The sequence below is a fragment of the Vigna unguiculata genome, chromosome 2 (assembly GCF_037176805.1).
Source record: "Vigna unguiculata cultivar grain cowpea cultivar isolate G323 ecotype 2 chromosome 2, ASM3717680v1, whole genome shotgun sequence".
In the NCBI taxonomy this organism is placed as follows: Eukaryota; Viridiplantae; Streptophyta; class Magnoliopsida; order Fabales; family Fabaceae; genus Vigna; species Vigna unguiculata.
In genome coordinates, this window is record NC_140793.1 from 4,144,636 (window position 1) to 4,275,818 (window position 131,183).

The following is a 131,183-nucleotide window of genomic DNA, read 5'->3' on the forward strand; positions in this document are numbered from 1 at the left end:
TTTTATAAAAAAAATAAATAAAAATCAATCTAAATTTTGAGATCAACCTAAAATTTGACGCCAATTTAAAATAAAAGAGTATAATTTTACATCTCTAAGATTATATACTAAATGTTAATGCATATTGATTAAAAAAAACTAGCATTTAAGAAATTAAAACATTTATTAGGTTTAAATATTGTTTTGGTCCAGGTTGTTCAGTTTGATCCCTCTTTTTTGTTGGACAGTCAATTTGGTCTCCGTTTTGCTAAGTTATATTAAATTTCATGTTTTTTGTTCACATCGTTTAAATTGAAATGACAATAGATTGTTTTAAACTGTTTGTATTTTGTTCAAATAAGTCCCTATTTTACTTAAATTTGTTCAATTTAGTCCCACACTCCACTTCATTACCTTCAACCTCCACTTTATCACGACCATCACCATGGACTCCTTTATACTCTCACTCTCCATGTCATGACCCTTCACCACTGTCGCCACCACCATTGCCGCCACCACCAAACTAAAACCACCACTACCACCACCACCACACTAAAATCACATTCACTACCATTACCTAAACCCATAGTATAATTATGGTGAATGTGATTTTATGTGGTGGTGGTTAAAGGGGGTGGTTTCATGGTGGTTGTGGGTTTAGTTTGGTGGTGGCGATGGTTTTAGTGTGGTTGTGGTTGTTGTGTGATGATTTTCGTTTGGTGGTGGTGGCGACGACGAGAGTGGTGGTGGTGGCAGTGGTAACAGTGGTGAAGAGTCATGAAATGGAGGGCGAGGGTGATGAAAAGTTCATGGTGAGGGTCATGATGAAGTGGAGGTTGGGAATAATAAAGTGGATGATGAGACTAAATTGAACAAATTTAATACAAATAAAGACTTATTTGAACAAAATACAAACAATCATAATTAAAACGATTTATGTAATATGAACAATATCAGCATATACATTATGTCGTTATCAATTCAAACGATGTCAACGAAAAGGACAAGATTGAACATAATTTAATAAAACAGAACCAAATTGAACACCCAAAATAATAGAAGAACTGAACTGAATAAACTGGATCAAAACAATGATCAAAATAATATATAAACTAATGGGTTATATTTATTTTCATATATGGTTATATATATATATATATATATATATATATATATATATATATATATATGGCATAAGTCTTACACATATAAAGTATTTAACACCATTTTTACCCCAAACCTTAAGACAATATATATATATATATATATATATATATATATATATATATATATATATATATATATATATATATATATATATATATATATATATATGGCACAAGTCTTACATATAAAGCATTTAACACCATTTTTACCCCAAACCTTAAGACAATGATATTATGAACATTTATTTTTATATGATGTCTAACTTTATCTATTTTATCTAATGTGGAACATTTTAACTCACACTTAAACTATTCCTAACATAAACATATTTTTTAAGTGGAGAATAAAAATCAAATTTATTCTAAATGTATAAGAAAACATCAATCAAACATTTTCTTTCCGTCACAAGAGTGATAAAAAAAATAAAGGCATACAATAATAAAATAAGTAATATAACATAATCAAATAGATGAAAAATGATACTAAATGAAAAAGAAAAGCACCAAAGACCTTGGGTATAAAGCAATCATTTGGTGATTAATCTTTTTTCAATATTCAGATGCTAAATGATGAAGATAAATAACATTTTTATGGGAAAAGAATTGATACTTTCGGAAGGGTGAAGTAATGAAATAATTCACCAGCATATATATATATATATATATATATATATATATATATATGATATTTAATTCAAATATAAAAGTGGACTAACTTTAGCCAAACAACTCATCTTTTACTTAAATTGGTGCATTTCAACATGCGGTTGCAAATATTTGAGAAGAAAAATAATGTTTTTGGCTCAAAACACTACACATTTTCAATATCAAATTTTCTTTTTATGATAGAAAAGAATCAAACAATAAATATATAAATAAATACTTGATTTATTATATGACTTACGTTGCAAATCATGGGTGATCTCAAACATTATTGTCATATGACAGTGACATAGTAATGTTTTTTTCTTTTTGTTCTCTTTTTTCCCTTTTTTACATTTTCGAGACAAAGCAACAAAATAAAAGAAGGAAGTCCTACCAAATTATTAATTAGTTTTTTTTAATCTATTCCACGACCAAACAACACATTAAAGATGATTACAGATTTTAGGACAAATAGATTAGGTCTAATTGTACTTTTGTTATCCCAAAAATGCAATTATATTTATTGAAGTTTTACTTCTGTTTATTGAGTTTCTAACTATAGCACATATGCAATTTTAGTTTCAAATTTCAAGTACATTAATTAGAAATTTAAAATGTTGAAATTGTATATCCTTTTAATCTTAATACCTTTCCTTATATGATAGTATTTTATATTTAAAATAAATTTACGCACTTGTAATTGTAATACTAGATATTATATGGATATAATTGAAATTCGAGTTTTGTTTTCTACAAACTGAAATTAAGTTTTAGACAAATTGAAAAAGTTTTCGTGAAAAAAATAATTTGATATTTTCTTTCATCATTTTACGATAGAAGTATTTCTAAACAAATGTTTAAACATAGTAAAAATGAATGTTGAAAGATTTTTTGTGAGATAAAGGATAAGAAAGATACGATTATGTACTCGATTAACACAATTAAAGATTAAAATTACATAATGGTTAGAAATTAAAGTGTAATTAAATGAATAATTAAATAGCATGATAGTGTTCTTAGCTTGTTAACAATAATTTAGTGTGTAGGACGGTGAGGGTGTGGCACTATTGCTAACTAGTAAAGTTCCCAAATTAGAAGTCAAGCCTCTAGGGTCAATTTCGTCAATTCACTTGTCGTACGCATTGAATTTTGTTTCAAATTTCAAAATTGGTTGGCTAAAGGAAAATTAAAAAAAAAAAGGCATCAAATTTTAAACGCCACAAAAATCCCATAATGAAGATAAATTCTTTTAAATGCTATGAATCCATCAAATTGCTATAGTTTAAGACTAATAAATATTTGAAATGTATTTTTATTATTATAAAAGTTACAATTGAGATTTAAAAAAATGATGATAAATAAAAATAGGGATTAAAGGTTAATTTAAAAATGAGAGAAAGGAAAGGGAAAAAGTTGGTTGTTCTCCAGAAGGCGTGGATGGTTGGCGAATGAATAATTTTGATTTTCTCTCTCAACTTTCTCGGAAACCAAACAATTACAAACATCCCTTTTGTCAGAGAGATTGTTCTGTAACTTCTCACTCACACCAACACGCCAACAATCTTCTTCACTCACTGCGTCTCCATCATCATAACTCTTCACCAAGATCTTCTTCTTCTTCTTCTTCTTCAGAAGTTGCGTTCACACTTCCATCAAGCTTCGTTTCTTCAATTGTATGTGGTTCTGGATCGGTCAAGAAACTTCACTAGGTGGTGTTTTGTTTCCAGCTCCGCTTTGTCTGTTGATTTTTTCTTTTCTTTTGTGCTTAATTGATTACTGAGCGTGAGATGAATGGGAAAGTTGTCATGCTCTATTCTTGGGTGAGGTTCGAGTTTCTGTTTTTGCCGGTTTCTCAAGTCAAGAATTCGGAAGCGAGATTGCTAAATTTTCGCGATTTTAGATGTTGATTTTTAGTTTTCGTGATTCGGGGAATCGGAGGATTTGTTGGGGCAACTGTTGCAGCGGCATTTTTAGTTTCTGAGTTTTTGAATTAGTTTGAAGCCTGGAGGTGGCTTTGAACTTTGGAAAGATGATTTGAGTGTCAGATCGGGAAAGTTTTAGGTTTGGTTAAAGTGAAGGTTTTGCTTTGTTGAATTGATGGTTTTGAGTTTTACAGTTTAGGTGCTAAGATGAGGTTGAGCGAGCGAGCGAGTGAGTGACAAATTTTAAGGGATGGGCACAAGCAACGCAACACAATAATCTGTGTCTTGAGCTATGGTCCCCTCCATTATGTTATTTATGTTTATCTGAAATAGTCATTCAATGGGGCCTTGTTAAAAAGGTTTGAGAAGCACTTTTGGTTACAAAAGGGAACCCTTTTGTTTATTTATTTGGAAGAAAATCTATCTATTCGTTTACTTCAGCATTTTGAAAATCTATCTTATGCTTGATTGTGTTGTGGGTTTGTAGCAGAGGTATTTAAGGGGAAATGTCTGTAACATCAAAGGTCATGCCTGCACTCCACTCCATCAAATCGTTGCCTCCTGAATTCAAGATTACTTCTGGTAAAATGGAAAACCATGGAGATGCTAAATTGAGAAGCAGTGATGCCACTGGATCAAGTAGTCCGGAAAACAATGTTTTGGTAGGGGAGGTTTCTGAGCAAGCTCTTAACCATGCTGGTGACGTGGGTCTTTATGATGAGGATGTAGCGTACAGCAGAAAAGGTGTTTCATTAGAGGACAGATCGTCCATTGCTGATGAAGACCTAGAAACCGTTCCTCTGTCCTTCCCATCAATTTCAATGTCCTCTAGAGAACGCAGGTGGAGTGATACAACACCTTATTCTTCGAAAAAGGTAGTTTTGGCTTCGGAATTTCAATTTAATCTCAGGTTGAATTTTTAACGTGCTTAAGGATTTCTTTGATATAAATGTTCAGTTGTATGAATTACTTGATTTTTCTCAGAATGTCCGAAATTGATGTATTTATCAAAAATCTTTAATTTGGAAGTTTGCACGTTCAATTTTTGTCTGGGTTTGTTGTAGGTTATTATTTATATTATATTGTAGATGATAGTTTTTTACATGAATTTTTAGAGTTGTATTCAGGACCTTCAGAGTACTCATAACTCTGTGGACATCTTTCCTTTAGCATAGATGTAGTGATTTACCATAATCGCTACAGAGTGTGCTTCCAAAGCCATGAGTGTTGGCTAGCAAGTAGCAACAGTAGCAGAACCTCTTACTTAAATTTGACTTTAGTTTGTAAAAGATGACTTAACGTAGGCTAAGTAATCTTAGAATCCATGGGTAACACCTTAACTGGAAGAAAAAAAAAATTCCTGAAAACAAACTAATCTAATGGAGGCAACTTATTGTGTAAAACAACTAAATAAAAGCCCGCAATGAAATCACAAAAAAAAAAAAAAAGTCATAAAATACCATTATAATAGGCTTCTCTTCCTCCTGCATCAACATGTTTCTTAGGTAAGTCAATTACTTTAAAACTATGTGACAATTTTTTGTACCTCTTCATTGGGCTTTGAAGCTTTTTAAATATTCAATTGGATTGATGTGGATTGTAGGACATCGAGTATTAGAAAGAGCTGAGGAGAAACTATTGTGTGTACTTTAATGTGGCACCAGCAATTAGTTAAGAAAACTATAGAAAAAAAGTCTCTTATATATTCATTTGGAAGTTGAATCTATAAGAATACCTATTACAGTCATTACTTTTTATTTGACAGAACTCTTTTTTTCTTGTGCATTTGTGCTAAAAAGCACAATGCCACCATGGTAATAGCCTTAAAGATAGTGTTTACATAAATGGAATATTTATTTCCCTTTCAATACCTTTGCTGAAATAAATATGGGAGCCGTTAAAGGCTATTAATGTGCTTCTTTTGTCATCTTGAATATCTTTAATTTACTGTTTCTTTCTCAGAATATCCTTATGTTGGGGTTTGAAAATTGAAGTAGGGTCATTATTCAGTCTCTTGTTATTTTTTCATTTTCTTGACTCAATTCCTTATATCTCTTGTCAATTGTCTTGGTAATGAGTAATTTATGTATTTAAATATTTGCTATTATTGGCTGTTAATCACTATTCCAGTTGGAATTTCGAAACAAAACAAAGGTGTCTATTCCCTGTTATTTCTATTTTTTTTTGTTTAATGGTTTAGTGTGTATTTTTGCTTTGTGGGGCCATGTAATTTTTCTTTGCATTCGACATTTTCCTCTTAAAATGTCAAAACAGTGAATGCCATGTAAGCAAATCAAGACAACTCTTTCTAGTTTATTTTAGTTATTCCTCATTACTTGATAATTTAGATTTTGTTTTTTCTTATCCTTACTGCTGAAGTTCACTATTACAGAAGCTTCAGTCTTGGTTTCAACTTCCGAATGGGAACTGGGAGCTGGGGAAGATTATATCAACTTCTGGAAATGAATCCATCATTTCACTGTCTGATGGGAAGGTAAGATAAATTACAGTATTTCTGAAGAGTGGTACTCTTCATTTTTGGCTTTACTAATTATGCTGTCTCTCCAAAACTCGTGGGCCTGATTGTAGGTTTTGAAAGTGAAAGAGGAAAGTTTAGTGCCAGCAAATCCTGATATCCTTGATGGGGTGGATGACCTCATGCAACTTAGTTATTTAAATGAACCGTCTGTTTTATACAACCTGCAATATAGATACAATCAAAACATGATTTATGTAAGTCATTATGTCTCTTAATTGTTTTCCTCAACAATTTGTTTCATGATCATAACTTATGCATTTGTGTATGACTACGTACAATTCAGACAAAAGCAGGGCCTGTTTTGGTTGCAATAAATCCCTTTAAGAAAGTTCCTCTATATGGTAATGATTATATTGAAGCCTACAAGCGTAAAGCAATTGAAAGCCCTCATGTATATGCAATAACAGACACAGCCATCCGAGAAATGATACGGGGTAAATTTTTCTTTCTTCATATTTACATTCATAGTTGCAACTTTAGTGTGCAAGACCATTCCCATTTGTTTTACTAGAAGTTGCTGACTCTTGGTCTGTTTTCCTTCCAGACGAAGTTAATCAATCTATAATTATAAGGTCAGTAATTCCCTTTTTTTTCTAATTATTATTTTTTATGAGTATATCTGGTAAGACCACTCTATGTATATTTCTTTTTTATAAGCTTCTTTAGTTTAAACTTTTTTTATTATTTCTATTGTAATTTATATGAATATTAATACTAGTCTTAAGTTTCATTCTTGTATTTAAATTCTGAACTGAAAATTATCATGATTATTGCATTTTTATTTTGGGGCAGTTAATTTCTGAATAATTAATATTTGACTTTTTGAAAACTACTCTGAATCTAGGATTGGTAATTTCCCCAAGAAGTTAGTCGGGATCAAATGAGGGTATGGAACCTATAAAAAAGGAGATCTCGGTTAAAATATTTCCAACAATTTAGCAGCAATTACCTACTCAATCAGTTGGCAATATTTAAAGAGCATTTAAGAAGTAGCTGCTTGCGTTATTAATTGTTTAATTCCATTTTCTTAGTCTTCTAGATTTTTCTGGAAAGCTTATCTATCCATACATATCGATAATATTCCAGTTTCCATATAGAAGGCCCCAACCCACACCAAAAAACGGTGTTTGGTTTGTCTCTACATGTCTCCAAAGTTTGACCAGGGTGTTTATTTGATCTTAAACCCAACCTGAATTAGATTTTATAACCGATTCAACCTGACTTTTTAAACATTATATAATTTTAACAATATGTATTGTTAGATAATAGAAAAGAAAGAAGGATAAAACTTAAAAGTAAATTTTGAATACGTATTTTGAAATAAAAAGTATCATTATAAATACAAAATCATATTGAAAAAAATATTGTTTATCAAACAAATGCTTTTATTGATGATATGCAGTTTTGAAAAATACTTACACTTTATTAAAAGAATATTGGAAACTAAACCAGATTGAGACGACAGGAAACATAACCGTTATCTGCCCTCAAAATGCCTCCGGACTGATTTTAAAATTTGAAAACCTGTTAAAATTAGGCTGGGTTAGTAGGCTGAGCCAGGTCATGCTACCTCCACTCCCTTAAAGAAATAGAAACAAGTGACAAGAAACCTTACAATCCCTAGTTGTTCATAGATTAGATTTGATATTTATGACATTCACTTTTACTTCTCTTCTTCTGAGTTTCAAGTGCCTAGATACATGGATTTGGTTTTGACCTTTAAATGCCCGAGTTACAGAGTTTCTTTAATTGTGTCTGTTATTTGGTGCGCTTTGTTCCTTCAATTTTTCTGTCTCATTTCCCTCTATCATTTATATGATGTAACTTTTGTATAATGGAGATTCAATTTATTGGACAGAGACCAAAAAAGACTTATTTTTACATCCTAGGTAACACTTTAGTGGATGTAAAATGGCCTCTTCCTGCTGTTTATGGATTTTTTTTCGTTAATGGCATGCTCTTTATTGGATTTCAGTCTTGCATGCCCCTTGATTGCTAGTGTTAGAGTTGGGACCTGTAGTAATAGTTAACATGCACCTTTTCAGTGGTGAGAGTGGAGCAGGGAAGACTGAGACGGCAAAAATAGCAATGCAGTACTTGGCTGCCCTTGGTGGTGGAAGTGGAATAGAGTATGAAATTTTGAAGACTAATCCAATATTAGAAGCCTTTGGTAATGCCAAAACATTGAGAAATGACAACTCAAGTCGTTTTGTAAGATTCCTGACTCGTGCTGTTAATTCTTTAAGTTGGCATTCCTGTGAATTGCTGATACATTACCTCACTGTAGTAACATATATGATAATGATAACACGGAGAATGGATGACCCTATGAAGATTACATCATCAAAATTTCCCATTATATTCCTCTCCTTTTTTTTATTAGTATATTCCTCTCCGGAATTCTCTTTTCTACATATATAAATGACTAGCAATGTTCCACATCCCTCAATTACTTTTGTCCCTTCTGTTTTGTCCAATTATGATATATGTAATATAGTGGGGTTAATATAATCATTGATGAGAAAATGGAAAGTGGGATAAGATAATAAAATAAATTGGGTTAGTTCCCGCTAAGTAGTGTTTAATTTCCATTAGTAACTAAATCCCACTAGTGTCGCCTTTAATTCCTATCATATGCATCATTATTTCCTATAATGATCTATCTTCCCATGTGATATTTCAGCTGCCAAATTAAAAGAACATAATAAAAATTGGAATTAAGAAGAAATAACTCAAAATTATGCTGATTCTTGATTGATTGATGCCGAATAATGTTCCTCACATTGTTGAATTAACAAAACATTTGTCACTTCTTTTCTTTTACTTGTCCTTTTTCTCTTTTCTTCTATCCCTTTCTCTTGAATTTCATTTTTCTCAACTCTTTCTCTTTATTTCTTTTTCTCTGAACTCCTTATCTTTTATTTATTTTTCTTCTCTAATTTCTTTTTCTACTAGCTCTAGCTCTCTGTTTTTCTTCTTCTTCTTCTCCATTTCTCTTTCTCTCATCGTAATTACAACATGTTTTTTCCATCATTCTCTCTTTGTCTCTATATATTTGTTCTTTTTTCAACTTCCTCTCTCCATTTGTGAAACAAAATATCAATAAACGATCTGCGATAGGCATTTAGTTGAGACTTGTACCTGCCATAAAAAAATCAAATTTTCTTTTAGATTGAAAGTAAAAGAAATCTCACTACATTACAAATATATCCTTTTATGGGCTAAATTATGTGTCACTCTAGACAACCATTACAAGGCCCACTAAATTCCAAATTAATTCCTAGTGAGTAGTCTTTAATGTTTATTTATTAGTAGTTAACTTCCACTATGTTGCATCTAATTCCTATTATATGCATCATTTTTTCCCACACATGAGATCATGAATGGTTCACTTTGTGTTGTGAGTTTTTATCTTCCCATGTGACAAATTTTCTGCATACTTAAAATAACATAATAAAAAATATAAAGAAAATCCAAATTTATATTGACCCCTCTAGATCATATCAAAATATCCCTAACACTTTTTACACTTTCCCAAGCTTAGGCCTAGGCCAGTTACCTGCTTTGGCTGATGATGTTTAATGCATTTAGTAATATGGATTGCTGACAGTTTCTAGTTGTGATTCTCTTTATATTAAGCTGTGATCCCATATCCTTTTGATTCTGAAAGTTTTTTCATTTGGTTGAATGTCACAGGGAAAACTCATTGAGATTCACTTCAGTGAAACTGGAAAAATCTCCGGTGCTAATATTCAAACATGTAGGTTTTATTCTGTTTAAAAGTTGAAACCATGTGTCTTTTGTCCCACCCAAAGTTTTCAACTAACCATTATGGTAAATGTTTGCATCTGTGTTGGAATACGTGATTCTCCTCGCATGACCAAAACAGTCTTGCTCGAAAAGGTAATTCTTCTTCAGAGTTATTTTTTGTTATGCATCAACTCTCTTATAGGCTTAGACTTCTAGGTGGAGACACATGAATGGTTTTATAATATATTTCTAACTATTTTTTGTTTTACATTGTGATCATGCTACATCAGTTAACACTAGTTTTATTTGTTATGTGAACAGTCTAGAGTAGTCCAGTGCAATGAAGGGGAAAGATCCTATCATATATTTTATCAGCTATGTGCTGGTGCACCTCCATCTCTCAGGGGTAATTGCAAGTTTGTAATACTTTTTCACCCCTGCTAATTCATTTGTTGTATATTGTGGACAGTTTTAAGTCTCTATATTATCAATGGAAAATAAATTATTCCTTGGAAATGATGCAAAGAGTTTCTATGAATTGTGAAAATCTTCTAATTGAACCCACAGACAATTGCAGATGTACGATGTGGCTAATATCGTTCCAAGCTCAAAACTTCAGAAGTTCTCGTTTTCAGTTAATTGTTTGATAAGAATAATAATTTTATAATAAATTTTTTTACTATCAAAACCCAAACATGCACATAGTTCGCTATATATTGCTTAATTTTTAATTCAATAATTTCTATTTTATTTTTCCAACTAGTGGTTTTGGTCTCTTTCTAATTATGGAAATACAACATTAACTAACAACTTAATTAGAACGTAGCTTACATAAGCTTGGTATACTTGTGTTTGTCTTGTCTAAATGTTGTGTTCTTGTTTATTTGACTTTCTATTTAATGGTTTGTTTGATTTATTCAGGGAAGTTAAACCTACAAAATGCAGAAGATTATAAATATCTGAGGCAGAGCAATTGTTATTCAATTGCTGGTATTAATGATGCAGAAGAATTTCGCACAGTCATGGTACACAATCTCTGTAGTTTAAAGATGATCTGCCTCCATAGACTCTTGAATGATTTCCTTTTTCTGCTTGACACAAAAATGAATATACCATTGCCAACTTCCAGGAAGCTCTTGATGTTGTCCACATTAGTAAAGAAGACCAGGAGAATGTATTTGCAATGCTTGCTGCAGTATTATGGTTGGGAAACATATCTTTCACTGTAATTGATAATGAAAATCATGTTCAAGCCGTAGAAGATGAGGGTAAGAAATTTTCAGAGCCTCTACTGACAACGTCTACCTAATTGTATTATTAACATATTATTGAACACGCCAGCATATTAAATAAGTGTTAGTGCTCTAGGTTTTGTAAAGATATTATTTAGCACATCACATAACAGCACATTGTCATACATATATTACAAATTCAGTTTTTCATTTTTTTTTCGTGTCACTTTCTCTTTTTATACCTACTATCTGATAATTTCAGCAATAACAATATAAAGTAGGACTGTATCAATATGATATCATTTACATTATCAATTTGTATCTTATTTAGTGTTTGATCTCCTCTTTTTTGTTCCTAATCTAAATCGTATGATTTTAATTTGGTATCAAAATCTATGATCCAGTGGATAGGATCAGGAGTTTGATCCTTTTACCTGTTCTTCTGGATAAAATTTGAATTTTAGCCCACTACAAGATGCACTTTTCATTGTCCGTGCTTCTATCTCAAAGAGTCATGTGCGAGGGAGTGTGTTTGATACAAGTTATAAAGAAATTTGTCATCCATTACTGGACATCTTAAGGTTTTAGGAGAATTGGTCCTTCATACTTAATCGTCATTTAAATTTTTTTCCGTAACAGTGACTTGGTTTTCATTTTCTTCTGATAATTTCTATTTACGTATTTCATGTCTAATTTTTGGTACATGTGTTTTTAACATGTTTTAGATGCCTTAATGTGTTTCAAGTTATTCTATACCTGTTTAGAAATGACCTTTTCTCTGGCCTCTTATAGGTCTGTTGCATGTAGCCAAATTGATAGGCTGTGACATTGAAGATCTCAAGTTGACTCTATCTACTCGCAAGATGAAAGTTGGTAATGATAATATTGTCCAAAAGTTGACACTATCACAGGTAAAACAACTGCCATGCTAAACTTTACCTTGGTCTAAGTCTATGGATGGAAAAAATGCAACTTCCTGGTTACTAAAAATATTGGGAACATGAAGTTGTACTGAATTCCTGCACGTGCATATGCCAATTTGTTATTTGAATAAAAAGGAAATAAGGTGGTTGTTGGTGTTGAACATTAACTTGTTTTATTTTTCGTGGGAGTTCTTTTCAGCTTTTAAATGTGAACAATTCATGCATACATTGGGAATTAATCCTGTTATAATGAAAGCCCATTGGTTACTTAAAATGCATAGATCATGTTTAAGGTCTTGGTATTGCTCATTTGCCTTTGCAAGACAGTGATTCATTTTGGAGTCTCTTTATTAGTACAATGTACGTTCTATACCTTCTGTGGTTGGGAAATAGCTGTTTATACTTAACGAAATAAAAGAAAATGGACATAGTTTCTGCATTTGAGACTCTGAATATTGAACTGCACACCATCATGATATTTTATTTTTCTTTCTCTTTTTTGGGGTATATTTGATGTCAAAACATTTTTGTAAATGATTATCCTCAACATACCTTTGACTTGTAAAGTGCATGATGACATGGAATCATATCGATACATTTTTTCTTTCTCAATATCTCGAATAATACATTTTGTTTTGTCTTCTAGGCAATTGATGCAAGAGATGCTTTGGCAAAGTCAATATATGCATGCCTGTTTGATTGGTTGGTTGAACAGATAAACAAATCACTTGCTGTTGGCAAAAGACGTACTGGCAGATCAATCAGCATTCTAGATATCTACGGCTTTGAATCTTTCAATGTATGTTTACATTAAACCTTGTCTACCTCTTTGTTTATGTTTATTATTTGTCTTACCGTCTTCATCTTGTTTGCATATTAAATATTTTGGCTCTATTGATGCTTATGCCTTTTTGTGCCTGCAGAGAAACAGTTTTGAGCAGTTCTGCATAAATTATGCTAATGAGAGATTACAGCAACACTTCAATCGTCATTTATTCAAGTTAGAACAGGAGGTATATATCCCACGCTCAAACAATTATTGAATACCCTAGTACCTTAAATGGAAGAAAATATTGAATGCCTCTGGAAATTGAAACATGTGGTTATGCTTGTGGATTGTTGCTTTAAGGAATATATCCAAGATGGAATTGACTGGGCTAAAGTTGAATTTGAAGACAACCAAGACTGCCTTAATCTTTTTGAGAAGGTAAAAAATATCTTAGTTCCTCCTGACTCCTTTACTGCATAATCTCCAGTGTTCTTGTTAATTGAATGATTTCAGTGGGAAAATGTCATCTAGTAGTTAGTTAAGCTTGGTACTATATGTCAGGCTTGTATGCTCAAAGAAATTTATGTCATTTTGTCATGTCTTGTATATATCAACGTATGCAGTGTAAAAGAAAAAACTGACTTTACAAAGGGAAAGATGTGATTGTTTCCCATGCATTGGTTTAATATATATTCTGAAGCTTGATTGAAACATGTTTATATTAGATGTAGCACTAGTGGAATTACTCTTTCCTTATTTTTGGGGATGTGATTAATTTACCTTTATCACTTTATCATTGTATTCATTATTTTGTACTTACATAGATACATGTGCCTGTTTGTACTGTTCTAGACACACAATTAGCAAAACGTAGTATGGTATCAATAGTCTGATCCGTTTTTTTGAGCCTAGAGAAGCCTCCTTTTTTTTTCCTGCAAAAACAGTGCCAACATCTTCCTTGGCCTGTTTCTCTTCAAACGCTGCATCCTTTCGCCTGTGTGAGACCCCATGACAAGGAGTGCCCTTGTTATGGCAACTACACTTTTATTCCTTGATGTGGATATACTCACATTCATGATTAGAAACTGCGCCCTTGTTATAGCAACTACACTTTTATTCCTTGTTGTGGGTATTCTGACATTGATGATTAGAAACTAGAATTCTTGTGACTTAAACTTGACTTCTGATATATTTGCAGAGGCCACTGGGGTTATTGTCCCTGTTAGATGAAGAATCCACTTTCCCAAATGGCACAGATTTAACATTTGCCAACAAGCTTAAACAGCATTTGAATTCTAATTCATGTTTCAAAGGAGAAAGAGACCAAGCCTTTACTGTTCACCATTATGCTGGGCAGGTATTATTCTGATCATGTTCTACAGGGATGAGAAATGCTAGCAACATAATCTTTAACGTGCACTTGTCGACACATACTTTATTATAGAAGTTGAAATTCACGTGACATAATTATTTAGTTGTTGTATTGCCAATTTAATGGCTCCCACTAGATATTCAAAGTCAACCAATTGTAAGGAATGTTAAAGTGGGTGTTGCTAGCTTTCCTCTCAGTATATTTGTTTAAAATCTGTTGGTATGTTTACATGACAATCAATTTAACCTTGTGATATTTATAATGTGTGATATGGCTAGGTTTTAAGGAGGATATTAGTGAACCATTGCTTTATCGATATTTCATACTAAATATTTTGAACTCCCAAACGCAATCATTGTCCTTAGAGGGTAGAGGGTTACTCATTTCTTATTAATTTTAGTTTACTCATCTGGCCTGACTGTTTGATAGTTCTACTTATTGCTCCCACTCAGGTAACCTATGATACAACTGGATTTCTGGAGAAGAACAGAGACCTATTGCACTTGGATTCCATCCAACTTCTATCCTCATGCACGTGTCCTCTTCCTCAAATATTTGCATGTCATATGCTCACTCAGTCTGATAAACCAGTGGTTGGTCCCTTGCACAAGTCAGGTGGGGCAGATTCCCAAAAGCTAAGTGTTGCAACAAAATTCAAGGTACATTACCTCCTTAATCATAACGTGATCAAAAACTTCATTTTTCACAAAAGAATCTAAGTGATGTGTGATCTACAATTGATTGCACCCTGTAATCTATCACTCACGTGGGGATTCTTACTCCAGAACCGAGCTCACAATCAGAAGAGCGTGGGTGGTATGGTATCTATCTACTAAGTGAGACACTAAAATTATCAATGAGAAAATTCACACAAAACAAGATAATTTCAGAAAACAAGGCGAAAATCACTATTTAGGGATAGTTAGGGTCCAATTCATCTCAATCTTAGCTCATACAATCAGGCCTGTTTTTAGTTCAGCTTTCAAATTTTCCATGCCAATTGATGATCAAATTCACAAAGTTAGGTTAATTCCAATCCTTTAGTAATTTTACCTATCTGTTAAATTGAAATTCCTAATTCCTTAGGTGAGTTCAATTAAGACGTGAATTATGTCTAGGAATTCAAAAGATCATATAAGAATCAAATCAAATCCTTTGATAATCAATAATTTTGTTGTTCACTTCAGATCCAAACAATTCACCGATTTTTCTATTGTGAGAAAAATCATAAAATCACTAGATAAATGGCCAAAATGGGAAGTGAAGCAAACAAACAAATTTAACAGGAACCATAGATTGAAATTGCTAGAAATGAACTACATACGTTCAACTTCAACCTGGTAATCTGTTCCCTTGACCTAGACGTTTAGCAAAACATAGCAAAAGGAGAAGAGAAGTGACAATCCAAGACATGAAGCTGAAAATAGAATTTATTTCACAACGTCTTAGCCCCACAATCAGAGAAATGAGTCTCTTTACTTCAAAAAAGTGACAAATTTGGTTAAGACATCTCTTAATAGGCACCTGACATGTACACAATGAAAATGGAGTCTGTACATGGTTATATAACAGTAGCATTTCATTATTCAAGGTTGGTGTACATAGTGAAAGGTATGGTACCTTTATTTAATTGGAACATTCAAAGAACAAATAATCATGGTGTAAACACTGACGTGGCAGATGTAAAATCCCTTGGAAACAACACCATTGTGGCCACATAAGGCTTTCGGAGTGAACATACTAGTGGCTCGAATAACCAATTCCATCACTTTACTAATCCTTTGGGACATTCCTATGTCAACCCAACTGAAATACACGATTTGGATGAAACCAAGATGGAAAATTATTGAAATCTAAACTATGGGTATTATACGAAGTGTTGGAAGTCCCACATCGACTAGAGATAAGGTCAATTCATAATATATAAGTGAGGTGCAAACCTCACCTTACAAGCCGGTTTTGTGGGGTTGAGTTAGGCTTAAAAGCCCACTTCTAACATGGTATCAGAGTCAGGTTAGAGCCTATCCTAGCGAGATTTCTTGGACATTTTGTTCCACCCGATATCGGGCCGCTAACGGACCACCCACTAATTTCTTGTCTCACGCATGAGATGAATATACCTCGGCGTGAGGGGGTGTGTTGGAAGTCCCACATCGACTAGAGATCAAGCCAATTCATAATATATAAGTGAGGTGCAAACCTCACCTTACAAGCCGGTTTTGTGGGGTTGAGTTAGGCTTAAAAACCCACTTCTAACACGAACGAACTAGTATTTACTGTGAATCTCTAGAATGTGGGAGAAATATGACATTAAGGCCTATTTACCCCTCAAATCCACTTATAGAATGGATTATAATACAATGAAGTGGGTTTATCACAAATGCTTTGGCAAATTAGTATTGAGTTTGTTCTCATTATTTCTGTCATTGTTTTGAATGAATAATAATTTATTCATGTCACATGACGAATAGTGCTTGTAACTTGGTTCAGCTGATAAGTAGAAAGGGGTACAGATACAAATATTGTAATCTTTTAGGACGAAAAACAAAAGTGGGTGGGGAATTGAATAAAATTTCAAGTGCTTAACCATGTATTATTTGGAAGTGAGGTGAATCGTCTTTTCCCACTTCTAAAAGCTACTTAAATATTCAATTTCATAGATATTGATCTTTATTGATTTTAAAATTATTTCAATCTGTTGGTGTCCAGGGCCAATTGTTCCTATTGATGCAACGACTAGAAAGCACTACTCCACATTTTATTCGCTGTATTAAACCAAATAATCTCCAATCACCTGAATCATATGAGCAAGGGCTTGTATTGCAACAGCTGAGATGTTGTGGGGTTCTTGAAGTAGTTCGAATATCAAGATCAGGTTTTCCAACAAGAATGTCTCACCAAAAGTTTGCCAGAAGGTATAATAACAGAGAAACCGGTGATTAAGTTGAATCAGATATGGTTTTGCACGTGTCTAACCTTTTTCTTATCGGTGCATTGAATCAGATATGGTTTTCTCCTCCTTGATAATGTTGCATCTCAGGATCCACTTAGTGTGTCAGTTGCCATTCTTCATCAGTTTAATATTTTGCCTGAGATGTATCAAGTTGGCTACACGAAATTATTTTTCCGAACAGGACAGGTAAATATGATTATTTTTTGAACTTTATACAACTTTTTCTTAGATCCCCCAAAAGATCTTCTACTAACTCCATGTGCTTTCTAAACCAGGAAATTTTGAGCTTTAGTGATTTGGTATTAGGTTGAATTATAATTTCTAGTTTGTAGTTCTATTTATATCCGCCATTGAATTCCTTTATGAAAGTTGTAGGAGTGTCATTTATTTTAAATATATTCCAACTTATGATGCTTGACGGCACTGCAGATCGGTGTGCTTGAAGATACTAGAAATCGTACCCTCCATGGTATTTTACGTGTACAAAGTTGTTTTAGGGGTCACCAAGCTCGTCGTTCTCTCAAGGAGCTTCAGGGGGGAATCAGTACTTTGCAGTCATGTATATTCTTTTCCGCTACCGTATTCTTTAATTCATATGTTTAGTGCAAAAGAGTGATAAGAAATGAACACGCCTTGCCTATTCATGCAGTTATTAGGGGGAACAAAACCAGAAAGGAGTATTCAGCTTTACTGAAGAGGCATAGAGCTGCAGTTACTATACAGAAGCACGTGAAAGCAGTATTTGCAAGAAACAGAATGAAGAGTATTAGTGATTCGGCAACAGTCATACAAGCAGGTAAGATATTATACATGATAAATTCTAAGACATGATACCAGTTTTTTCTGTATGGGATATTCAAATAAAGGCCGCTAAAGATAACACCATTTCTTTTTTCAAGAATAAATGGGGAATGAAGCACAAGATAGTTTACATAAAAATACTATTTTTTGTTGGAATCTCCACACCATCTTTTCAATGGCGTGCTGTCAATAAATTTTCACAATTTTATTGGACCTACCTTTTGCAGTTATTCGGGGTTGGTTGGTCAGAAGATGCTCAGGAAATATTGGATTTTTGAAATCTGGAAACATGAAGGTATTCTCTTTCCCATAGTTTAGAAACAAAAATATATGGACATTTATGTTTTATATTATATTCGGCTTGTAAAGACACCATCTTTCTGACTCTTACAATAATGAACTCCAAAACAGATGAAAGAGTCAGACGAGGTTCTGGTGAAGTCATCTTTCCTTGCCGAATTACAGCGCCGTGTACTTCAGGCTGAAGCTGCTTTGAGAGAAAAAGAAGAGGAAAATGACATCGTTCGTCAACGACTCCAGCAATATGAGAGCAGATGGTCTGAATATGAATTAAAGATGAAATCCATGGAAGAAGTGTGGCAGAAACAAATGAGGTCCCTACAATCTAGCCTCTCCATTGCAAAGAAAAGCCTTGCAATTGATGACTCTGAAAGGAATTCAGATGCATCTGTTAATGCAAGTGATGAGAGGGATTACAGTTGGGATGTAGGAGGTAATCACAGACGCCAAGAAAGCAACGGGGCAAGATCAACGAGTGCTGGTTTAAGTGTTATAAGTAGGCTGGCTGAAGAATTCGAGCATCGGAGTCAAGTATTTGGTGATGATGCCAAGTTCTTGGTTGAGGTAAAATCTGGTCAGGTAGAAGCAAGTTTAAGCCCAGATCAAGAGCTTAGGAGGTTAAAACAAATGTTTGAAGCTTGGAAAAAGGATTATGGGGCTAGACTGCGTGAAACAAAAGTCATTTTAAATAAACTTGGAAATGAAGATGGCGCACTTGAGAAAATGAAGAAAAAGTGGTGGGGAAGAAGGAACAGTACACGGATAAATTGAGTTTTTCTTATTTGATGTTTTTCTTATTTTAAAGGTTCGGCTTTGGTCTATGCACTTTTTTTAGTGCATTGCCAATTATATATCCGAAAGTGAGGAAAATACAATAGAAAAGGATAGAGTAGGAGTGTTAGGATGAATGAATTTACTGTAGTTGGGTTAGTTGTTGCTAGCCAAGCCAAGCCAAGCCACCTTTATTAGTAATGTCTGCGTGAGATGTATATGGCTGATGCCCATTGCTTGTCAAATTTGTTGGCCCTCCAATATTTGTAAAAATTGATATTCTTCTTTATGATGAGAATCCATATCTATTCATGTAATTTTGTTATTGCACAGAGAAGAGGTAATCTAACTTTCATGTCATTTCATATATTCTAGATTTTGTTTTTCCCACTAATTTGATGGTTTAGTTTTCCAGAAATATCTTACATAATTCACTCCATCAAATCCAATAAAACACTCCAAATACAAAATTTTATAACTTCCAAATATATGAATAGTGAATTTTGGGCTATACAACACGAACACTAATCAGCCTTTAGCCTTTAACGTTTACTTCTCCGTTTTTTAAGAACATTAATATTTTTTTCTTGTATTTATAAAAGTCAACACTTACTACCATTCATTTTATTATTATTAAAAAAGAAAACTTTTACATACATGTATGCATGATTACTTCAACGTTTAAAACATGTGAAGAAATTATGTCCATATTCTTGGGCACGGATCTTTAGATTTTATAATTTGTAAGTATATATAGTTTTGAATTAATATATATTTTATAAATTTTATAGCGAAGATAATACTTTTTAATTGTTATATATATATATATATATATATATATATATATATGTTCTCTCATTTTTTAAATTTATTGTAAAATAATGACATTATTTCATTGTTTTAAACAAATATTCAATTTTCGTTTTTATTGACAAAATTACATCATTCGAATGAGTATTTGAATAATATTAATCTTAAGTAGTTTTTTATTCAGTATTTTTTTTGTTTCAAATAATTTATAAAAAGACGATTTTACAACTTTTTCAACCTATATATAACATTAACATAGATTTGATCGGTTCTATCACTAATTTAAACAATATTATCTTCCAATCACTAATTATATACCTATAAATAATTTTCCAAGATTTAAGAAACGCTATTTATTTTTGAAAATATTCTTCAATCCGTGAATTAGACATTCTAATACAACTGTTTAAATATTTGAAGGTATTTTTCAAATCTCAATTAGGCTTTTTTAAGAGTAACATTAATTTTTCGTTTAAGAGTTTCAACGTTAGGATTGAGTTCACTGATTTTAGGTTGTGATGCTCGTTTAAAGCTTTTATTTTTGTATTTATAGAATAACATTTTCTACTTTTATGTTCTATAACATCACAGCATGTGAAACAATTTGACCACATGGCATCTCCTTTCTTTTTTCCTCTTAAATGTCTAAGAAATTTATAAAGTTTTTAATACATGACATAATTAGTAACAAAAGTTTTCCTCTGCAAACATCAAAAAAATCGATCAAAATAATTTTCAGGGGACTAATATATGTTACTTCTTATCAAGGACTAAAAACATAATTGGTAAGGTTTTCTTAATGTAAATAATTTTCATATAATTCTATTGTGTCCTCAAATAACCATGTCTAACCCAAATTCAAATATATATAAAAAAAGAAAACATGCAGATTTTTGTAGTCATATTCAAAATTAAAATAAATATTTATAGTGGTTGATTTGAAACACTCAACATCTCCTAGTTTATCTTTGAATCAGCATATAATTACAACCTCCAAGTTAGTTCAAATTTGTCAAATAAAGCAAAATTAGTACTGACCAAAGCCTGGCCAGAATTTGGCTTGACCTGCAAGCTGAAAAGAAAAAAAAATTAATGACCCAGCAAGAAAAATCGGAAAGAAAACTGCTACTTTATAATTGAAATTCACAATTTAAAATCCAAAATCACTAGTAAAGGCATACCTAAAGGAAATTATGGGTAGATTCAAGCTTCCTTCCTAGTTATCCTGCAAGTGAACAAAAGGTAAGAGTTAGTGTCAAAGGCCATTGTTCTTGAGAAAAAATGGTGTATTGATGATAAAAGCAAGGATCAATCAATGTTAAATAGCATACAATACAAAACAATTTTTTTTATATGAACAAACAATAAATTAGACTTCATAAACTGGAAATTATTTAAAGGGAGCAATAAATGCCAAATTCTACATGTATACTAACATAATGGTTGGTAATTTTACCTGAAACAATATATTCCCAGGGCATTGGTAATTTCATGAATGACTGATGTGGCAAAATGCAAGTAAAGTGCCACTGTGTTCATAGAAACAGAAGAATCCTTAAGTAAAACAAAATAGAGTCATAGGGATAAAGTATAAAGAAAGAAACTATATATTTACTCAACCTCAAGTGTTAGGCGAAACAAAACTTAACTCAAGTACAGCACAGCAATGCTGATGTATCAATTTCTCATGATCGTAATAGTACTTGACAGTAATTTCTTAGTAAGATGAGCTTTTTTATGTTACAAGCAAAACAATACAAGCCATAATCATTAATGAACATATGATACAAAAAGATTGATTGTTAAACATTGGTGTATGCTACATATTTGTGGTGTCAACACTTTTTGATAATTTCAAAATATATTTTTGCATTGGAATATATGAGGATTTTGGAGATGGTGAAGTTATTTTTTATCATTAATATTGTGGAAAATAAATAAAATATGTTCAAAGACAACCAACGTAGTTATGTTATCATAAAGTCTACTTAGCCAATTTATGGTGCTCTTCTCTGTTCAGGTTATTGTGCCTTTCTATTTCCTTTTTTCTATTGTACTTGTTTCTTTCCCTTTTAAAAGAATATTTTGCTTTAGAAAGTAATTATTAAACACTCACATGCTAGAAAGAGAAACAGAGAGAAATGCAAAGATAGATATATGACAAGAAAAAAGATAGAGAGAAATAACGAGTTTCTTGTGAGCTTGTGAGTTGTAGGAACTACTATTTAGGTGTCAATATATGACTACTAATTCACTTTCCTAACTCCTAATAAAAATAAAATGTCAATATAAAACTACCCATTCACTTTCCTAACTACTAAGAAAAATGGTGTACCTGAAAATGCACAGTAACCAAGAAGAACTAGTCTCTCATCTAATAAAGGAACCCTGCAAAGATATACATATATATAAATGAGTTTTAGGATAAGAAGCAAACGAACATAAAAATCATCAAATAACGAAATTCAGAATGAAAAATCACAGTACATACCCGTCATTCAGCCTTGATGCAAGGACATTAGCAATGGCCAATGGGAGATACACGAGGGACTGAACAAGATAAATGATGCTTATATCAATTATCTTAGTGTAATACAAACAATAACAATCAATCACTGAAATGGAATCATGTAAATGTTTTCTGGCATGTTTTTTGTAATTCCACCAATGATGGACACTCACCATCAAGAGTAATCTCTATAGAACAATATTAATGTAGTTATACCACTAATTACATGCTCGAGAATCTAAAAATTTATTCTATGGAAATTCAATCCAGAAATTTTCTCAATAATCCAGACACTATTGAAACAATAATGCTCATAACCTAAAGGATATCAAGAATCTTAAGGGATTGAGACTCGTACAATCTGAGTTTTATAGCTATAGTAAAACATATGAAAGAGTGGGTAACTTTTGGCACGCGTCATCATTGTATTTTCATAGTTTTATAATGAGGACAACAGCCAAATCAAGCATCTTAATAAAGTAATCCAGTATGTAAAATTTACGCAAAACATACCATGCACATGCCAGTTTTAAGACCCTTAGGTTCGTCACATAGATGAGCCAAAATCATCCTCCCCTGCAAAATTAAGCTTCCCTCATAAAAATCAATAATACACGGAGTTTTATGTAAAAGGAAGCAAGAAGCAATATAAATAAAAGGTTCTAGAACAGACTGCAAGAAGATGAATTTGTGCTTAGAAAGAATATATCTTTCAAATTCATGATTTGTGATGTAAAAAGGGATTGGGATAAAAATATTCTAATATCTCTTTAGTATTTAGAAAACATATCCCTAGAATCTACACATTTTATTTCCTTTTTTAAGAGAATGTGATTGTTATAGGAGCTGAGAATGTAATTATTATGGTTGTAACTATAAAATATTTCTTGTATCCCTCTCGTTATTCAAGTTGGTATCAAAGCTCCTGGATTTGAGGGCTCGATTTCCACTGTCACCACCACCAGCCGCCGCCACCCTTGAAGACTGGTGAGACAGAAAGTGTTTATTTTTTCCTCAATGGTTGAAGTGAAATCGACTCCTATGGTGGGTTCCTACCGGTTTGATGGTCAAAATTATTTGCACTGGAGTCCATGCATGTTGAGGATTCTAAAAGGGAGATCAGAATTAGACCACATCGAGGATGGAGAATCGGGGTCAAATGAACCTAATTTTGAGATTTGGGATAATGAAAATTCACTAGTGGTGGATATGGCATTCCATAGTCCCGAGAGATAAGACAAAATTATATGTTTTATACCTCCCCTTAAGAAATTTAGGATGACCAAAATAAAACATGTTCTTTGAAAAAGAACTTTGCTGCTTGTTAGGCCTTGAAAGTAGGGTTCTAAATAACAAACCGAGTTCTCTCTATATTATAATATATATCGGAATATATTATAATGATCTTCCAAATGTGGTGGGTCCCTAGCGGTTCGATGGTCAAATTTATTTGCAATTGATTCAGTCTATTTGGAAGAATATATTATAATAATCTTCCAAACAGGGCATAAAAAAAAAAGCCTGAATGCCGCTATAAAAATTGAAAATAACAAAACAAGAAAAGCCAACAATTTTTAAAATTTAAACACAACTGCCATACCACAAGGTATCCAAAAGTAAGTCCTGTCCCAATAATAACTAAATGTGGATATCTCCCCATGATGTCTGATGGTGACAAATAATCCCTGCACCAAAAATCACCCAAGTGCTTATAAGAAGTAAAGAATAATGGAATAATGTGCATATCGTTCAAACAAACTGGGTAAAAATTTGATGTATCTTGAGTTGAGTTTATACCACATAAGAACTCCTCCCACAAGTACAACAAATGGGTAAAGCTGCCCAAGAACAAACACATTAATAAAGCATCCAGATCTTAGAAGAATATCATCATATGGAAAAAAAAATATATTACCATTGCCAGTGCAAGTGGCATGCTTCCGTTCCTTGCCTTCACAACCTTATAGACATTAGTAACACTGCATGTAACAAAAAAATAATGTTGACCACCAAATAAGCTAAGTAAAACAGCCTACAGAAATACAAGGATCATTCTGTAATTAAATTGGTGTAAATTTTTAACCTAATATAATATTCACAGATATTTGTAGGCTAATTATTATCAGATTCTGGATGTGATTTAAGGTACTGAATTCTGCATACTCTAAAATAACGCCAAATGAACATAACAAAGAAAGAAGAATGTCATAATACTACTCGAAAGCATTGATTTGAAAGAAAGAGAACTTAAACCCTAAGTAATAACAGAGATTCAGTTAATTAATTTGGACCAGTACATAAACTTCTATATATAGAGAACTCAAATCCTAAGTAATAATTACAAGAGATCTCTAGAATGTTCTAAAAACTTCTACCAGCTTCTAGTAATACATTTAATATCCTATCAACAACTTTCAGTATTGCATTTAATATCCCACTAACAACAATACTAAACATATCTCGAGATTATAGGGTTTAAGGAAGTAAAAAATGAATAGACTCTAAATACTAGGATAATAGATTAATACGGGGAAATATATTGTGGTACAAAGTACTTGGCACTATTTCTGTAAAAGGTATTTAAGTTGCTTTAAAGCCTCATCTCCACTCAAAAGGTCTTGCACAACCATTTCCATTAATGTTTCTCCCAGGCTAAATTTAGCCCAAATAGGTGTTGATCTTCCCAAAACCACTTCAAATGGGGTGCAATATGCAGCTACTAGGAAACTAGTATTATGCCAATATTCAGCCTAAGGTATAAACTCTGCCCAATGGCTGTTAAAAACAAAAGCACCTGAGATAAGGTAACCAGTATTCTATAGAGTACTTTGGTTTGCCCATCTGACTATGGGTGGCAAGTTATACTCACATTCCATGTAGTTCCCTGTAATCTAAAATTTCTTTCCAAACTAGACTCAAAAAAGTAGAATCTCTAACGCTTATATGGAAATTGTCACCATCTAATGACACCCTTAAGAAAAACCACAGCTATAGACCTTCTGGTATAGGGATGCTTAAGCAAAATGAACTCTCCATATTTACTCAATTTGTCCACTACTACCAACACTGCATAAATAGATTTAGATTCACCAAGACCAACTATAAAATATACAGTGATCTCATATGGTTGTAGAAAAGTGTTGGAGATCTCACATTGGTTAGAGATATTGTCAAATTATAGTCTATATAAATGGATGCAAATCTTACGTTACAAACCAACTTTGTGAGGTTGAATTCACTTTCTAAAATAGTATTTAGAGTCTATCCTATCAAGGTTCATTGATCCTATCATGCCATTTTCTACCGAGCCATTATCGGACCTTGGTTAGAGATATGACCAAATTATAAATTCAAGAGGGTGCAAAATCAATTTTATATGGTTGAGTTATGCTTAAAGTCTACCCTCTAAAAGAAAGAGTAATGGCTACAACAACCATGTTGTCTATGGTGGTGAAGCTTGGTATTTTTTTCAATAGAAGACTCATGTTAGACATCACTATGATCCTTAGCATCTCAGCTAGGTTGACACCCCAAGGACATCTATCATTTGCCATCACTATGATCCTTGGTATTTACTTCCCTAGTATACAAAATAGGCCACTGCATACTCCGTCCTTTTAATGGGGGTATTAGTATGGTCTGACATTAAACAGATTTGTCCCTGATTTGAAAATAATTTGGTGATCTACATCTCTTGGTGGAGGGAGTCCTTTAGTTTCTTGAAATAATGCATATTTGTGTAAAACATTTTGATTTGGGTTGCTGACAAGACGTCCTCTCCACAAACTAGAGCTTGGACATTATGTCTACTTCCTCTTTGGCCTATTTCTTTAGAGCATTTTAGGGGATACCATTGCTTTGAATGGACTTGGATCTTCTTATATTTTTACACTATACCATGCATGTTAAAGTTTGCCAATTTGTTCTAATCTCCCCTAAAGTCACCAAACATGCCACACCAAGAATCATATCCCCTTCCCTCAATTCAGACAAACATCAATCTCCTTTCCTACAATAATTTCCAAACTGCACATTCCTTCATGCAACAGCCTTGAGTGGATTTTCTATTCCCTTCTCCTAATCTTACATAATGGGTCGGTTGCTTCAGGCAACATTCCCAAGCTTTTCATTACCTTGTTAGATATGAAACTACGACTAGCTCCACTGCCTAATTTCTTGACCTTGAAATTTTCCTTTTAGCTTCATAGCTTCTGGCTGTGTTCTCTAATGGCACCTGCTGAACATATTGAAAGATTCATCCATTAACACGCCATCTTCCCTAAATTCTTGTTTATATATTATCTTCCTCTTCCATCATGGATATTTCCCATCATCGTTCACCTCTTCCATCATGATTATTTCCCCATCAGCACTCACCTCTTAATCCTCAGCCCATATTATCACCCACAAAGGTTTTTTCAGGACACATATATGCCCAGGCCTGTATGCTAACCCATAACTATAACATTTTCCATTTTTTTCTCCTCCAACATACTCAGCATATAGAAGGGTACATGTTACTCTACTTCTTTGTCCAGAAAAATTTGGTTCTGCTATTGAGGAAGCTGATCCTGTGAACTCCAAACATGTCTCATGGTGGCTCTGGCATTGGTTGAAAACATCCTAGACACAATGGTTCCTCCTCCTTGCAAACAAAACCCTAAATTGACAACATTTTCTTGCAGTTCTCACACATTATGCATCTGCTTCATGGCTTCTTCTACATCACTTGCAATTTCCATGGCTCTACCAAGGTCCCTAGGGTCATGTGATCTCACCAAACGGTCAATTTGGTTTGGCTTGCACAACCAGTAATTCAAACTTCTGTACATACTCCCTATTAGTTTGCTATACGGAATCCAACCTTTAATAGCTCGCCCCACTCCCTCCTCCAAATCTTCTCATAAATGCTTCGAAAATATATTTCCAAGATGAATTCTTGAATAATATGTCTCCAATACTGGAAACCAATGTAATGCATTTCCACTAATGCTGATAAAAGCAAGCTTCAATCATTGGAAGGTTTAACTTGTACCACGATTCCCTAGTATGTGCTTCACTCTCCAAGTCCCTCCCATTCTTATGTATAGAATTACCTCCATTAATCAAAAGGGTCTTCTATACATTCATCTGGAACAACAGATTACTTTAATAAAAAGGAAACAAGTTTACCCCAAATGGAGCACTCCTACACTAGAATCTTGATTCACAGTCAAAATTTCCTACCCTCTTCCTATTGAAACCAAGGCAATATATCAGGGAAATAGATTTCTTTAACGACAATAACAAATATAAAAGAACTCTAACAAAAACAGATATAACAAACTATATATGTCCTTTACTTAATCCTTTATTCCTCCTATAATGAACCTTTTGTACCCAGATATAACAGAACCATGGATGTTAGTTGAAGAACAATAGTGACCTTTAGTATGTTCATCATGAACTACTGAATAGTTGTTAACTGGAAAAGATGTCACCATCGATCCATCAATGTAAGGATAAGGATGAATCACAAGTATTTTAGCCCGGAGGCAACTGTGGGGATTACAAGAAGGCACAGTTCAGGGGACAAAAGCAAAATACAAAACCATAATAAACCTGGACCCTTTTGAGCAAAGGTACAATACAACATAATGTTTGGATACAATAAGGATGAATTTGAGTAGAAAACATGAAAGGGAAATCAATGGTGACAGTTACTGGAAACTTGACTAGAAGTTTTTTCATGTATCAACTGAGGGCATGTTTTGGATGGATTTCATCCAGTTTTTAGTTTTTAAAATTTTTTCAGCTTAGGAAGATGTGCTAAGAACATATTTATTTTCTAGCTTTTAGTTTCAATTTCAAATAGATTAATTTTAAAAATTATCTTGTCTTTATGGTGGTGGAGATGCTAACAACTGAGAGAATATTAATACGGGTAATGGTGATTGTGTTGGTAAATCGAAGGGTAAGAAACACTTGAGAAATCTTCACCAAGGGGCATGAGCCAACCAGTACACAAAAACAAAACACACCTTAAATCGAAGACCTGCTTTTGAATCTTTCTCACTTATATGTTCTTCAACTCGTCCATTTCCCACAAAGTAATACTCCAATTTACACAACAAACTTTCCTTCAAGTACGAGTCTCTTTCACATTGTAAACTCCCCTTTGAACAGAAGCTCTTACTTGACTAGATGTACTTAGTGGTAATCCTTACTTGCACTATCGTTCACCTCAAGAACACATCACATCGATTTACTGTCAGATAATCTACACAATGAAATCCACTACCAACACCATTGTATACCAACATCCAAAAATCGAAGGGGGAAAATACCAAGGCTATCTATCTTCACCAATGAATAGCCAACACACAACATGACACCACATTCAATTTGAAAACCTTAAAGCAATAGCCTTGCTGGTCTTTCTCACAAATACACTAAATGATACCTTGAATTGAATGTCATGTTTAGATGACAATGGTACAATGTTGAAGGAGCTCACACCTGAGAGGAAGATTGGTGAAGTTCAAGTAAGCTGGAGCCCTACATTGTGTAAAAATAAGTAAGTTGAGCAACATATAAATGAAAATGACCAACAAATCTATTGCCTAATGGTTTTGGTTGAAGGTGGTGTCAAACTCCCTTGTGTGTTGACTCATGACTGATTGGTGAAGATCATCTGGTGTTTCTCCCCCTCGGATTTCCCAACATTACAACCACTGTTACCATCATTATTCTTTTTTCTGCCATCTATAGGAAAACCCGAGTACATCTTCATCAAAGAATCATAAGTCAATATACAAGAAAACAGGACATCACCTTTAACTCAAAACACTAAAGCAATCACATTAGTTAGTCTTTCTCACATATATAATGCTCAACTTACCCATTTCTACACAATGTAGGGCTCCAACTCAAACTTCAATCCAATGGGTAGCAATGGTGAAGGTGGCAATATTGTGATGGTTGTTATGATGATAACGGTGATGATGATAGTTTATGAGTATATTATAAACAGCAGTTCTTAACGGCCTTCTACAAAGTAGATAGTTAGATTGTGCACAGCTGTCACTAGAGCAACTCTTATAAATAGATTTGTATAATTGTCATTAAGAAAAAATATAATTCAGTTAATCTTTTTGTCCTTCCTGCTTTTCAGTTTTCAACATGGTATCAGTGCTTAGTGATTCTTATGGCTCATTCAAACCCTAATTCTATCTTAACAAATATAGCAACAGTAACAAACCAATTTCACAAATACTTTTCCTTGTTTTTTAAAATGAAAGCAAAATAGATTCATAATCAAGATAAAAACCATTCCAGCTGCATTTTTTGCTGAACACATTTTTGTTTTGAAAATTGCATTTTAAAACCAGAATCTCAACCACCCAAGACTAGAATTTATACCTATCGGGGTGTCCTAACTTAAAGTATCTAGTCAGTAGAAAGAAAACTATAAAAAACTATCAAATATTTGAAATATTTGAAAGTATACAATATAGGAAATTATTTTCTATGTTCAAACTACCTTGATCTTAGTTTCACTCCATCATCATTGCTGAGGATAACTAGTAACAAAATAATAACCAAATGGTATATAAGTCAACATAAATGAAAATGACATTTCAGAGTTCAAAACAATGAACAAATTTTGGGCCAAGGGGAAGGGAGTATTGCACATGCTAAAAATGTTGAACATTAATAATTTTAGCTGTACATACTTGCATGTAACTGTTGGTGTAACACCAAAAGCTATCATTAAACACAATACAGCTTTGAATGTTGGGATTCCTGAAATGCAGAAAAGAAAAATAAAAATCAAGTTACTTATCCAAAACAACCACATGTAAACCAGCATTTTTTATTAGAATGAGCTATACAGGACAAGCAAATGGAACCCACTTTATGTTATTTGAACCAAACAACCATAACTTCATTACTCCATATTTATTAGACAAGTACGCAAAAATGAATAGATATGATTGTGATTGGCTAGCTTCTTACGTCATTTTCAATTTATATGCTTGTCTTATTAATAAAGAAAGTCCACTTTAATTTCAATTTGTTTCTTGTTTCTAAAATTTTGTAGAGGAGATGGGGAAACAAGATTTTGTTGTTTCTTGTTTCCTGAACGTAGATAAAAAAGTGAAAACAAGTAAATAATTTTATCATAGTAATTGTTAGAATTATTACTTCTATTTTGTATCATTAACCCTATGTATAGGGTGTAGAGTGTGGGAAACCTCTACTGCTATATCTAATTATGCACCTAGGGTCCTAGTGCAGTCTCTTAGTCTTCCATGTACTTGTATAAGTTTCCACTATAAATAGAAGAAAGTGAGAGTGGTCCCATAAGCTCACTACTCATATTTTCAGTCTCAATCTCAAGTGTAATAAAAACATATCAACTGAATATGAAAACTAAAAAACAGAGGTGCACTCCACGTACTCTTAAGTCTTAGTAAGCAAAGTATGATCTATTCAGAACTATTGATTTTTGATACACGGATACAAATCCAATATGTTTATCTGATAAGAAGGAAGAGCTAAACTGCTCTAAAATACATAAAATCTATAGTTAAAAGACTGAAAGGTAACATTAATATTTTTCATGGGTAAGAAGAGAAGAAGATTGCATTTATGACCTAAAGATGTAATAAACTAAATTATGACCCTACAAGTGTCATCATCTCATTTTAAGAAATTAAAACTATAAACTTATTATTATAAATATTATTTTTAATATTCTAGGACCATCCTATAAAATCTTTGAACCATTTTTTTTTCTTCTTCAAAGTGTCCCTATACTCATTATAGATGCATATTCTCCCCACTTAAGAAAAAGAAAGATGCCCAAAAAAGTTAACGAGAATTGAAGACTTCAACTAAAAAGTTGTAACTAAATATGACAAATTTAAAGAGTCCAGTTAGGCGAATGCAAATTTTTTATACACACAGGAAAATATGTTCTTTATGGCTATTTACCCAAATCCCAAGCTCATATAACACAAGCAAGCATCAGAGCTAACAAGTACATCCTGCCATATGGTAAAGAGTGAACATGCAGAATTAAATGTTTGATTGAAAATGAGGCCGTATTGCGGTAAATTTAAAATTGTTTCATGTAAAAGACAATAAAATGTACAAAATGTTCTCTACAATACCAAAAATTACATTTTAGATGTTATGTATGAAACTTGGAAAAAGGTATAACAACTACCATAAATAGCAATATAGACTATATAATGAAGGATGTCTTACCCTCAAGATAAGGAAGCCAACTTAAAAATGGCAAAGAGTTTCCAAATGGCTGAGCCCACCACTCAGCACCTGTATAATAAAATAATAATAATAATAAATAATAATAAAAACAACATACACAGGATTTTTATCAAAGTTAGTAGTTGTGTGTGTAAACACAACAAAAGTCCATACCCACGATACCAGTGAAAAAGTGACAGATGTATATTATCATCAGACCCTCTGTGGGCCCATTTATAACGGGCAGTATAAGTGTATTGGTGAAATAGCTGCATTCAAAACAACATTTAGAAGAAATCAATATTTCTAGTCTGTCTAACAGCATATGTGAAATATGGTATTAAAATATAGGGTTAAATATGTTCTTGTTCCCCCTGAACTTTCATGCAAAATTGAATTTTATCCCTGTCCAAAACTTTGTACCACTTTCAACCCCAAACGTTATTAATGAATGGATAAAGTCCTCGTCAGCCAACAATGTTAAACATTTGGAGATGTTAAACATTTGGATAGAGAGTATTTCACAATGGATTAAAGTTGTAGGTCCATGTGGATGTTTTAGACTTGACATAGTGCCCCTCAAAGCTTAGTGATGGTGGACATAGAGGTGGAGGTTAGGGTGGAGGGCAGTGGATAAGGTGGTGAGGCTGGTGGGGATTACAAGGTGGTGGTTATAGGGGGCTCTGACGGTTATGGAGGTTACGGAGGCACCCAAAATGCCAATGTGAGAAGCATGTCAACACTAAAACAGCCACATGTACATACAATTTTAATCCACTATGCAACGCCGTTTGCCACATCATTAAATGTATGTCATTGGTTGACAGAGACTTCATTCATTCATTGATAAAGTATAGGAATTAAAGTGATACAGAGTTTTGGACAATAAGGCAATTCAATTTCAAATGAAAGTTCAAGGACTAAAAAGATATTTAACCTAAAATATATAACCGTGCCAAATTTCAAAATTTGTGATTTTACAATACAAGAATACAAACGGGGCATTGCAAAACTAACAATATCATATAACATATCATCTATCATATATTAATTGAACATGATAACTTACTGCTCCCAAGTTGCACCATAAAATGTAATTGCAGATATTAACCACCACCAGAAAGTACCTCTTCCACACATGGCTGTGCTCCCAAAAGCCAATGATTCAAACTGAAAACATGTTATCATATATGACAGTCTTTAATCTCTTCCAATAACTTAAGAAGAATAATACCTAAAGTTAAAAGAGACATACCGTACAAGCTAGTGCATCGCACCCTGCAAATAAAGTTGAAAATTTCTTCATTAATAACAAAAAGATAAGCACAATGAAAAACAATCAAGTGAAAATTTCATCATTAATAACAAAAAGGTAAGCACAAGGAAAAACAATCAAGTGAAAAACACAAGCAAGAAAATCACCATGATCAAAGAGCTCTCCTAATGGGCTTGAGGAATTTGTTCGTCTAGCTTGCTTCCCATCAACCGCATCAAATGTCTAGAGCACCCAGATACACACAAACATATAAGTAAAATTTATCTCGCTTGGTTCCCATCAAGGCAGAAAAACAGGACTACCCAAAATAAAGATTGAAACCAAAGTCAAAGGGACTGAGAACTTGGCAAGTACTGCACCACAAGTATTTTACCCTACCTGGTATAAAAACAGAAGTAGTCCATGGGCAAAATGAACCCATCTTGGAGGAGCTGAGTCCAAATGTGGAGAGTATATCTGAAAAATAAATAAATACATAAATTTATGTACAATGAAAAATAAATAAATACATAAATTCACTGTTTCAATACAGCCGCTATATCAAAATTGCCTACCTTGACCAAGGAAAGAACAGTTCCATAAAAGAAATTAACAATAATGCATGAAAGTAACCAACAATCTTAAGTATGCTTAATATACTGGTTTTAAAAATTGCAAATTTCATTCTATCATTTGACAAAATGACAAATAAGGTGAAGCATTGTGAACCTATAACTGCTATGACTTTAATTTTGGAAGTAGGAAGAATAATGGACTCAAGTTCCACTTACATAACCAATCAATGCAGACACTAATAAGAACATAAATCCCATAAGAGTTATCTGCAACCAAGAAATTTATAGATTTATTAGCGCCAATTTAAATGCTTAAGATAACAACAGTAAAAACAACAGGTGACACTACAATAAGAAAGGAGGTAAAGGTGTACCATGTTTGGACTGCAAAGATTTGAAGAATGCCAATATATCATGATAAATAAAATAGAAAGGTATCAGTCAGTGTATTCAGAAGTCAAAAGCTAAAATTACAAAAATAAAAATAACTATTTGTTTGCCAAAGAGTAAATGATACTCTTATGAATAAGAGTGCGTATGTAGTTATAGCCAGAAATTTGTGAACTGACAATGACATTATCCAGCTACTGTAACCCTAAAAACCAATATTATTATAATAAATATTTATAAGAAAAGTTCCATGACTTTAATAAAAACACTCAATCTGCTCAAATGAAGTTCATAATTTGATTTGTCCTTCTTGAAGTAAAGTGAAGTAAAGAGATGTTTCTATATAAACAGATAAACAAGTCAACATAAAGAAAGAACTTAGTTTCATTCAAATGATAAGAGAACTCACGGCATCCATAGGGGGAAAAAATTAACAAAGCGAGTCCAAAAGGGTTGCAGTACATATTTGGCCACGTAGGAATGATCTACTCCACTATATTTATATTTGTGCAAAGCCGCAACACCATGAGACCCAATATAACCCATTTTCTCTCTGATATAAGTCCAAAATAAGCTTCAACGATATCCTAAGCCTTAGCACAACCTGCTGAACGTTGAAAAGGAACAATTAGACCAAATAAATATAGGAATCTGCAAGATGCCCATTTGAAAATTGGCAAAAGATTGAATTTGAAGATAAAAAAATCTACTAAAACAAATTTGAAAGGAAATCCAAAATCCAAAATGACTAACTGACAAGAAAAGGTCAGAATTATAAAAGTATTTAACACTGAAATAGGGGAAAATAGATTAACTGCGACATAGATGTTCTAAGAGATGTCTAAATGAAACAAAGAATTGATGTAAGTATGGGGAAAAAACAATCCCATTAAATGAAAGTATAAAAAAGGGAAAAAAAATACAATGCATATAAAATTCCATCAAAGAAGAAAAATAAAAGCTAAAAATTAAACAATACTTACAGCCATATTTGAAACAAAGTGCTTAAAGTATAATAAACTATGATGCACCAATACTTCAATTTGGATAACATCTGTATACAACACATATGTGTCCGATACTTTAGGATACTCTACCTATATTTATAAATAAAATATCTAATATATAAAGGAGTAGTATTTTTTCTATGACAATAATTTATAATTTTTTATATTGAAAACTTCAATACATATGACTTAAATTTGGATTCACACAATAACAATCGTATATTTATCATCTTCTAAGAATTGTTGTATGCATATATAACATAACGTATCTTATTATTTTCAAAATAAACATATCGGCGTATCGGATACGTGTTATATCCGATACAAGTTTCATATTATTTAATCAGGTTAGCACGTCAGGCATTCCTTTAGCACAACCAGCATACAATTATGTAAGGTGAACATTGTAAAAGTTGTTTTAACAATGAAGGTAATGCTCCATTAGCTAATGTATTTTGAAAAGTGAACACAAATATGGTCAAATATTTTTCTGCTAACTGTTGTCTTCATTTGCTAGTCCATTATTTGATACAGCATGTTCATTTTAACACTTCTTACTGTCTCACCTTACCTTGTGTTTGGATAAGAGATTTCAAAAATTCAAAGAAATGGAAATACATGACATTTGAATTACTTGTAATTAAATTCTCTTCATTTTCTAAATATTTTGTTTGGATAGAGTAATTAAAATATCTTACATTTCAATTTTATTATTTGGATAAATTAATTGAATTTCTCTTTTAAGACAAAATTTCAAATCAACCGGTGTTCTACAACAAAGCAATCAACATATAAAACAACATAAAGACACAACTTATAAAATATAAATTACTGAATTGAAGGTTTCTGCCAGGCTTTATTAACAAAGTACGCAAACAAATCAGAGCAAGTATCCTTGTCTATAAAAAATGATTGGACACGAAAATATGGAATTGAAAGCTGAAAGATTACATTGCAAAGACAAATTAACAAAAAATTCAGCTCACTAATGGGAATTAACATAGTTTTCAGCTCAATACAAACCCAATGATTCTGTTTTCTTTCAAAAGCATAAACCTATTAACTTCAAAGAAAAAATACCCACCAAAAGGAATACACTCAACAAAACCTAAACCTCACAAGCTTAGGCTGAATCCAAACATGGCAATGACATCATGGCAATGAATCCAAACAGTGTTGCTTAGATGAACATTGGAACAACCAAGCAACATCGTTGAGTACTCATGGACAAGAGCTTCCACTCAAGAGGTAGTTTACAATGTTGAAGGGGTTCACACTTGAAAGGGAGAGTTTGTTGAAGTTCAAGTGAGTTGGAGTCCTACATTGTGTAAAAATGTGTAAGTTGAGCAACATATAAATGAAAATGATCTACAAATCTATTGCTTAAATGTTTCGATTGAAGATAGTGTCAAGCACTCTTGTGTTTTGATTCATGACCTTTTGGTTTTTATCCCCCTCGGATTTTCCAACATTACTACCATTGTTACCACCATCATTGTTTTTGCGACCATCTATTGGAAAGCCCGAGAACATTCTCATCAAGAAATCATAAGTCAACATACAAGAAAACATGACATCACCTTTAATCCAAAACCTTAAGACAATCAGATTTGTTAGTCTTTCTGACACATATGTTGCTCAACTTACTAATGTCTACACAATGTAGGACTCCAACTCAAACTTCAATTCCAATGCATAGCAATGGTGGCAATAGTAATGGTGAAGGTAGTAGTATTGTGATGGTTATTTTTTGGATGATAACAATGATAATGATAGTTTATGAGTATATTGTAAATAGAGCATCTCTTCACTGCTTTCTCTAGAATAGATAGTTAGATTGTGCACAGCCTTCATTAGAACAACTCTTATAAATAGAAACTCACTCTCACGCTTCTCACATTGAAATTTTTGTTGCCTCCATAACCACCACCACCGTCGTCACGAGACCCCAATAACCACCACCTTTGGATCCACCATCACCAAGTTCATCACCTCCAAACCCCCACGGTAATCCCCACCAACCTCACCACTTTATCCACCACTAAGCCCTTCACCCTAACCCCCACCTCTAGGTCCACCATCACTAAGCTCAAAGGGGGCTTTGGGCAGTTCTAATTTTGCTTTTTTTGGGAAATTTGAACTAACTTAGAGCTTGTAATTGTATATTGATTCATAGATAAACTAGGAGATCTATTTGTTGAGTGTTTCAATCCAACCACTATAAATATTTATTTTAATTTTGAATGACTAAAAAGATCTGCATATTTTCTTTTTTATATATATTTGAATGAATGTGGCTAAGACATGGTTATTTGAGAATACAAAGAAAATACAATTATAAGAAAGTCATTTACATTAAAAAAAACCTTACCGAAATGTATCATCCTTCATTCTTACATCCCAAAATTATATTATAACTAGTGTCATGGAAGCTTTTTAGTGCTATTGAATAATTAGGGTAATTATTTATATATACTGGTCTTTTGTGTAGATTAGTTTCAAATACCGCTAAGATTTGGTTGTTTAACTGCTTAGGTCTATTATCTCTTAGTATTGGGTTATCAATTCCTTGCCTGTATAAGGGTTTTATCACTAAGTTATTCTTAAGTCTTTGTCTATTTTATTAAGTTGTATTCTTAAGGAGCCTAAAGAAAACAGAGTAAATTCAAACACAGAAGCCAAAAACAATCAAAATCCCCTATATTCCCCCTAAAACAAAAGCAGAGTAAACTCAAGCAAAGAAGCCTAAATCAACAGAAATCTCCTATATTACCCAAAATCTGGCTCTGATAAATCCCTTTTTATTAAATTTTTTTCTTTTGACTAATTCTTTCTATTTAGATAATCCAAAGTGATGTGTTGGTTATTAGTTTTTTTCAATGAATTGCAGCACTGTTTCCTTCTTTTTTTTATTTGAATCATTTTAAAAAACTAACGAGTCATACGCACAATACTCTATAAAATGATTAATTTCTTTTTTAGTCAATTCAATCTTATAAAATTGAAAAATCTTGGAGAATCAAAATGAGTCATTTCGGTACGAGATCGACAGCGGAAGCGGAATAGGCATTTAAAAGCATGATAAAGATAATAGATAAAGACTACACAGAAAAGAAAAACAAGAACAACATCATATCATCCAAATATTAAAAATAAAGCATCCATACCAATCAAAAAAACAAGAGAAAGAAAACAGTGCATGGATCTAGAAACCTCATTGCAATGGTTACGAAAAAGAACAATTAATACCTGTTTGTATTAATCTATTAAAATGTCGCAACGAATCACGCTGTAAACCCTAAATCATCAAATACGAAGAAGTAGAGAATCTCTGAAATTCCAAGAAACAAAATGAGTGAATAATTGAGGGAGAGAAATGAGCGAAACCCTAGAAATCAAACTGAATGAAGAATTGAGAGTTGAGCGAAACCCTAGAAATCAAACTGAATGAAGAATTGAGAGCGAGCTAGCGAGAGGGAAGTGAAAAGACGGTCTTGCCCTTGTCTAGTTTGTGGGATGTTTCATCGTTGTTATGCTTATGGTTGTTGTATTTTACTCTCATATCCTCTAAGCCTCTTATTCTTATTCGGATTTTATCTTCTCCATTAAGTTTCTTTTTTTATATGAGTTATTTTATTTTTTAACGTGAGTTATTTTATTTTATTCAAATGTGAGAATATAACGAGTAGATCAGTAAATATGATATGAATGTCGGAGGAAAACTTGTACTTAGGTATAATATGATAAAATATGATTCATTATAAAGGATTTAACAACCGTCACCTTATTCAAAAAGTGCGTGTATTTGTACAATACAAAAGAAGAGACATGTAATATTATTTTTAAAGTGTGAAGGGATAAGGTAATAATATGAAAAGTTTAATAGAATTCTGATTTTAATATTTCTGAAGTTTATTTAATCTCATCATTCAATTTTTTTTTTGTTCTTAACTTAGTTTCTATGTCACTTAAAAGAAATTAACGTGATCTATTTTGTTAAATTGGTATTAATATTATTAGGAGGATGACATATATATAATTTTGATATTAATATTCTTATATCTAAGTTCATAAGTCATATGTTTGGCTTTCATTTTGTGTGTAAACAATTAAATATAAAACATATTTTAATATGCATCACATGTCACACACATGTTTATACACATACACCATTTGATAAACTTTTGTTCATATAAATGCGCGTAAGTTTAGTTAGTTACGATAAGTACAATACATTTTGCAAACACATGCTCTAAGCATTTCATAGTACATATTAAATGTTAACAAATAAGTATGTTATACTTAAAGAAAATATATGCATCTTTAATCTCTCAGGATGATCTTGCAATCCCTTGTCAATCTCAAAGATCTCTCATGATTATCATGCTCCATGACATTAACAAAGAAAGCACCTACATTCAATTCTATGTGAAGAACATTTAACACATCTTTAAGCCTTCAAAAAAAGAAGTTGAAATTTTTTAAAATACTCATAACGGCTACAAGAGACATGCAACAAATATTTTCTCTTAAGATATATATATATATATATATATATATATATATATATATATATATATATATATATATATATATATATATATAAAAGATCTTGTTGAAGACGCAAAAAGTTGAACTAAAACAATAACATAATCTTCATGGTCTTGTAATTGCAAGAAAGAACATTGATGTGTTAATAGCAGACTAGCTACAGAATTTAACCATCGTGTACGTTGAAACATACTACCCTTTCTAATGAGTTAAAATTGTGATATGTTTGATTACTAAAACTCGTGTTGTATAAGTCAGAAGTGACTTGTCAAAAGAATGCTTAATTAAGCTAATAATAACTTGTGAAAGGAATACTTGATTAGAGCCACCAATAGTGATTGGAGCCAAAAGGATACTTAGGTTAAGCCATGAGTGATTTGTTGAAAGAATACTTGGTTGTGCCATAAATAACTTATTTAAAGAATACTTAATAGGGTCAATCATGAGTAATTGAGAGTTGACAAAACATTCATGTTAAGCTAGAAATGACTTGTTGAAATGATATTTTCTTAAGGTAGAAATGGCTTCGTAAAAGAATAGTTGTTTGTACTTTGCAACGTTAGGTTGCTTAGTGGAACTTGGCTGGTTAGTAAAGAACTGAACGAAATTTGTGTAATCAGACAAACTTGTATAAACATTCTAAGACCAATGTTGTGAAAAATTTTGATACACCATGACAATGGTTCATTTTACTTTAATTCATACGGTATTTGTGATTATAAAAACTCTAAAAAGATCCACACCAAACACGAAAATAATCCCTTAGATTATCCAAATATGAAGATTCACTTTACATAAGCTTAAAATGAGGAAAAAAAATGGTTCGATTAATATAATGAAGAGATGATAATAAACCAAGTATATGGGGCACGAACAATAAAGAAAAGAACATAAAAAACATCAAAATAAAAAGATAAAATGGAAAAGAGGAAAGAAAAGAAGGAAGGAGACACACTACTAAGTGATGGTCTAAACAAAGTTGCTTAGAAGAGTGAGGTACACATGGCTGGCTAAATATGAACAATTTTTAATCAAAATATTTAACTATTTACAAGAGATGGGAAGATTCCCTTATATAGATAGGCAAGGGTAGAGACCCACAGAGAAATACAATGCACTCACTCTTCTCGAACCTAGGGCAGATCCTTGCCCTCCAAGCCTAAGGATCAAGTTGAAGCACTTCTAGAAGCTCAAAGATAACCTCTCTTAGATTCAAGATCCAACCCAAATGCGTGGGTCTTGGTTTAAGGTCCCTCTCCTCCAAATAAGGTGGAAACATCAAGCTAGGGGTATTCCAAGTAAGCTTCATGTTTGTGCCCATTAAAAGGGTACTACGTCCGACAACACTTATTTTTAACTTAAACTAAATTATGAAAATTAGATAAAAACTAAAAAATATTTTAAACCTAAAATGCTAAGAGTTTTAATGTGGACTTAAAGCATATAAAACTAAGAAACTAATGTATTTAAACAAAGTGCAGCATAACAAACTCCTGCAGATGGGACCACACCATGCATCTTTTCATATCGAAAATGGAGTCATGGAACCTTGATTATCATTTAAAAAATAAAAGGTAAATTGAATTTTTTAAAATTTATGGGACAAGTAGAGGAAGTTTGGTCGTTTTTAAGAATGGTTAAGTGTAAGCTTAGAAATATTAGATTCCCTCGTTGTTTCGGCAACCCACTCAACTTTTTTATATTCCAACTATACAAGGTTTTGAATGGAAAACTATGCAAGCCAATTTGTAAGTTAATTAAAAGGGGAAAGGTCTTAACCATGTTACTTAGACCCGAGGCTTGAACAGCCATAGAAGATCGCACAGCTGCCACATTTGTTACAAACATGCAAGAAAATAACATTTTGTAAATTTTCACTAAATTGAAAGTAAAGAAATTACAAAAGATATGTGTCAACAAGAGTGTGTTACAAACAATTCTCTTCTGAAATAATTCCAAAAATGCAAATGGCTCACCGAATTAGGCTACCTCACGGGCAAAAGTTACTCTAGTATATTCCAAAAAGTTAATTTCTCTGCGAAAAAATCATTTAAAATTAATCCAAATCAGCACTAAACATAAGATAGGATAGAAAAGCCAGAAATAATATTATACACGTTAATTCGGATCTTAGTTATACATTTGATGCTGAGAGTCAAATCTTGTGAAAGCAATATCCAGAGAAGCCAAATCTATGTCAAAACCATAGCTCTGACCTCCATACTGCACATACAGATATTCTTTGGGTGACATGGGAGGAGGGAGAATTTGAGATATTTGTGGTAACTCCGGCCTAGGTGGAGGCAAATTTTCTTTATATTTAGTGTAATATATGTCAGCTAAGAGAAGCCATACAAGATCAGGATCAATAGATGCAAGTCCATGGAGGGCATTCAGAGAAGCATCCCGAAGTCCAACAACACTGCTACAGGCTATCCCCACAACCAAACCACTAACTTTCTTCAGAACAAGTTCTAATGCAGAGGAACTGCTCTTGTTACGGCATAAGTCAGCAATCATGTTTAGCACTGCAATCTGAACCTTGAGATAGGATGTCTCAGCCAATGAACCCTCTGAACTCATGGAACTGCTTCTATAAGGTAGTTGCAAAGGGATCCTTTCATCTTTGGAAAATGACTTTTTATGAAATGGGGATGTGGTCAGAAGTTTCCAAAAGTGAGTCCCATCAGAGAGGAAACGACGTGTGAAGAAATCTCCTCCACAAACGGCCACTACACTGCTGATCACACTCAAACATCTCCGCACAGCCTGCCAAACATGAGTTGCATCCATAAAATATCTCAAGCAAAATCATCCAAAAAATTAAGAAATGACCGTCAATGAGAGACTACTCACCACCGGGCTCCTGTTCTGAATACAAGTAACCAGGAACGGCCATATTTTATTCATTGCTGGGAGTAGCCTGTTTTCGTCAGCCCCTTCTTCATTAGCTTCCAAAGTATCCTTCAGCTGATACAGTGACAGTGATTCTAACTCTTCTTCAATTGCTTCTTTAATTTCCCTTTCATGTTTATAAGCTGCTTCTACTTTTGCTATTGCCAAAGTTCCACTCTAAACCAGAAATTATCCAAATAGCAATAAGAAAAATACAAAATATATCTTATTGTTCAAAATGATTTTAGATTCATACTCGAACTAGCAGGAACAGACAACCACTTTCCAAAGCCCTGCCATTTTGTGTCAAATTCAGCGATATAAGAACCCCGTGTCATTTGGAATAGTTATCCATACAATTTTATTTTTATAAAATCCCGTTAGGTCCTTGACAAGGATTTGCTTTCGGTTAAGAAAATAATTCATTACTGATGGAAGTTGTGTAGAATATATCTTCCCGCAAGGAACTAGGAACAGGATGTCAGAGATGCTAAAAAGGCCTGAACTCAATGAGTGTCAACAAATAAACCTCCTAGATAACAGAAATACAAAACAAAGCACAGCACCTATATAAAGAAAAATGCTTAAAAAAAACCTTAATACAAACATCTGTACAATAAAGCACTCAAATATACCTAAATATGTGTGATAAATAAAAAAGAGAGATGAGTTGTATGAAACTGGTTTTAAAGCTTAAACCATTTAATCCTATTTCTAATTAAAAACAAAAAATATTGAAACAGTGAAATAAAAGTTACCCTATAGGCATATCCTCTTCTTTTTCTTACACTTTTATAGCATTGTCTGTAATCTGAAGTTCAGATCTTTCATCTCTATTTTTAAATTTGCAGTTTAATCAAAATGGCTGATCAGAGTCCAGCAATTCATGAAAAAGCATGCAAAACTGCCTGAAGTACCGAAAAAGAATACATGCTACTCATATTTACATCAATGGCTAAGCATTTCAATCAAAAGATACCTCAATTATATCCAAGGCAGCTAAGCATATCTCTTGCTTGATAGATGCTAGAAGTGGGATTGCTGCAGTAACACATGAACCAGCAATAGAACCAACTGTTCGTCTATATCTTCTTGAATCATTTAACTTGAATAAAATGTCCTCCCAGTGATCTACAAGCAAAACTCTTCACTTAATAATAATTGACAACAACCATTACCACAAGGGAACAGGTATCACATAATCTGGATGCAAAAGCACCAATATAAGTCCTATTATACTGTTCTATAGCAACACAATCAAGGAAATTAACAGTTTAAATAATAAAATTATGGGTGTGAACCCGATAAAGTCTTGGGAGGCCTAGCACTTGGGAGACATGGTAATCGTAACAACATGAACATATAAATGATTGATATACTAAGTAAAATTAAGGCAACAGTAATTCATATTATGTAATTATTACTTACTACCAATTATTATCACTCCAGCATTATACTATTATAAACTGAAATCTGAAGAATTAGAAGATAGTTGTTTGTTGGTGGAGTGGCTAAGACCTCATGTTAACGTCATTGATTTTAAAGATCCCAACAAGTTTGGGAAAGTAAAATTTTATGAATTCTGATATAGTAACACAAATGTTCATTTATTTAATGGATTGATAATAGATCAAATAATACTCTCTTGAATACTAATATAAACCTTTATTATCCATTCATGGATTAGGAATTTTAAGAAAATCTCTTTTTAAGTTTACACAAGAAGCAAGAAATTTTAGAAAATCTAGACGATCTTGATATATGCAAGGACTAACAGTTTTTTCTTCCTCCCCCCGCCTCTCTTTCTATGGGAATTTCAATCATAAAATAAAATCATGCAGTTGATTATCAAGTTATCCCTGCGTCTGGGTTTAGAGGGACGCAGTTTTGTTGGTTTCTCGCTAGTTAATTATTTTATCACTTTATTCATGTTTCAGTGGTTTGTAACGGGCTAACTTTTTTATTTTTCTATCAGCTAATAATTAATAATAATGAACTTTAACGACACGAATACTTCGTGTCTCAACCCTAGAAAGCATAAATCTTCAAGAATTTACTGAATTTTCTACAATGGTGTCTACTTGTGGAAAGGGAAGTCATGGCAACAGGGAAGAACTTGGTAGTCAAGGATGTCTTTAATGCTCTTACGGTAAGAAAATTGGTCATACTCAAGACAATTGATACTCTTGATATGGTTTTCCTAACAACGGAGTCAATATCTCCAAATCTCAAACAATTGAATCAAAGTTTTCAAAGTTTTCTGATAAAGAATATCAAGAATATTTGAGATTAAAATTCAGAAGTATAGCACAACCTTCTACAAACCCCAATTAGTCAACACAATTCGTGGAAGACTCTTTCAAGTACTTTTGATCATATTTTTTATAATACCACCCTGTCCTCTTCCACTTTTTCTTCTAAATTTCCTCACTTTATAACCTTAGACAATGGATCCAAGGTTGCTTCTTAGGGAGTTGAAGTTTCATTTTCTCCTTTGTTAGATATTATTTGATATTGTTTAGATATTGTTTGATATTGTTCTATTTACTGTATTTATTTTTAGTTACTCTTTTAGTTATACCTCTCTCTATTATAAATAGATTCCCCTATATGTGGTTTATACACAAGGGAGATTAATCTCAATTCCCTATTTTCTCTATGTTGAGAAGGGATCCTTGCAATAGTTCCTCTTTCTTAAACCCTTAGCCTTTAGCCCTAAGTCCTAAGCCTCTTTCGCAATTTTTTTTCAGGTTTCACCTGGTTGCAACTTTGTTTTCTGCTTTGAGACATTGTTTTTTTTCAGGGTTTATTCTACCTCCCTTCATGACTTCTTCCACTTCTTCCGCTTCTTCTACTACTTCCACTTTTGCCAGTGTTCCGTTTGATCCTTCCATCTACACTATGTTAATGTGCACTTATCCATTGACAAGTTAACTGGCCCTAATTATGTCACATGGTCACCAAACGTCAGATTATGGCTTAAAAGTCAGATGTATCTTGATCATCTTGCACCGAAAGCACATTCTCTCACTCCTGTTGAGGACGATCGTTGGAACACAATTGATGCTCAATTATGTGTGGTTCTTAAGGGTACTCTTGACCCTTCACTAAAGCTGATTTTTCGTTCCTACGAAACGTGTGCTCAAATCTGGGAGTATGCCAAGTTATTATACACTAATGATACTCAACGTCTCTATGGTGTCTGTTCTCAATTTGCAGATCTTATTGCCTCTAAACATCAAGCCTCTATGACAGATTATATGGGAAAAATTCACGCTCTTTTTCATGAGTTCAATTATTGCCTCCTTCCCTTGACCCTGCCACAGAGATCGCGCAACGATTAAAGTTCTTCATGCTAGAAGCATTACACGGACTTGCTGATAAATATTGACATATTCATGATCAAATTTTGAGTTTCCCAGTTGTTCCCACCTTGACTTCGACCTGCTCTACTCTTTTGCGTGTACCAAAAAAACCCAACACTGATACACCTGCTTCTTTTGATGATTCTTCTGCAAGGGCGTCCTAAGTGTGAACATTGTGGCAAGCTAGGTCACAAGATTGACAATTGTTATGCATTACATGAGTGTGAACATTGTGGCAAGCCATACCTTTTCGGAGGACAATAAGAAGGTCAGACTCAGGTGTCAAAGTAGGAGGAGACAAAGTAGTTGGCACTTGAGTGGAGTCACATGGTGGTGGTTATGATCAGTTTCGGTGACTATAAACCTGAAGGGGCAGTGGAGAAGAAGCTGACTGTGGGTAGGAACTGATGGTGAAGAAGACACAGTAAGAGGGTCACAAACAACAGAAACATTAAATGTACTAGGAGTGTTGACAGGATTGGATGGAGACAGAGGTGAAGATTGACTCTTAAAATAAAGGGAGAACTCATCAAAGTTGTTGGTGGGTGTTTGCTATCAAAGTTGGACTTGATGGTACTATTGATCACCTCAAAGCTCGTCTTGTGGCCAAAGGTTATACTCAAATTTTTGGGTTGGATTATGGAGATACCTTTTCCCCCTGGCGAAGATGGCTTTTGTTCGTTTATTTATCGCCATGATTGCTCTTCAACAATGGCCTCTTTATCAACTGGATGTTAAAAATGTTTTCCTCAATGGTGATTTGCAAGAAGAAATCTATATGGAGCAATCAGGAGGAGTCTTCTGGAATGGTATGTCGTCTTTACCAATCCCTATATGGCCTAAAACAGTCTCCTAAGGCCTAGTTTGGAAAGTTTCGCAATGTTGTTCAACAATTTTGTATGAGTCGATGTGAAACAGATCATTCTATCTTTTATCAACACTCGAGTGTTGGATGTGTTTACTTGATAGTATATGTTGATGACATTGTTCTTACAGGTAGTGACAACCATGGCATCTCTCAGTTGAAACATCTCTATCACCATTTTCAGACCAAAGATCTTGGCAAACTCATATATTTTTTGGGTATTGAGGTGGCACAGTCCAATGATGGTATTGTTATATCTCAGAGGAAGTATGTCATGGATATTTTGGAGGAAACTGGGTTGGTGAGTGCAAAGTATATTGATACACCCATGGATCCCAATACTAAACTTCTACCAAATCAGGGGGAGCCTATATCTGATCCTGAGCAGTATAGAAAATTGGTTGGGAAATTGAATTATCTTACAGTTACTCGTTCTGACATTTCCTTTGCAGTCAGTATGGTAAGCCAATTTCTTAATTCCCCATGTGAAGATCATTGGAGTGCAGTCATTCGTATCTTGAAGTATATTAAAGGATCTCTTGGAAAAGGATTGTTATAGGGTTCTAATAACCATACAAGAGTTGTTTGTTATTCAGATGTTGATTGGGCAGGACCTCCTTCTGATAGAAGATCTACGTCTAGGTATTGTGTCTCCATTGGTGGTAACTTGATCTCATGGAAAAGTAAGAAACTGAGTATTGTGGCAAAATCTAGTGCAGAAGCAGAATATAGAACTATGGCCTCAGCTGCCTATGAACTTGTTTGGATCAAGCAATTGCTAAGAGAGTTACAATTTAGAGATGTCACTCAAATGACACTTGTGTGTGATAATCAAGCTACTCTTCATATTAGCTCTAATCTTGTCTTTCATGAGAGGACCAAACACATTGAGATTGATTGTCATTTCATTTGGGAAAAGATCATGTCTGGAGAAATCAAGATTGAGTTTGTTAACTCAAGTGATCAGTTAGCAGATATTTTTACTAAGTCTTTACGGGGCCTAGAATTGATTATATTTGTAACAAGCTTGGCACATACGATTTGTATGCTCCAGCTTGAGGGGCAGTGTTAGATATTGTTTAATATTGTTAAGATGTTGTTAGATATTGTTAATCACAATATCAAACAATATCTTCCATTTACTGTATTTATTTTTAGTTACTCTTTTTTGTTATACCTCTCTACTATAAATAGATTAACCTATGTGTAGTTTATACACAAGGGAGATTAATCTCAATCCCTATTTTCTCTATATTCAACATCCTTCTTTAAACTTAAAATCTATTCTATTTGTTCTTACATGCCCTTTATCCTTACTTCTTCAAGTCAATTAACCATGTCATTAAATTATTCACTAACCTTTGATTTCAATTCGATTGTTAAACAAAAACATTATATTGGTCCACTAATTGGCATAGAACATGAATCCAAAGTACTACGCCATGGCGGAAACCGGTAGCGGTTTCCCGACCTGCCACCACAATAAGGCATAGGCGAATTGGATTTCCCATGGCGGTTCATGGTGGCCGCTTTAGACATGGCGGGTGGCAGTGGCGGAACGGTCATGGCGTAAAAATCGGGCTGAAAAATGGAAAAAGCCAGTTACTTGAAGAAAAAGAGAAGAAATGGTAGATGGAAGTGTAGTAGCGGCATGGGAGAAAGTGGGAGAAAGAAAGGCGTGGAAGAAAGTGAGAGAAAGAAGGATACAGAGAACCCTAATTGCATTGGGGTTCTGAGGCTTTGAAAAATGGGCCAGGCCCACTAAAACTTTGTTTAATTAACCTTACCGACTCTTCCACTCTTATTTTCTTTTTTTACCCTAAGTTACTGCAGCAGTAAAATTCTTTTAACTTAAAACACATTCTTTTACCCAAAGTTACTATAGAAGTAAATCTCCTTTTAACCTTTCCCTTCTCAACATTACTTTTCAACATCAAGTATCAACTCTTGTAACTGCCAGCCACCATTGCCAGCCGCTGCCGCCACCAAACACCACCAGAAGCTGCCGCCACTGGCCACCTACAATTCTTTTTCTTTTTTCAATATTTTTTTCTACTTCTCTATTTTGCCAATGATCATAATACTTCAATATCATTATTTTTGTATTAAAATTATATGTGGGGGGTATTATTTTTTCTATACCGCATTATTTCCGCCATAACCCGTTATGATTTCCGTTATAACTTTATAAAGGTTTTTGGGGTCACCGATATAATCCGTTATCCGTTATCAATAACATTGTTTTGGAACTAATTCATTTATGTCATATTTTTCATCCCCATCTCCTAAACTTTTGCATGATCATTAGGATCATCTTACACCAGTCAAAAATAGAAGCAAAACTACAAGGTACGAGACAAAGTACACTTATTTCTATCATAAAACTTGCACTAGAGCGAGACAAACTTCATCATTCATTAATGGATAGTAGCATTGTTTAGGAGTTCTTACTTCGCATCAAAGCACATATTGATTCTCTTTTTGTTGTTGGAGACTCATCTTTGCATCGTGAAATGTTGGACTCTGTTTTAGAAGGCTCACAAAAGAATTTGATTTTGTTATTTCTTTGGTCGAAAGTCGAATTCATGAAATTTCAAGACTTGGTTATCTTTCATAGTTAGTGTGTTTAATCAATTTATGTAGACTCCTTGTATTGATTAACAAAGGTTGTCATTTGTATCCTCAAATCCCTCAAAAGGCTCCAAGATAGGCTGGTATATAAAGATATAGGAAATGCCTAAAATCTTTGGGTATTGTGGTGCTAACTAATGCTATCATATCAGATAATGAGAAAGTGTGGGGGACCTAAAAATCCTTTATGAAAATATATCAAAAGCCATAATAGATTATGGCAGAAGCATCGTGGATAAAAATAATACAATATATACATATAGATAACTTCAAAAAAATCTAGAAATATAATTGTAAAGCAAAAATAATGAAATACAATAATAGTTAATAATAAAATCAAGTTAAAACACCCCAAATTTCAAATTCAAAACTTAAAATATTAACAAAACATAATGAAGAAGGTTGTTGGTTCAAAGTGGGTAGGGTGAACTTGCAGTCAGCAGTGGTGACAACATAAGCAGTTATGGCAGCATCAGCCGCACCGACAGTGGCACTGCACAATATCGAAGGAGGTTGTTGGTAAATGTGGGTAGGGTGGTCTAGGTCAATATTATGTTATAATGTTTGGTTTTGCCCAAGTTGTAAGGCCAACTTATACGTTTTGATAAGTACGACATACAGCATTTTTCCAATACAACTACTTCCCAACTATATGTATACATCTACGAGTGTGTGTGTCCAAGTCAATGATTCCTGGAGAAATAAAAAAGAACTCTAAATGATGGATTGTAATTCCAAACCTTGCTTAGTTTCAGCAGAATTGGAGATTATAGACCTGACATCTCTGGCAAACAACTCTGTCCGAGTGGGTAACAGGAAAGCTTCACGTTTTGATGACTTCACAATTTCTGCTACAGCCTGAGATGAACCAGTTTACAGTGCACTAACTGATATTAGAACTATGTAAACACTTTGAAACCTAAAGCCCTTCAGAGATGCATGCTAACTAAATAAGAAACAAATTGAAAAAAGAATAGCCATATCTATCGCTAAATAAAAAAGTGGTAAATATCTCATGTAGATATTTTGAAAAACTGTTCCAAACCTGGATTCAATGATGGCATTAGGATTTATTACTACCAGGTGAAGATGAATATAAAAAGATGGAGGAAATAGTGTGATTAAAATCCACTCAACAAGGTAATGGAAGCACAATTTTAGAGGTTGTAGCTTGCAACATACCTTTAGGAATGGAATAGTTAGATCAGGATGCTGATGTCTACCCAGTATTTCAAGTTCCATTGACACAGAGCGCATCTGTTCATTTACAAATAGTTAGACCACAAGACTTTAGGAAATAAAGTCTAAGCATGCTGGCAAAAGAAGAATTATCGCAGCATAGCCAACAATGAGGAAGGTAGTTTGCTTAAAATGGCAATAAGAGGCCATGGTCATACTGGTTCCTCAAGCAGAGGCAAAATCTTGTGAGCCACTCCTATGTAGGACAGCATGGATGCTAGCACATATGGCACATGATGATTTAGGTCCAAATGACGTAATTGTCGACATATTGAATCAACCACATAGTCTGCATTTTCCAAAACTAACTGCCCAACCTACATAAATATATATATATATATATATATATATATATATATATATATATATAAGATAAGATAGCAATAAATAATAATCATTGAAAAATTAGAAAATTAACAAAGACCATGACTAACAGTTGGAAAGCCAGATGTGGTTGAAAGTATATGCAAGACAGAATCTGCTGAATTTCTAACTCTGTAATTTGAAGAACTAAGATTCTCCAGCAATAAATAAAGTGAAGAGTGTAGAAATCCACTAGAAACAAAATCTCTTCCAAGGCACACACTAAAGATTCCTACTCCATCAATAATAACCTGTTTCACAATAAATAAACCATTTTTTATTTTATGTCAATTTTCTACAGAAGTCAATATGAAAAGGAAACCAAAGCATGATGAATAAATAGCCATGTCAGCTTATGAAAATAGCTTCTTTCCTCACGCAGCATTGCAGCATCTTGGAAAAAGTATAAGCTAATATCTTCTTCAACCACAGCATTCCGCGGCAAGTCAGCAGTTCCACAATCAATTGGAACATTCCATACCTCAGCAGCTAAATACTCATGTAAGATCCCACCAATGCACTCAACTAAATAACTCCTTACACCTTTATCCTTGGGCATCTTCCAGAAAGAAGTATGAAATGCACAATTATGAAATATACTAGCAAAATCATTACTTGCTCGTTCCGATATACCAAATATTATCTCATTTAGCATGCATGCAGCTGTGCTAGCTTGCCTCAATAACTGTCCAGAACCATGCCTGTCATACCAAGACTGCCAGCTTTCTTCATTGTATTCTCTCAAACGAAGCTCAGAAATCAATTTACGGAAGTAACCAAGCAGGCCTTCAATCACATGTAACAAAAGCCCTTCACTTATATTATCTAGCAGCGACAAACAAAGGTAATACAAGTAAATCCAGGTTGAAGATAAACACCGTAAGGGATATGAGAAAAAGAACATTGAATTGAAAATCACCTGCCACTAAAGATAAACCCACAAATCGGAGAATCCCGGCAAGAGACTGGTATAACTTAAGACTACCAACATAACTAAACCAAGGGGGCATGCGAGGAAGCTCATAGTTATTTTGAGCACCTTTCACAGGTTTTTCTATACTCTTTTCCTCAATAAGCCTGCATTTAGGGAGTTCAGATAAACCAGAACTTACAAGAGAGGGGCTATAATTGAAGAAATTAGCTCCAGATTTCAACTCCGCAATGGAGGGAAGATATCCCAAGGCAGATGATCTTTCTGTTGAAGTGAGTTTTCTGAGCGAACTAGAAAACACTGAATTATGGCTTAGACATGCAGCAAATAAATCAAGGAATCTAGCAGCTTCAACCTAGTCATTTCCAAGCATCAGAACAGAAGTCCATGAAAGAAAAAAATGACAACGGGTTTAATTGCAGTAAATCAATAGAAAAAAAAATATAAATATAAAGGAGATATAACCTATGTTCTATCTCAGAAAATGTGGGATTTAAACTTAACTCAGACTCATAATCGATCTATAACGTGAGGTTTTCACTTCCTTATATACTACAATTTGATAATATATTTAGTCAATGCAGGATCTCCAGCACACCTGCTCATGCTGAAGACTGAACATCTGAAGCAAGAGACAAAATATTTGTAGGTGGTCTAATAGTAGTCCAATAACAGGTGACATGATAAGTCCAACAAACATCGAAAGGATAATATCAGATACCATCTTAGAAAATGTGCATTTTAGTTTCACTCAACCTCACAAAACAAACTAATAAAGTAAGGTTTACATCCACTTATATACTATAATTTTCTCTAGTCAATGAGAGATCTTCAACATTTAACTACAATAGTATGAGAAGCAATACTTCATTGCAAAAAAACCTAGGCATGCAAGATTAAACAATGAAGAGGTGACTTTATATGAAGTGTCAAAGCATTTTACAACTTGTACTATATTCAACGTAATGTTTTAGATTAAGTGGATAAACAGGAAGAATTACTCGTGGTCCTAATTAGTAGAGATAAAAAAAAATCTTGAAATATAATGAAATATGGAAAACACTCCAAAAAGATCATCTAAAATATTCCAACAGACTAATAATGGTATACTTTTCAGATATTCATTTGAACCTTCAAGATTACTATAAAGAAACACACTAAAACTAATTAAATAAGGAAGCCAGTAATGAAGTATAATGGAATTAAAAAACGACTCCCAAGATAAAATACACTTAAATATTCTAAAAGAAAAAAGCTTATTTATGAGATATTTTAAACATATTCTAGCAATAAAATCATGGTTCTCAAGATAATATAGATGCCTTGTCAGGTGCAATTGATGTTATCTTTAAATTAAATAATATTTTGAACTAACACAACTACACCTAGTTAGGTACTAGGGAAGTTTATTGTACACCCAAAAAAAGGAGGTTGGGTCATATAATTTGGCATCTAAAAATATTGCTTTGGCATATAAATGGCTTTTCCTAGACTTTGTAGTCTCTCTCTATTTCACAAAGCTCCTGTTATTCAATTCTATTCTTTAACTCACTCAATTATATCTTAGGATTTTCACTTTTAAGAAAAGTGATAGGGAATTTTCTGACTTTCAGTCTTTTAAGAAAAGCTTTGGCAGTGTTCTCAGGTTGCAGTTCTTTGAAATATTTGGTTGGAAAGAAATGTGAGAATCTCCTTGGGATGTTAATCTCTTAGTGAGTTCATTTCCGATAGAGCAGATTTTCTAGCTTCATGGTGTTCTACATATGGTCTTTTGGGAGGATATCCTTGTTAGATTGACATGTTACTCTGCATATTCTTTATTTCTGTTTTCTTTGTTAGAATTATTACCTATACCTATTGTATCATTAACCCTATGTGTAGGGTGTTGAGTGTGGGAAACTACCTACTGCCATATCTACTGTTGCATGTAATCATGCCTAGTATCTTAGAGTAGTCTTTTCATATCTTTTCATATGTACGTGCTTGCTTCACTATAAATAGAAGAGGAAGAGAGTGGTACTGTTGTCCACTACTCATATTTTAAAGTCTCAGTCTCAAGTTGGTATCAGAGCGGGTCGATCCCGCTCTGGTTTCTGTCTCAGCTGGTCCGTCACCGCTGTCCGCGGTTGATCGCCGTTAGTCACCGCCGCTGTCCGCGGCTGTCTAAGTTTGGTTAACCTCGTTTCTGAACTACCCAACACTGTCAAACAACTTCTCGCCACTGTCTGCGTCCTCCGCCGCTGTCCGCCACCGTCTGCCGCCGTCCGCCGCCGTCCACCGACGCAGTTCCGTCCGGAAACCACCGGATCTGAACCGCCTCTCCGCGCGACAGCCAACCCCGCCGGTGTCGCAGGCAGCGCCGTCGCCACGCGCCTCCACGCGCGTCTTCTCTATTCGCTGCAGGCAGGCGCGTGCCGCTCACGCGCCGCCTTCCCGTCGCCAGTTCGTCGTCGCGCCACCTCCGTCGCCGTCGCCGGAGCCTCCTCTATCCGTTTTGACCATCAAATCTCTGTTCCGGTGAAGTTCAGTAGCACCTCTTGTGGAAATCGTCCCTTTCGAAGTCGAAAATTGTCACTGTTTCACTGTTTTCGTCACTGTTTTACTGTTTCCGAGATCCTTTCTCTTTATCATGGCCACTGGAGGAACTGGGAGTGCTATTTCATTCTCTGGAAGCCCCTGCATTACGTCCGAGAAACTAAATGGCCAAAATTACTTATCTTGGTCCGCTGCCGTCGAGATGTGGTTTCTCGGTCAAGGACACCACGAACACCTTGAGAAAGATGGCAGCCACGTACCGTCTGAAAAAGCTGAACAGTGGAAACAAGCGGATTTCCAACTATGTGCTCTATTGTGGCAATCGGTGGAACCACGACTTTTGATGTCCCTACGGGCCTTCAAAACTTGCCACTCGTTTTGGAAGCGAACTCAGAATATCTATGCAAATGATATTCAACGCCTCTATGATTCGGCGAACAAGTTGGCATCTATGAAAATGACTAACCATGATATGATGTCATTCATGAATGACGCTCAAGCTGCTGTGGAAGAACTTCGAATGTTCTTGGAAGTCGACTCTCTAGATGAAATGAAGAAAAAACTTGACAAGTACTATATGGTAATGATCCTCCGCGCTATACACCCAGACTTTAATCATATCCGAGATCAGCTTTTGACCTCTCATGAGGTTCCTTCCATGGAAACTTTGATCTCCCGCATGATACGTGTTCCAACTCTTCAAACTCCAGAAACTCTTGCTGTAATGGAACCATCTGTCATGGTTGCCACCCGAGGAAGAGGAGGTCGTGGAACTAGAGGGGGTGGACGTGGAGGTCGTGGGCGTCCTCAGTGTACGTATTGTAAAAGGATGGGTCATACCCAAGAAAACTGCTACACTTTACATGGATTTCCTGCCAAAACAGCCAATGTCTCCCAGGCAGAGACTACTGACTCCAAGTTCACTGAGGACGAGTATCAAGAGTACCTACGCCTCAAATCCAACAGCTTGGCACAGTCATCTCAAGCTCCAAGTACATCAACTGTTTGCATCTCTCAATCCATGGAAGGTCACAATTCATGGGTAATTGACTCTGGTGCTTCTGATCACATTTCTGGTAATACCTCCTTGTTCTCAACCATTTCATTCCAAGAAAAATCTCATTTTATAACCCTCGCAAATGGTTCTAAAACATCCTCAAAGGGAGTCGGTCAAGCCATCTTATCTCCGTCCTTAAATCTAAAATCTGTCCTTTTTGTCCCTAATTGTCCTTTCAATTTAATTTCCTTAAGTCAGTTAACCAAAACATTGAATTGCTCTGTAACCTTCGATGACAAATCTTTTGTTATACAGGAGCGTGGCTCGGGGAGACCGATTGGAGAAGGATATGAAGCGGGCGGATTATACCATTTTGGATCTCGTCCACGTGTGTCCTGTGTTGCAGCCCCCAATCCTAAAATGTTACATGATCGGCTTGGTCACCCTCACCTGTCCAAGTTAAAGAAAATGTTTCCTGAACTTAGTCGTCTCCAGACTTTAGAATGTGAGTCATGTCAACTAGGAAAACATGTTAGATCTACCTTTCCTAAAAGATCTCAATCAAAGTGTACTTCTAATTTTTCTGTCATCCATTCCGATATCTGGGGACCTAGTCGTGTCTCATCTTTTGGCTTTAGGTATTTTGTTACTTTCATTGATGAATATTCGAGATGTACTTGGGTTTATCTTATGAAAGATCGTTCTGAATTATTATCCCTCTTCACATCCTTTTTGAATGAAATCAAGAATCAATTTGGTCAAGTAATTAAAATCTTAAGAAGTGACAATGCCAAAGAGTATTTTTCGTCTGCTCTTTCTAATGTTTTGAGTTCCCATGGTATCCTGCACCAGTCTACTTGTCCTCATACGCCACAACAAAATGGTATAGCAGAAAGAAAAAATCGACACTTAGTTGAAACTGCTCGTACCCTTTTGCTTAGTGCCAACGTTCCTGTCCATCACTGGGGAGATGCCATCTTAACTGCAGGTTTTCTTATTAATCGGATGCCATCTTCCTCTCTCAATCATAAGGTCCCTTTCTCCATTCTGTTTCCAGACAATCCTCTCTTTCACACTTCTCCTAGAGTTTTTGGTTGTGTATGTTTTGTTCATGACATGTCTCCCGGGTTAGACAAGCTTTCTGCTCGCTCTCTCAAATGTGTTTTCTTGGGCTATTCACGACTTCAAAAAGGGTATCGATGTTACTCTCCTGAAACCAAGAAATATTACATGTCTGCCAATGTTACATTTTTTGAACAGACCCCTTACTTCTCTCCATCTGTTCAAGATGTCCATGTCATCCAGCAGGTCCTTCCTATTCCCGTGGTTGAGTACAATATTTCCAATGTCCCTGTCCCTCCAAGTCTCGACCAAAGTCCTCCTGAGCCATCATCTCCACCTATTGACTCTCTCCAACACAGGACGCCGACGAATAGTCCAGTTGTTCAAGAACATGGTGAATCCCCTACTTCAGATTCTTCTCCCTCGTCTCTTGATCCCACGACTCCTGATGAAGGTGATTCAGGTTGGCCCATTGCTCTCAGAAAAGGTACTCGTTCCTCTCGAAATCCACATCCCATTTATAATTTTCTTAGCTATCACCGATTATCGCCTTCCTATTGTTCACTTTTATCCTCAGTGTCTTCTGTTGTTATTCCCAAAAATGTGAATGAAGCACTTGATCATCCTGGATGGCGACAAGCCATGATTGCAGAGATGCAGGCTCTTGAAAGCAATCATACTTGGGAGCTCGTGCCCCTCCCTTTGGGTAAGAAGGTTGTTGGTTGTCGATGGGTGTATGCAATTAAAGTTGGCCCTGATGGTCAGGTTGATCGACTCAAAGCCCGATTGGTTGCAAAAGGGTACACTCAGGTTTATGGCCTTGACTATTGTGACACCTTCTCTCCCGTGGCCAAGATGACTACTATTCGCCTCTTCTTTGCAATGGCAGCAATTCGTCACTGGCCTCTTCATCAATTGGATATCAAAAATGCCTTCCTTCATGGTGATCTTGAGGAGGAAGTGTACATGGAGCAACCTCCTGGGTTTGTTGCTCAGGGGGAGTCTGGTATGGTATGCAAATTGCATCGATCTTTATATGGCCTCAAACAATCACCACGAGCTTGGTTTGGAAAATTCAGCTCCATTGTTCAGAAATTTGGGTTAAGACGCAGTGAGGCAGATCACTCAGTCTTTTACAAACATACCTCTCCTGGGAAATGTGTCTACCTAATAGTATATGTTGATGATATTGTTATTACAGGAAATGATACTACTTGAATATCTCAACTGAAGGAGCACCTGTGTAAACATTTTCAAACCAAGGATCTCGGAAGCCTAAAATACTTCTTGGGCATTGAAGTAGCTCAGTCAAAAGATGGAGTTGTAATCTCTCAAAGGAAATATGCTCTTGATATATTACAAGAAACAGGTATGATTGACTGCAGACCAGTAGAGAGTCCTATGGACCCGAATCAGAAGTTAACAACAGTAGAAGGCGAATTATTCTCCGATCCATAGAGATATAGGAGGCTCGTTGGAAAGTTAATTTATCTCACTATTACGAGGCCTGATCTATCTTTCGCAGTTGGAATTGTTAGCTAGTTTATGCAGACTCCATGTCTTGGACATTGGAATGCCATCATCCGTATTTTAAGGTACCTCAAGAAGGCTCCAGGACAAGGTTTGTTATATGAAGATAAAGGCAATGTTCAAATCTCTGGGTACTGTGATGCTGATTGGGCAGGCTCTCCTGTTGACAGACGCTCTACTACGGGATATTGTGTCCTCCTTGGAGGAAATGTTATCTCTTGGAAAAGTAAGAAGCAAAATGTAGTGGCTCGATCCACCGCTGAAGCTGAATATCGGGCAATGGCGTCTCTCACGTGTGAACTCATATGGGTAAAGCAATTTCTTCGAGAGCTTAACTTCTGTGAAATTCAGACCATGAAGATGTATTGTGACAACCAGGCTGCTCTCCACATTGCATCAAATCCAGTGTTTCATGAGAGAACTAAACACATAGAAATTGACTGCCACTTTGTCCGAGAAAAATTGATGACTAAGGAAATTTGTACTGAGTTCGTTGGGTCAAATGACCAACTTGCAGATGTGTTGACCAAGTCATTAAGGGGACCTCGGATTGAGTTCATTTGTTCCAAGCTTGGTTCATACAATTTGTATGCTCCAGCTTGAGGGGGAGTGTTAGAATTATTACCTATACCTATTGTATCATTAACCCTATGTGTAGGGTGTTGAGTGTGGGAAACTACCTACTGCCATATCTACTGTTGCATGTAATCATGCCTAGTATCTTAGAGTAGTCTTTTCATATCTTTTCATATGTACGTGCTTGCTTCACTATAAATAGAAGAGGAAGAGAGTGGTACTGTTGTCCACTACTCATATTTTAAAGTCTCAGTCTCAAGTTTCTTATCAGTTTACTTTTGGCTGTGCCAGTTTTAGTCCTTGCAGATTCTATCCTCCCTTTGTATTTTTCTTTTTTATCTTAATGATTTCTTTCATTACCAAAGAAAAAATAAATTACAATTTAGAATATACACCATTTTTTACCCTGTACGACTAATTAGTTTCTTCCACTATTCCAAAACAAGATAACCATATCTAAAGAAACAAAAAAAATCATGAATGTAAAACAGGAGAAATTATAATAGACGTATAGAAAGAATGTGTGCAACTATAGAAGCACGTACAGGAGACCGAAGATGAGCCACTAATAGACGAGGACCAGAATAAAGTATTATTGTGAGCAATTTCTGAGCATGTAACACTGCGTGTGACTCCTCGTGGCCAAGTACTACCTTGGGAAGCTTTTCAAGGTGCCTGAACATGAAAGAGGAAATATTTCTGATAAAAAAAAAAAAAAACCCGAAGTGGGAAACTATCCTCAATGAATAACGAGTCCAAAGTAAAAGATGAACCTCATAAAAATCTCAGTAGCATTCTGTTTTATAACATGTTTCAAATTTTGTGAGAACAAATACTCAAGGAAATCTTGTGCAGTTGAAGACACGTCATTGGATACATCAAAGACCAAGGCACATAAGCACTCCTGAATCATTAGTAAATGAATTAAAATAAAAAATAAAGAAGATTACTTGACAAGATACATATCTTCTGAAATATTCCATAACAAGAGAAAAATAACAAAGTTTCTTAGAGTTTAATTTTCAGGCAGTTCATTACAAAACAATTATACACTGTCAATCAACCAGTAATATTCTCAATTATGTCTATTGAAGTAGCCATTACAAAGTTAACAAATTTAGCATACGGGGCAATGTGATTGGATGGCTAAGTAAGAAACATTTACACCATTAGTGCATTCTAATTATACTCTTTCATAAATAAGTCCACAAAATATAAAACGATAACTTTACTCTAAATTATATAACTTTTTAATGGAGAAATAAAAACAAAAAATAAGATTTAATTCTTATGATACACGTCACAAGTCACACATCTTAATCTGATATGGAAAATTAAGTCATAACCCATGAAAAAAAAAGTTTAACTAGTGATCCATGGGCTTGCATGGAATAATCAGAGAAAAAAAAGGGTGAAAAAGAAAATGTAATGAACTTAAAGAAATATTAATAAGAGCAGCAGGAGAAAAAATTAAAACATGCGTTGCCCCACCCCTCTAATTCACTAGACCAAAAAAGTGCAACTAAAGACAATAAATTCCTGAGTGTAAGCCAACTTCATTCACTTGCCCACAACTTGGCCGTGGGCGAATAAACTATTTGTTGCCCATCGAAGGACCTTTGTGTTACCCTTGCATCTTTAGGAGGCTATACCCATTATTGAAGACAAAAAGGCTCTACCCAACAGTACTCACTTTGTTGGTGTTTTGACTGGAGCATAATGTCAACGATTTTAAATAATATCTTCACTCATTAAACCATCCAAGAGAAAGAACCTGGTTTTCAACCTATTTATTTATGGTAATGGATAAGATATAACTGTTTTTTATCGGTTTTATAAAGGGAATGGGGAACAGAATGCGGTGAGTACTGAAACTCACAAGGATCCAACCCAGTATTGCTATTAAGTGCTTGCTAAGGATTAGATTGCACTAAGTTACACATCCATCAGCAATTTTTTATTATATAACATTGAATCGTCAACCTGAATAAAGCATACCAATGGTTATTGCACAAACCTAACATGATTCCCAGTTAACCAGTTCAGAGCTCACCAAAAGCATCAGTCTACTCTCCCCCAGTGTGTAGAAGCACTCTGACAACAGTCCTTTTATGGCATCAAGAAGTCCCTTTCTCACCTTTTGTGAAGGGTGAATACAGATCTGAAATTCAATGATTTTACTGATCAAATAAAAAGTTACATTGTATATCAAAAGATACACGTAGCACTACAGTTTCAAACATCCAATGCTGGCAAAAAAGACAAGGAAATTAACATCATGAAACATACGTGTGGAAATGTTGCACCCAACAGCTTATTTACATGTTCTGATGTCCTCTGCATCCAAACTTTTGTTCGATTCACGTGCAAAGACAACTTCTCTTTATCAGGATCAGTATTCCCTGTTTCTTGGAGTTGAGTTTGGGAATAAGAGATTCTTTCTGACTCAACACCTGTATCTTCTGCAGCTTTTGTATTGACACAATTTTTAACTTGCAAGTGACGAAGCTCCTCCAAAAGAGAAAGTGTTGAGTTACACTCATTTGAATCAAAGTCTGAAGATGATTCAATATCCAGGGCATATGCATTAGCATCATCCTGGAGGACTATCATCAGAAACTCTGCGAACCCTCTGATTGCTTGGTCAATAGAATCCACATTCCCAGCAGGACCACTTATCACTATTTTTGCACTGAGTAAAACTTTAGCTAGCTGACTAGCAAAGCCAGGTAAAAAAAATGCTAATGCATCTGCAGAACCAACCTACAAAAGTAAACCAGCACAACCAATTGATTCATTCCATATTTACATCTAGTTAGGAAGAAATTAAAATATATGAAAACTAGTTTTGGTAAAGAGGGCAAAGTCTCTCGCTTCATGTATTTTAAGACTTTAACTCTCCCAATTTCCACTCAACCAAAATCCAGGTGTGCATTTTGTGCTGTGTAAGAAAATAGAACAACTTCAGAGGGTTCCAAAGATGCAATAAAAGGTAAACCTATACGATGGAACCCTGTTAATTCAGTTATTTCATAGTGTTCATTTATAACTTTGGTTCTCTTCCTATTGTGGCTTCTTTATGAAAAGTCCAATCAAACATGCAGGGAGATGACTATTTTATTTCCCAGATAAACTTGGTTGTATTTTTTCCCTTTTTCATCTTTTATGAGGGGGATATCTTAACCTCCTTTATTTATACTACTGTCCATTCATCTCTATATTAATTTATCTTTCCTTGGCAATAAATGAATAAATAACTCTTACAAGTGTTTCAAAAAGTATATTTCATTGCATTACCTTAGCAACAAGCACCCGCAGAGTTTTGAATGCTTCAATTCGAAGTCTTGCAGAACCTTGTTGTCCCCTGGCAGCCTCTGTATCTGCAGTCTTTTCATAAGACCAAATTGGTATTATAAATTCAATAATATGTGGCAACTAAATTTCAGAAAAAAAAAAAAATAAGAGGATGGGGATATTCCATTTAGTTCCCTTTTAAAAAAGAAAGATCTATGTCTTAATTACTTGAAGAAGTTATCTTCTTCTACAATAGAAGTGCTATATACTTTACATACATTTTGGTTATTTTGTTATAAGATGCTATTTTCCATTTAGTACCCCACCCGAAAAATAAAATAAAAACATAACAGAATAGGAATTTAACCAAGAAACTCTAACAAAAATCAACATACTTTAAGAAGAAGTGATATCCAGTGTCCAATAGCTGCTGATGCAAATTGAGACTGAAGAAATGCAAGTAAACATTCTCCTGATTCCGAATCACTCATGAAAGTTTTATGAAGTCTATCATTATTATCTCCATCCGAAAGTGCCGGCAAACCAGGAATTTGTTTACACACGCAAGACATATTGGAACAAGAATATAAACTCAAAAGCAGTGCCTTGACACACAACAAAATTCCTTCACGAAACTCCTCTGAAGCCTCGGAGGGTGACAACATGGCCCCATATGTTAACTTTTTTAGTAGCACAACCATCTGTGAAAGAATACCAACGTTCAGTATCATGTGTTTCAATCTCGAACCAAGCACCATTTAGTTATGAGTTTAGACAGCTGTTCAAGCCTAATGAGAAGTGTGTACTTGATAGCAGTCGTGAGTTAATACAGCTACGGTGTAAATACCAGTCAAATTGGCACTTGCAAATTACTTAAAGCCTACAAAAAACAGAATGTGCAACACTACCAAAAATATAAACAAAAAATAAATCTCATATATACACCGTTTTATGCCACTAGTTATTCTGAAACAAATGGCGCATAACTATTTCAATGTGACCCCAAATTATCAAGGGTAAGTAAGCTTGGATCACTGTCTACGATCAGCATATAACCCCCCTTACATTACAGAGCATTTAAAACGACTTAGGTAAACAATTAACAAAAACTAATAATATTGCACAATATATCTACACTTGTTCCACATTTTGACCCTAAAGGCTGCAGTACAACGCAGCGCAGCTTCAGTTTCTGGGCATTTAGACCAGTATCCCAAAATCCACACGTCCCTAGATTCCTTCTGCTCTTTATTTGTTTCCTTTTGTTCGTCATCCTTCCCTAATGATGATAGAGAGCAGCATAGCTTTCAATTCACAACTAATCCAACACACTCAACACTGGCAGTTCGATTTTACTCAACCAATAAACAAAAGCAAATAAAATCCCAATGTAATAAACCATAATTTGCATACAATCCATCCAGACCAAATGTCAAACGCATAAACCAATAAGCACACACACCTGATCCACAGAATTCAAACGACACTTCCTCAGAAGCTCTTCTAAACATTTAACCACACCTTCAGCGACGCCATCACTCACTTCAACAGGTGTTTTCAAAACACCAGGCATATTATAATTTTCCTGAGAATTGATTTTCTGCGTAGACCTACACTGAACCGCTGCATCCAGTAGCAGGAGTAACGGAAAGAGAGCGTAGCTGGGAAACAAAAACCACATCAAAAGGTGAGAATGAGTAAAACAAGCATTAAACAAAAAGTGAAACCTCAAATAACAAAATTCCACACGACAATACATAAGAAAAAATACAGCCGAATTCATGTGATGTTAATCAAATTAAAATTAGTCTTAAATTAGGGTTTATAGAGGGTGTAGAGTTTGCGAAGAGGTAGCTTACTCGAAGAAGGGCTGTAAAGTAGAGGGCGAAGAAATGTGAAGGAAACGAAGGAGTTGGGGAATTACGGTGACGGAACAATGCTTCTGATTGTGAATGTGAGGGTTTTGCAGAAGGTCGAGAAGGTGCAACGAGTGCGATTTTAAGCGTTGGAAGGTGCTGCTTCTGAGTTGGTCAGTTTCCACTTCCTCTTCGGTGAGTTTGTCCATATCGCTGTTGAGACGCAGAGGCAGTGTACGGTTAAAGAAAATGAGTTCAACAGATGCTAACAACGTGTTTGTTTTTTTTACTCTGAAAGAGAACGAAGATCACTCTTGTTCAATAGCTTTCTAGTTTTCGTTTGTGATAAAGGTCGCATGCAGCAGTAGTAGCAGCGAAGAAGGACTAAACTCGGTGGAATTGCCTACAAAATCCGAATAGATGCTCTGGGTTTTCACTTGACCCGAATACAGCTTCATATTTTCGTATAAAGCAAACTTCCTATTTTGACCTTTTTATATTGTATAACTCAGAAATTATTTTCTAACTTTCAAAATGATTTTTAAATTTCATAATCTAAAAATTAATAATAGTATATAAAGAAATTCTGTATTTTTTATCCACATTTCATAATATCTATTTTACTTTTAATTATTTTAAAAATATTAATATTCTAAATATTTATTTTGTCTTAAATCATTATTTCAAAAGAAAATTATATATATTTTATTTTTTTTAATTTTATATCTAACAATTATTTTAAAATTAATTATATATTTATTATTGATCTTAATTTAAATTTCTTAAAAATTAAAAAATTGTAAATACACAAGCACGAAGTATCGTAGAATCTAAATAATTTTCTTCTTAAATTTTGACTTCTAATTGTACAATCTGAACAAATTTTAAATTATACAATTGAAAAATCATTTTTTTACTTTTAAAAATGTACGATCTGAAAAAACAATAAAATGAGAAATTCTTTGATATTAAGATGCACGAAGAAACAACCGTTCCTAATGGGGCTAAATATGCAAGACAAAATCAAAGGACCTTTGTCTCTCCACCTCAACGATTTCTACTTCATGGAAAATGAAAAATAACTAAGAAAAACTAAGTTAAATTTGAAACTCCAACCCTAATCTTCTACTATTTACACAATTTTCACACCTCAGTACTTACATATTACCAATAACTTAAAAACACCTAAATTTCAATTTGATCTTTAAAAGACCGAGACGCCGACTGATTAGTTATTTCAGTTAACATACTGCTACTTCTCTGGGTGAAAATCTTAACTCAAAATTATCAGTTTATTGTCACAGTTTCAGGTATAAATACTCAGTTGGGTCCCTGAAAAACTTGTAGTTCATATTTAAGTCATTTGGTCATTTTGGCTAGATCTTCTTTTGTTAATGCATAATTAAAGTTTTGCAGATTTTGGCTCATCTTCTTATCATGGCACAACAATGACCCTTTGTTCATACAACCATTTGAGATAAACCTGAGCTTCTGACTTGTCATGAATTTCTGCAATCTCTTTCATCTAGATTCATGTTTGCACCTCTACTCGGGTGAAAATCATACACAGTACAAACGCTTCTTCATTGGAATAACCAAAATTATCACTCAAAATTTTTATACTTTTCGAAAAATGTTGCCAAAATATATTAAAATGTTTCTAAACTTAGCATTCACAAAAGGTTAAGTGATGCAGGTAGGGCTAAAGTGGCAATGTTGAGCAGAATAAAAGTTGATGTTGGATTATGTATGACATACAACAAACATGATTAGAATTCAATGCAATAGGACTTCAGCTAGAGTTATGAATTAAATAATCTTAGTTACTGCTACATCACACTGAAACATATATATACACAAACAAAACCCACAACATACATCATGGTCAAACACTGTATGATCCATCATCTCCACTGTTTTACCCTCTACAAAAGGAGTCATGCACTTCACTGTCCCTACCAATATCAACACTCTTCCCAAAGCTAATGTTCTTCAAACCATAAACACCCTAATTCGTATCCTCAAATGTCAGTTATCACTGTCCATGTATATCTCATCAGCTTATTACAAGCAAATACTAGTGTACAATCATCTCGTATTCACAACGTTTCTGCTGGCTGCTTACAGTCGTGTTTATAACACTGCCCAAGAAAATCTTTTTTACCCTATTCCTGCACAAACACAATGATGCCATTGATCAAATTATCTCGTCAGTGAAAACATGATCAAGCAAAGAAATTAGACCCTGGTCCTATTGTATGTATGTGTATGTATACGAACAACAATTATCACCTTCCAGATTAGTTTTGTAAAATTGAGTTATGTGTAAACTTAGGCATAACCTAATTCATACAAGTTCTCTCATTTAGTTTCTGTAAAACCTCTTGCATAAGTTAATTCATTCTACCTTTTTATTCTTTTCTCCTACTAGTACTCACTAAAAAGTTTATCCAAACAGGAGCTAAGTTCATAAAAAATATAATAATGGCAAACTGGGGAACCACAACCTACCAATTTTTTTTCTTTTTTATCATTTAAACTTGGGGAGGGGAGTCAGGCTCTGAACCACAAAGGGAAGCATATGAAATTGTATCTTCCTTAGATATAGCCACAAAGTTCAGAGGAGCAGTAGACAATCTTCTCATTTCCTTAAAATATCCATTCTGACGGCCAGAGTAGGACCGCGGTGTCAGTAGTTCAGATGTTGTTCCACCACTTAGGGAGTTCCGGCGAGGTGTGGGAGGCATAGATCCATTGCCATTTGCACGGTAACTATTTGTCTTTCTAAAGCTGTTATTTTTTCTAGGACTAGGTTTAGAACCATAAATGGCTTCCTTTTGATTTAGGAGTAGATCTTGCATCTTTTTATGGTCCTGCAAGATTCAACAAAACACACCAGTGAATCATGTAGCAATGTTTCTCAGAACATCAAAGTTGAAAACAAAGAAAAAATGTTGTCAAAGTAATTTGTTGACAAACAACTAATAAACAAATGTTTACGGTCAAGTAATTTTACCCTGTGTCGTCTCTTCTCTTCCTCTTTCTGTTGTCTGGCCAGTTTATAATCGTCCAATATTGAAACCAACCGTACCTATAGATCATATTGACAATCAAATTTACCTACTAAAAAAGGCTTGAAGATGAAAACACAACCAAAATAGTTATTTAGTACTTCAAAGCTCACCCCATCATATAGAAAATGCGTCTTCTTTTCATCTTCCCAGGATAGTGTTTTGTTTATAAGATTGTCAACCATAGCTGGAAAGATAGCATATTAGAAGAAGTAAAAAGGGCACTGTAAAATAACAGATAACCATGCATGAAAGCAATACCTGGAATTTTGGCTACAGTTATTCTAGCACGTTCTGCACGTTTAAGATTAATGTGTGCACCTCGCCCAGCACTGTACCGATTGTCATCCTGAAATTATTTGCTACTTCAGAGAAAAAACTAAATGATCTAACACTAACAGTGTTCATAAATGAAATCATATTGCAAAAGCACTTCTTTGAACTGCAAGACTTGAACTGTCCAATGAAAAGGGAAAAATGATCATGTCTCTGGCGGTATCCTAATTATTGGGCAGCACTATTATTACAGTTTTCTGATAAATGTATGGCATCACAAATACCCACACCAGATTGATAAAGTTTGAACAAGAAGCATAACAAAAATAGACCTGTTATATGATTAATCTCAAAGATACATTAGTAAAACTCAGGATTACAATAAAATTGTAATCTAAGTATTTTCTAAACTTTAGTTGCCTCTACTTTCTCTTCAGACCATCTGTCATGGGCCTTTTTAAGATGTACTCCAGACAAGTGATTTTCGATAATCAATACAAGAATCTCTCTTCTCTAATAAAAAATACAAGGTATATTCAATAATCCTTCAACAAAATATGGTAGCATGTGAAACTTCCAATGAAAATAGAAGAGTTTGGGCAGGCACAAGAAACGAATTATAAAATATAATTTCTCACTTACTTGATTATATTCATCAAGCCAGTTCTCCTCTTCACACGCAGAAAGCCACTTGTCAATCCTATCTGTTACTTCTTTTCTGCTCAAAGCTTCATCTTTTACCTTAACTATCTGTGCTTCAATGTTGGCTAATAGCTCAGAAGGATCCACCAGGCCTATAAAAAAAACAGTAGAATTCAACGTCAGATAATTTCCTTCTAAACCCCCAAAATAGAATTTTACAGAGGTGACTATGTATGTGTTTGGTTCAACTTATTTAGAGAAATAATCCCATATTTTTGTTCCCTCCCTAAGAGAGCTATGAAAAAAAATATTCTAAGAAAGAAGCTGTTCTGTAACACATACTAAGAGATAGCTTAAAGGTAAATAATCTATGAATAAACTGGAACAGACCAGAATCTATCAATGCACCAGCTTTCTCGGCAGCAGTACTTGTATCTGGTTCAATATGAGTCAATCTACATATTTCCTCTAACTCTGACCTCTTCTTGAAAACAAGTTCTTTCATTCTGCTAGCTTTTAGTTTCGTAAGCCTGTCCACTTCCGCTGAAGCCTGCAAAAAGACTCTTCAGTTTAGGAGCTCCCTCTCAACAGAATAAATTGAAAGAATGAAAAAAAAAAAATTAAAGGGTGAGGAAACAGAGAAACTTCGAGACCTTCTCAATCATCTCTGTTGAAAGAACACCTCGATCAGTGATTTCTGATTCTGACATTCCAACAATAGAAGTAATCCCCATAAAACAGTTTCTGTCTTCTTTTGAAGAATCCATCAAATTCCAAAGTTCAAATAGTTTAGCTACCACATCCTTCAGCTGCATTTTTTAAAGAGTATACTATAAGTCTGAGACCAGAGAAAATGAAGGGAAGAAATTACAAGAACCAATAAACTAAAAAGTATGGAGCCCATAAATCACCTTCTGAATCCTAGTTTTCCTTTCTATTTTTAACTTTAGAATGGTCTGCTCTAGGCCTTCCAAAGTGCTATTGCTAATATTAGTCGATTGTTCCACCTGAGTCCCATGCAAACTTGGATGCACATCACCCACAGTTTGGCCAAAATCCAACCCAAGTACACTACAAAGAGAATGGACCTCATTCACGCATTGCAAGACCTTTTGAAGACGATCAGACTGAAAAGAAAATGCAAAGAATGAGTTATAAAGGAATATCTATTTAGTAATTGATATGAGAATGCATTTTCTTGTGCCCCAAGATTCTTTCATGAGTGGTATAAGAGAGGCGTTTAAAATAAGGCCAAAAGGGTCACGAAGGCACATATAAGGAAAAATATTAAAAGAATTGATCATTCACAAAATTCAAAGGTCTATGAAAGTTCAAAGATCATTCTACATGATTGATCAAAGGTCAGATTCTTCTACCATAATACAAACCTTTTCCTTTTGAAGAGTTCGGAGATGTGTTTGATATTCGTTAAGTCTTCTATGCGACAAGTCCTGTTCATCCTCAACTGTTGTGATGCTTAAAGAATTACTGACAGAATGGAATCCAAAAATCTCCCCACTTATCTTCTCTATTTGATTCTTTACATCGTCAAACTGCTTCAACCTTTCATCTTTTTTCTTCTTCAGTTCTTCAACCAAAGGTGTGATGGATGCAAGTTTCTCCTTCAGGGAAGAGGATCTCTTATCTATCTTAATCTACAAATTCACAAACAAAAGTATCAGAAAGACATATCATGCAAGTATATCTTTTATCCTCTCAAAGATCAGAAAGCTAACTCCTAGTTATATCTTTTTAGCATGCTCATACCATATGTCACCTTTATCCTCAAATAGGTAGGTCGAAGAAACTCAATCCATGTAAATAAAACAGATACCACCTTGATCAACACATGCAAAGTTCACGCAAACATTCCATACATATTACTCAATACAGGACAATGCTTTGCACATACTTCACATGAACAGTAAAAAGGTGATACTATCCTACATTAATATTCACAAATTCAGATAGTCCTACAGCAGCAGACACAGCTCTTAAGATTTACTGATTCCAGCAACATCAAATAAATAATATCATTTGCGTCCTTTTTTTCATTGGCATGTTGGAGTGATGGAGACATAGTGGAGATTGAAGCTCTAATAACAACTTCACACTCTAAACTGGTGCAAGTTAACCCACAATCTCCTCGGCAATTTTAAATTCATTGATAAATTTGCTTTTTCTTGGTATCCATCCAGACAGCAAACTACTGGAATGTCAGTTAAGAAATTGACTTTTGAACAAAAGGAAATTGCTTTACCGGTGAATGAATATCATGTTCGCCAAGTGAAGCCATTAGTGTCGCAAGCTCTGCTTCCTTGGCAGCAACTGTTTGATGAAAACGTGCTTTTGTGTTTGCGGCCTCATCAACCTTTCTCCTGTATACTTCTAAGCACTCCCTCTCCAGTTCCATCAACATTCGATCTTTGTCTACCTCGCTCTCCCCAATGTCGTTCCATATTTGCTGCACACATAACTGTATCGGTCAATCCAAGAAAAAAAAACAATAGAGTAAAAATGTAACAAATAAAGATTAAAGTGAAAGTGAAAACAACAAATAGTTTGGTAAATCAACAAAACTATAAAACACTACACCAAGGTATAATAATTAAACAGTAGATAAAGAAAGTAACAAGTAAAGAATAAAGTACAAAGTGAAAACAACAATCAAATTGGTGATAACTTCCTAGACACATTAATGCAAATCAACAAAACTATAAAACACTACACCAAGCCTAAACAAAATTGTCACCAAATCAGAAACCGGTTCTCTGAGCACAAAGCAACGAGATTAAAGAAACAGTGAACTGTTGTAAAAAGATGGATTATTAAAGACCAAGTCAACTCAAAACTTCATACCAATTGCTAAACTGGTAACTTCTAAAATGCATCAAGAATCCCAATTTGATAAAGTTTGAAACACAGTAAAAAAAAGCTTTCAAAATTCAGACTAAAAAACAAGGAAAATTTAAAAAGCTGAAAAAGGGCCCTTTCAACTTAGGTAATCAATCTCATGAAGAAAGACAAAGCCCCTTTCCTCCGTAATAAAATAACCTACAGAGACCCTATCAGTGCTTCTTTCCCTTTTGACACAGTAAAACAGACAAAAAGTTGACCTGAAGAGAAACACCACATCATTGGGTAGAGAATACTCAAGAAGAAGAAGAAGATAAACGAACAAGAAAAAAAAAGGGTAGACATATCATGAACAAATAATCACGAGCAGACTCTTCATCACGAAACAAAAAAAAAAAAGACACCCCATGTCCTCATTTTTTTTTCACCGACAAATTCCTCAAAACCCAGAATTCTGAAACACCAAAGAAGGAGAAAGACCTCAAGTTCTCTGAGCAAAGCAGTGCAAGTAGTACTTGTGCGGATACTGGTGCCATGTACCCCAATGGCCAGCATTGTTGACCCTATTTCAGTCGCTCACAAGGTAGTGCTAATTTGAAAGTTACTAAGTAAGGCAGTAGTAGAAGAAAGAGTTAGATGAAGAAGAAGAAGAAGAAGGGTCAAAGCACAAAGCAAGAAACTTTCTTCTCATGTGAAAGACAAGAGACACGGGGTGTCTCCATTGGTCGAAACAACCTTAGCTCCCTCAGATCTAAAGCTGAAACCTTTGGTTGGTTCTTTCTTTCTCTGACTTGAACAGATTGTTTTGGCAACCACAAAGAAAGAAAGGAAACAAATTGTGAAAAGAGATATGACAGGATCTGTAAAGAGGGCGTGTGTTGGAGTAGGAGAAAGTGTTCAGAGGGAGAAAATGAAAATGATTGCCATTATTATTGCAGAAGAGGGAAAGCAACTTAAATGAAGAGGAAAGAGAAAAAGGGTTGTGCAAAGGCAAAGGGGCAAAGAACAAAGGAAGAGGATAATGCTTTTTTTAGGGTTTGGTTGTTAGATGCTCAAATGCTCAAACATGTAGCTGAACACACAGGAGCAGGTAAAGAACCATGTATTGAAATGGATCTGTATTCCATCTCTGTATCTCTCTATGCATACACACAGTCCCTTTCTCTCTCATGTGTTCACATTCACCAATGATTTGCATAGGTTAAAAACTCCACTCAAAAACACAAACATGGCTTCTTCTTTTATATTCTATTTTTATCATTATAGAACCCATGAAAATTTTGTTTTTTCTAATTTAATTTCTGAACTAAAAGGTTCAGTAACTACATTTGATTTTGTGAAACCTTTTTTGATTAACATAAATTGTATCAGTAAAAGATTAACTTGACATTAAATTTAGTCAATTTTTCAAATTCCACATTTTTAAGACTAGGTAAGTTCAACCACTAAATTGTCACTGAACCAAAGTGGTTATTTTTTCTTAAAATTCTTTGTCGTTGTTGTTGTGTTTGTGAGGAGGGTCTCACCGAGTCACACAGTGGTTGAGTGAGAAATTTTTGTGACAGGATAGAATCTCGACATTTGTTGTTTGGCACTCGATGTTGGACGCGTGACTCAAACTCTCCAATAAGACAAGGAAGTTGCCTTTTGAAGTTTGTGGAAGCGCGTGGAAATTGTTTGGGTTGGATTTTGCTGTGACCCAACTAGCTGTTTTGACATCGAAGTGTTTGCGCCAAATATATTTTTTTTCTTTTTTATTAAATTCCTATGGAATTGTATTTTATTTGTATATGTTTGTTAAATAACTATTTTTATTAAAAAATCATAAAAGCCACGTGATATTATGAAAAATTAATGAAAAAAAATGTCTTTTTAGTCAGATTCATATAACAATAAAAAATTATAATTAAATCAATTCAAAATATTTTAATAATTTAAAATCAAAAACGGATACAAAGACGAGTGAATTATATATACGTATTTCCATTCTGTATTTAATTTTGAAGATTATTTATTACTCATATTAAACTAATCATCACAGAATGTTTTCTCTTAATATCAAAAGCAAGTTCAGACATAATTCGTGTAGATACAAGTTGATTTGTGATGAAAAAGAAACAAGGAAGAAATAAAATTAGAATGAAAAAAAAAAAAACTATTTTAGGATACAATATTAATGATAGTTTAGAATTTGAAAGGTTTAAGACTAAGTTTTAATTTAGATTAGATTTTCATTTACTTTTTATTTCATTACTTTATCTTTCAAGGAATAACACTTTACTTCTAATTAATCTTAAATATTTTATCAAGTATTAGATCGAATGACAAGTTTGACCATGCATTAATTTTTACAAGGTAAATATAATTATCTTAGTAAGTGTTGTTAACTAACACTTTAATATGATACTAATTTGATTCAAATGTTTCTTAAATATGTAATCATAAAATCATTTACTACTTTTACATGTACGTTGAAAGAGTTTAGACATTTAAAATTAAATTATTAGTGTGAGGCATTAGTCGTTAATTTTTATTTTAAGGTCAACATGAATTAAATAAAATGGAAAGTGTAATATCTCATTTAGTAGTTATAAACTACTAAACACAATATTATAAAATGATATGACAAAAAAGAGAATAAGTTACGAATATTGGTACAATTATTCCAAAATAACCATAACAAACAAATATTAAGATATATACAGACGTTTTCTGATCATATGAAATGGTTACTATCTATAAAACATACAAAACTAATCTAACTAATGCTACGATCTACTGGTGTGTATCATGACTCTCGAGAAGAGGAGTATCCTCATTTACACTTTCATCTGCTCACACAATTAAGTGATCATTATAAATTCATAACGAGACGAGTCCAGATTCTCTACTGGTTTTTTTGATGTTATCCTCTGCTGAACATTAAAAATACACTATATTGATATTTTAAATATCTTTTTAATATATTTTAAAATGTCAAAAGTAATGATAATCAGTGTATTATGAGAGCGCAGCAGATGAACAACACACAAAAAATCAATAGAGAATCCAAATTCGTAACAAGACACAACAACACATGATAAGCTAATAAATAGATTAAAGTATTTGAATAAATGGTCCTTGTGAAGTTTTGTACAAAGTGGAGTTACTCTTTTTTTAACTTTGCTTTATAATGTAATGTTTGTGTCCTTGTGTGTAAGTAAGAGTATCATTTACATGTTCGTAATATTTGTATATAAGGTAATAAATAGTGTGTGGAATTTAGAAAAAAAAAATTAAAAAATCATGAAGAATTGGTCATCTAAGTGCTTGTTGACCATTTTTATTATGTTGTTAAGGTAAGCTTTGTTTCATCACAATTTTGTTTTAATATTATTCATGTCACTTAATCTGAATGGTACTACTTTTGTGCTTCAACAATGTTTTTACAAAAGCTTATAAATAGAACCAAATTATGAAATTATTATTTTTAAACAATTTTTAATACATAGAGATTAAATTTGTATGTATGTAAAACATGAATGTGTTGATAAAAATGTTTTGTATTTATAAATTAGAAATAACATTATTAGTATATATATTAGTAAAAACATATGTATACTTTTCTTATGATAATTAAAAATAGTAAAATTATTGTTGTTGTTATCATATATGGTTATAATTATAAAATTAAATATAAATATTTTTTACAACGTTATCATAAATAATTTATTTATTTTGTAAGTAATTCTATAATTGAAAAAATGGATAAATTTAAAAAATTGACAAATTGAAAAAATTGGTTAATTTCAAAGAAACAATTAATAAAGATGATAAAATAATTAATAACTTAAAAAACTTTCATTTAAAGAATAAAATTGAAAAATAGATGTGAACACTAAAAACATAATTCCCTTATATATAGATATAAATATTATATTTTTTTAAGAAATAACAAATTTAGATTATAGTTATAAATATATATAGTTTAAAGTTTAATTTTAAAATAGTTGTTATTTACACAATATATAGATTAATTATTATTTTTCAAATTTATAATTAAATATGTTGGAAGGGAGAGCTTTTCACCCATGAATGAAGAACAATTTTGATGATGTCTACTGATCTAGGATAAAACATAGCTTGGTCCAGTTAGGATATGCATTAGGCAAATAACTTATCTTTATCAAATGTATTTCAGGCCTGCTGTGTAATCCTGCATATGATTAGTTTTTTAACTAATGGATTAGCTGTGAGTATGGCACAAAGTAAGTGAAAATATACTCACGATAATTGATTAGGTAAATTGCTAATCAAATTAGTGACAGCAAAAATCTTTGTATAAAAGCTGTTTTTGGAATCTGTTTTGCAACTGGAAAAATTAGAAAGATCACGCAGTTTTCATCTGAGATAGAGCCATCTGAGAGATATAAAGTTTCAGAAGATTCTGCAAGATAACTCAAGTACAGATCTAAGAAGAATTGATGGTTGATTCTACCATGATGGATCTTGCTTGATTCAAGGAGCATCAAGTCAAATCTGCACAACTTAGGTGTATTCGTTTCTTGTTTTGTTTTCTGTATTTTTGATTACAGTTGCTTGAAGTGTGGACCTAGGTGCAATTGTGTGGATGCATTGCTCCTAGGGGGAGTTCTTGATTGTTGAATCAAGTTCTTGAATTTTGGGGGTTAGAATTACATAGGTGTGCTTGTAATTCTTGGAACCTTTATGTTTAGTGGAATCCTCCTAAGTGTGTTACTTAGGAGAAGACTGGATGTAGATTCGTCTTGAATCGAACCAGTATAAATTGTGTGTCCTGATTCCTTCCTCTCTCTTAATCCTTCTTGATTGATTCAAACAATCCATTAACCCAGAACTGTGTAATTGATTAATTGAGCTTTAAAACCTAAAGATCTTTCCAAGATTCATCTTAAACCAGATAAAAGCCTATTAATCAATTCAAATCCCTTTGTGGTTAAGATAATTAGACAGATCTGATTTTAACAAAATAATTATGATAAAAAAAAATAATAATGTATTTATTATTAGGAGGGTTAATTTGATCCTAATTGTTTATATGGTCTATCAACAGAGGACAAAAATCTATAAAATGTTTTAAGAATGAGTATTTTCAGGGAACTTTTTACGAGGGGGATTACCGTTGAAAATTGTTTCCAAATTGTCACCCTTAACTTTAAATAATAATTAAACATATAATCAATGTGTAAGATAAAAAAAAAAAATCCATTTATTATGGCGGCAATATCCTGAAATGCGTATTTGAATTTTCATTAATTTTGATTTCATATTATAAAAAAACAATATTAATTAATAATTTGTTTTTATATTTAGATTTTTAATTTATTTGGTTTTTATATATATTTTTTATTTACTTGAGTTTCAATATTTGTTAAATAAAATTAATATAGTCTTTTATATTATAAAGGTAACTAGTATTTGTATGGTGTATTTGTTTTATTTTATATATTAAAATAATAAAATAATGAAAGTATTATGTAATGAAATATTATGAAAATTAAGTTATATTGTTGTAAATATTGTTATTAAAGTAATGAAATAGTAAATCTAAGTAATGCAATAATAATTTCAGTTTTAAATATAATAAATAGAATTGATATCATAATATAATACAGTTAATTGATTTTATAAAATAATTATAATGTTGTTTTTTTATTTTAAATTTTTTTTAGGATAATAATATAATTGTTATTATATTTATTTAACCATTAAAAATACTAATAATAATATTAATATAAATTATAAATTATAAAAATTTTAAAAGATTAGAAAAAAATTTTAGTATAACAATATTTTCTATAATTAAAAAAAGCACACTTATAATAATAACAACATTATGAATAGTAATAATAACAATAAAAATAATAATGATACCAATAATAATAATAATAATATTTATGCTATAAATATTAATATTAATGCTAACACTAAGACTAATGTCAACTATAATAATCTATAATTATATATAAAGATATACATTAATAACAAAACAAATAAAAATGACAAGTAATTGAAATACGATTGAAATACGATCCCGTAGTAAATTAATTTAAGATGTGTGTTTAACTATAATAATAATACCATTATAATAATATCTCGTAGTGATAAAAATAATAATAATACAATAACTACATAAATAAAGAGATATACATTTGTTTTGTCCTCTTTTGTTTATACAATTTTATCGTCTTAATTATTATTTGTTAAATTAAAATAATTATTCATAATAAAATTAATTGTCCATTTTACCATTTTAATAATTTTAGTAACTATTTTTTTAATTCAAATAAGTACACAAATATAAAAATAAAATGAACAACAAAACAAATAAAAAGTACAAGTAATTGAGATATGATCCCGTAGTAAATAAATGTAAAATGTGTGTTTAACTATAATAATAATAATAACACTAAAATAATATCGTGTAGTGATAAAAAATAATAATAATAATAATAATAGTAATAACAATAATAATACAACTACATATACAAAGAGATAAACATCTTTGGTGTCCTTTTTGTTTTTTCAATTTTATCTTCTTAATTATTATATTTTAAACTTAAATAATTATTTAAAATAAAAAAATTATTTTTCAGTTTTATTATTTTACTAATTTTAGTAACTATTTTTTTGAATTGAAATAATTATTTAAATATAAAAATAAATAAACAAATAAAAGAGTAAAATAATTGAAACATGATTAATAAAAGTAAAATATGTATGTAACTATAATAATAAAAATAATAAAAATAACTATTAAATAATAATTAACCATATAATCAATGTGTAAGATAAAAAAAAAATTCATTTATTGTGGCGGCAATATCCTGAAATGCGTATTTGAATTTTCATTAATTTTGATTTCATATTATAAAAAACAATATTAATTAATAATTTGTTTTTATATTTATATTTTTAATTTATTTTGGTTCTTATATATATGTTTTATTTACTTAAGTTTTAATATTTGTTAAATAACATTAATATAGTCTTTTATATTATAAAAGTAATATGTCAGTTTAATAAACGAACTTAATTAGTTTAAATAACGTTAATGTTAATTTAATGATTATATTGACTGTATTTACAAACATTTGAATTTAACTGAATTAAAAATAAATACAAAAAATAAAACAAGTTAAAGATTTAAATATAAATATTAAATTACTAATGAAGTTATAATAATTTTTTAATTTTTAGATGTTATTTAGAAAAAAATGAAATTGATCGTTATGGTTAAAACGCAGTGAAACTGTAAGTGAGAAAATAAATGGTTGTTTGTGAAAGTTTGGCAGCATATGAAAGTGCAGGAAGTAAAAAGTTTTTGAATGTTTCTCCCATAAAATTTAGGAGTGATTTTTTGGTTTTGATAAAAAAAAAAGAAGTGAAAATATAAGTTTATGATGGAAGCCGATGATAATATCGATTGATGGTCTGTCAATGTTAATATAAAACGAGTCAAAGAGTTTATCATTATTTCACTCAACATATGTATTGATGTGAAAGTTGTTTACTTTTGGAATGTAAATTTCAAAATTTTCTAAGCATTTCAATATGTTGAATTTAAATTGATTACGTAATAATCACTTTATTAATTAAAAGTATCTTAAAATTTAATATTAATCAAACCAAGTACATAGTATAATATATATATATATATATATATATATATAGTATTTTTCATAAGTTACATAATAAAGTTTTGCAAAATACAAACTTATCCTGAAAAATAGAGGAAATATGTAAAACATAAAAGAAAATATAATTATGTAGTCTTTTCTATTTGTACCCTTTTAAGTCATCCCACGGCTTCATCTTAAATCATTTCATTGTAGAGGATCTTCACCTACACTATTTCCTAACACTCGTGCAAGTACACAATCATAATAGAAAGAAACACCACGAAGCAAAGAAAGTTGGTTTACTTTTCTTTTAAAAAAAACCAATAGTTATTTCAAAGAATTAGCATACCAATCATCCAGAAACAATTTGTAAAGCCCACTTATTTTGTGGTTTAAAATAAGTGGTTTAATTATCCACTTATTTTCTCAAATCCCCTTCAGCTTCTCACTTACTTTCCATTATGTTTCCTCAATCCAAAACAACTCTCATTTATCTTTATATAGTGTTCTACTTTCTTATTTTTAACCAATGTGGGACTTAGACTCACACTTGGATTCCTAACAATCTCTCTCAAGGGTGAGTCCCTTCAACCACATTGGTACACTTCCCCTCCAGCAAAAGCATTCCCAACCACGAGTACTCTTTTTCTGTACCGTCATTTTTCTTAACGATCGTCTGAGCCGGTTTTAACCATCGGCTCTGATACCACTTGTTAGGTCTCTATAGAGGGGGTTTCAACCCAACCACATAAGGCATTGACACTACTCTCAATCCAAAACCTTAAGGCAATGAGTTTATGTGTCTTTATCTTTATATTGTTAGGTTTATAAGGAGGGGGTATCACTGGGGAGATACAACACCAATGAGACCTGAACCCAATCACATAAGGCATTGACACCACTCTCAACCAAAAACCTTAAGGCGATGGGTTTATGGGTCTTTATTCTTATATAGTGCTCTACTTTCTCATTTTTGGTCAATGTGGGACTTAGACTCACACTTGGATTTCTAACAATCTCCCCCTCAAGGGTGAGTCCCTTCAACCACATTGGTACACTCCTCCTCCAGCGGAAGCATTCCCAACCACGAGTACTCCTTTTCTGCCCTTTTCTGTACCGTCGTTCTTTTCTTAACAGGACACGCTTACCTGACCCTAGGGATGGCAACGGGGCGGGGCGGGTACGGGTATCATGATCCCATCCCCATCTCCATAATAAAAATTCATCCCCATCCCCAAACCCAACGGGTATACAACTTTTGACCCATTCCCATCCCCACCGGGTAACGGGTATTTTCTTATACCCATACCCATACCCATTTTTTTATTGTTCCATATATCAATTAAATATTTTTTATAAAAAAAATTTAAAAATCACACCAACGGAATCATGATACTATCAAAATATTCAATATTAAAATAACATACTCTTTTTGATTTTCATGATGTCAAATATTAAGAAAAATATTATAATAGTATAAATCTCAAATTAAAGTATCAAATAACAACTAAATAAAATTCAAATAATTATATAAAAGCTAAAAAATTACACATTACTAAAATTTTATAATAACCAAAATATTTATTAATTTTACAAATGATCAGTGGTTTCATTTGCATTCGATCCACCTACACATAGAAAAAAAATGAAAAATTAGATATGATATAATAATTGAAATTGAAAATTTTAATTACTAGAATATAATGTACCTTCTTCATCAGATTCATTATCATAAAGGAGTAAAGATAATTAAATGTGTGACCCAAATTTGAGAATATCCATTTGAACATAACATAACGGAAAAAAAAATGTATAATTAAGATTATGATAAAAGGAAAAGTACCTTGAAGATCTGCTTAAACCTTAAAGAACAAGCCAAACAATTAAAAGAGAGTAAAAAAGTGTATAACCAAAGTAACAAAAAGAAGAGCTACAAAATAAGAGTCAAACATTTTCATGAAAATAAATAAATAAATAAAGATAATCAAATGTGTAACCTAAAAATTATTTCATAGAATGAAATTGAGGAACACCTATTTGAACATAACCATGTACAGAGAGTAAAAATTATGTAATAAGAAGAAGAAAAATTACCTTCAAAATTAAATCTTGAAAAACAAACCAGACAATTGAGAGAGTAAACAAAGTGTATAACAAAAAACAAAGAGAATGAGAAATATGTTATATATATATATATATATATATATATTATATTATATTATATTATATTATATATTATATTACTATGTATATATATATTATATGTGTGGATATCTTATGTTTATATATATATAATTATTTATATATATTATATTATATTATATATTATATTATTATTACTATGTATATATATTATATGTGTGGATATCTTATGTTTATATATATATATATATATATATATTTTTATAGATATATATTTATTTTAAGTATATATTATATTATATTATATAATAATATAAATATAATAATATATATTATATTATTATGTATATATATTATATGTATATGCGTAGATATTTTATGCTTTTATATATATATATATATATATATATATATATATATATTTCTTTTAAATTTTTATAAATTTGTAATGTTATAAATTTGTTTATAAAAGATCTCACTAGTTAAATGATTAATTTGTTTTATAAGTATATATTATATATATTATATTATATTATTATGTATATATATTATATGTATATTATATTATATTATATTATATTATATTACATGTATATGTGTAAATATATATATATATATATATATATATAAAAGTATATTTTATTTATATGTATATATACTATATTATATTATATTATATTATATTATATTATATTTTATGTGTAAATATATTATTTATTTATATATATTTTTTAGATTATTTAATAAATTATAAATAGTTTAGTAATTTAAGCGGGGACGGGTATTTGGGCGGGTATATATATATCCCCATCCCCATCCCCATCCCCAGTTGAAAATTTCGGGTATTACCCATACCCATACCCAGTCAAAGCGGGGATTCCCCGTCAAAACGGGGACGGGTTCGGGTGATACCCACGGGCACGGGTTTATTTGCCATCTCTACCTGACCCACACTGTCAAGAAGACTTTCGATACTAGGACCATACTGGTACTGCACTCGTCTGAGCCGGTATTAACCATCGGCTCTGATACCACTTGTTAGGTTTTTACAGAGGGGGTTTCACTGGGGTGAACAACACCAATGAGATCTGAGCCTAACCACATAAGACATTGACACCACTCTCAACCGAAAACCTTAAGGCAATGGGTTTATGGGTCTTTATTCTTATATAGTGCTCTACTTTCTCATTTCTGGTCAACGTGGGACTTAGACTCACACTTGGATTCCTAACAATCTCCCCCTCAAGGGTGAGTCCCTTCAACCACATTGGTACACTCCCCCTCTAGCGGAAGCATTCCTAACCACGAGTACTCCTTTTCTGCCCTTTTCTGTACCGCCGTTATTCTTAACGGGACACGCTTTACCTGGAACCCTTACATGGGACCTTTGCCAGGAAGACTTTCGATACTAGGACCATACTGCACTCGGCTGAGCCGATATTAACCATCGGCTCTGATACCACTTGTCAGGTTTTACAGAGGGGGTTTCACTGGGGAGAACAACACCAATGAGATCTGAGCCTAACCACATAAGACATTGACACCACTCTCAACCCAAAACCTTAAGGTAATGGGTTTATGGGTCTTTATTCTTATATAGTGCTCCATTTTCTCATTTCTGGTCAATGTGGGATTTAGACTCACACTTGGATTCCTAACATATATAGTGCTCTAATTTCTCATTTTTAGCCAATGTGGGACTTAGACTCACACTTGGATTCCTAACACTTATCAAGAGTAGTAACATCTGTCAAGGTAAAGGAAGCTAGGAATTTTAACGTTTTTGAAGTATCTTGCCTGTTTTTGGTTCTGTTTCCCCTTTAAATTACTTTGATTATGCTTGTGTTTGTATGAGAATGAACTATTTGTGGTTTGATTTGGGATCTTGGTTGTGCATGTGTGAGCAGGTGAGAAACCTGCTATTCTCGCCCAAGCGAGCAGCTCTCGCCTAGACGAGAGTAGCAGAAACTCACCTCTCCCTCTACTCGAGTTGTCATTCAGGCGAGGAGCTTCAGTTTTGAGTGAAGAGCAATCTTGCTCAGGCGAGAAGTTCTCGCTTAAGCGAGAACTAATAGAACCTCATAATACCCACTGTTTGAGCTCTCGCCCAAGTGAGAATGCCTAGCTTAAGTGAGAGAACTTCCTATTTATTTTGAGCACTTTCTGGGACTATTTATTTTGTAATTCCTTGCTCGGTTGAGCATTCCTTTTTCCAATCTATTTTATATTATGAGACATGTTTGTGACATTGTTATGTGCCTATGGTACTTTTGCTTTAGTATACTTTTGATAACTATAAAAGGTTAATTCCTTTATACTTTATGAAATTGCTCTATTTTATATAAAATTGTGATGTTTTATTTATTAGAATTTATCTATTAAATGGGTTGTCACACAATTCATTTACATGCACACACATTTATGTAGACCAACTATAACTTCTTTAGCATGAATTAAACTCAAGGATTTTAGGCTTGTCATATAGATTCTGATAGATTCTCGTATGCAATACTCATGCTCTACCCAACCCTATAATGGACCTAAGTTCCTCCAATATAACAAGATTAGCTCACCATGACACGACATAAAAGTTATATTTCAAAAAAAAAAAAAATCGTCATAAGACCTATATCTACTCATACTACCTAAATATCTTCATCTATGTGAGTTAGAATATTAATCAGAGTTTGGATAATCTCTTATTTGAATCCCTATTTAATACACTTTACCACAAAAGAATGAAAATGCTTCCCCACTTTGGAAGTTATTACATTTTCTCCATAACAATATACCAAAGTACTGTTGATTCCATACATTGACTTTTCTAAAAAAAGAAATCTTATTTGATAAACTCCTTTCTTGCTAAGTGACATATAGCTCGCTCAACTAGTGAACATCATGAGAATTTCCTCCAATAATTTACTAAATGAGTATCTCTCACTTAGCCAACATGACTACTAGAAGCAAGTGAGGTACCTTTAGTTCTCTGACTTTTAATTAAAACACTCTTGCTAAGTGTGAGATTCACTTGCTCGACGAATTGAGTCTCCCTTGCATTCTTGACTTCGTGAACATGTTATCATTCAGTGATTGAATCATTCATCCATTGAGTCTACATAATTCATAACTCAAGACATAAATTTAAATTTATTTCAACTAGTCTAATATGTATTTTTTTCCACCCATTCATGAATCAAATAAACCATATCAGTTCAAAATTGTACAAAATTAAAGTCAATTGAACCAGATTTAGATATCCTCCAACAAAATTCTCATCCATACCTAAATACACTTCAATTTCTTCACAACCCAATTTAACCATTTCACTAAATCACGTTTGTCAATCAAGCAAAACCACAACACATGTTCAATTCAATCAATGATAGATAGAAAATCATCACTCAATCCACTCATCAATCACCACAAAATTTTAAATACCTAACTTCTCTTACTTAATTATGAGGAAAACACAAACTCTTATCTACCTCTAAGCACTCATAATCACAAAGAAAATAATATATGCAAGAAAATTCAAATCAATGATCTTATTGTATCCTAACAATCCTAATTGAACAGATGTTCATTTAAAGCTCTCGTATCATATACATAAAACCTTATACATACAGCCAAGAAACAAAAAAGACTCTAAAAAGAACAAAAGAGAAACTTGCTATGTTCAACAAATTGATCGAGTAAAAAGATAAGTTTTGTCACCAAGAGTTTTATGGTACACTTTGATATTCAAACAAGTGAGGTAGAAAGGTTAAAAATATAGAGATGCTAGATGAGAAAAAATGGTTTACTTTTTAAAGAAATAATAATTTTTATAAAATTAAACTCAATTTAAGTAATTTCTGTTTATATTAAAGCTAAAAAGTCTATTATAAAAGTTATTTCATTCTGTATCATTTGCTAGAGTCTTACATATTTTATATTTTATATTTTTCAAATATTTTAGTTTGGCAAACCAATTTAATTTTATTAATTATTTATTTTAATAAGGTATTGTAATTATTATTAAATATAACAAATTATTTAAATATCAAATAATTATTAATAACTACAAAATATTAATAGTGATAAAAAAAATTAGATTTTGGTTAATATTATTCTCCAATAAGAGTTTATTCATATTCTTTCAATTAATATGGACTAACATGTGTTGAAATAGTTTTCAGCTATTATGCTGATTTACACTGATATCAATTAGAATTGTTTTTATGACATTGGTGATGAGTTGTTTTTTTTTTTTTTTTTACTTTGTTGATTTTTTTATCGACATCAACTAAAACTCACTAATTTAAAAAATAATGTGTTAATGTTGAATACAAGTTTTCAAAATAAAAATGCTTAATAACTCATTTGGTTCAACATATGTGACAAATGTTTAATATTTATTTAAAAAAAAAAATTAATGTAACCTCTTATATTACTGTTACAAGTAGGGATGTAAACAAAATTCGCACTTATTGGTATCCGTGGATAAAACTCGCAACAGATAGAAAATGGATATTGTAAACGGATATCTGCGGATAATGGATAAGGATAATTTTTATACCCGCTTGTTAACGGAGCATGTACGAGTATTGTAGTGTTCGTAAATTGTCATTCAACACTATTTAAATGAGTTATTTAAACTTTGTTTGAAATTTATGAATATTATGTATTATATTTTATTTGAATTTATGGTTAAAATATGTTGTTAAATATTTTAATTTTTTTTTTGTAAATACCCGCGGGTACCTACGGATATCCGTGGATATTAAAAAATTATGCAGGTACCTGCATAACGGATAATCGTATAAATATAGATACGGATATGAGACAAATATTTATCTAGCGGATAGGGTACGGATACCCGCCCGTTGACATCCCTAATTACAAGTTATTACTCTCTAATGACATTAATGTTGATGAATATTTTCTTTTTGCATAAACAAAAAAATTATAACTCACACAAATCATCACTTTCTAACAACATTAAGGTTAATATAATGAAAGGAATGACATCCACTCCTTCTAATAAATATAGGGACTACGTATAAATGGAATAAAATTTTTTGAAGACAAACATTAAACTATTACTACGACCAAAAGAGTATTAAACAATATAAAAACAAAAAATTGTATCAAAATATTAATAAAGAATTACAATTCTATTGGTTATAAAATAAAATAGTTACTACAAATATAAAATATAAACAAGACAAATGTCAATTGAAAAATATTAGTTCAAATTTACCAAAACAAATATTCTCAACACTGTTCGTAAAATTTGTAATTAATACCGAATAAGATATACTGTGAGAACCCTCTCTGCCACCACTTCACAAAAACAGAACCCACTCCCTCTCCCTAACATCTTCTTCCCTTACTCCTTCTCTGCCTTCTCTCCACCAAATTCACCCTAAAAATTTGCTGCAGTAGGCCTAATCCTCTTCCCTGTTGCAGAATTTAGGGCTGAAGCAAGATCAGAGTCACTTCCCCTAAGTTGAGTCTCCCTTTTCCTACGCTGCCTTAGGTTGGAGTTTGAGGTATTCTCTTTGGTTGAGGAGTCAATCCTAGTGGAAATTCCAAAGGTAAGGGGAGTCAACGAACTTTTACCCAATTCAGTTAGATTGTGTTTTGATAAGTCTGAATTGCATGTATAATTAGTCAATTGATGATTTAATTGTGTGATTATTGGTCGTTGATGATCTGGGAATGAATCCACACTCTTGCATGTAAGAACAGGCTTGAAAACTGATATTTTCGCCTGGGCGAGTGACACTCGCCTGAGCGAGACTATCAGGGAAATCACCCCTGTTCTTGCGCGAAGTCTCGCCTAGGCGAGGTGGACTCGCCTGAGCGAGACGGTCTCTCGCCTAGGCCGGATTTTCTAGCTTGGGCGAGGGTCCCTGCAGTGGATGGCTTGGAGTTCTGTTTTAATGAATGAATTGATATGAAGTGTTATAATTATGTGTATATGCTCTCCTGTATGCTTGAAATATGCTATAAACTTAGTGAAAATTTATGATCCGTGAAAGATGAGAAGTTATATTATAATGGAATTTCAAGGGAAATTCATAAGAGTTTGTTAGTGTGTGTAAGGACATGAGGAATCCGTATTGGTTGGCATCCTGAAACTCCAATAATCATTCATGCTCATGTAGAGTAAAATGGATTATGTCGTGAGGAGTAGCAGGAGGTCTTAGTCTTTGGACTCGAAAGAGCCTTAGATGCGAAGGGGACTTACCCTGTGAGAGGTTGGGTGATAACCCCTTGTGTTCAAACTCTGCAGAGTTTGGGAACCTTCACAGGTGCAAGGCACCAAGAGCTCCAATGTCGCTTACACAATCCGGATATCGAGTCTAGAATTTTATGTATAATTGCGATATGTTTGTGATAGATGTTTTCGATATGAATTGTATGCTTTCCCCTCAAATTTCAGTTTGCTCACCCTTATTGTTCATGTCTGCTTTCTTTATGTTTCTCCTTGCTATGATCACCCACTGTTGGTGTGAGCAGGGCCGAATCCAGATGGTGATGTCCCTCCCTCTAGCAGGAGTTGAGTGATCGATGAGTAGTTCCGTGATAGAGTTCATGGATTAGACGCCATGTAGTTTTGAGATGTTTTAGTTGTATTTGGATACCTATGTTCTTCATCACAAATTCACAGGATATGTTTTTGGATGACTGTATCAGTTGTATATTCTTTAGTGTTGTTTTCTTTACTATTTGCTGTGATTAATCATGATATAATGTTTTATTTGATAGCGTGAAAAACTATTAAATGGGATGTTACATATACAATAATGTAAAACAACAACAATGACAAAAAATAACCATAAGAGTTTAAATAAACATAAAAATTTCAATCAACATCAATAAAAAGTTCTAACTCCTCTTAATAATGTTTCGACCTTTGTTAAGTTGACAACATTATAACTAAAATGAAATTGAGAAAATATAAAAGAAAGACACATAAACTCCAAATACGAACAATTTAAAATTCTTAGTTTCTTAGATTAAATTTTATTCCTTTTTATTATGTTCAATTATACTCATAAAATTTAAAAAATATGAATTTATTTTAATTTCCTTATCAAATAATATAATTAGTTTTAAAACATTTCAATTTCAGCATGAAAATAAAGTATCTTATTAGAATTTCCTATCTAAAAATAAACCCACTATTAATTTAATTAAAAACCTGGAGTTTAAGTCTTTAATTACATGAGTTTCTTGAGTTTTAATTAGAACAAGATGGTTTAAAGCGAAGACAAGAAAGATTATAAAAGAGAAAATGATAAAAGGGAAGAAGGATTGAGTAGTTGTGTGTGTCGACATGATTTATGAGAATTTAAAAAATGAGTCTACAAATGATTCCTCTGTTTGGTTAAGTGTCTATTATCTCTCTATCAATCTCTCTTCTGTGAAACTTGCCAAGCCAACATTCGCATTATAGTACACTAACACCAAACACACCTTCCACAATCATTCCTACTTACAATTTACACACCTTTTTTTTTATGAATTTTCATCTTCCATTGTCCTCACATTGTTCACTTTTTTCTCTACAAATCATAATTATTTTAACTAATTTCAGCATAATTTATTTATTATTATCGTTTTCATGTGCACCCAAAATAATATCATTAGAGTCCATCATTATATATGAAAGTATTGTTTGATTTTAAATTTTATCATAATTTTATCTTTCAAATGCGTATAAAATGAGAGAAAAATAATATTTAAACCGTCGTTCATTTCAATTCTTAATTCTTAAATGAAATAGGATTATTAAATTAAAAATATAAACTGTTGTATAATAAAATATTATATCATGATGTACTATAAGAATATAATAGAATATGATAATAAATTATATATATATATATATATCTTAGAAATATTCCATAAATGTTTAGAATGTGAGAAAAATATGACAAGAGATAATTGCAATTTAGAAAGTGTTTTATTTTGATTATGAAAATGTTGAGGAAGCATAGTAGCACATGACTAGTACTCTTGTGTTAGTTACCGTTAAACAGACACATATTTTTATATAGCAATATATGTCTATCCACATGAGGAAACCCTATTATAAATAGCCTACTTTATGAATGTTCTTTTTTTTTTTTTTTCTTTTCATTTGCATGGTTTACCCTTTCCTTAAAATTACCTTACAGCATCAACATTTTCAAAAATTTTAAAACAAAACAATACATTTAATCAATCTTATTTTTTATTTAATATAACACATCTTTAGTTCAAAGTAATTTATTTAAGAACTTTTAATTAATAAGCTATAAAATATTTTAACTAATTTATAGTTTGTAATTTATTTAATTTTTCTGATTATTATTTCTTATATTTTAATATAGTTTTTATATTTTTAAAATTTTATCTATTCTTATCTATAATTGTATATTAAAATTTTGTAAAAATAGAAATTCAATAATACAACACTTTAAATATAAAAATATTTTTTTTATGTAAATAAATAAAAAATTATATTTAATTAATAATCATTAGATTCAATAGTTTAGATAAAATTAATTATTTAAATAAAAATGTATAAAATTTTAAAATTAAATAGAAGTAAAATTAGTTTAATAAAATTTAAATTATTTATTAAAAAAATATAAAATTATAATTACATGATACAATATTTTGGTTTTAAAAAAATACAAATTTTATATGATAAATCTTATATAGTTATGATATTTTTTGTCATTTTATATTTACTAATTAACTTGTCTGTTATCAACTAACTTCTTAATTAATTACAAATTAAATTATAAGTGGAATCTTACAAACATAATACCAACATTAGTTTTTGTTCTTTAAGAATGCCAACAGAATCGTTGTTTTAAGCCGTAATAATTTGCAGTTTTAGGTTAAAATGGGAATGTGTATTGATGAGTTTATGATTAAAACAAACTTGAAGGGAAGTACAAGTACATATGTTTGATTAGCAAAACAATTCATTCATTCCTAAATGGTGATAAATAGAAGTTACCAACTTATCTACCTTACATCATATGTCATTAAAACAATAATATATTATTATTTTCTTTATAAAAAAAGTATACATAAAAGAACAATACTTTTATCATTTAATATTTTATTTTTGATTTAATATTGCAAACTCTGCCTTTCGCTTATCACTTTCTCGGCAATCTTGTTATATATCATAAATTTTGCCTCTCAGTGTTGAAAATATTGTGAGCAGTTTTTCATTATTATTGTTTTTTTTTTTTTATATAGAATCAACTACATACTCTATAAAGATAGCCACCAAATGCTATTTTTCATACTCAATCTCCAAATTTTTATGAGCAGATAACTCCTTAGATATTATCCTCTTCAAGCTCTAACGGAGGTTCTACTTGTAGAAGATTCAAGTTATCAAATGCATCAGATGATACTAAATAATATAATTATGAACGTAATTAATGTATCTCGTAGAATGTAATATTGTAATTATGAATGTACTTCATAGAATGTGTTATTTATACTAATGTTTATGGGTCTTTACTTGGATGAGCCTATGTCATATGACCTAATTACCTACTAATCTCGCTTTGACCTCTTTTTCTTACCTTAATCATAATTTACCAAGGGTTAAATATGTTTTTGCTCCCTTAACTTTCAGTAAAATTTAGAATTAGTCCATTTTCAAAACTTTGGCATAATTTAGTCCCTCAACTTTAGAAATATGTTGATTTAGTCATTTTAACAAAATTTTGTTAAGTTTATTTTACATTTCAAATAAGCTTCTCAGTTAACATTAAAGCGAAAATGTGTCAAACAATATAAACAACTCAAATGCTATCATGAAACACATTTAAAGCGTCAAATAAACTCAGCAAAATTTGGTTAAAAGGACTAAATCCACACAATTTTAAAGTTATGGGACTAAATTAGACAAATTTTTTGAAGAATAACTAATTTCAATGTTCACTGAAAGTTAAGGGACAAAAAATATATTTAACCCTTATCAATATCAACCGTCTGGTCTTTATGATTCCCTTTTGACCGAATATGTTTGGACCGAATACATGTTGGATCAGGTGATCAAGATGTATTAAAGACAAATATAATGTTTATACTTAGATGGTCGAAGCGTGCTCGAACATATATAGTATAATTATAATTATATTGTTGTTGTATATAATTTTTAGCTATTACAACTATTATTTTCTTTATTACACATTCATCACTTTTTTAAAAAGTTTAACATGTATCTAATTTGGTTTAATTAGTAATTTGGTTATATATTTATACTATTGTTTTAGTTTGATCTTTATATTTACTTTTTAAGTATTATAAAAAGATCCAATGAAATATTTTTGTTTAATTGACACATTGTTTAAAAATATTATATGTTAAAATTTGTCTATCACATGTTAAAATGTAAGTAGAATTTTTCATTGAATTTTTCTGATTTAGCACGTGACACCTTCCATATTAAAAATAATTTATATTTTGATACATGGTAAACTCAAAGTTTAACACATGACTATTTAAAGAGACAATTTAAGAAAGATGTCACAATAAGTTATTTTTTCAAAAATAGGGTCAATTGATTTTTTTTTAAAATAAAATTCAATTAAGTTAATAGAAAATATGTAAATTAAAACAAATAAAGGGCAAGATATAAGAAGCAGATTAGTGATTAAATGATTTGATTTCTAAATTATTTAGAATTTTAGTTCTTTTTCTAAGGATGCAAACAGCATCTGTTGATAAAAATTATGATTATTGGGTTGGTTAGATTAGGTCTAACATAATTGGTTATTGATTGATGATGATATAGTTTATGTTTATTATCATTCATCACATTCTCAAGGATAAGAATGCAATGCAAGACAAAATAACCATAGCTGGCTGCCAATCTATCATATGGACCCCTCACTCATAAAATCATTCATACTTTTCTATTTGCCCCACCCTATCAATCATTATTATGCTGCTTTTAATTCATTCTCAAAATCTAACTTTTTCTCCTTTTCTTTATGTATATAACAAACTAACTCTACAAATGTAACACCGTCATCACACACATGTAAACTTCAAATCTTTTAGCTTCTCTCAATACACTTATATTCTAATAAAACTACTTTATCTCTTATTAATATGGAACCTCTAACACTAAATAATATTAAAAATGAAATCACGGTTACATAAAATAAAATACAAATATCATAACATCACCTAACTTATTATATAAATTTAAATATGTTGTAACTAAACAGGAAGGTTAAGAATAAGTTGCATTAAAAAAATGCATGCCATTATATTTTTATTCATCTTCTTCTTCTTCTTCCCAATAATTACAGAATGCGTACACACATAACCAGAAGTGATCGATGAGATGTCGTACCTAAAAGGGAATGAATAATTTAAACAGTGTTAAACATTTCGATTGAGGTTTATGCAATCTTTGACTTTCTATCTTCATTGATTTTTTATTATATAAAATTGCTTACCCTATGTTTGGGTCAACCGAGGTATTTTTGTGTTTTAAACTTGTAAAATACAAATTTTGTTTTAATTAAAATCTAGTGCATAAACACCAAATATATTACTATTTTTTTTATATGTAATACTGAATTTCTCATTTTTAAATTACAATTGTCACTAAATAATGGAGTCACAGTTGTGAGTTGGAACAGAAGATGGCATCAACTTCCGACAATGAAAGTATTTAATGGGTGGAGGATGTTTGAAACTAAATAATTAATTAAAATTTGTGATTAATTATGGTGGAAAATTGATAACCATGCATGTGTGTGGTGCCTGCTTAATAGGGGAAGCTTAAGTTTATCACCAAAAATTAATTAGTGACAAAGATAAGGGTCACCTCCAAAAATGATATGCAACTAATTTTCAAGAACAAAAGAAGCATAAAGTTATAAATATACTATTTCTGATGCCCAAAAACAGAATCAGATCATGAAATTTATAAATGAATCAATTGGATCCACAAATCTCATTTAATGTAACATTGTAGTTCAATAGTTGATGAATAAGTTAGGAAAGCCTATTGAAGTGTTTTTTAAGTGTTTGATCAATCTCGGTCGCACGCACCACAAAATGATGTTCCTTTTAGATACCAGATATCAAATAATATATTTACTCATTATTATTATTTTTTTTTAAATTGTAGTCTTTTTAACTGTCAAACTTATGGAGGTTTTTTCTCTCTTATCTTTTATTTGAATGCATTATTATAATCCTATCATCATATTTTCTTATGAAATAAATCTAATTTAATTTTCTTCTACATTTTTGTTTCCTTATCTCTCTCTTTCTTCTAACTCAAACAAGTTTAGTTTTCATTATACTTCTCTTTCTTTGTTTCCTTTATTTTTATTCCACTCCTAATTCAAACAAAGATTAAGAGAAAGATCCCAACAACTATAATGATTCCATCTCTTTCCATCCTCTAATAGTTACTAATAACAGACCTTTTTTAATAACTACAAATTTCAACAAAAAATTTAATTATGTCATTAAATTTTAAATTGTCTCAATTGGATTTTTATTTTTAAAAATATGTTTTAATTTGATCTTTTTTATTAATGTAATACTGACATTAACTCTATGTCACGTGTCGGCTAGTGATTTTTTTTTTTATTTTTTACTTTTAAATTTTTTAAGAAAATATCACGTGTCAAATTAGAATTTTGTAATGTGTCATCTCAAGATTTATTTATTAATTATTTTTTTATTAAAAAAACTATGTGTCAAATTAGAATTTTGCCATATGTCATTATTGATGTGAAACATCTCAATTTGGTCATGTATTTATTATATTATTTTAATTTAATCTTAATTTCTTTTTAAATTGAAATAATTTCATCTCTTCCAACCAAATTTATTTTTTATATAAATACTACAATGATATTTTGATTATAATAGATATTTTTAATCAAATGTAATTTATTTAAATTTATATTTTACATTAAACTTTATTTAATTTTTTAAAAATATTTATATATTAATAATTTATAAACAAATGTTAAAATTGATGTAAAAATAACAATTTTATAAATTCAAATGTAAACTTTTAAAATAATTTTTTTATAAACAATTTTATAATTACGCATCTTTCGCATCAAATTCTTACGACACAAACATTAAATCTTTGACATAAATAACTCTATTTTCACTAACAATAAAATTCAATCTCATTTTTCTGAAACCATATGTCTTATACTAACGTGCTTGAAAACAAGTTCAATAAAAAATAGTGCACATGTTACTAGGCCAAACAATGTGAAACATGTGCAGTGACCAAAAAACTAAAACACTTCTTTTTAACTCTAAAATCTTAATTTTTCCTTTGAGATGTGAATTCATTTCAGAGACAAGGTTCCACAATTCATTAATTTGTATTAAAGAACAAAACAAAAATAAGGGTTAAGTATATTTTTAGTCCCTGAACTTTGACCCAAAATTGAAATTAGTCCCTGTCCAAAACTTTAATACATTTTAGTCCTTAAACTTTAAAAATGAAGAATATAGTCCTTTTAACTCAATTATGTTAACTTTTTTTGAGGTCTTGAACGCATTTCTTGGTAGATATTGAACTAGGAATATGTCAAATAATGTAAATAACTCCAATACTAACATGAAAAAACGTTCGACATGTAAAAAAAAATTAACATAATTAGGTTAAAAGGACTATATTCATTTATTTCTAAAGTTTAAGGACCAAAATGTATTGAAGTTTCAGACAAGGACGAATTCCAATTTTGGGTCAAAGTTCAGGGACTAAAAACATACTTAACCCCAAAAATAATATATAGAAAATAATTATATATGTATAATGAGTATTATTATTTTGACATCTAACAAATTTTTATACACACTTTACATTTATGGTTTTCCCTTTCAATTTTTTATCTTTTTGTAAATATAAAAGTTAATATTTTTAAGGTTAAATTATGTTTTTAATTTCCATTTTTGTTGAAAAATCTTAATAAGGTCCCTTTTTTTAATATGTCTTTGGTCCATATTTCGGAAAACTTGATGACATCGTGTCCTTTGTTAGTACTGTACTAACAACGTTAAAGAGGCATCACATGTCATCTCGTATATTATGTCACATGGTGATGACAGTGTGATGTGGCAGTGCCACGTGTCATGTGTCACTGTGTGTCTTTGTCTTAGTCTTAATTTTGTCTTGTATTTTTATTTTTCTCAATTTAGTCCCATGTTTTTTAAATGAAGTGATTTTGTCTCTCTACAAATTGAAACCAAATTTAATTTTTATATAAATATTAAAATTAATATTTTATTAAAATTGATATTTTTATTAAATATTTTTAACAAAATTAAGTTTATTTAAATTTATTTTATATTGAACTTTATTTAAAATTGTTTTAAAGTTGTTAATAGAAAGTAATGTTAATAGAAAAAAAATCAAAATTAATTTCAACTATCTTGTTGATCGATTGCATTTCATAAAACAAAATAAATTTATAAACTTTTTTAATTTATTTTACAATGCTAAACTTTATTTGTATTGATAGTTTAGTAATCATATTTTAATATTATTTTTTTATCTGAATTTATATTTCAAAATAATTGTATATTTTTAAAATATGTAAAATTCAATAATTTCTACATAAATATTTGAGTAGGTTTAAAACTAACAATTAAATAAATTCAAATATAAATTTTTTAAATAATTTTATAACAATTTAAAATAAATAAATATAAAATTTAAAAACAATTTTAATTAAAATTCAATATAAAATATATATTTAAATAAACTTAATCATGTTAAAACTATTTCATAAAAATTAGGTCTAAGCAATGGTCGGGTTGGGTTCGATTCCAACCCAAACAAGCTAGAGCAGAACAATATGAATTTAACACATTCAAATTCAAATCCCACCCTTTAATAGTTCAGGTTAGTAAAATTTGAGTAAATCCAAATACGATTAACTACAAATGGATAATGGGTTACCCAAAGAAACAATAAAAGCAAAGAATCACTGACCAATAGAATCATGGAAGGAAGAACCCCAAAAATAAATCGTCGAGTAAGAGCGAAAAGGAAGAATATTTGATAAGAATCGTAAGAGAAAGAAACTCTACCGACTTCCCGTCTGTGCCGCCTTTGTTGCCTCCAATGGCTACAACCACTGTGAGTAGATATGGACACCACATAACCAAAAATTTCCTTATTGACCTGAATCACTGTAACGTGCAACCAGGAAAAGGAAAAAATAAACTACCCCTCTAAAAGGGATAACCGTAAAAGCATTAGGCAAAAGAAAGAAAATTTCTTATTTAAAGACTTTGAGTGACAAAAGAGGGGATAGGAAAAAATTGGTACAATCTCTTACGAAGGCTTCTTCTTCTCTCAATCTCTGTGCAGTCAGTGCCTCTTTCTCTGTTCCTCCGTTCCTTCTATTTTTGTTCTTTTTTGATTGGATTATAACAACATTTAGTTGTTGGGTAATAAAAGTATCTTTGGTTTCTTTAGTGTTTCACAATTCTTCCAGAATACTTCTTCTAGCTTATCTGTTGCATACTTTTTCTAGTTTCTTGACACTTGTATCTTGTCCATTTTTTTTTCCGGTTACAAATTGGTGCTTTCATTGACTCAATGGCGGAAAATACACGCATGAAGGATATGCAAGCCCAACTAACACGTCATGACGAGGAAATTCGTCGAATTGTGACCTTGCTCGAGAACAATGAGGCAAATTCCCAAGAACGAGATGATTCTTTGTCCGACTTGTTTAATCAAGCTAATTCCCTCAATAAGAATCGTTTCGAACAATTACAACGCTCCTTGGAAACCCTAATTCTTTAGTCAAATTCTCACATTGGGTAGATGAACCCGTTATAGCATGACCACACCAGCACAACGTCTTCATTCCAGGTACGTGAAATTTCTCTCGGATTTCCTCATTTTGATGGTCTGACTCCTGTTCTTGAATGGATCTTCAAAGCATATAAGTTTTTTCAATATCATCATACCCCAGACTTCGACCGCGTCGACATTGCGACAATGTATTTCGAAAAAGATGTTGTTCCTTGGTTCCAAATGCTACATCGGATGCATACTATCAAATCTTGGACCGACCTTACTTTAGCTTTAGAGGCACAATTCAGACCATCTCCATTTGAATGCCCTATGGCTTCACTATTCAAATTATAACAAACATGTTCTGTTTCTGTTATTACTTACAATTTATGCATCTTGCTAATAGATCTCAGGGATTGTCGGATGAAGCTTTGATAAATTGTTTTGTGGGGGGATTAAATAAAGATATCTGTAGAGATGTTATAGTTATGACACCGTTTTCTTTGATCTGTGCTGTTTCTTTAGCAAAGTTATATGAAGAGAAGTATATGCCTTCTACTACCTTACAAAAATCTTCTTTGCAAAATTCGATTCCCAAATATTCACATGTTTGACACACTATTCACAACTCTTCTCCTAGTGTTAACTCAAACACTAAACCATCTTTACCTGCTCTTCTACCTACTCCATCCTTGCCATCAACAAGACCTAACAATATGAAAAAGATTTCTCCTGCTGAAATGCAATTAAGATGTGAAAAAAAGGTTATGTTATTTTTGTGATGATAAATTCACCTTTAATCACAAATCCCCTAATAGACGTGTTATAATGTTACAACTAGAAGAAACTAACGAGGATCACCAAGAATTATAATCTGAACTGCAATGTATGAATTCTCATAGGGAAGATCACCACTTATCTCTTAATGCACTAAAAGGAGGGTTAGGGGTTGGAACAATATGATTTCAAGCCTATATAAACCAATTACCCATTTCTGTTTTGATTGATTGTGGTAGTTCTGATAATTTCATCCAACCTAGAATTGCAAGATCTTTAAAATACCTAATTGAACCGGTTCCTGCTTTTAAAGTGATGGTAGATAATGGTAATTATATGTCTGCTGAAGGTCGGATTAAAGAATTAACCATCAAGACTCAAGGAAATAGTTTTACTTTTCCAGTCTTTTTATTACCCATATCTGGGGCTGATTTAATTTTTGAAGCATCTTGGTTAAAAACTATAGGACCTCATATTGCTGATTATGGAGAACTTCGTTTATAGTTTCTATATAACGACAAATTTACAGTTTTGTAGGGCGAACTTGACCATAAACCAACATATGCTAATCTCCATAATATTCAAAGAATGATTCACACTGATTCTATTTTAGATGTTTATTCTATGCATTTGCTTAATGAGGATTCCTCACCCTTACAAGAGGTATTTTGGATATGCAACCTGCGTTAGCAGAATTATCACGTAAGTATGTTTCTATTTTTTCCATTCCCACGAGTTTACCTCCCACAAGATCACATGATCATGCTATTCCTTTAATAGATGGGTTAAAGTAAAACCTTATAGGTATCCCCATAGCCAAAAAGCTAAGATAGAAAAACTAGTTGATAATATGTTAAGTGAAGGAATTATCCAACCTAGTAAAAGTCCTTTCTCATCTCCAATCCTGTTAGTTAAGAAAAAAAATGGGTCTTGGAGGGTTTGTACTGATTATAGGGCTTTAAATGCTATCACTATTAAGGATACTTTTCCCATACCAACAATAGATGAATTAATTGATGAATTGTTTGGGGCTACTTATTTTTCTAAGCTTGATTTAAGGTCCGATTATCATCAAATAATGGTAAAGTTAGAAGATAGGCATAAAACGACATTTTGAACGCATCATGGACATTATGAATGGTTGGTGATGCCATTTGGTCTCTCCAACGCTCCAACCACCTTTCAATGTCTCATGAATGATATTTTAAAAGGGATATTAAAAAAATTTGTGCTTGTTTTTTTATGATATACTTGTTTATAGCTCACATTGGCATGATCATCTTTATCATTTGGATATAGTTCTGAACATTTTAAAACAACAACACTTATATGCTAACCTATCCAAATTTTCTTTTGGAGTTAAAGAAATAGATTATTTGGGACATACTATTTCTGGAACAAGAGTTGCTATGGAAATGTCTAAAATAGAAGGTGTCAAAAATTGGCCTCAGCTAGTTTCCATTAAACAACTACGGGGCTTTTTGGGGTTAACATGTTACTATAGACGGTTTTAAAAGTTATGCACAAATAGCTGCCCCTTTAACTGATTTGCTTAAGAAAGACTCCTTTAAATGGTCTTCTGTTGCTAATGAATCTTTTGTTGCTTTGAAGCAAGTTATGGTTTCTGCACCTATTTTTGTTATTCCCAATTTCTCTAAACCCTTCATTTTGGAGACTGAGGCATCAGGTACTAGGGTTGGGGCTGTCCTTAGTCAAAATAACCATCCTATAGCTTATTTTTCAAAGAAATTATCCTCTAGAATGCAACATCAATGAGCTTATATACTTGAGTTTTACGCTATTACGGAAGCTCTAGCTAAGTTTAGACATTACTTGCTAGGTCATAAATTTGTGATTAAAACTGATCAAAAGAGTCTAAAAGAGTTGTTGGAACAAAAATTACAAACTCCTAAACAACAACAATGGTTACCAAAATTTTTAGGATATGATTTTACAATTCAATATAAACCTAGGAAAGAAAATATTGTTGATGATTCTTTATCTAGACTTTTTGCTATGGCTTGGTCTACTCCTACAGGTTTATGGCTTCAAAAGGTTAAAGAATTCCTTCAATAGGATACTGCCTTGCATGACTTGTATGATAAGTGTGTTAATGGTTATCTTCATGTTTCCAATTATTCTGCAAAAAATGGCTTGCTGTTTTGGAAAGATAGATTGGTAATTCCTTCCAATGACCAACTAAAACACCAAATTTTTTATGAACTTCGTGTTAATAAAATTGGGGGTCATGCGGGAATTGCTAAAACTGTTGCTAAGATAGCTTCTCAATTTTATTGGCCACATATGCACGCTGATATCTGCAGGTTTGTTAGTGACTGCTCCATATGACAACAAGCTAAATCTGATCATGTTCTCCCAGCTGGTTTGTTGAATCCTTTACCTATTCCTAATCAGGTATGGGATGATATTGCTTTGGACTTCATTACTCATTTACCTTTATCACGTGGCTATACTAGCATTATGGTTGTTGTAGATGGGCTTTCTAAATTTGCACATTTTATCTCTTTGAAAACTAGTTTTACGAGTAAAATAGTAGCTGATGCTTTCACTAATATTGTAGCTAAAATTCATGGTTTTCCAAAATCTATAGTCTCTGATAGGGACCGTGTGTTTATAAGTTCTTTTTTGCAGCAAATTTTTAAATCCCAAGGAACTATATTAAAAATGAGCTCTTCATACCATCCCCAAACAGATGGCCAAACAGAAAATCTAAATAAAACCTTAGAGATGTATTTAAGATGTTATGTGTTTGATCACCTAAGTAAATGGCCTCATATGTTACCATGGGCTTAATACTGGTATAATACTTCTTTTCATCATAGTATACATATGTCTCCTTATAAAGCTTTGTTTGGCAGAGATCCCCCTTTGGTGGTTCTATACGTCCATTAAGTTAATAATCCTCCAACTTTACAAGAAATGTTGCAGACACGAGATGCTTTACTACGGCAGTTAAAAACTAACTTGTCAAGAGCCCAAAATTATATGAAAACTCAAGCAGATAAGAAAAGTAGAGACATACAACTAGCTATATGTGATATGGTTTTAGTAAAGTTACAGCCTTATCGTCAACAGTCGCTAGCTCTAAGGAAAAACTATAAGCTAGGATTACGTTACTTTGGTCCGTTTGAAAAGTGTTAAAGAAAATTGGAGATGTTGCTTACAAGTTAAAACTACCTGATGCGGCGAGATTACATCCGATATTCCACATATCGCTCTTGAAAAAGTTTCATGGCCACTACAATCAACATTATTTGCTGCTGCCGCTTACTACTTCTGAGTTTGGACCACACTTACAACCTGAGAAAGTTCTTGCAACACGAGTAGTCATTCAAGGTTCAACAACAGTTCAACAACTTTTGATTCAATGGTAGCATACTGAAGCAACAAAAGCTACTTAGGAATTAGAATAAGATATCAGAAAGTATTATCCAACTTTCAACCTTGAGGACAAGGTTGTTTCTCATGGGGATGGAAGTGTAACGTGCAACCAGGATAAGGAAAAAATAAACTACCCCTCTAAAAGGGATAATCGTAAAAGCATTAGGCAAAAGAAAGAAAATGTCTTATTTAAAGACTTTGAATGGCAAAAAAAGGGATATGAAAAAATTGCTATAGTCTCTTACGAAGGCTTCTTCTTCTCTCAATCTCTGTGCAATCGGTGCCTCTTTCTCTATTCCTCTGTTCCTTCTATTTTTGTTCTTTTCTAATTGGATTGTAACAACATTTAGTTGTTGGGTAATAAAAGTATCTTTGGTTTCTTTGTTTCACAATTCTTCCAGAATACTTCTTCTAGCTTATTTGTTGCATACTTTTTCTAGTTTCTTGACACTTGTATCTTGTCCTTTTTTTTTCTTCGGTTACAATCACGAAAATGAAGAATTCCAGAAATCCAATCGTCGAACAAGAGTGGAAATGAAAAATCTTTTATAGGAATCGTGAGAGAAAGAAAAGGAGGAAAGTTTAATTTTCTAGGGTTTTGGAGAGTGGGATTTGGAAGCTTCGTCCATGCACCTTCAACGACAAACCCACGCGTTGGGTTGTGCCTTCTGTGACGCCATATTTGCCACCTCCATCACTTTCAACATCTTGACTCCCATCTTGATGTGGGCAGAAAACAAAAACAAAGCCACAATGATGATGGGCATGGAGAAAAATAGAGTTGCGAAAGAAGAAACAAAGACGCAGTGATGATGGGCACATAGAAAAGTAGAGTTGCAGAGGAAGGAAGAGGACTACAACGACAAAATTAGGGTTAAGAGTAATCTATGCTTTGTACCCGACTGTTTGAACCCATCTTAACCTGAATATTTTTATCCAAATCACTTGAATCTGTGTAAACCGACCTGCATAACTATTTTTTAGTTTGGATGTTGCAGTTTTGGACAGGTTGAGTTTTTTTCTTAGCCCTAATTAAAACATTTTTTTAATAAAATATTTGCATAGCATTTATATAAAAATTAAATTGTTTCAACTTAGTGAGTGTTGAAATTGCACACTTTTTTTTTTAAAAAATAAAATAAATATAGAGACTAAATTGATACTAAAACAAGGACACCTGGTGTGACAATGACATGTAGCATTGTCACTACCACATCACATTACCATTGTCATGTGACGTGACGTCAACTTGACAAATTTTATAATTTTTTTTAATTTAAAAGAAAAAAAATCACGAATTAACACGAGACACCTCTTTAACGTTGTTAGAATAATAACACGAAAAGAACCTGATTGCATGAAATTTTTCAAAATTGGAACTAAATTAAAACACGTAAAACAAAAGAGACTTAATTGAGATTTTCCGGTAAAAATGAAAACCAAAATCATAATTTAACTTATTTTTAATGACCAAAATATTTCTAAAAGTGAGTTGGCAATGTAAATAGTATAAAAAATAGATTTTCATGTATAATAGAGTTGTGAACTTTTTATAATTATATATAATATATGTATGTACGTACTTGAAGTGTGGTTATAAATACAGTTGTCTCGTTTCCTTTTTTTTTTTCTCAGGTGTTGGAGGCAAGTTGTGGATACATTTTGGAAGGCAACAAAAGACAAAGTTTCCTGTTTCCTGGAGATTCAATTAGAAAAAAGTACTCGACGTAACGTAACTAATACGATACCTAACTAATATTATAGAATGAATTTGATTTTTTGTGTATTTGGTGTGTTAAAAAATGTGAAAATTAAAGGAAATAATTATTTGTGTGGTGTGTGTGTCGTGTAGTTGTTGACAAAGAGTAAAAGAAAATGAAGAAAACGAAAGGTACTTTTGTGGTACAGTGCATCAAAGATCTTCATGATGACAGATGATAGTTTGAGGAAGAAGAGCATGGGGACAGCAAGGACACTGAACAACACCATGAAAGAAAGAGAAAGAAGTATGCATATACATGCATGTACACATGCAGAAAGGTGAAGAATGGAGCTTTACGTAGCATGCAATTATGAGAAGGAAAGAGAACATCACAAAATACCTTTCTTTCTGTCCACTTTCTAATTCTAATCATCAACAAACAAACAAACAACACTTAATTCATATTCCTAACAAAAAACCAATCTATTTATATACATTCACCATGTGTAACAAATAAATTTAAGATGAAAACGGGTTTAATAAGTTATTGGGTTCAATTTTTTTTATTAAAATTGATGAAATTTGTAATAAAATGGGGTGTGGTGGGGTTTTGAATTTAGGTGGGAAGAGATATATTGGGTATAAGTTGGAATGATTAGCCGACAAAATCAATGAAAAGCAGAAAATTATGGAATTGACAAGTTATTGGTATAATTTGAGAAAAGAAACCATCAAAGATAGGTAAGTAAGAGGGTATGAATACCTCACTTGCCCACCCTTCCACATCTTATGTCTATATTGAATATACCAAACATAATCATTCTGTGTAATGTCTTTGTTTTTGTTTTTTTTTCTTCTAAACCTTATCTGTAATCTATATCCATCATTTATTTAATAATTGTAGTTTTTATAATACACATAACTATTCTTGATCTTTGTTAGTCATAAGAATAAAACTAAATAAACAAATTGAACATGATGGGCACAAGATTTAACTATGTTGGATAAGAAAAGCCACATTCTTACTATTTTCTATTACTCATACCACATGGGGTTATATTTAATTTATGTAGAATAAAACTATCGGATTTTCTTAAACGGATATATATATATATATATATATATATATATATATATATATATATATATATATATATATATATATATATATATATATATATATATATATATATATATACACACCAGTAATAATATAGTTGTTCCCTACGTGTGTTTGTATTTTTACAAATAACAAATATAGTTATAAGTTATTATTAAATGTCATTAAAAAAAGTTTAATTACTTAGATAGTACCCACTTTGGTAGAAGTATGTCAATTTGGTACGTGTGCTTTTAAAAAATGTTAATTGTGTCCTACTTTTGAAAAATGTCTCAATTAGGTCCCCTCCAGAAAAGAAAAATTAACGCCGTTCACTCTCTGGTTTTTTATTTCTTTATTTTATTTTTATTTTTATTTTATTTTTTTTGCAAATTTTTGTTGTCATGTGTCAAGTCTCTATTGTGACATATGACAATGTTAGTGCTACGTGGCAGGATAATGCCATGTGTACCAAATATCATTGTACTGATTTCAATTTAGTCTCGATATATATATATATATATATATATATATATATATATATATATCATTGTTTCAATTTAGTATTTGATTTTGTGTCTTCGGTTCATTTTTGTCCTAATTTTTTTTAATAATTGAAGTATATTTTTTAATCCATTTTTTATAAGATTAAAACTAATTAAGTATAAATGCTTTTACGAAATTAAGTACCGATATTTAAATTAAAATTTAGTGGTAAAAATAATGTTATACTCATAGAACAATATAGTCACCCACTTTTTTTTCTTTAAAATAGAGCAATATTTTCTCTCTCCAATTATAGACCAAATCTATTATTTGTATAAATGTTATACTAATATTTTTTTTATCAAAAATGAATTTTTAACATATTACATTATTGTATATTATTAACTCATGTTTTGTTAATGTATTCTTTGACCATTAAATTATAATTAAATACCAGTACTTAATTTTGTAGAAATATTTATACTTAATTAGTTTTAATCTTATAAAAAATGATTATAAAAATATATTTCAATTATTAAAAAAATTTGGGATAAAATTGAATCAAAGAAACAAAAGTGGGACTAAATTGAAACAAATATTTAAAGATATAAAAAGAAGTCTCCCGCTCATGGCACAACATCTCCTGATCCTCGCATCAATGCGTACAACAATACACATATGCGTATTATTAAAATTAATAATAAATCAAACAACACATAATTGACATGCATAGGACTCGAACTCAAGACCTCTTACACAATCAAAGTACTCTCAACCACCTAAGCTAATACTTTTCCACGCCACAAAAATTAACATTAAATGCCATAAAGGCTTTTATTACCCGCATTGATTAAATAATTATTGATTTAATTATTTAAATTTCTCGGGTCTTACAAATAGGGACTAAATTGAAATTAGGATAATGACATTTGACACACGTGACATTATCCTGCCACGTAGGACTAACGTTGTCACGTCTCACAACAGGGACTTGACACGGGACAACAAAATTTTTTTGCAAAAAAAAAAAAAAACAAATGAGAGTAACTACGTGGTCGGCTGTTAACGACGTTAATTATTTTTTTCTGAAAGGAACCTAATTGAAGCACTTTTCAAAAGTAGAAACACTACTTTTTTAACAACGGGTACCAAATTGACACACCCCTACTAAAATGGGTACCATTTGATTAATTAAACCTAAAAAAAATTACATTATACTTTGTATTTTTTTTCCTAATTTGTGTTACCGTTCAAAAGCAATTATTTGTGTGCACTCATTACATACTAGGGCAAATACGACATTTTACAAAGATTTTACATGAGTCTTTTGCCGCATAAAATATGATGTGATTACATTTTTGTTATAATAGAATAATATATTATATCAGTCAAATAAGAAACTTATGTAATATCTATCTTTTACACCGACTATCCTTTTTAGCAATTTAAAATAGTGTTTTTTAATAGGACAACCTATTACATCGGTTGCATGCAAAACCAGTGAAATAGACATTTTTTTTCTATCAAGGCACCTTATTTTTGTTTTTGCAACTCTCTTTTTCTTTCATTTTCATTTCTGCCGTTATGTTCTTCTATCCTCCATTTAATGTTTTTCTTTCATCTTGGGTCGTCAATTTCATTTTTCGTTGCTCTCTGCGTCTCTTTCTCTACATTATTGTGCATCGATTTAGCCATCAATTTAGGTAGCCCCTCTATCGATGATGGCAAACCCCTAGCTAAAGGTCCAACCACCAGGTTAATGGCCATAAGGATTCAAGAAGATATGACCAAAATACTTTATATATGAGCCAACGATGAATAAAGTCAAGTACAGAGTAAAAACCCGTAATTTCATGTTATTGGAATAGTGACTGGCTGCACAAGCGAGACTGCATGAAGGACTAGAAAGGTCCAAGGGTGCGTGGTGCTTGGCGGTGTTCTAGGACCGCTAGGCGGTCTGCATTCCCATTTCGCCTGGCGGCGCTTAGGCTGCACTAGACGATAATGCAATGGCTGTTTGCATTCGTGGAATGTTTTGCGTGGCTCATTGTGATGGTCTTTGGTCTGGGATATGCTTGGATGTACTCTTGTGTTGGGATACGAGCGGGGAGGTTCGTATGTTTCGTGCTCACACTTGAGGTTGTTATGAGAACGGAGGCTCATAACAGGTGGTGTAAACGTGTGATGGATACGGACAAGGAGGTTCGTAATTGATGTACTCCTGTGTGGTGATATGAGCAGGGATGTTCATAACAGGTGTTCACGCGTGTTGGACTACGAGTGGGGAGGTTCGTAGAGTTTGACTACGAGCATGGAGGTTCGTAGAGTTGGACCACGAGCAGGCATGTTCGTGAAAGCATTGGAATCCCTAAGACCATGGTTGAGTAGGTGTTGGTCTCATATAGGTTATGAGACTATGGAAGCATAATTATCTTGTGTTATAAGGCCTTTAAGCGTGCGAGTCTTATCAAGTGCAGTTACACATTTTGGGTGAGGTATTTATATAATTTATGACTATTTGTTTTATTTGAGCTTACCCTTTCTGTTTGTGTGTGTCGATGATTGTGTGATTTATCACACGAGAGCATATGTGATTCCAAGTGAGGATGATGATGCATAGAGACAGAGCGAGGGATAGTGGTTGGGCTTTAGTTAAGGAACTTGTTTTGAATAAAACTTGTAATTTCCTTTTAAGTTTTTGCCTTGGATTTCAAACTTTTAATAATTTAATTGTGAATTATGGATTTGGTTTTGCCGCGTTAATGAATTTCTAAATTTGTCCCGCTTTTTGGAAATAAAATCAAACGATTGAACTTATTTTCAAATATAAATTCTTTTATTAAGTAATATTCACCTAGGATATTACAAGTTTTCCATGTCTCCCAACTGAGAAAGTAGGTACCTGACCCATATCATGTGCTAGAGGGTGAGGATGTGCATGTTAGAGAGGATCTTTCAATGGAAGTGCAATTAGTTAGTATAGAGGATCGCCAAACCAAACAACTTTGGGGAAAATCCATCAATCTAGTTAAGGTTGTCTGGGATAGAAGGACATGTGACTATACGTGGAAGCTAGAGGAGGATATGAGGAAGTCATATCCACATCTGTTCTCTAGTAAGTCTCAAATTTTTGAGGTCGACAATTTTGTTGTTGGGGAGAATGTAAAGTCCACTTCTGATTTTAAAATTTTTGGGCCCACTTTAATTAAAAAGGCCCAAGGCCAGCCCACTTGTATTTTTCAGAGAAACCTCTTAAGTTTTTCCCACTCTACTTTTTACTCAGTTTTCGTATCCACCCCCAAAACAACTCACCCCCTCTTACTCTGCTTGAAACAAAAGTTGAACTCCAAACCTCATTTTCCTTTGTCTCTTCAATTTTGAACTCCTGGTTTGATTCGGTTTTTGTTCATAGACCTCATTGTCTTCTCCCTCTATTCTTGTTTACAGTCATTCTGTGGTACTCTTTCGTTGGGGCTCGATTTTGTTGGGTTAGCATATGTCAAGGTAAGGAAAGCTAGGGTCGTTAAAGATTTTGAAATGCTTTGCTTGTTTTAGCTCAAAATTGTGTTTTAAAATGTTGATTGATGTCTGCGATTGTATGAAAATGAAATTTTTATGGTTTGGACTAGGTTTTGGGGTTGCATTCGTGAGCAGGGGAGAAACCTATTGTTCTCGCCTAAGCGAGCAACCCTCGCCTAAGCGAGAATGGCAGAAAACTCACCCTTGCCTTTATTCGAGTTGTCGCTCAAGCGGGAAACTTCAGTTTTGAGCGAAGAGCAATCTCACTCAGGCGAGAAGGTATCGCTTAAGCGAAAACTCGCAGAGCCTCACAATGCCCACTATTCGAGCTCTCGCCTAGGCGAGAATGCCTCGCTTAAGCGAGAGAACTTCTTTCGCCTAAGCGAAGACTTCTAGTTTGAGCGAGACTGGTGCATGGAAGTGTTTCATTACTTGATTTCTTCTATGATTGGTTGTTTTACTTCTTAAGAGTATGATGTATGATGTTGTGCATGTATGATGTGGTGTTTTACGACTGTATTTCATATGATTGGCATGAAATGTTAATGTTATGAGATAACATGTTAACTTGGTGTGGGAATTTCATGGAGAAATCCCTTTTGATGATAAAGTAGTGTGTGTAGTGACTTAAGGATTCAAGTAAGGCTTCATCTTGACACTCTAATGAATCAATCAGACTCACATAGAGTAAACTGGTTCATGTGGTGAGAGTAGTAGGAGGTCTTAGTCTTTGACAACATAATGACCTTAGATTATCATGGACTAACCTTGTGCATGGTAGGGTGAAACCCATTGGCAATGACTTTGTAGAGTAGTAGAGGCCACCACAAATGCAAGCAACCAGTGAATCTCATTTCATTTCATGTATCCGGATAATCGAGTTAGAGGGTCTTTTATTGGTTGTTATCACATGTTATTTGTGCTCAATAACTTGTTTGCTCATAATATCTTTATTTATCTATTAAAAATCTTTTTTTTTTCACTAGCTTACCCTTCTTTCTTTTTGTGTTTGGTTCCTTGTTGTGTTTTCCTTTTTGCTATGATCACCAATGTTGGGGTGATTAGATGTGGAGACCCTTGATGATCGCTAAGATGATGGAGATATTGTTGCTTAGTTTAGATATGTCAGATCTTGCTCATTGTTGAACATCTTTTGAAGAACTGTTTTTCTTTGTAATTCCTTGCTCTATGAACAATCTTTTGTCAAACTGTTTTATGTTTAAATTGTGTTTATGACATTGTTTTGTGTCCATGATACTTCTAATTCAATATATTCTAGATAACTGTAAAAGGTTGAATCTCATATACTTTCTATTGTTACTCTATTTTATTATAATATATGATGTTTTGATTAGAATTTCTCTATTAAATGCGATGTCACGTAAGGACTACTTAAAAATCATTAAATAAGAACTAATTTAGAGATAAAAAATAATTAATTATTATGTTAATTAAAATAGATACTATTTCATAGACTAAAAGGTATTGATATGTTAAATAGTTTCTATTATAATAATAAAAATTTAAATCAATGTTTAAATTGGTTTGTAAATTAGTTACCTAAAGATTTTAGATAATTATTATATTATTAGATTCTAAGGAAACTAATTCAAAATCTATTTGTATTAAGTAGCTAAAATATTGATAATTAATGTTATACTAATTTAGAGTATAATTCAAATTATCAATTATAATTTTTTATTAATAATAAAAACTATTTTAAATATAAGTCATTTTTAACTTATAAAATAGTATCTTAGTTAATAACTATTTTTTCATTTATAAATTAATTATTTTTTATAACAAAATTATATTATCTAAAATATAATTAGAAATTAGAAGATGGGAAATTAGAACATAGAAACGTTATTAGAAATCCAATCACCTGAGAGTAACTCGGACAAATCCGGTAAGTAGAACATAGAAATTAGAAAATGAGAAAAGTAAGTTGTGTGGGGTACTGTACTTGAAGTGAAGAGGTAATGAAGTACACATCACAATATCTTTGGTAGAAACGTTATTCTTTTATAAGGTGGAATGAGAATATCGATTTTCTCAAATTTTAGGTCAATATTTTTCCAATTAATCAAAACCAAAATTCAAAGAACATAAAATTGTTTCCCTCTCATGAATGGTTACACTGAATAATTGATTATTTGGTTGGCATGAACTAAATACGTAAAGTTTTATATTTAAACATTATTTTTATGCAATTATGAAATAGGTTATATTTGCGACCACCAATATGGACCAATGGAAGGAGGTTGCTAAAGGGTCCCTCCTACAATAATATTTATATATTTCTTTGAGTTTTTGTTTTAATATGTAGCGACAAAATAAAAATATAAAAAGAACGAAATAGTTTAACAAATATACATTGAGTAGACCTAGTTAATATTAAAAAATGCGTACCATAATTGAGGAGTATAATTATTTATGAGAAAGATGTAAAAACATGAAGTTATGTGTCTTCTGAAAATGTACAACTCATCCTCGTCTTATCCTATAATATATACAATAACTCTCTTAACCACCACCATGCATGTATCCATCTCATAACTTCAACCATTTTTTTTTATTTGAGAAAATCTAAAACTTCACTTCAAAATTTCAATATAGATCTTATAAAAACAAAAACTAGTTGTAACCACACACGAATAAGACAGTTACTTATTATTAAGTAAATGATTCCGAATACATTCTAATAATTATTAAGGATATATTAAAGCTCAATTTATAAGTTAAATAATCACTCGTGGGTTGATTATTGGAATACCCCTTTTAAATAATTACTTTAATTAAATAAAAAGATCACACCGATAATATAAGAAGCAAGTCATAGAATATAACGCTACTCCTTACAGTTGTCCCAAACAAAACCAATAATGAGTTAGGACACACCACGATGCCAGTAACAAAGTATAATAAGGGATCAACAATATTTCAAAATAAAGCTCAATGACAAGACAATACATGGGCCATGACCTTAAAAGAAAGCTAGAATCCAACCCAGAGAGGCTATGTAGCGGAATCACCATTTTCCTGTTGACCACGAGAAGTTCTCGCATCTGCTCACATCAATAAGTTGATGATCATCGCAAGAGAGAGAAAACCACACACATAACAATCAAACAAGCAAAGGGTAAGCTAGAGTAAAACATGATTTATCATACAGTTACTTACAATTTCATAGTCCAAGATACACACATCAACCAATCATGTTATGACTTGCAAGCAATACACTAAGACTCAAGACACGACTCATATGGATACATATAATTAGTCAGATTCAGCGGATGCTTGCGCTTGTGATGGCCTTTACTGCTCTACCGAGCTAATTGTTACAGTTTTTCATCCTCCACACACAAGGTTAGCCTTAAAGTGTTCCAAGCCTTCTGCTACTCTCACCACTTGAGTCAGTACGCTCTATGTAAGACTAACTGACTCTTTTAGATCGTCAGGATGCAATCCTTACCTTGAATCCTTACTAAATTATATAAATGAAGCACCACCATGAACTCCCACTAACAGGGGTCATGGAATTAAGTCTTGACCAAATGAGGCACCACCATGAATCTCACCTAGAGATTCATGGAATTACGCCTTGACCAATGAGGCACCACCACGAAACTATCGTGAAATTACGTCCTAACCAAACCAACATCATATTTCCATCAATCAATATAGAATCATTTCTCATGCCAAAACCATGCCACTTTTATAACCAACCATCTCATTCATTTTACATGCCAAGATCATACCAAATCACCAATCCAGTTCATAACCTCAGATATTTCATGCATATTTGCATACCTCATACTTCAAATAGAGTAAACCAGCCAATCATATAATCGATAACAATCATGTGAGAAAACAATGTGGTCTGCAGTAGGTCTCGCTCAAGCCAGAAGCCCTCGCTCAGGCGGGAGGAGTGTTCTCGCTCAAACTGCAGGCTCTCGCTTAGGCGAGACTGCGAACAGAGGTCCTGCGGGTTTCACGAACTCCCACTTAGGCGAGGCCATCTCGCCTGAGCGAGATGATTTTTCGCTAAAAAACTTGGTTTCTCGCTTGAGCGAGTGCTCAAGCGAAAATCCCTGTGCGAGCCTTTGCTACTCTCGCCTAGGCAAGACGAGCTCGCTTGGGCGAAAATAACAGTTCTCCCTCACTATTATACACCTATAAAATTCGAGATTCATCCAAAACAATATAGCAAGCATATCCATTTCTAAGTAGGCACCATACAATCACCAGATATACTTAACAGAACCCAAACGCAGGCAAAATATGCTTAAAATAAGAAACCTTAGCTTCCCTTACCTGGAAAGAGCTAGTACAAGACCTCGACACCGAACAACGGAGCACAACAGCTCTAGGAACAAATTAAAGAGTTGGAAAAATAGTGGAACGAAGCAGAAAGGAGGTTACTACGAAATCATAACGGAAAATGCGAAAATCAAACCTAAGGAGAAGAGTATGAACTGAGAGCAACTTACGTAAGTGGGAAAATGAGTTGAACTCACTTAGACGAATGGGTCTCAAAACCCTAGCAAAGAAACGGTTGCAGCTCTAAGGAAAGGGAAGGTTGTTTTTTGAAAATTGGGTGAAATGAATGGGGTTAGGGCAGTGTAGGGTCTTTGGCTCCCTGTGGGTCAGTTCTAGGTCCAACTGATTTTGGACAGCCCCTATAAAATAAGAGTAGAAAATAATTGAACCTTAGAGTATTAATCTTGTAATTCAAATATTAAATTACTAGCTTAGCAACACAAAATACACTATCAAATATTTTATTGTCGTTCTTCAGTTATTTATAAAGGTTAAAAAATTTCATATACACATATTATTACTAAAAAAAGTATTTATAAGTGAACCTTCATTTAATACTTTTAATTTGTAAATATTATTCCTTTCATAATTTATCCAACGACTTCTTCATCCCACTAATAAATGGATTTAGCTTTAAATGTTTGGAAAAATTGTAGTTTAATCTCTATTTTTATAGTTAACACGACCAATGTTCCTGTGTTTTTATATTGATAAAATGCTCTTTAATCTTAAAGTGAAAATATATAGACTTGGTACTTTTTAACTTTGAAAAACCTAATGAACTTTGAAATAAAAGTTAGACTAAACCAGTGTGTTTTTTAAAATTTGAAGATTATATTCACGAAAATGGAAATATAATAAAATGAGTTATAATAAAATACATATAATAAAGCACATATAATAACTAAATAAATAATGAAACTTCTAAAATGATTTATAAAATAACAACTAACAATTACACTAAAATTATTAAAATACTAATGCTCAATACTATGTATTCAAATTAATATATTATTAATTTATATCATATAACTATATCAGAAATGAAACAACTAGAATAAAAAGATACCTACTTGTACGTAATATTAGGAACAAACGATGATGAATAACTTCTTGTGGCGCAATGAAGAAGAGTAGGTGCACACGAAAGTTAACAATGTTGAGAGAAAATGTCAATAAAAGCAGAATACGAACACAGAATTTCTAAGTTGATTATGAAAAAATTGAATTAGAAAGTACTTTTTCATTTAATCATCCCACATATATAAATTAATGTAACAAAAATTACACAAATTTACAAATCTATCATCACACAATTTTCTTTTTATCTATTCTTTTGACTAACCCATGTAAAATAAATTAAATAATTTATTTATTTTGTATAAGTGAAAGAATGCCATTGAGGATAGAGGTCCGGAAGATAATAAATATAAAACATTTAGTTTTTCAATACAAAGTAACAAAAATGTTACATATTTTATTTTATTGTTGGTTAAAATTGTAACGTCCCATTTAATTATTAAACGAAATTAAAGGAAAACATCACACAATAATAATACTGTAGCGTAGTCTTGGAGTCCTTAACACAACCCTTACAAAACTAGGGCACACCACGATGCCAGAGGAAAGCTGAATACAGGCCTAACAAAGAGTGTAGAGTAGAAATGCATAAAGAGATACATGGGTCATAGTCCTAAAGAAAACATGAAGAAAACTCCAGCCCAGATGACTAAGCAGCGGAATCACCATTCCCTTGTTGACCACGAGAACTTCGCCCATCTGCTCCCATCAATCAAATTGATGATCATCGCAAGAAAGAACAGCCACATACAATACAACCATGCAACAAAACGGGTAAGCTAGAGCCAACACATATTCATCATACAGTCAATTACATTATCATCATCCCATATCCATATACAACCAAGCATGTTATGACTCCTCATTCAATACACTACGACTCGACTCGACTCATCCGGATACGTATAACTTAGTCGGATTCAGCGGATGCTTGCACTTGTGGTGGATACCCCTGCTCGACCCTAAGCTGCTCATCTCCGAACTATGTGTTACAAGTGTTACGATAGATCAATTTTCCCTCACCACAAGGTTAGCCCTTAATGAATTTCAGGCCTCCTGCTACTCTCACCACAGGAGTTAGTCTGCTCTAAGTGAGACTAACTGGCTCCTTAGAGCGTCAGGATGCAACCTTAACTTGAATCATTACCTAGTTATACAGATGGGGCACCACCATGGACACCCACTAACAGGGGCCATGGAATTACGTCCCGACCACTGAAGCGCGACCCCGGAGGTCTCACCTAGAGACCCCAAGGAAATTTACACGCTGACACGGACCAACATTCATAACTCAGCACTAAGGGAACATTAAATCATATTTACATTTCCATACCAACCCCTGAGATTAATTCCTCATACACATCATATTTTGAATCCATACCTCTGATCATCACCACCCCATGAGTCTAGGGCTTCATTTCATATTAGTACCATGTTCCTTTAGTTCCACACCTCTCATTCATTTCACATGCCAACTTTCATACTAGACCTGTCATACACAATTCGTGATTCATGCCAAGCACTCACAATACTCCATTATATACATGTTTCTCATCATACAATTCACACCCAAACCAATATCAATCATCCAAGAATAAACGAACACCCAAACAGCGCACTGCCTCGCCCAATCCCTCGCTCAGGCTGAGGGGTCTCGCTCAGGCGAGCCTCCCCTTCGCCTAGGCGAGGACTCGAAAGGGGAGCAGGAGCACATGCGGGATCTCGCTTAGGCGAGACCCCTCTCGCCTGGGTGAGATGCTTGCTCGCTCAAAACGTCTAGCTGGTCGCCTGGGCGACCTTTCACGCAGAAGCCCTAGGCGAGCTCCTTGTTCATCTCGCCTAGACGAGACTGACTCGCTTGGGCGAGATTTACAGGTCTTGCCACTGGTTCATCTGGAACAGCCATGTTTTTCAAACCAACCAAACATACAGAGTGTTCTCACGCATCAAATCGAAAGATCAAACCATACAAGCAGCAACCAACTCAAACACAGACCAAAACGACTAGAAACTAAGAACTCTAACTTCCCGTACCTGGAAATGGGTCTGTACAGGTCTTTCGACACAGAACTAAGGAGCACAGCAGCTCTAGAACCCGATTTGCAAGTGAGCAGAACAATGGCCAAGCCAAACGTGAATCTGAAGAACGTTGGAACCCTAGCGGAAGTAAAGGCGGCTGTGGCTCAAGGCAAGGACAAAGCTTTTCTGAAAATGGTAAGAAATGTTAGGTTTAGGGCAGACCTAAGGACTTTATATGTTGGGCCGGCCTTAGGCCCATTTACAAGGGCAGCCCACTAACTTTAGGGCAGGAATAAAATGGGGCCTTACAAAAATACCTTTTTGGTCCCAAATTTCGTCAAGTTTTTTCAAATAAGTCCTAATTTTGGTTTTGTGTTCAAATATGTCCCAATTTTCGTCAATTTTGTTCAATTAGGTCATTTTTTTCTAACATCGTTTAAATCATTAACGGCCATGAATAGTGATTGCCACGTGTCACTTCGTGGTTTTTTTGAATTTTTTTTAAAATGTTTTTAAATTTTTTTAATATTTTTTTTAAATGTACACGTGTCAACCCAAGAGCGTGCCACGTGTCACTTCGTGGTTTTTTTGAATTTTTTATTTTATTTTATTGATTTTTTTTAATTTTTTTTAAATGTCCATGTGTCAACCTAGTAGTGTGCCACGTGTCAAAGTCAATATTCTATATTCAATTTGGTCCCTGTATTTGTTATTTTTGTTCAATTAGGTCCCAATTTTTGTTAACATTAACCAATTTGGTCCCTATCGAAGATGTGACCAAATTTAATTTTTATATCAAAATTATAATAATGTGAATTTTAATATATTATATAAAAATATTTAATAAAAAATGTGAATTTTAATATAAAAATTAAATTTGGTTTTAATTTGGAGAGGGACCAAATTGGTTAATGTTAACAAAAATTGGGACCTAATTGAACAAAAATAACAAATATAGGGACCAAACTGAATTTAAAACATTAACTTTGACACGTAGCACGCTACTGGATTGACACGTGAACATTTAAAAAAGCTGAAAAAATTTTAAAAAAATTAAAAAAAACCACGAAGTGACACGTGGCACACTCCTGGGTTGACACCTGTACATTTAAAAAAATTTAAAAATTTTAAAAAAATTAAAAATAAATAAAAAATAAATAAAAATAAAAATAAAAAAAATTCAAAAAAAGCATGAAGTGACATGTGGCAGTCACTGTTCATGGCTGTTAATGATTTAAACGATGTTAGCAAAAAAGGACCCAATTGAACAAAATTGACGAAAATTGGGACCTATTTGAATACAAAACCAAAATTAGGACTTATTTGAAAAAACTTGACGAAAATTGGGACCAAAAAGATATTTTAACCTTTATTGTTCTTATCGAATTCCAAAGGAATTATTTGAACAACTTATATACATATAATAAAAATTAATCAAAATAACAACTTATTAGATATATGTTATTGTATCTAAAATATTGTCCCCTGTAGAGTATGAAAATTTTCATCATGATTTCATCTCCACAAATAACATTAATATTCTGTCCCAAGTTCATTGAGTGACATCGTTATGATAAATAATGTATCTGAGATAATGTCTGTTTTGTCGATTTTTTTTTACATACATAACATTGTTCCCTCCTTTTCTTATGCAGATAGCATATTGTATATATTAATAGATAAAATTTGGGCAGTCATTCATATGCAAAGATCTTTTCAAAATAATGGTGACTAAATCTTGTATGATGGTGACTAAACGATGCAGCAAAATAGTTTATTGGAAATAGTCTTCACAAAAAAAAAAAAAAAAAAAAACACATCAGCATCATACAAATTTGGGGACCAATGTCCAAATAAGTGAGGAGTTGGGTTAGGATTTTTGTACACATTGTTCACAGTTTGCAAATTATTAATGACCATGTTCTTTGTACCCAATACGGACAAAAAAATGTAATTGGGGTCTTTATGAACAAAAATAGAGTCAATTGGTATCAGTCTTAATGGAAAAATATATGGCACCACTACTGACTCATATGTTGGGAGCCATGCGGAAATAAGTGGGAAGTTGCGTTGAGTTTTTTTAGAAATTGTGGATACTTTTGTAACTTATAAACAAGATGTTCTGTGTACACAATATGGATAAAAGATTACATTGAGACCTTATCAACAACAAAATACTTCATTGGAGTCAGTTTTAAACAAAAAAAGAACATAATACAACAACAGTAACAAACATGTGGGGAGCAATATACAAATAAGTGGAGAGTTGCAATGGAGTTTTTGCCCACAAAACAGGTACTTATTAGTAAAAAAAGGTTGAAAAATGAAGTCAAGATTTGGACTTTTTGGATTTTATTTGTTGTCTTAATGATTTCATAGAAATCATATATAAACTCAATTCTAGTATTTCATGTTGTAACTACTACTACTACAACTGTACTGGGCAGGACCGAGCTCGGATTCCGATATAGGATTCCGACATAAGTTAAAGCCGAGCTTGGAATCCGAGCTAGTAAGAATAGTTGTACATGCATGTCAGATAAGAGCTTGGAAGACATGAACCACGGAGGTCGGAAAATTAGGGGTCCAGGGCCTTAAGGGTTTTTGAGTCTTATTAGATTTGTTCGGTAGTGGGTCGGAGTCTTAAGGCCCATCAAGGGCCCATTGGGCCCTATTAGTATTTACTTTTCTAGCACCCTCAACTGAAGAGGGATGGTCCTACAAATCAGGAACTAATCCCACGAGCACAAACTTGAATCTAGGCACCTAACGAGAGACTTGGGTAGTGGTTGCCTAAAATCACGTGAACACATAACCAGTACACTGATTAATCGGAAAGGAGGTTATCAGAAGGGCTATAGAAGAAACAGGGGGGCATGAACTAAGTATGAGATTAGAAGAGGGGAGAGGGCGGGCATAAAATATAATAGTGATTCTGGTAGTTTGTTAAACTCTAAAAACTCATTACCTGAACAACAACATTAGAAAAGACAACCCAAAAGTAGTAGCTTGGGTAGGCCAAATTCCAAGAGAGCAATGGTGTCTTGCATATGACCAAGGAAAAAGGTGGGATCACGTAACAACAAATATGGTTGAAGCCATAAATTCTGTCCTGAAGAAGATAAGGAATTTGCCAATTTCTTCCATAGTATTGGCCACGTACACCAGGTGCAACACATACTTCACGAAAAGAGGCAAGCAAATAACTGTAATGGTGAGTGTTGGTCATGTGTACTCTCAATATGCAACCAACTTCCTATAAGATGTGGACTCTAAGTGAAACACGCACCAGGTCGTTGAAGATGAAAGTGCGTCCTGTAGAAAAAATTGTAGTCAGATTAAATGAAAGGTGGTGTGATTGTGGAAAGTTTCACAAAATCCGTCTACCATGTTCACATGTTATTGCAGCTTACAAACATTTATATCACGACTTCAGTGTGAACATAAGTCCCCATTATAGGTTGGATGTCATCATGAAAGTATATTATAATTTGTTTGACGAGTTAAGACATGAAGAATATTGACCACCATACCAAGGGCCACAGGTATGACCTCATCTTGCCACAAAAAGGAGCGAGAGGGGTTGTCCTAAATCAAGTAGAATTAGGACTGAGATGGACATTAGGGAAGGAAGACAATCAAGAAAGTGTTCCTATTGTAGAACTGAAGGACACACAAGAAATCATTATTCTAACAACCCTGCACTTAGATGATCCATATCGAACCACTTACTTTATGTTGTACTTTTAATTGTGTTCAATAAATTTATTATTGATTCAATTCATTGGTACATCTTTTGTTATTATCTTTTATTGTGACTTATTTTATATAAACCAAAAACAAATGACAAAATTATTTAAAATACAATAATAAAATAATTTTAAATTATTTTAGTAATTTTCTTCATTTTTAAATTATTTTTTACAAATTTGCAATGTTTTTTTTCACTTCTTGCACATAATTCTATTTTATTAAATATATTTATAATCTTTTTTCTACTTCGATATTTCTTTTTTAAATTTTTTAATTACAATTGTTTTCAATATAATTTTAGGTTTAATAAATGTAGTCAATGTTCGTTGTCTTTATTTTCAAAACAATATTGTTTAACAAAATTTTAATCAATCTATATGTTGGAATTTATTTGCTTTAAAAAAAAATTCTCCGTTACAAATTTCTACAACAAAAATTCTTACCATATAAAAAAACTAAGTATACAAATCAAATTATTTTTTGTAGCCTTTTAATGTACAATTTTTAAAAATTACCAAAAGTTAAAAAGAAAACTATAATTTCAATATTTATAAACATTTATTAAAAAATTAATACTACACAAATTAAAAAATAAACTTTTAAATTAAATTGACTTTTATATTTCTATATTACACCTAAAATAATTTACTACACAATAATAAATCTATTTTTAAATTATTTTTTTAACTCAAGAAATTCAATGAAAAATTTAATTACATTTACTTTGATATATTTTCAAATTACGTCTAAAATAACTTAAAATGCAATAAGAAATATATTTTTAATATATTTTTTTAACTAAACAAATAAAAAAAAGATTTTTTTAACCTCTATTTCAACCATTTTTTAAAATTTTAAAATTTCAAAAAATCTAATCCTAATTCATTTTTTAAAAAAAATAAAAAACCAATTCAGAATTCGGGTCCATAGAAGTGAATTCTGACTAAAGAATTAAAAAAAAATAACAATTGGGAGGCTAGAATTCGGGTCCTTAGAATCCGAATTCTTACATGAAAATGAAAATCATGCTATTTGTGTAATATTTATACATAATATGCTATCCATGCAAATAAAAGTAGGAACATTGCTACCGGAGAATAAAACATCTTGTTTTGTCCTTACAAAATGTATGAAAAAATAAAAGAAAGAAAAAATATTTAAACTGTCATTGACTTTGACTCCAAAATGTGTCATTGACCTTGACTCCAAAACGTGGTGAGACTATTGATTATACAAGACTAATTATTATTAAATTTTATGATATGATTGTATATTTTAGTTTTTGTTATTATTTAAGTAATGTAAGCTTCATTTATCTCTTTAACCATAGAAATATGTGTGACTTTAGAACGGAATAATGGATTCTTTTCAAAATAAACGTTATCCAAAGTTGTTTGGTTGCAATGAAGGCATCCACTTGGTCCATAGTTGTATAAAGACGAAATAGGTGTATCTGTTTCGTACGACTCAACACGTAATGTGAAGGTGTCCCTGTTACAAATGAATTATCTCACACAACTTCAATGTAATCCATTAACCATTTGTTTCGTTTAGGAAACAAAAATTAATGAAAAGACAGTGAGGAAGAAGATAAATAAAAAGTCACATGATTTTCAATTATATAATAAAATGTAGAAAGACCAAAATAAGTAACACCGGAAGATTACAGAAAGAAGAAAGAGTTGAATTTTCTTGTATTGGTTATATAGATGTTGTGGAACCAGAGTACCCACGAAAGAACCTGAAATTCACGTGGAAAAAAATAATAATAAGATGAACTAATATGCGATTAAAAAGATTTATAAATTTATTATTTTTAGATTTTGAGTTAAAAATAATCTCCTGATTATTTATATAAATTTGTTAAAAACTTATTAATATCAAATCTTCTTATACTTTTCCGGTAAAAAGCGCACATGAAACATTTAGGATATTTTGTGTAAAGAAAAATAATGTTTTAACAATTAAATTTTTGATATTTTTTTTTATTACCTAAAATAATATTTTTTTTAAATGATTTTTTTTTATATTTTAAAATATTACCTCGTAAAAAAAATTTGTCAGAAAAAAAAAAAAGTTTATAGAAAATTGGATGGCGTCCTAGGATGCTGTTGTTGGTGTTGGTAGGTTGAAAAGCACAGTGTCCCCAGCATGTGTCCGGGAGAGAGAGGAAGTGTGGCCTTTTCTCGTTTAACAGCTGGAATTTCTTCCTTGCTTCTCACATTCTAACTATTTCTAAGAATGAAAAAATAAAAAATAAATAAAAACTTTGATTAACATTTTTTAACAGCAACTGTTACAAAGGTTTGGGTTTATATTTTTGTCCCAAAAGGTAGCATTGATGAACGTGTTCAGGCTTCTAGAGATAGGTCAAATGAATCCATATTTCTTGTTATTGCTCGATAAAACTGAAATGGTGAAGATATAGGGTGTTAAAAAATGGGCAAGTAAATTAATAAATCTATTAATTTAATATGCTGCACTATTTATTTGGTAAAGTTAAGAAAAAAGAGACTGTGTTTGAATTGCTCACTACTTTAAAAATTAAAAGTAAACTCATCACACGTGAAAAGCATCATAATTAATATTAAATTGGTTTTGTTAGGTTATGTTCTTTGGGGGTCAAGTTTTGCTACAGCCTTAAACAATCATTCCTATCATACAATACAGGGTGTCCCCATTATCTATCATTTTATTATTTATTATTATTTCAACGATTCCCCTATGTTATTATACATATTTTCTTTTCTATTGTATTGATGAATCTTGGATTATTCGGGAGATTAAAGAAAATAAAAGGAAAATTTATGATTTTTTTAGAGAATTAATTGCGAATACACAATAATAATACAATTTAAGCTAAATTTATATAACTCAATAATTTTCTATATATTTTTTCTTTAACAAATTAAATATTAGTAAACCGTGAAAAAATTATATAAAAGAACACGTTAAATATATTTTTACTCTTTTTTATGTAAAATTAGAATTTATTTTTCTCCAATTTTTTTATATAGTTTCATCCTTAAACTTTAAAAGCGAATAAATATATTTTTTCTGATCCAATTATGTAAATATTTTTTTATCGTGTTAAACAACATTTGTAGAGTGTCATTTGAAATGTTTATGTTATTTGACATATTTAAGTTCAAACGTTAGTCTGAAACATTGTTTAACACGAAAGAAAAATTAGTATCGTTGAGTTAAAAAGATTATATCCATTCATTTTTAAAATTTGAAACCAAAATATATCAAAATTTAAAACAGAGACGAATTTCAATTTCGCGTCAAAATTTAACGACTAAAAATACATTTAACCTATATATTAATTATTTTCTACCTAAAATCTTAAGATAATAAGTTTAGAAGTGATAATGTGATATTTGTGTTAGAAGAGACTTATTTATATTTATTGTGATTTATCTAGATTATAAATAATAAGAGTATAGAAGAAAAGGGGTATAATGTTGTTGGGGTGAAGCAAATAAAGCAATAGAAAGTATGATTGGAAAAATTTGATGAGGTGAAAGGTAGGTAGGGCAATGCAATAGTTGAAAAGGAAGAAGCATTGCACGAAGATGGGGTTTTGGGGGACCCTTCGTTTCTGCTCACTTTTCATTCACCACCGACACCAACTAAGGATCTAAGAACATCATCAATATTTCAGACTAAAAAGTTCAAATTTAAAAGGACTTCAATTGCTCTTCTTTCAATTTTACATTTTCATGCAATAATAAATATATACTTGTTATAGCTTCCAAGGACCGTGGAATAATATTGTTTCCATTCGTCATGTTCACACTCTCACTTTTAATGTTAATCTTTTATCATCTGAATTAAACCACACTTTCTTTTATTTTAGTAGGATTTAACGGGAATATGTGAATAAGTAATTCAGTTTAGGCAATAAAGATGATAGTGAGTAGAAAATTTTAGAAACTAAAATGCGATATAATTAATCATTTCATGTAACAGATAAATATGGTAAGACTTCTTTAATGACAAGTTAAAGTGATCGATAAATTATATTTTCAGAGTTTTTTTTTTTTTTTATAATTTTGATACCTGCAAAAAAATTTAGTTAAATACAAAAAAAAAAAGTTTATAAAAAAAAGTAGAAGCCGAAATGAGAGACAAGAAATAGTATTTGCATTTTGGATGTGGTTTGGATTCTTTAAATAATATTCATGCATTATGCAATAGAGTGACATTGTTTCTTTTTAAACACTTTTTACAACACTTTTATTATATATATATTTTCTGTCTTTTTCATTATAATGTTTATTTTATGCTATTCTTCTCATTCATATCTCTAATTCTTTTAATTATAAAACATATGTATTTGTTGCAAAAGGAGAAATTTTGTTTGAAAAGGGATAAATGAAAATAACAAATGCCATGTGTTGTGCTTATTTTAGCAGATGAAGTACATAACGCACAGTATGAAATAGACTGAAAATGTAGAAGAAAATGTTTTTAACTCTAAATTGCATTTGAACTCCTTGTTTGTTATATAAAGGTAGAATTTGACATTTTCGCTGTCCTATATAGTTTTTTTTTTTTTTTTTAATTGTACTGAGGAAAAGTGATCTGATTTTACACAGTGTATTGAGAGAATATTTGTATTGTCTATTTATTTAACACCTTATACCACGCCTCTTCAGAATAAGAGTCTTTAAAGTTTAAATGAAGATATAGATACAATTATATTTAAAAAAAGTGTTAATAACATTCTCTTTAACCATTTTTTGACACGATCTTTATTAAATTTTTAAAAACATTATAAAATTGAGAACGAAAACCATTAAATAAGAAGTGAGATATATAAAATTGTGATTTTAAATAAATTTCCAAAATTAACTGTTTCTTTTAAAAAAATAGTAAAGAATTTGTTGTTAACTTTTCTTATTCATATATACATTGTCATCTATTTTATTTAACTTCTCTAATTGTCTCATTTATATAGCTATTTCTTTTTACACTATTTTTTCTTTCGCTCTCACAAATACGATAATTCCACTCCCATAAAAAAAAATACTGTTGGTTGTACAATTAGGAAATAATGTTTTAGTTTTTTTTTTTTTTTTAATTACAAAGTTATCTTTTACTTTTGAATTATACGATCTAAAAGTTTTTTTTTTTACTTTCAGATTATACAATTTGAGAATATTTTACTTGTACAATCCGAAAATTGTTTTTAGACTTCAGGATGTGATGTGAAAGCTTATTTTGCACAATCAAAAATAAAAAATGATAGAACACTTTCTTCAGTTAATCTATGACACAACAAAAGGCAAGGGATGGTGGAAGGGGGTAGTTTGGTCTTTCACCATCCTACGGGTGTGTACATGGAAACTTTGGTGGTGCAGAAACAAATGGCCATTTATGTATTGTAACATATGGGTTCAGGCCTGAATAGTGAAACGTATTTAAAAAGTTTTATAGAAATAACATCCTTCTCATTTTAATCCCTATTGTCCCTTTTAGTACTTGTATTTAAAAAGTTTTAAAAAGTCTTCACCATTTACTTGATAGCTTATGAAAAATTTGTATCATGGGTTTCTCTTTAGGTAACTGATGAATGAATGAGGGTGATTCTGAGAAAAGATAGCACCAAGTAAAAAGAAAGACAGAACCCACTTGCAAGTAATTGAAGCTTAATAGCTGGTCACATGTAGCACAATGTCTTCCATTACTCACTGGCGAATGGAAGAGTACTATCTCTTCATGTTTTGGATTTTGAATGTTCTTCTTTGATATTGCTACATATTTATCCTCAAACTCTTCTGCAATCCTGAATGACTAATTTCTTTTGCCGCCACCTACTACAGTATCATTCACACAACAGAGAATTATACAAGTTATCCAAAACACAATCAAGCTAAGAATATCATGTATCATTTCATTAAAGACTATCATCTTACATGTAAATAATTAGGATAAATGAAGCAGAAGAGAGGAGTTAGAATAAGAATCCACATTTTCAATAAACTATACTCAATCACCTTCATTAAACTATTTTCATTGGATAATAATATGAACACTTTATGCAGACAATCGATTTTAGCTATCAAATTCAACAAAATATAGTAATTGCATAGTGCACTGATGGGGGACCAGATTCCAGATATTAAAAGTGATTCATTCTTTGGAAGTCCACTTACCTCATCTCAAGTAGGGCCAAGAACATGCTTGAGAATCTTGGTCACCAATCTTGTGATATCATCTTCCTTACATGAGGTCACAAAATTTACTGACAACAAAATCCTTTTGTTACTTGCTCATGATGAGTGCAAAAAGTTTGTTCATATGATCGTGTTAGAAAGTCGAAAGAAAATCAAACAGTTTCTTACCCCATGCAAGAAGAGGAAACTCCCATTTCTGTCTAGGGACCGTGATTACGTATGACGTAACCTTCAAGAGTATGTTAGAACTTTGCAATAGATTATTAGCTCATAGTACCTGGAATTTTGAAATAAGTAGTAGGGAATATACCAAGATTGACGCAGCAAGGGACTTAGGGGACCTAAAATGAACCGACATCTCCTCTTTTTCATAGAGAAGATCCATAATATCCATGCAAACTTCAATGCTAATTAATTCACCAACTCTGGCCACTCCCCTGTACTCAACCATTCAAAAGCGTGAATCAATGAGAAGACGACAGAGTGCAAGTATGGAGATAAAAATGAGTGGCACTCACTTGAACTGAACCCAAAGGTCTTCAAGGAAGAAAAAAGCAATATTTGATGTACCAATCTCAAAATTCAAAACCTGGGGGAGTGGCAAACCATATCAGGATCAGCTGAACTCCAACAGTTCATAATACTGATATCAAGTGCAACACAAAAGTTTTTGTGGTCTCGGGAACTGCAATTGAGACCGTACCTGCATGAAGAGGACCTCCTGCAGAAAAATTAGGTAAAAAAAAGAGTGAGAGGATAAAAAAAAAGAAGAAAATGGTGAGTAAAAGAGAGAATTGGGTGGCTTACTGCTTCAAGGAAATTCCGAGTAGTGAAGTGCTGGTCCTTGATGAAAGTGTGAGCCAAGGACTTGAAAGATGCAACGGAGAGTGGTCGAGAATTGTGTATCTGCATGAAAAGAGATTTGTGAGTGCGATGTGAAAAAAAGGGTAACAAAGAGGGGAGAAACAAAGGAAGGCACTTTGGTAGAAATCCACAGGGAAATAAGCGCAAACAGCTGCAAGGTGCTCTCGGTGACAGGTCGCAATAGCCAGCTTGAAGAGGAAGCTCCAGCAGCTTGTATGAAGGTTGGGAGAGAATGAAAGAAGCGATCGGCTAAGAAGGAGAATGCAGAGTACTTAACAATGGGGGAAACATGGAGGTGCTACCATTGCAATTACAGAAACAGGATTAGATAAGAGAAAGATGAGGATGTGAAAGAGTGAAAGAGCAAAAGAGGTTACTTCAGCAGACTGAATGAGAAACTCAACCACGGGGACCCTTCCAATCTCCATCTCTATCTCATTCTCTTCCATTAATTCTTCACAAAACTACAATAATGTGTTTGTTATTTTGTCTAGACCAATTCGCCTTTTTGTATTTCTTGCTTTTGGCTGTTCTTGGCTGTTGGATTGAGTCTTATGCATTTCTTTTGATTACTTAGGCACTTATTTTGGTAATATATGGTGTCTTTGTTTTAATGTTGTGAGTACTAACAAGTGTTGTTTTGAGTGCCTCAGGATGGCTTCCCAAGCTGTTAATCACAGTTACATCATGCAACACTGTTATGAAAAATTTGATAAGCAATCATCTACTAAAACAGGTTCTTCTTCCCAAGCTCCCGCAACTCACTCATCTAACTCTCGCACTATCAAAGAACATTTAGAAGTCCTGAAGATGGAACAGTAAACAGTAGGAAGATTTGTTCATAGGTTGCACATGTGAGCATATATATGATCAAGGCAATTTGTTCACTTTGTTGTGAATTCTAACCACTAAGCCAAAAAGCTACCTTGACAACTTCTTTATCCTTGTTTAAACCCCTTGATCCAATAAATGAGTTTTTCTTCCCTTGAGCTACAAAGACCTTAGAGAAGAGGAAAACATGATGATGTGAATCATTGGGGTTAAGTAACTTGTTACTAAAAGGGATGGAATTTGTCAGATATAGTGAAAATTGACGTGGTTTCATTTTAACAAGCTTCCGGGTGGAGAGATTCAACACAAAGTCAAAAAAAAAAAAAAAAAGGCAAAAGAAAAAGAAAAATGACAATCTTATCTCAATGGGTGATGACTGATTCTTGAAAATTTGGATACTGTGGTTCTTATACTTGAGAAAGTGGAGATGATGAATGAATCTTGAAAAAAAAAAATTTCTCCTCTTCTCAAGTGGTGTTAATTTGATTATCTAGAAGAACCAATGTTCTTTCTAGTCCAGTAAGTTACAACCATTTGAAGACCTTGTGATCTCTTGATGTCTGTGATATTATTTCTTTAGAGATGAAAATCAAAATTGCATTGTGTTGTTTCAATGTGTGCAGATTGAGTGATACACTTACCTAATACACATATATGCTCGAGAGAAACACTATACATGTGAACGCACAAATGTTCTTGGTTTTCTTAATAATTGTTATGCCATGCTCATTAGTCTATTTTTGATAATTGGAGAAAGCACCATACTGTGTGATTATGTTCTAGGAAACTTTTTGGGTTCAAACTTTTGAAATGAAGAAGCAAATGAGAAGTGGTTGAGATTGAGGATGCTCCAATTCAGTCTTGTGTGATTGTGTTCTAGACTTTTTGCTTCAGGACAAACAAAGGTTTAAGATTGGGGTGTTTTTGATAAATACTTTACATAGTTATATGTAGAGCATTTATCTTGCAAGTCTCTTACTTGAAGTTTCACTTAAATCAAATTTGATGTTAATTTAACCATTAAATAAGAGAAGTTTAATATTTTATCTACTTTGAATATATTACTAGAAATCTAAATTATTTTTGTACAGAAAGAGGAAGAATTGCAGAAATTGGTAGAAAGGCATTTGAAAGATGAAATCAAGCTCATAATGGAAGTAAATTTTGAAGCCGAGCATGAAAATTATGAGAGGTCTAATGTGGCTTAAATGAGTCATTTTAAAAGTGATTTTAGGGGCCATTGAAAGGAGTTTGTGCATCGGGGATTTCATATTTGTATCATGCTTCCTCTTTTATCCATAACCCTTTTTTTATTGGAGTTAGATATAGTTGTACTAATCTCTCTTGAATGTATATTATTTTTTGTGCTTCAACATTTATGTTTTACGTTTTATTTTGTTGTGGATACCATCTATAACTTTTTTTACTACTTATATGTCAAGCTATCTTTCAAAGTAAAATTTCAAAATTTCTTAATATGATGATTATAATTCAACTGTTATTACTTATATGTCTTTTCTTATAGATTTTACATTTATAAATTATTACCTAACCTGCTAAAAAATGTTGATAGATATATTAGGACGAAAACAATCAAAATCAACCAAAAAAAAACATAGTGTTTTCAACTTTTATTAAAAGAATAATAAACTTTAATGGCCTAAAAGAATCATGACATAATAAATTTTGTATTAATACTAACATAATATTATTCCTCAATCGATAATATATCTAAACTAATAAATGTAAAAAGAAAAAAACCAAAATAACTTCTTTTAATAAGTAATAATAAAAACATATGCATATGCTAATAAAAAAAGTAATTAGAACATATATTTAAGTGGCTTTTTATACTGTATTCTCTTCATCAATCTTTTTGTGATAAAAATTAGCAAAAGACGAAGATATAGGATCTAAAACACGAAAACATTTATAAATTAAAGCATAAAATTTTAAAATATAACTGAAAGTTAACTCAAGTATCCAAATTAAGTGTTTAAACCCATTAATGCAAACTGTGGTTGATGTGAAGAACCATAGACAAAGTTTCTGTATGGTTGTTGTGAGCATGTTCCCTCTAATTAGACATCGACACGTAGATTTTTTTCTTTTTTTTAGCCAAATATTCAAAGAATTGAATGAAGAAGTTGATGAGATAATAAGGATAAAAAAAATGAGGCATAAGGGAAAGTCGGTTTTGTAAAGTATTTAAGGAAGAAGTTGAAAGTAAAAGAAATAGGATTAGTGGCGGTTTAAGATTCTGTTTCCCATCGAATGGGATTGAAGCATTATGTTATTATTATAATCACGTAATAACTTTTTATTTTATTACTTTTTTCTTCAAAGATTACACGCCTCATCAACCAATACTATCTGCCACAAACATACCCATATAAACCCTAATTTTATTTTTTCTCACAACTTGCATTTTATAAAAGAGAAATTTTGTTCATAAATGTAGTAAAATAATAGAAAGGAAGAAAGAGAAACACTGTATTCATTGTGTGTAAATAATATCCCTTTATAAAATGATATCTCTAAGAAGATGTAGATTAACATTTGCTCATCATAAATAAAAACTATCGATGGTGTTCCCACTTCCTATCAAATATAAAAGTTTCGTGTCATTAACTTCCTCAATTATTGCTTATACTTTATCTTCTTTCAATTTTTAATGCTTAGTTTTCTTTTATATTTTAACATCATACAGCTGGAATCCCCCACCTTATTCGATTTTAAGTATGCAAGTAAATTACATATGTACAAAAGCTTTATTGTTTTTTTACAACAATCTTTGAATTTATGTGTAATATTTCTAAACTAACACACTTGGTTTAATTAGTGGAAATCTTATAATTTCGAAAAAGAATAGGTTTATATATATATATATATATATATATATATATATATATATATATATATATATATAATGTATGGATTTGGAAGAAAAAATCCTTTAACATAAGCTAATAACTTTTCAAATTCGATTATAATTTTAGCAGAGTATATAATTTTTTTTGTATGACTTCTTCCAGTCTCGTCATTTTTAAGTAAATGTAATAATTAAATTTATCCTCGTCCCAAAGTTTCCAATTTTTATAATTTACAAAAAAAAAATTGAACGTAATTTCATATTTTAAAAATTATATAAATTGAATTTCAGTTAGAGATGTAAATTAATCTAATAAATACATAAAATGATCGATAAGAATAACATAAAGTTACAACGTATTATTTATCACAAATTTAACTATTATACTAATTTTGATAGCGCTTTTTCTATGTATGTGTCACACTCATAAAATTATATCTCTTTACTTTTTCACATATAAATAAGCCAGGAGAATTATTTTCTACTTTTCCTTTCTTATTTTTATCCATCAAACTAACACATTAATCTTTTTTTATTTTATTTCTCATTTTTATTTATTTTCTCCTTAATCCAAAGTAGAGCATACATATATAGACGAGGGAAGATTAAAATTTTTTTTCCAATAAATTATATCAAAATTTACGTAAGACTAAAAGCATATTCTTCCGACATAAATTTTGATATTTATGTTGAATTCTAAAATATTTGACCTAAATATTATTGTTTTTAACTACAGAAATGTTACTGTATGTTTTTCACGTAAAATATTTTGTAGATAAACATTAAATCAGTGACGTAAAAATCTTGTTGTTTTGCATTAATACTGTAAGACCCTAGAAAATGGCATTTTAAAAGTGATAGTGATTTAAAAATAGTGAGACTCGATTATTTTAATATTAAAAGGTTTTAGTATAAATAGAATTGTTATAAACGAGTTTCATTATTTTAAAACACACCATCTCTCTAGAAACCACTTTTCTAGAGGTCTCTGACTTCTCTTTAGAGGTTCTGTGTCTCTCTGGTCGTCTGATTGAAGAACCAAGACTGTATGATTGATCCTCTCGGCAAGCTCTTCAAATTGGACTGATCAGTTTCTCCGTTCGCGTAAGTTGAGTTTCCGCTCTCTTTTTAGTCTTTTTTTGTTTTCTGTTGCATGCAAGCCCTCTTCCTCTTGCATGCGACGTTTTAATCATCAGTATGAGTCTCTATTGATCAGTGATCATAACGGTATGTCGTGATCGTTCTTGTGATGTTTCTATGTGTAAATAGAGCATCCTGTAGAGTTAGAGGTGTTGACATTTTTAAGGTGTTGACGTTTATAAAGCTGTCTAAACAGGATAACAGGTAAGGGAAGCTAACCACTCTTCTTAATTTGAATAGAAAATCCGTAGATGAGCTTGAATTAAGTGTTTGATAGATGAATTAGTGTTTGAATTGCATGATTTGGTGAATAATTGATTTGTGCTTGAGGCAAACTGATCCACTGCATGTGAGAACAGGTTCGTGACCTGGTATTTTCGCCTAGGCGAGTAACGCTCGCCTGAGCGAAAACACCAGGAGATGCACCTCTGTTCCTGCGCGAAGTCTCACCTAGGCGAGTTGGGGTCGCCTGAGCGAGAGACGATCTCGCCTAGGCGAACCAGTCTAGCCTGAGCGAGAGTTCGCCTGGGTTTTCTCTTTTTGCCACTGTTAGTGTCTCGCCTGAGCGAGATGACCTCTCACCTAGGCTAGGAATTTTAGCCTGAGCGAGAGCTACTGCAGTAGTAGTGCTCTAATTTTGTTTCCTTTGGTGGAAATGTAGGTTTTAATGTATCCTTGTGCAACTTAGGCCCTGTATGGTTGGAATGCTACCATTGATGTATTGTATGATTAAATTGGATGAATACAAATTATGAGAAGATGAGCTTGAAATGGAAGTTCAAGGGAAATCCAAGTGGAATTGTAGTGTGTGTAAGGATGTAAGGAATCTATAATGGTTGGTATCCTGAAACTCCAATAATCATTCAAGCTCAGATAGAGCATAATGGATTATGTCGTGAGGAGTAGCAGGAGGTCCTCGTCGTTGGACTTGATCCAGTCTAGACGTGAAGGGGACTTACCCTGGGAACGATCGGGTGAATACTCCAGTCTAGACGTGAAGGGGACTTACCCTGGGAACGATCGGGTGAATACTCCATGTGTCCAGACTCTGCAGAGTTTGGGAACCGTCACAGG

General features: G+C 32.4%; 5 protein-coding genes across 18 annotated transcripts; 1 reads left to right on the forward strand and 4 right to left on the reverse strand.

Annotated features, from left to right (window-relative positions):
• The first annotated feature begins 3,194 nt into the window (after positions 1 to 3,194).
• On the forward strand, positions 3,195 to 19,439 carry LOC114173361 (myosin-1-like). Of its 2 annotated transcripts, none has more exons than XM_028057694.2 (24): positions 3,195 to 3,499; positions 4,200 to 4,587; positions 6,105 to 6,206; positions 6,302 to 6,445; positions 6,535 to 6,685; positions 6,796 to 6,823; positions 8,297 to 8,462; positions 9,948 to 10,011; positions 10,141 to 10,154; positions 10,323 to 10,407; positions 10,923 to 11,026; positions 11,131 to 11,269; positions 12,026 to 12,144; positions 12,803 to 12,955; positions 13,080 to 13,169; positions 13,286 to 13,363; positions 14,124 to 14,282; positions 14,750 to 14,956; positions 17,007 to 17,212; positions 17,301 to 17,436; positions 17,680 to 17,809; positions 17,900 to 18,046; positions 18,279 to 18,346; positions 18,463 to 19,439. In XM_028057694.2, the coding sequence occupies exons 2-24, from the start codon at positions 4,219 to 4,221 to the stop codon at positions 19,120 to 19,122; spliced, it is 3,519 nt and encodes a 1,172-aa protein (XP_027913495.2). In that variant the 5' UTR covers positions 3,195 to 3,499; positions 4,200 to 4,218; the 3' UTR covers positions 19,123 to 19,439. The 2 variants fall into 2 exon arrangements, with proteins under 2 accessions (XP_027913495.2, XP_027913494.2); XM_028057693.2 differs by having other exon boundaries at positions 4,203 to 4,587.
• A 1,341-nt stretch (positions 19,440 to 20,780) lies between these two features.
• On the reverse strand, positions 20,781 to 38,510 carry LOC114173450 (choline/ethanolaminephosphotransferase 1-like). 11 transcript variants are annotated; one of them, XM_028057864.2, is made up of 22 exons: positions 38,354 to 38,510; positions 38,173 to 38,254; positions 36,008 to 36,241; positions 34,326 to 34,520; positions 33,901 to 33,910; positions 33,743 to 33,793; positions 33,351 to 33,428; positions 33,119 to 33,194; positions 32,952 to 32,974; positions 32,766 to 32,866; positions 31,871 to 31,965; positions 31,697 to 31,765; positions 30,157 to 30,226; positions 24,357 to 24,420; positions 24,239 to 24,279; positions 24,042 to 24,126; positions 22,955 to 23,017; positions 22,424 to 22,482; positions 22,268 to 22,320; positions 21,389 to 21,461; positions 21,114 to 21,157; positions 20,781 to 21,004 (listed from the first exon to the last, which is right to left on the reverse strand). In XM_028057864.2, exons 4-21 carry the CDS (start codon positions 34,460 to 34,462, stop codon positions 21,136 to 21,138), a joined length of 1,170 nt encoding a protein of 389 aa, XP_027913665.1. In that variant the 5' UTR covers positions 34,463 to 34,520; positions 36,008 to 36,241; positions 38,173 to 38,254; positions 38,354 to 38,510; the 3' UTR covers positions 20,781 to 21,004; positions 21,114 to 21,135. The 11 variants fall into 11 exon arrangements, with proteins under 11 accessions (XP_027913665.1, XP_027913664.1, XP_027913670.1 ...); XM_028057863.2 differs by having other exon boundaries at positions 34,326 to 34,523; XM_028057869.2 differs by having other exon boundaries at positions 34,326 to 34,523; positions 38,368 to 38,484.
• Positions 38,511 to 41,558: 3,048 nt separating this feature from the next.
• On the reverse strand, positions 41,559 to 64,042 carry LOC114173385 (ARM repeat superfamily protein). The gene is made up of 17 exons (XM_085669746.1): positions 63,617 to 64,042; positions 63,220 to 63,418; positions 62,153 to 62,458; positions 61,761 to 61,850; positions 60,753 to 61,226; positions 60,517 to 60,624; positions 59,237 to 59,367; positions 59,009 to 59,138; positions 51,752 to 52,118; positions 51,205 to 51,657; positions 50,904 to 51,082; positions 50,628 to 50,786; positions 50,413 to 50,487; positions 49,971 to 50,088; positions 43,349 to 43,500; positions 42,331 to 42,546; positions 41,559 to 42,243 (listed from the first exon to the last, which is right to left on the reverse strand). The coding sequence occupies exons 1-17, from the start codon at positions 63,820 to 63,822 to the stop codon at positions 41,605 to 41,607; spliced, it is 4,002 nt and encodes a 1,333-aa protein (XP_085525872.1). The 5' UTR covers positions 63,823 to 64,042; the 3' UTR covers positions 41,559 to 41,604.
• Positions 64,043 to 65,329: 1,287 nt separating this feature from the next.
• LOC114173453 (65-kDa microtubule-associated protein 6-like) lies at positions 65,330 to 71,518 on the reverse strand. Its single transcript, XM_028057870.2, has 12 exons — positions 70,939 to 71,518; positions 69,863 to 70,066; positions 68,991 to 69,257; positions 68,514 to 68,729; positions 68,256 to 68,411; positions 67,993 to 68,152; positions 67,603 to 67,754; positions 66,946 to 67,033; positions 66,798 to 66,871; positions 66,630 to 66,704; positions 66,125 to 66,486; positions 65,330 to 65,784 (listed from the first exon to the last, which is right to left on the reverse strand). The coding sequence occupies exons 1-11, from the start codon at positions 71,011 to 71,013 to the stop codon at positions 66,148 to 66,150; spliced, it is 1,806 nt and encodes a 601-aa protein (XP_027913671.2). The 5' UTR covers positions 71,014 to 71,518; the 3' UTR covers positions 65,330 to 65,784; positions 66,125 to 66,147.
• Positions 71,519 to 123,835: 52,317 nt separating this feature from the next.
• On the reverse strand, positions 123,836 to 126,220 carry CYCJ18 (cyclin J18). Of its 3 annotated transcripts, none has more exons than XM_028057433.2 (9): positions 125,644 to 126,220; positions 125,382 to 125,564; positions 125,210 to 125,308; positions 125,106 to 125,123; positions 124,921 to 124,991; positions 124,713 to 124,839; positions 124,571 to 124,631; positions 124,382 to 124,470; positions 123,836 to 124,039 (listed from the first exon to the last, which is right to left on the reverse strand). In XM_028057433.2, exons 1-8 carry the CDS (start codon positions 125,713 to 125,715, stop codon positions 124,388 to 124,390), a joined length of 714 nt encoding a protein of 237 aa, XP_027913234.1. In that variant the 5' UTR covers positions 125,716 to 126,220; the 3' UTR covers positions 123,836 to 124,039; positions 124,382 to 124,387. The 3 variants fall into 3 exon arrangements, with proteins under 3 accessions (XP_027913234.1, XP_027913235.1, XP_027913233.1); XM_028057434.2 differs by having other exon boundaries at positions 123,836 to 124,042; positions 124,571 to 124,598; positions 125,644 to 126,219; XM_028057432.2 differs by having other exon boundaries at positions 123,836 to 124,042; positions 125,644 to 126,216.
• Between the last annotated feature and the right edge of the window lie 4,963 nt (positions 126,221 to 131,183).

Bases quoted from the DNA above. Each gene is read 5' to 3' on its own strand.
- LOC114173453 (XM_028057870.2), bottom strand. From the start codon at position 71,013: ATGCTGGCCATTGGGGTACATGGCACCAGTATCCGCACAAGTACTACT. The intron at 68,730-68,990 runs GTTTGTATTATG...TTTTCTTTTCAG, and splicing joins GAACTCTTCAAAAGGAAAAG to TCTGATCGTCTTCAAAAGGT. The intron at 68,153-68,255 runs GTCTCGAAGTTT...GTCTTTTTGCAG, and splicing joins CAACAGAGATGATTGAGAAG to GCTTCAGCGGAAGTGGACAG.
- LOC114173361 (XM_028057694.2), top strand. From the start codon at position 4,219: ATGTCTGTAACATCAAAGGTCATGCCTGCACTCCACTCCATCAAATCG. The intron at 13,364-14,123 runs GTAAAAAATATC...ATATATTTGCAG, and splicing joins GCCTTAATCTTTTTGAGAAG to AGGCCACTGGGGTTATTGTC. The intron at 18,347-18,462 runs GTATTCTCTTTC...ACTCCAAAACAG, and splicing joins TGAAATCTGGAAACATGAAG to ATGAAAGAGTCAGACGAGGT.
- LOC114173385 (XM_085669746.1), bottom strand. From the start codon at position 63,822: ATGGACAAACTCACCGAAGAGGAAGTGGAAACTGACCAACTCAGAAGC. The intron at 61,227-61,760 runs GTAATGCAATGA...TTACTTTTGTAG, and splicing joins TGCGGGTGCTTGTTGCTAAG to GTTGGTTCTGCAGATGCATT. The intron at 59,368-60,516 runs GTGAGCTCTGAA...CTAATGATTCAG, and splicing joins AGAGTAGACTGATGCTTTTG to GAGTGCTTATGTGCCTTGGT.
- LOC114173450 (XM_028057862.2), bottom strand. From the start codon at position 34,462: ATGGGTTATATTGGGTCTCATGGTGTTGCGGCTTTGCACAAATATAAA. The intron at 33,195-33,350 runs GTAGGGTAAAAT...TGGGTGCTCTAG, and splicing joins TACTTCTGTTTTTATACCAG to ACATTTGATGCGGTTGATGG. The intron at 31,966-32,765 runs GTAAGTTATCAT...TTTTGAATGCAG, and splicing joins TATGGTGCAACTTGGGAGCA to CTATTTCACCAATACACTTA.
- CYCJ18 (XM_028057433.2), bottom strand. From the start codon at position 125,715: ATGGAAGAGAATGAGATAGAGATGGAGATTGGAAGGGTCCCCGTGGTT. The intron at 125,309-125,381 runs GTGCCTTCCTTT...CTTTTCATGCAG, and splicing joins CCCTGTGGATTTCTACCAAA to ATACACAATTCTCGACCACT. The intron at 124,632-124,712 runs GTATATTCCCTA...ATACTCTTGAAG, and splicing joins CCCTTGCTGCGTCAATCTTG to GTTACGTCATACGTAATCAC.